The following is a 119,705-nucleotide window of genomic DNA, read 5'->3' as shown; positions in this document are numbered from 1 at the left end:
TATAAATGACCTCCAGAGGTCTCCAGCCCAACCTTCTCCTCAAACACGCTCAGCCATGGGGGTCAGGGCTTTTTCCAGGTGAATCCTAAACCCCCCCCAAAAGATGGAGGCAGAAGGAGGGCAGCAAAACCCACCCTCTTGCTATAGAATTAAATACTTAAAATACTAAGTCCCATTTTCTGTCTCAAACTCTTCATTTTCTATGAGCCTTTCCAAGTTTGCCCAGCACTACTTATATTTAATGTGATTTTGGCACATCCGTACAAAGAAAACAGCTTATGTTGGTTTGAAGTCTGTTCCGTATGTTGAGCAGTTCGTTGCTGCAGGTGCTCCTGCAAAGCCAGTGGTCAGAATTTAGGATCAAAGGCTACAAAGCTGTTAAGAGAGCAAGGAAATTGTTCACGGCTCTGGTAGCTGCTCCTTATAGGACTCAGAGACTACAAATGGTGGTACCCACCATGGGGGTGATGGAGCGCTGCTGGCACAGGGACCTGAGAGGTTGTAGGTTGTAGCTCATCTGCTGGGGGTGAGCCAAGGTTTGGTGCCAGGTTCAGGTTTCCATTGTTTTTAACAGGTCAGCAGCCATGGCACAAGGCGATGGCTTGGCTCATGCCCAGCTGAACGTCCTCAGCTCTTCCAGCAACGCGCTGCTGCATTGGGAGAGCTGCACAGCTCCTTTTAATGCAGACATCAAACAGGGGCTTTGAAGAGATCAGAGCTTTGCAAGGATTCTTCAAAAGGCTCTGAATGCTCCCCATGTTCCCATTTAATCTTGGGAGGAGGAAAGAGAAACTGGGGAGGAGGAGTAACAAAACCGAGAAACACTTGCTGCATTGGTGAGCACGGCAGCTTGGGTATGGCAATGGGCAGCCCATTGTGGGGGGCAAAGCAAATGCTTCCCATCCCCTCTGTAACAAAACTGGGTGCCTAGGAGCAGCTGCCAATGCTGCCATCCAACCACTGTCGTGTCCTCACTCTGAAGAGCCAGCTATAAAATCAGCGTGGGAAACAGCTTTAAACAAACCCATCCAAGACCACTCCATAAAGACACAGCTGGCTGTGCAGAGATCATTTGTTTTTTAGTGAAGCTTCAAGGGATTACAATTATGAGCAATGATCGTTTTGATGCACTTGGTTATTGCAGTAATAGTCAAGAAATAAATACCTGGGCCAGGCGGGCCAGACAGGAATAAGAAAAGGAACACTCACCTACAAATTATTGTCTAAAACTCAAGCTTTTAAGATAAATATTGGCAATTTTGCCTTATTTTTTTCCCCTGGAATACTGCCAGCACTGACGTGTTGCCAGGCCCAGAACTGGGGCCAGGTTTGCAAAAGCATGCAGCTTGGCACACGTGGGTGCTCCCATGCAGAGCCCACAACCCCATAAGGGGACGGGGCAGCGTGCAGCCTCACAGCCATGGCAACAGCCAACGCATCCCCCAGCCCTCAGCATCCCCTGACCCATAGGAACTGATTGCTCCCAGCCAGGACAAAGCACTCAGAGGCACCATCCACAAGCAGTGATCCTTCAGGATCACATCTCCCATGCACATACTCTGGAAGTTACAAACAGCCCCTTCCCTTTGGGCAGCCCCAGTGGTTTCTAGGACCTCATGGAGTCTTCCATGCACCCCTTACAGGACCCAGGTTCACCTCCAGGGGAGTCACCAGCTGTGGGTTTCCTCCTCCAGAGCCCTTTGCATGCCACGTTGCAGCTTTCAGTGAAGCTCAAGTCTCCCATGCCCAGCACTGTGGGATCCCCACGTAAGCAGGACTAGAGTGAGCCCAAAGAGTTGGAAGGGCATGCTTCATGCTGTGGGCATGCTGCGATCAAGGCCATTCAATGGCATGTGGTGGGGACTGCAGGGGACACAGCTGGGAGCCCCATGTGGCTGCGGTGCCACCCCCATGGGCAGGGCATAGAGCTGGGGGGCTTCAGGAAGCCCCATGTGTGCCCCACGAGTGCTGGTGCCATTAAGAAGATGGAAGTGACATCCCTTGGTGGGGACACGGTGCTCTCTGTGCTGGATATTAACGTCGGTTTTCACAGCCTTGCCTTCCCACTGCTGACACTCCAAGGTATTTAGCAGCTTTTGTAGCTTATTTGTTTAAAGAACTTGGAATGCTTTGTTCTGAGCAGACTTTAGGAGTTGAAATGAGCTAATTCAGCATGATCTGCGTAAGTCGAGCAGAGCTCAGAGCACTTTTCCTCTGAAGCCGTAAGCCCACCACCAATGAGCAATGTTTTGTTAGCAGTGTGCTAATGCTGCGATCCAGCTGCTTTTCCTTCCAAATCACTCCAGATTTCTCTAATTCGGGGATGATGTATCGTGATAGTCTGCAGCGAAGGAAAAGGAGAACATGAGAAATGCCACCACTGTGCTGAAACACGCCAAGCACCATCAATCCCACAGGTATGGGGTCCTGTCGGGTAGATGGAGCAGGAGGGTTTCCAGCAGGACCACGAGATAACCCTTCACCAAGGGCAGGTCCTGCCTGACCAACCTACAGCTTTCTGTGATGGTGTAACTGTGTTGCTGGACAAGAGAAGTACCACTGAAGTCATCTGTCTGCACTTCGGTGAGGCCTTTGACACGGTCCCCCACAACATCCTTCTCTCCGAATTGGAAAGAGATGGATTTGATGGGTGGACTGTTCAGTGGATGAGGAACTGATTGTGAGATCGTACCCAGAGAGTGGTGGTGAATGTCTCAGTGTCCGGATTGAGATCAGTGATGAGTGGTGTCCCCCGGGGGTCAGTGCTGGGACCAGTGCTCTTTAACATCTCCACTGATGACACTGACAGTGGGGTCATGTGCCCCAGTGATGCTGCAGTGCCAATGCCAGCAGCCCCTGTGAACACCCCTGGGAGTCTTCATCCCACAGCCCTGGTGGCTCCTTGGGTTTTGGGGAAGCAGCAGCACGGGGCAGCCTGGTGGTGACAGAGCAGCAGCCCAGGGCAGTTAACAGCAGTTTCCTGGGGCGCTCCCTCAAGGAAGGCAGCATCGAGCTGCTAATTATTCATGGCTTTGATGCTTTCTCTCCGTTTCCCAAATAACACGTATTTAGCGCTAAGATGATTTCAGCAGCTGATCTCATCTGAGCCCCCAGCGCAGGAGGAATGCGGCCAGCAAACCCGGACGGCTGCCGTGAGGAGTATGGCACTGAGCATCCCCAGAACTCCCAGCCATAGAGAAGGTGGGGGCACAATGCAGGCAGGAGGGGGGTGGTGGGCACTGCTCATGCAGATGCCTAGGATGCTGCCCTGTGGGATGCCCAATGCATTCCACAGAATCATAGAATCATTAAGGTTGGAAAAGACCTCCAAAATCATCCAGACCAACCCCAGCCCACCCCCACTGTGCCCATAACCACGTCCCTCAGTGCCACATCCCCAAAGTTCTTCATCACTTCCAGGGACGGTGACCCCACCACCTCCCTGGGCAGCCTGTGCCACTGCAGCACCACTCTCATTTCAAGAACGGAGACCAAAACATTCCCTGGTTAAAAACAATCACACGAGCATCTAATATCTGAAGAAAAACTCTTCCACGTTCCGTGAGTGGTGGTGCACAGACCCCAAACCTCTCTCCCCCACCCCAGAGCATCCCAAGTTTTCCTCTCCCAGTGCTGGAGCTGCTGAGCACACCTTCGCATCCTTCCTGCAGCCCTTCTCCAGCACCTCCCAGGATGGGAGAGCATCGCCTTTGGGAGGACCCATGAGCAAAGCCCATGCATCACTCATGATGCAGGGTCACTGTGCCGGCAGCACCTTGTTGTCCTCAGCCTGCCCAAATAGTGATGGAGAAAATTTGTTCCTGGCTCCATTTGCAATGGATGGAATGAAAAAGATGCCCTTCCTTCAATTAATTCAGACGTCTTTTTCCTCGCCCCTCGAGGCACGATAGCAGCTCCAACATCATAAATGATTTAGGACGGGAGCCAGATAAAGAGAAAGCTGATGGATGACAATTCTCTGTTTGGGGGATGTTTTCCAGCTGGAGATTTTTGGAAACAAATAGATTTATCCCCTTCAAGAAGCAGCGCACAGCCACGGTGTGACTCATGCTGTGAGTCAGGGAGGGAGGGCAGGAGCTGTGGTGCCCCAACCCTGACCCTCAGCCCCTCCACTCCGGGCCTTAAGTGGTTCAATTCCTTTTTGACCAATTTGCCCTTAGGATCCACCACCGAGGATCCAGGACCCTGCTCTCCAGAAGCACACCGTGCCCTGGATTTGGGTAAATCTCCCCAAAGCAAAGCAGGGTCGGCACTTGGGGGGCTCCTGGGGCAGCCAAGGAATTCCTCCATGCAATGCCCCTTCAACGCTGGACCTGCAGACAGAGCCCAGCAGCGCCCACGTCCTGCAACAGCCCCAGCAGCCATGTGTATTAAGTTGTACAACTGAAAGCTGCTCATGTAAGAGGATTGCCCTGGGATATGCGCGCTGAAAGATTGGCTTTAAGCACAAGGCAACACAAGGGTAATTGCACGAGCAAATTCTGCCCAAATCGCTCTCCGTATGGCTTCCAGATGTTAGACATGGCCCAACAGGGACAAAAAGGGACAGCTGTGGGGCTGCTCAGGACAGACCTACACTGAGAGTGGGAGGGCTGGGATGGGGAGAGCAGGGAGAGGATCAGGAGGAGGGATGGAAGAGCACAGGAACGCAGGGAGGGCTGGGGAGAAGGCTGCTCCAAGGCAGCAAAGTCAGTGCTCAGGTACCTGCATCCCACCCCGGCTGTTCTCACTCAGACTGCATTAGTTCTACAGAATAAGCCTCAAATACAGCAGTTTGTAACTTGAACGTGGCACAGCACTGGGGATTTCTGAGAGTTCATGTTCTTTGCGCAGCATCCCCGCCATCAAAAGTGGCACTCAAGAGCACAGGGCTCAGAAAAAAAATACAGATTTTCTGTTAACAACTTCAAATCTTTCAGCCTGGAGCTCCTGGGCTTTCCGGCGCCGCCAGCATTCTCTCCAAAGGCCAGATGTGAGCTAAATGGTGACAAACGTGGCCAAGAACAGAGCTGCAAGTGAGCAGAGGGGGAGACAGCCCCTGGTGGGAACACGACAAGACCCTCCCCAGCAAGGGGAAAGACAGCATCCCTTCACCACTTAAGGAACCCAAGCACGACATTCGCCTCAGAGCTTCCATCTTTCTGAGCAGCCTCCCAGCAGCCAAGCCCTGGCCCACAGACACGTGGGTGCTCTCCCTTCTCCCTTCCACCACGGGAAAGGCAGATGTTCTGTAATGCTGTGCGTTTGATCTCACAGTCCCACGAACATCTCCTCATAGAGCACCTTGTGCAGTGATGACACACACAGGTGACCTAGGGGAAATCATTTATTTTCTTTCTATTTTAGAATCAGTTTTTAACAGTTGAACAAATGAGGTTCTTCTATGAACGGTCGCCATCTCGGGAACACTCCCACCACCAATGCATGAGCTCCACAAATCGCCGCCTGCAGGCGCTTATGGACCCACACCATGGTCAGAGTGATGCTGGCACCTCTGGGGCTTGGTTTAAGCCCCTGCTACTTCCCATCAGCAGGAGTGCTGGGGCTGCAGCCCGTGGGGGCATTGCATGAACCAAATGGCATGGCAGGGCAGTGATTTTCTCAACAGCAAACCACTCCCTTCCTCTATTTAAATACAATTTTCCAGCTAGACCACAACATCCAACAGAGTGCGAGGCACGAGCCTCTGACAGCAGCCCCTGGGGATGGGGCAGCAGACCCCAGGGCTGGATGTTACCCCTCCGTAATAAGAACTGGTTTCTAGACATAAAGGAACTCAACTGGGGTCAGTTTGCACTTACATCAGGTTGACACCCTCCATCCAAACCAACAGTGATACCGTGTCCTGGCTTTGGTTGAGATAGATGTAATTTTCTTCTTTGTAGCTGGTATGGTGTTGTGTTTTGCCATCTTCAGATATTCTTTCATCATTATTTTCCCTTCCTTTTCTGTCCTATTAAGTTGCCTTTATCTCAACCTACAAGTTTTACCTTTTCCCAGTCCTCCCATGCTGCTGACTGGTGCAGCGGGAGCGAGGGCATCCTTCCACTGAGCCCCACGTGGTCCCCTGCTGCTGATTCCACTCCAACCAGCTGGAAAACACATGCTGCCAAAACCATAAAGCTGGAAAGTATTTGCACAGATATCAGAAGCTGCAGACAACACCGATAGGGCTGCTGCCACTCACACCATTCCGAAGCCTCAGCTTTTTGATCAGATGGGGGTCTTTCAGCGATTGGCACGAGAGCTCAAAACAGATCAATCTGCTGCTGTTGGCACAACGCTAGCTCCAGCAGGGCTTCTGATCTCGGTGTGCCTGCAGCCCCACCTGCACAGACACTGCCAGCAGGGGTTAAATCCCATTCACACTTACCCCTATGGATGGAGAATGCTGAGCTGCTGGGCTGGGCTCACCCGGCTGCAGGGATCACACACACACCCCTTTACACTCTGCCAGTCAACACAGATCGCTCACACGCACTGTTCGTCAGAGATAAAAGAGCATCATAAATATTTCTAAGCAAGAAACTCTAAAAAACAGGACAGCAGGGTTAAACAGAGGCTCTACCCCCCTTCTCAATATCAAACTTCAGGAAGTCTACGTGAACAGGTTTGGAAACGGAGATCAACGCTCAGCCTGGAGAGGGGCCATGCCCTCCCGGCCATCAGCACCCAGAGACGTCTCTCGCTTTGCCTTTCCGCTGGTATCTCACGTCCAAGGGATCGAAGCCGCGTTGGCTGGACCCAAAGAGCGCCCAGCGCGGAGTCCTGGCCGTGTAGTCAGTGGCCGTGAAGGTCCGTGTGCCCCCGCTGTCCACGTGTGCCCGCACCAGGTCCTGGAAGCGCTCGTAGTCGATCCACGTGCACCAGTCGCCATCGATCTTGAACTGGGGAAAGAGCATAGAGCTGAGTTAGGTCTGACAAAGCACACACACAGGCACAGGACAGCCACTTTCCCTACAGCTTTGTCATTTGGCACAGCTCCTACCAGCAGGTTAACTTCAGGAAGGTTTGGCTGGTTGGTGCTTTGCCTGAACGTCCCATGAACCCTTCCATCCCTTCGGGCCGGAGGGGCTCTGAGCAGTGCTGGAGCTGCGGGTGTCCCTGTTCATTGCAGGGAGTTGGACCAGATGGCCTTTAAGGTCCCTTCCAGCTCAAACAGTCTGTGACACCCAGCACCAGGTCCTACCCTCTTCTCAGCCCCTCTTTGCAAAATCCCACAGGCGCAACAGCGGAGCGATGTGCTTTTAAGGAAAGGATTTGGGTGATGCTTGAAAGGGGCAGGAGGGCTGTGTTCAGGAATGGGGAAAGATAAAGAGTTCTAATGACACGAATCCTCTCCCCATGCAAAGATGTTAAGAATTGCTTATTTTGACAAGTTGGAGCTGCATTTGTCTCCCAGACCCGCTCTGCTAATTTAGCAACAGCCTTGACTGAATCCTCAATTAGGATTTATCCGAGCTAAGAGCTTATTATGCACTTCATCCAAAAAAAAAAAAAAAAAAAAAAAAGAGGGAAAACACACCGGCTCCCTGCTTTTTTTGAAACCCGATGGCTATGCATTTAAATGGCACTTGACTTTCTGCCCAAGAGCTAAAAGCTTTTTTGGTTGGAAAAACTGCTGATACCTGCAAAATTGTGAATCCAGCCTTGCCAACGTTCATCTGTTGCTGTGCAATTGCGGCGAGTTCTCGCAGGAGGAGTCCTTGCACAGGGCAGGGACGCAGGGCTGCAGGGAAGCAGGGAGCAAAAACCCTCCAGCACCCAGGAGCCGAGGCTCTCATCACAAGGCAGCTGCTCAGCACGCAGCCAGTTGTTCAGCTCGATGACAGAGTCAAGGCCAGCTAAGAGAAACCTTTCACATAAAGGACAGAAATGCAGCTCAGACCTTAGACTGGCTGAAGAGGTCATTTTGGGGAGGCTGCTTCCTCAAAAACCCACAAGATGCTCTCATCTCAGGAGTGGAGGGGACCCTGCAGCTCCCTTCACCTGCAGACAGAGCTGCAGCAGATGTCTGTGCCACGCAGAGGGGCTGAGATGATGTTCTGCTGCACAGCCCACGGTGCCCCAGCTCTCAGCCCTGTGGAACACAGGTGTTGCATCCCCACCAGCAGCCCTGGCCCCAGAACAACACCACCACTGGGGGAAGCACTGCCTTGTAGGGGGTGGGAGCCTGAAAAGTGCTCCTGGGAGACAACGAGATGCTTTCTCCTCTCCAAAGAAAATTGATCTTGTTCTGTTGAGCCATGGCTGTATTTCACTGCGCTATCAGTTCTTACGACCTTCAGCAAGGCTAGCAGCAGAATGGGGTAAAGCTGAACATCTCCCACACTGAGACTGCTCCTGTGGCGCAACTGGGGCCACGTCCATCAGGAGAACACGGGGAAGCACAGCACCAGGGGCAAGCAATCCCTGAGCAGCACCAAACCCTGCCCCCAAACACCCCTGCACCCAGGGGCTAGGTGCAGCAGGCGCCTTGCAGGTCCTCGCCCCTGGGAGCAAAGCCCTGCATGTGCTCTCTGCAGGACAAAACCCCTCTCTGGATGGAGTTGGACCTTTCCACTGTTCTCCGCAGTGGCGGGAGCTCCCAGCATCCAAGCCAACCCCCCAGGCTTGCACTAACCCCTCCCATCCTGAACCTTGGCCGGGTCGCCAATGGGAGACGTTACGCCGTTTGGTTTGGGTCCCGGCAGAGCAGCGCACCGAGGCTGCTCCCCACCCCGACCAAGCAAAGGCTGCCTGGGATTTGTTACAGAAGCAGATCAAATGATATTAAATATTTTTACTGCTGCGATGCCACAGCAGTAAAACACAAAGAAATGGGAGCCATCCTTCACGTGTGTCACAGAAACCATTTACTTCTGCGAAGGAACGAAAACCAGACCAACACGGGGCGGGGTGGAACAGCCTCAATGGCCCACGAGATTTACAGATGGGGTTTTAACAATTTTATGATTATTCCGCAGATAATGAAAGATTTAAGGCTCAAACAGTTTCACAACAGCCATATAATAGGCCAGCCACCAACAGGCACCGGTGTTAGCTCAGAGTAACGCAGCGGGGCGTTTTATTGAATTCTTCACTACCTGGTTAAGTCTTTTAAGGTCATAAACACATCAGGAAAAGACAAACGGTTGGAACCCCCCCCCCCCGGTGTTTTTTCTTTAAGTTAGCATCATAAAACGGGCAGTAAAGCTTCGTCAAGAGGCTCTGAGGCTGTGCTGTCTGTAAAGGGATACCCAGCACCTCCCCATGGCTTGGAGATGACGCTGGGGCTGGCACTGGCTGTCCCTGGAGCCCTCATCCCCATGTCCCCAAGGTCCCACCGTGGGTTCCTGCACCGAGGATCACAGAAGGGCTTTGGTGGGAAGGGACCTTGAAGGCCACTGAGCTCCAACCCCCGCGCTGCCAACCACCAGGGCGGGCTGCCCAGCATCCCATGCAGCCTGGCCTCGATCAGCGACGTGAAATCTGATTTCTGCAGATCTTATGGTACTGGAAAAATGAGACAATGAGGGGACAACTCACTGTGGCCTTGAAGTCAGCAGAAAGCAGACAGTCAGAGATTGGGGTCAGATGGCTGCGCCCACCCTGAGCATCACCTCTGTGCTCCCAAAACAAGTGCTGAGAGCCACACAGCCATTCCACAGCATGACAGCGGCGCTCTGGGTACATTCACAATGGTGGATACGAACAGAAGATTTCTTTCCATCAGCTTCTGCAGAACATTCGGGGCTGTTTAGTCTGTACAGTGAGGCGTTCTCGCCATATAAACCCACCAACATTCAAGACGAAGAGCCACACTACATATTTCTTACCAACCTACTTGCATAAACAGTTTTGGAGGCTAAAGATGTATGCATGTACTGATTTACTACTTTGGCCCAGACACGCGTAATTGCCAAGAAACAAACACAGGGTTGGCAGAGGCAGAAATGGTGACACAAAACGCCAATGCCGAGGGATGGAAAGACAGCCAGAGCTCAGTGAGCTTGCTCTAACGACAACAGTGCTGCATTCCCCTCGGAGGAAAACAGGCCAGCAGGCAGCTCCTCTGCACCCACTTACTCTGGTCACTCCCTCCTGAGACACATGTGCTTCTAGGCCAGCATGGCATAGCATGGGCAGCGTCAGTGGGGAGCAGGGCTGGTCCTGCCCCGGCTCTTCAGCTGCTTGCAGCTGCACGGGCAAACGCACAGACCTAGTGGTGCAACAGATGGATCCTTCCCCGGGCACAGGCGCTGTGTTTAACAGCTAAACACAGCAGTTTTATACGCAGCTTAAAGACCACACAAAGACCCATCAGTGGCGAGCAGGGAAAACAGAGCACGGCTGCAGCGAAACAGGCACTGGAGCAGCACCGTACAGGAGGATGTTTAGATCCCTTAACAGCATTTCTAGTTCCAATTCCCAGCATTTAAAAACACTGGTTGTGGCCAATATTTCGACCAACGCTTGTTTTGCTTTGCACATAGTGTGAGACATTAAAGAGCCTTCTGCAAGAGCAAGTCTCAGCAGCAGAGCTCCTGCAAGGCTGGAAGCACAGACGCTTCCTTCCTTAGTCCACACTTCCACGTCCCGTCCCGACAATCACATCCAACCTGGTGCTGGCTCTGCTCCCCAATGCTCGGAAGGGATTAGGTCCTCTCCTGCCCTCCCCTCCTCTTGCAGCTGACAGCTTGCAGGGCTCTGTGCTGCAGAGCAAAGCTGCTGCCCACAGCCTGGTGACCCCGCTCCCCAGTGCTGCAGCTTCCCCAGCAAACTGCTGCTCCATCCACAAAGGCTGCTGGGTTCTCTGCTTCTTGTTAAGGGAAGCAACGTGATCGGAGCCTGCAGCACGACACTCCCTGTGCCTTGGGCCTCATCTGGGCCTTGAAGAGCACAGAGGGACTGAAAAAGCCAATGCTACTCCCCTCCATTTATATCCCTCGAGAAGAAAGAAATCTTTGGGAAAGCAGACAGGTACCTCCAGTCTGTGTTCCAGCACCCTCCCTTGCTGAGCCCCAATGCATCCTTTTACTAATAATGAAAAGGCATTGCTCTGGGGAGATGGAATGGGGCTTTGTGCTTCTGCCCTTAAGAAAGTGGGTTTTTTTTGTTCCTTTGTCTTTTAGTTCCTCCCTTCCACATTTATGCTCTTGAAAGTCAAAGCTAGGGCCGTGTTACCCAGCACCCACACAGCTCTCTGCAGCCCCACTGCAAATTGCATCGATCCACAGCAACATCCAACTTGGAATAAGGAAATAATTCTGGCCAGGAGTGGCCACGCAGAAGCCAACACCCATCACCATCTTCCTCCTATGTTCTCATTGCCACCAGAGAGCAGGGCCACTCACCGAGCCCAGCTCCACTGCAGCACTTCAGTGCTGATGAGACAGCACAGAGAACCTGTCTGCGAACCAGACGCGGTGGGGCACGTGCACATCTGGATTTTCCATAATGCACAGAGGCCGTGGGCTGTCTAGACGGTGCAGCTGGGCTCTTGCACACAGGAGGAATTTAAATATCGCAGGCACAGAGGCAGAGAGCAAGGCTGGGATAGGGCAGCCCCCTGCTGCCTCCAGGGCTGGGTCTGCGAGGCCTCACCTTTACAGTTCCCTTGCTGAGAGGCCCGGCTTCACTTCCAGCCCATGTCACTTCTCAGGGTTGTGTGGCTTTGCAACATTTGAGAGCTCTGGGATCTCAAAAGAGGAGAGGTGCGGGGTGATGCCCCACGGGATGTGCTGCTCAGGAAGGAGGTCCCGCAGCCGATGTGCAACACAGCTGCTTTCAGCTCAGGGTTTCCTACTGCTGCTCCATGCCCAGAATGGAGGCAGGCAGAAAACTATCCCTAGGATCTCAATGCTGAGCTCCTTTGTGTAATCCTGAAGGCAGACGATCATTTCAATAAACACAACAGCTCCTGCACCCTCATGCAGGGCGTTCTTGAACACACCGTGTATGGCAGGACTGCACACACTAGCACTATGCGACTGCAGTGAGTACTTTGCCACCACAAAGCTCTCTGAAGTCAAACAAATAATTCATTATATTATTACATGCAGTTTCTCGTCCAATTAAGGCTCACAACTATTTAGGGCTCCCTTTATTCAGCGGCAAAAGTGACAGAACTGGAGTCATTCCGGAAAAAAAAAAAAAAAAAAGAGACATACTGCAGACAAATTAATCCTAAGCAGGGCCATACGGCTTGCTAAAAAATCTTCCTCTTTTTCATTACCAACCGTAACCTCAGGCGCTGGGTGGGAGAAATTAAGCTTGTTAAGTTACAAAACAGCCGGCTGCAAGCGACCCATCCGCAGCACGCAGCCCCACTGCAGGGGATGGAGCACCTTGCAGCGCTGCGGCCACGCTGGGAAGCAGGGCTGCGGCCCCACACACTCGTGGGACTGCTCCTCTGCTTCTATTTATTACATCTAATCTCGCCGTTCTAAAGGAAAGGCTCCTTACCGAAGGTGTTTTTTTTTTAATTTTTAATCTGTGCCCACTGCTGAGCTGAACAACTCATCTGCCAATTACACCGGCGCTGCATCCAGACAGTTTTAATTCCTGTGGATGAAAAATGGATTACTTTAGCAGAGCTGTGATCTCCTTTTAATAACTAACAGATCAAGCACAGCACAGCCACCTTCCTATTGGGAAAGGGTGGAACAAACCCCCAAACCCATGAGACGTCACAGCGCAGTCAGGCTGAACTTTGGATACTGAGACACGTCCGGCAATGGGAGCGATGCTGTCCTGCACGTGCTGCACTCAGGGGGATGCGGATAACGCCAATGTCACCTTTGGGATAACTAGCAGAGAATGGGATCCACGCTCTGGGTCTGGGATGCAGGGTCACAGGGACAGCTCGCACTCTCCAAATGATTCTCAAGGCAGGAAGGCAATAAGAAGCAGTGGACCATTCTTCTCTAATATGACCCTTGTTAGTCGAGCTGCAGCTGGTAGTTAAGTGCTTCCTTTTCCTCCCTAAATATAGACGAAATGCTCAGCATGGAACAACGTCAGCGCCTTTCACCCAGCCTCTCCAGCCTCCCCCAAGCGCAGCTGGGATGTCAAGTCCCCGCGTCCCACCAGAGCCCCCAAGGGCAGCGCTGGAAAACGGGCAGGAGAAGGTTGAACTGGTGTCTGCAGGGGAGATCTCTTCGCTGATGGAGAGCGATGAGCAGCACTGAGCAGGCCGGCACCTCCTCCCGATCCTTTCCACCCAAAGCAGCCAGGACACGAGCAGGTCCCAGCCAACGATTCCCCCAAAGCCGAGGAGCAGCGGCTGTGATCAAGGTGTAATTCCCCTGACGTGTCCACACGCTCTGGCACTTCAATACCAGAGTTCCAAATTATTACTATCAGTATTGTTTGAAAACCTCCAATCTCAGACTGAGCGGAACGCAATGAAATAAATCACGTTTTTAAAATGATTTTTATTACCTTTTTCCTGCAACTCCTTAACTCTTTAAAGACACCTTTGATTTTGCAATCACTCACCGCAGTTTATCATTCCCACAGCACACGTTTTCTGCAAATAATATACACTGACAAATTTTATTCTCCACTGGAGCCTGAAATTCTGAATTAAGCGTAATAGAAATAAATTTATTTTTTATTAGTTGTTTTAGTACCGAGCATAGATTGTTTCCAAAAGACGCCCTCTCCTAATGGCTTTGGAAAGCAAAGCAGCTGTTGAATTCCTCCTGGGCTGGTATCAATCTGTGCTCGTTACTAACGGTGTTACTTGAATTATGCATCGATAACTGAGGTGGCAATCTGTTTCCTTTCTTTCCCTGGGCCTTGCACCTCGGAGAAGAATTTTTTGCATTCAAGGATTTGCTCAGGCACAGTTGCCAGTGGCAACAACCAAGACAGACTGTAAAAAAAGCAACCCGAAGGTGACTGGAAACAAAAAAAAGTGCCAGGTATTGCGCTTTACTCTGCTCCTTTACATCTGCTCCCATAAAGCAGCAGACCAAGGAAAGCAACAAAGTTTTGCAGCTGGACAGAAGTTTTCAGCAATGGGATTCTACTTGTTTTAAAACAAAATATTTCAGACCTTCTGCAAGCAGTGGTTTTAACCCGTTCCTCCCTGTGTGTACTGGGGTACGCTCAGAATTGTCTCGCGTGTAAACCAAAACCAGATCCCCAGTCAAGCAAGGGGAGACAGAGAGCATGTGACTGGAGCAAATAGGAGCAAAGCAAAACCACTGCAATTAGCACAGTACCTGTTCCACCTAGACAGCACGTTACTCATTTCTTATCTTTCTATTAAGCTCAGAAAGCCAAGTTGTACTTGATATTTTTCATATCCTGTATCCTTTCAAATTGCTTACTTTTTGGCATTCCACTTGCTTTTCATATTGTGTTGGTGTTTAGGAAGGAGCCCAAATTTCAAACACATTTTACAAGCCCGGGCTGTGAGACATGGGTGGCCTGCAAGGCTCCCCGGGACATGAGGGCTGCCACCAGAAGGCAGCTCTGCAACCTCTTCTCCACCATCAGGATGGAGAAAGAGTTTTGCAGTGAAGCAGCTCCAGTTCAACAGAGGCAACCAGACAGCGTTAACATCCGCCTATCAATCTGGTTTTGGTTACAATTACAGTTACAATTACTTCTCCAAAAGAAGAAAAATAAGTTATTCTGGCTCTGGTTGAAGAGAGTAAGGAGAGCTCTGGTAGGTACTGCAAAGATAAAGAGAACGAAGAACACAGCCCTAACCTCACCTGAAGCATAAGTTCCCTACTGAGGTGTATATACTACTGCCAAATGTGATGAAGAAAAATAAGGAAATGAGACAAAATCAGCTGACCCAACAAGATTTCACAGAATCGCAGGATTTGTTCTTGCCTTTCTCAAGATACAAGGCAGAGTGTGATGAAGCACAGTGATACTGCAACGAGCTCTTCCTGGGCCTGTCACGTTTCCTCCTTGTATTGCGGTGGCCACGCTGTGACTTACCACGATCCCCTGGAACCCTGCAGTGGTTTCGTGAGCCCTCTGCAATACCCACTGTGCATTTCCACGCCCTCCCTAGAAGGATTCAGCCTAACTCTAGAGAGAGGAAAAGCAGTCGGAAGAAGGCAAATGCAGTCCCCTCGGAGGTCTCACACCCGGCACGGAGGACTCTCACCTTTTTGTGAGCTATCAGGAGGCAGTTGGAGTGCTCGTGCTCGCAGGCGATGCCGTAGTCTGGGAGGAGCTGGGCCAGCTCCTGGACGAAGCGCACGACCTCCTCGTGCCAGGGGACGTTGGCCATGGTGAGGCTGCTGGCCGAGCTGTCGCCGCAGTACGTCACCCCCTGGGGAGAAACAAGGGAACAGTCAGCGGTGGCTCAGTGCTTCAAGGTCACGTCTGTTTTGCCCTCCTTCGTGCTGTATCTTGGCAAAAAAAATGTAGACTCAGGGATAGCCTCAAATCTGGCTGTCCCTTGGTGTGCTGGGAGCTGTGTGCTCAGCCTTCCCCAGCAGTGGTTCCCATGCAACAAGATCCAAGGAAGCACAACCTGGGCTACGTAAATCTGCAGCTGATACGTGGCACATTTTGAGCAAGGTGCTCAATGTTCCTTACTTAACTGTTTGGATCTGGAGATCTCAAGGTTCTTCCCAACTATTCATCTTTTTGTAGACAAAATAGGATCCTCCCACGTTTGTGTAAGGAAGGCATTAGCAAATCATTGTGCCTCCATGTGTCATAGAATCATAGAATGGCCTGGGTTGAAAAGGACCTCAAAGATCATCGAGTTTCAACCCCCCTGCTGAGTGCAGGGTCACCAACCACTCGCCCAGGCTGCCCAGAGCCACGTCCAGCCTGGCCTTGAATGCCTCCAGGGACGGGGCATCCACAACCTCCTTGGGCAACCTGTTCCAGTGCATCACCACCCTCTGTGTGAAAAACTTCCTCCTAATATCTAAGCTACATCACCTCTGTCTCAGTTTAAAACCATTCCCCCTTGTCCTATCGCTATCCACCCTCGTAAACAATCATTCCCCCTCCTGTTTATTTGCTCCCTTCAAGTATTGGAAGGCCACAATGAGGTCTCCCTGGAGCCTTCTCTTCTCCAAACTAAACAAGCCCAGTTCCCTCAACCTTTCCTCATAGGAGAGGTGCTCCAGCCTCTGATCATCTTGGTCGCCCTCCTCTGAACTCGTTCCAACAGCTCCACGTCTTTCTTGTGCTGGGGGCCCCAGGTCTGGACGCAGTACTCCAGATGGGGCCTCACAAGAGCCCAGTAGAGGGGGACCACCACCTCCCTCACCCTGCTGGCCACTCCTCTTTCAATGCAGCCCAGAACACAGTTGGCCTTCTGGGCTGCCATGGGCAGAGTCTCATGGGGGAGCAAAGCTAGCGATGGCAGAGACATGGCTCACTGGGAGAAAGGAGCAGCCTGAGCCAGGAGCATGAAGACACCCTTCCTTCCAAGCAAGCAGGGAAAAGTCATCTGCAAGCAGGAGCTGGAAGCCTGAGAAGACGAAGTCACTGCTAACTTCAGGCTCTCCATTTTGAGATTTGCTGTTACTTTAATATGGAGATCTGATCACTTGAACGTCCTCAATCACTGATTTAAGTCTTAGTCGTGCCCTCAATTTCACTTCTGCCTTGCTCCATCTCTAATTGCGTTAGTGAAATTCTCCTACGTTAGCTCAGCAGCACACAGCTTGCCGAAGCGTGGTTGCACTTATTTCTGCCCTTCCTGATGAAATTAGCTGTGGGCTGACGGGACTGGCTGGGCCTGCCCTATCACAGCACAGGTCACAAGCTCGTTAGGAAGCCTGGCTTTGCTTCCAGACAAAAGCCCAGGTCCCCTGAACTCACCACCTCTACTCCCTGGCTACGTTGTTTTATTCCAAGCACAAAATCCCATCAAGCACGGGTCTTTCCAACAGAGCGCACACGATTTTATGGATGATTATGTTCAGCGTGCTCATGTTTTCCCTCTGAAGAACACTTCCACCTCTCCTATGCGGCATCCGCGCCCACGTCACGTTTATGGCACCTGCTCCCAGGACCTCATTCAGCAACATTAAAGTCAAACACGTCACGTCCAGCAATAAACACAGACAGACCCTTTGCAAACACAACCACAGCGAGGTGAACCGCACTGCAAGGCAGATGCTTAAAGAGAGTTACAAAAAGAAACAGGTTCACGCTAATTAGGAACTGTACAAGTTTTGGAAGCAATTACCTCCTCCCTTAAATTTACGATGGCCCTTCTCTATCAATCTGCCCAAGCAAGGGACATTAAAGCCGTGCCATAACTCAGTGCTGGGGCGGGAGCAGGTTGGCTGTGAGCAACAGCGGACGAGTCAGGGGAGCACTAAAGAGGGAAGCACATTAATTTTTTAAGCCCGGCTCTGAAAGTCTGAAAAAGACTTTAAGTGTTCTCATATGCGAGCAGCAACTAATGGGATATGTATCTCCGAGGTTCAGCTGTATAGGCACAGCCCCATACAGCAGTCTCGTCCCTCGCTCGTTATGCAGACGATGATTGGAGCAGCACGAATAAACGGATGACTTACAGAGGGGGAAGATTCTGAGGAAGCTACAACATGACTCATTCTTTTAATAAACTTCAAAAGATATCACTTACAAGGAAAGAAAGCGCGGTGGCAAATGGAATAACTAAGTGCTCGGATGGCTGATTAATTCCCGCGCCCAAATCAATGAAAATCAGCTTAGCAGCACGGCGAATGAGAGCACGTCAGCTTTCAACTTCCCCAACTTCTTAAAACTTGAGTTAATTAAGAGCGCTGATACCACTTAAAAGATGTGAGCAGTTGATTAGGGCGGTTATGTTATATTTGTCAGTAACACACGGAGACAGTTATTAAGACCTCAAGCATCAGAAAGGAAACCATTCTCTTGTACACCCCGGTGCTCATGCCAAATTCCCAACGGTAGAAACATCGATGACGCTGCCTCGTAATTAGTCTTTAATACTGATTCTTCAGCATCGTCGTCATGCCACACAGCTTCGGACAAATACCTGGAAATGTGGAGCCTTTGGAAAGCACCTCAGATGTTCCTGGTTACGTTGGTGGGAATGCAGAGCACCAAGCGTGCGAGGAATTTACGTGCTGCTGTAACAGAGACGGGCGTGCACAACGCCTCCAAGCAGCCCTCCCAACTTAACTGCTGAATGACGGAATGCGTTAGTATTTTTTATTTGTTTTTCTTTAATACTCCAAGCCCACAAATTATACGTGTGCTCAATTGAGGCTTCTGTGAATTAACAGAAGCAGTGTTGGCCAAGTGCCCCTGGACTGCAGAGCTCCAGGAGCAGGGCAGCCCTGCCCCGAGACGAACATAAAAAGCCTCAAATGACAAGTTGATAGATCGTACACCCTGCAATAAAAATGCTTATGATTCGAGCATCAGCGCTGTCCAAATTATATACACAAGCTCTCATGCATGTCTGCTCCTTGCTGGAACGGATTTGGCCTCGTTGGCTGCTCTTTGTTTTTAATAGTCACTTTCGAGCTGATTTAACAAAGGACGCTGGTTTATTTGTGTCAGTTAAATCTGAAGAGCGGGGATGGCAATGGTTAGCTCCGCAGCGTAACCCCAGCATTTATCGCCAGCTCTCCAGACGCACTGCGTGTCCCTACAGATCCGTGCTCCAGCAGCCCATAAATCTGCACTGACTCCCTTCAAACCCAAGGAGCGCCGCGTAAAAGCTGAGCTCTGAAACGCTGGATGCAAACTTTCCTCACAAGCCATCGCCACGCATTCTGCTTCCTACTTACTTTGGATGCTAACCTTTATTTAAGCATGAGAGCCACCTACCGAAGCCTGGCTTTGCACCAGGCTTGCCTTTGCACCTGGGCTCCAAAACTTCCTCCTCAATTTCAGAAAGGCCTTTCCAACAAAATGCAGGCTGGCCTGAAGATTGGCTTTTCAGTGGAACGATGTGGCAGCTTCACTTCCACATTTGAGATTTAATCACTCACCTGTGTTTGCAGTCAAGCTTGTTATCAGGCCTTGGTAGGTGCCCCAGGCACGAAACGCACACTGCTGCCAAGCCAAACTCCTCACGCGCGTCTGTTAGCAACTTCTAGCTGAACCAGCAGAAACAGCAAGCTGGCTCCCTGCCCCTCTCTCCCAGATGTTAATAATTAAAGCACCAGAGGCTGCTCAGCACCCATCCAAAAGCAGCCCCGTGCCTCCTGCCTGTCCACACGTGGTGCAGGGATGCTTGCAGATCTATAGCTTGCAGTTTGGGGAGAATGCCACGTGGCCAGCGTCGTGCTGGGGTTTTTTTTTTTCCAAGCTGTAATACATGGCTTGGACTTGTTTTATACCAAGCACGAGGACAGGTGATTTTTAACTTTGTCTTCTCTTCATCTAAATGCAGACTGGAATGGCACCAAGGCTCTGAACAGCTCTTTGACAGGTTGGGCAATCGCCTACTGGTGCATGTAATTAAAAACTCATTAAAGCAGAGCTCATTTTCCTCATTATTTTAAGCACTTAAGTCATCTTTACTGTTTAAGATGACAAGAGTGAGCAGACTGAGAGAGATTCGTCCCTCTGGTCCTTCCTCCCAGACATTTACTGGGTCACTTTAATTTCGTAGCAAAGCCTCAGATGCCAAGAGCTGGAGCTGCAGCCCACAGCCTCGTCCTTAGCCCTGCAGGACACAAGCCCAGCCCCAGCCACAGGCACCAGGGACAGGTGCTTTCAGGCAGCTGAATGCTGAATGCTGAAGAAATTCTGTGCAGTGCCACGAATCCTCTCTGCCCTGCCCAGGCACCACAGCAGAAGCAGTCCTTGAGCAGAGGACAAACCAGGCAGGCTCGTCCATTTCCCTTCTAAATACTTCTGCCCCTTTGGCTTAAGAATGTAAGTGCCAACATACTGTGTGCTATCTGAAGCCTCCTGCTTTTAAAACAAAAAGAGTGTTCTACAATGCTTGCCATTGTGAAAAGATGAGTTGCACGCTCTGGATCATAAATACAACCATAAACTTTGTTTAACTGTGATAGCAATGGTATGGCATTAAAACAGACTAAAGCACTAAATAAAATCGATGTGTGTTTAATAACCACAACCGATCTTTCCTTTCCTTGGGTTCTGCACACCAGCAATCACTGCTAACTTCTATTGGCTTAAGTAAGAGAATAGGGTCCCGCAGAGTTCCGCTGCTGTAAGATACTCATGTAAATGAGAACAAGTATTAAGCCCTGCAAGAATCTAAATCTCTACCCACTCCACCTCGTGAGCCTCTCCGGAGCAACAGGGGATTAGCTACATTCATTTTAAATGAACGTCATTTATCTCAAGTATTTAACCAGGAAATCCCACAGAGATGAGCCTCGTCTTCTGGCAGATGCTTCACAGGATCTTGTAACGTTTCTTGTTTATTTGCTTCAAGCAGGACCTGGGCTTTGCCTTTTTCACCTGCCTTACTGGGGTTGTGAAGAAACAGAACAGGTCCTTAACCACATGCCATTCAGATTCATTAACACCTGGCTCCTGTGTGACAGCATCCCATACACAAGCCTGGGAGTGGCATCAATATCAGGTCTGTTTAAACACAATCCAGTGTCAAGCAAATGCCCCGGTCCAGAAAGCCACTGAAAAAATTCCTGCCTTTTTAAAGGGATGTTTCTCCACCAAAGCTGTGAGAGGGAAGGCAGACTCCCTCCCCACCACCTCCAGCCTAAGCACGGCCACTAGCAGAGCAAGGGAAACGTGCACTGCATCCTTTGCAAAGGCTTTACCCTGAGTTCCACGTGTCGCCGAGCTCTTGGGATTTCCAAGACACGAGACTTTCCTCGTGCCACCTGCAGAGGGCTTCCGTGGCCACGGCACAACACCCGGCCACGCCAGGAGGAAGAAACTGAGGCACGAGGGACACACGGGAGGAGAAAAAGAAACTTACACTCCTATGAGCGTACAAAAATCCCCAAACCTGCCCAACAGCACGTGGCCAGCACCATGAGCACCCACCTGCCTTGCTGGCCCCGTGCCCCGAGCCCCCCCTGCAGCCTGCTGCGTGTGGATCCATGTTCCCAATGCAAGCAGTGCGGGCAGCAGCGTGGCCCAGGTAAGTGGCCAGGGAACACCTCCGACCACCTCGAGGGGCTCCTTCCTCGCCTACTTCCCGCAGTCCTGGCGTGGTTCTGCTAGGGAAGGCTTGCTGAGAATGCTGATCTCCCCGCTGCTGTCAGGCAGAGGGAACTGCAGCCCTGCAGGCAGATGTTCGCCCTGGAGAGCGCTTGGGGGAACCTGCGCTCCAACACTGATTAACTTACACCTGTTTCATTTGACTAATTAAAGTCTCTGCACATGACAGAGCAGTGGAAGCAGCGCGCACAGCCTCCCCCTCCTCTGCCCTCCTCGCTGCTGTGGCACCAGGCTGTGGTGGGACAGGGAGCAGACTCAGGCTGGGAAGGTCCCAGAGCAGCAGTCCTGCCGGCAGGTTTTATTTGAGGAACATAAACCAGTCTGATAGGCATCGTAAAGCCACGTCTTTTGTCCCAAACTGCACTCAACATCTTACTCTGTATTAAGCTATCAACTTCAGCAGCACGCTCAAAAAGAACACTCCATACCAATAAGATCAAAAAGCTTTGGGTGTTGTTTCGTGAGGAAGTCACAGCAAACTCCAGGTACTTCTTCAAAGCAGCAGTAAACAAAGTTTTCACAAAGGGGAAGAGAAAAAGGAAAGAGAAAAAAGAAAGGAAAGGGCAGAACCAATGGAGCTGCACACATACAGGCCGAGGTAGACGTGCAGGTCTGCAGGGGAGCTGCTGGAAGGAAACGCTGGTAATGATTCCTCGCACAGCGCATTGTGATTTGTCTTTTTTATGTTCTATATATACTAAATTGATTAATCCCGAGATAAAGCACCTCCTGCCCTCCTGTATCTCATGTGCCGCTGCTAGCAGCTCCTCCAGGCCCCAGGGCAGTATTTCTTCCTGTTTCGCACAGCCTGATCAATTCCACCTCAACGAGGCAGACATTATCACCTCTCCCCCCCGGCAGAATTTGAGACCAGGATGGGAAGAATAATATCACAAACTATAAGCTTGTCTCGGAGTATTTTGCTTATAATGCTGGTTGATATAAAAGGAGCAAGTCTAAAACTATTTATCTGTCTCTGCTTTCATGAGGAATACAAAAAAGACCCGGGGTTATGGTTCTGTTGGGCAGAAATTGATGCGCGCTGCTACAAGGCTGGTTGTGCAGAACACTAAGGACTACACCAAACACACGCAAAACATATCAGAAACCTGTCTGCCTAATGTTAAAAGCAAGAGATATGCTCCCTGTGCCCCGCTGAAAGCTCTGAAGAACCATGTTTGATCATGTAATGCGAACACTCTGTATGTGGGAAAACGGGGAGGAGAAAGGGAAAATATCGATGGCAAAAATAGTTCTGTGCAGCTCACCTTGACCTCGATGAAGTCTGGTTTTCCGAGGGACACCAGGTCAGCGTAGGCTTTCAGCTCATCCACGTTCCAAGCTTTCACCAGCGTCAGCCTATAGACCGTGCGCTGTTGCTGGAAAAATAAAAAACAAAAAGGAAATTACATCAGCAACACACTGACACAGGGATGATGATCCTGACTCCTACACAACTGCTAATAGGAAAAAAAAAACAACACACATTTGTTTATTCCAAGAATGCAGAGGGTAGAACAAAGCAGACCCAGACCTGGAGCCACCTGACCTGTCTGCAGGAGGCAGCTCCGCAGCTGTGAGCCAAGCACCTTCTGCTCTGCAGAGCCTCATCTCCTCTCCACAAAACCCAGGCACTTCATTTCCACGGGAGCTTTTGCTTAACGGGAAAATAACCGGGAGGTTTCTCTTTGATTTGCTTCCCTGGGCATAAAATCTCCCCATGAGCTGCTCTGCGGCTGCTTGCTCCCCTCCAGCTGGATCGCCTGGCTCGGCCACTGCTGGCCAGGCTGAATGAGAACGGTGAGAGCTCTGCAGATATAACTGACCATGGGAGAGCCTGCCCTGCCTGACAACTCTTCCAGCACATGAGGAACAACACGGCAGGGAAAAGGCTCTCCTGTGGTTGGTTATACTGAACGTTTTATTGGAAGCACAAACTGATCATTGAAAATCCTGACCAGGAACCGCTGGCAATGACCCGTGCTTATGATTGCTGTCATGCACGTGCAGTGCTGGCGGCTATGGGAGCAGCACCGTCCCCGTGCAGGGCCAGCTGGGCACTGCCACTGCCACTCCTTGCCACACCAGTGCCTCCTCAGGGTGCCAGAGCAGGTTTATTCCCATGCACAGCTCCAGACAGCCCCCTGAAAACTTTCCCTCTGAGTTATTCCATGCTTCCGTTCCTTGAATTAAGAGATTCTCCCTTACCTACCTATTGGGGTGACACAAGGTTACCCCAGACCAACACCACCTGGGGTGAGCACACACACTATTCAGCTTATTCCACTTTTTTCAATGCAGAATGATGAGATCACAAGAACACCTGCTATCAAACAGAGCTTTCCATCACAAAACCTCAGACCTTTACCCGCCTGCAGCATCCCACTGGCCAGGAGCAGATCCCAGGCACTGAGCTCAGAGCTCTGTTAAAAACACACCCCATCGTCCCTCCCCAAATCAAGCACACATTTCCCACTGCCTCCCCAGCTCCAGCCCTGTTTTACTTCTCAGGGTGCCCCTGACCTATGAGCAACCTCAGAACAGCAAGGGGCAAATCCTTAGGGTGCTGGGCACAGAGAGCTCAGGCCAATGTGTGCAGAGTGCTCCCAACGCACCCACTGCCCGCGGCCCACGGTCCCCAAGCACCAGGAGACAAACTAAGAGAGGACTGGATTCCTGAAAGGATCCAATGGTGTTTTGAGAAAATAATTTTGTAATGTAGCGTCTTTAAGGTAAGTCTATGGAAGAGTAGCTTTAATTAAAGAACTACTGAGAGAATGATTACTGAAGGTCAATTACGTGAATTGAAATACATAGCCTCTGCTTTATGTGTAGCTTATAAAAACATACCGAGAAATGAGAGACTGCAAAAATAAACGCATCATTTGCCATCTAACAAGGAAAGGGGAAACCAGAGGGAAAATATTTAACAAGAGAACAACTGATATGTGCAGGCCCGTCAATCGCCTGATGTGATTAGGCACCCAATTAGTCGAGAAATGTCTCCCCAAAGGTCAGCTCTCGGCGGTAAACAAAGGCAGGCAGCACTCAACGAAGTCCCACCCCAGCAGCAGCCTCCAGAGCCTGCAGACAGACCCAGCCAGCAGGGCCAGCCCCAAGGACCATGTCCCACTGCAGTCAGCACGCTGCGGCCCAACGCAACGCATCGTTTTCCAGTTGGTTAATTTAGTAGGAGGTTACGGATAGGACACGAGGCCTCAAGTTGTGCCAGGGGACATTTGGGTTGGATATTAGGAAGAATTTATTCTCTGAAAAAGTGGTGATGCTGTGGCACGGGGAGTGGTGGGGTCACTGTCCCCAGAGGTGTTCCAGAACCACGGGGATGTGGCACTGAGGGACGTGGGCAGCGGGCATGGTGGGGTGGGTTGAGGTTGGAACTGACGATCTTTTCCAACCTTAATGATTCTATCTGGGGTTAAAATAAGAGCAAATTTACGGGCATCTGTGTTGGGTATGGAAACAGAAACTCGGCAAGGAGCAACTGAGGCAAATCCCTCCTGCTAAAGCAGAAGAGGAGTGTGACCGCTGCTGCATCACTAGTGCATCACTGGGGGCAGGAAAAATAGCACAACAGAAAGCCCCACTGGCAGGGAGCAGTGAAATACAGGAAATGTTTAGTGGGAGGTGGGAGAAAGTCTTACAAATCTGCTTGATCTTGATGCAGCTGGCATTCATTAATGGGTGAATGTGAAGACAACATACAGGTTAATGGGATGCTGGAGACAGGCCCAGCAGAAACTGGTCTCAAGTGCTGGAATTGAGCAGGAAGAATATCATCAATAGACCTATGGGTAGATCCAGCAGACTAATGACACTGTCCCCCCCCTGTCCCCGTGGGCAGGGCAATGTGCCAACGGCACCACAGCCCATAGGAGCCCTGGTGTCTGCCTGCGGCTCAGGAGCGAGCTGCTCATGTTCCCTGTCAAATAGAACAGAAGCAATGCATTAAAAAAAAAAAAATAACCACAAGGCTTTTCTACTCAAGCATGCGTGAAATCAGCTTGTAGATTAACAAACACGGCTGTTAAAGAGGAAACAAATGCACTTGGTTGTTATCAGGCAATCCTGCACTTAGGGCCGTCACCAAGACCTTATGGCACCGAGGACGGCTTGTCACAGACCCAAAGAATTATAGAATAATATCCCGAGTTGGATGGGACACACAAAGATCACTGAATCCAACCCCTGGCCCCACACACCACCACCCAAAACCAAACTCTGTGTCTGGGAGCACTGTCCAACCACTCCTTGAGCTCCAGCAACTCGGGGCTGTGCTGCTCCTCACACGTCTTGTCCTACCAGCCCCTTCCCCATCTCCATAGTCCTCCTCTGGACACTCTCTAATAGTTTCATGTCCCTTTTGTACTGGCAGAAACGATGGATCAGAGGGACTGAGGGGCTAATGCTGCAAAGAGTTACCTTCAAGTAATCCTTACAAACACACAGTCCTGTTTTATTAATGGATTATTTGTATTTGGTTGTACAATAGGACCCCAGGAGATTCTCTTAAGCACTAAAAACCAAGAAAGAAGAGCTTAAACCCCGAGAATTTAATGATCTAAATTTTCTGATCCCAAAACATCAGGAAATAACAACAGATTGCAACGCTTTCTGCCCCACGTTTCCAGGAAAAACAACTCTGATTCACTTTAGAATAACATGTATAAAAGAAAGTCAATATAGCAACAAACCTTGGGAACCGGGGGAAAGCTGAGGAGCCCAACACATGGATGGCCAAGGGCTAGAGCGGGGGGGGGGGGGGGCAAAGGAAAGGGGATGGCAGAAGAAACGCTATTTGCTCATAAAGAAATACCTGGTGCAACCGGACCCTTCCAAGAGCAATGGAAAGGGGAGATGGGCACAAGCTGAAGGACAGCAAACTGCACCACTGCCAGGACAGTGCAACAACAGGTTCTTCCAAAGTCTATTATGGGAGGAGGACCAAGGGCAGCACCTCCTCAGTGAACAATTCAGTGCTTCAGAGAATGCTCCCTTTGGTGAGACACAGAGAGCTCAACGAAAGGGCTTGGGGTGCAATGGAAAGCATGCACCATGGCTGAGCAGCCCCAATTCAGCAGGAGCCCTACCGACCTCCCTGCAGGCTGCAGTCAATGGGAGGGCTGATAACCAGCAATTCAGACCTTAATGAAGAACCAGGAGCATGGGGAAAAGAGCATCCAGGTATGCTAAAGAAAAGCTATTCAGGGCTGGGGAAGTCAGAATAACTTGCAGAAGGTAATGCAATAAAAGCTCGGAGCGCATCACAGTGGCAGTGTGCTGCTGTGCCCACAGCACCCTGCTGTTCTGAGCCATTACGTTAATCCAGCTGTGCAAATTGGGAGCATTCATCAGCAATTTTCAGCTTTTTCCTGGTGGAGATCGTGCCTGAAGAACGCGCTTTACAAAGAGCCGACCTGAGAAAGGGAACACCCAAGTAACAGACTATTAAAAGGATTTTTATCTTTGCAGTTTGGAACCTAATGAAGCTGCAGTCCCCCTGCAAGGCAAGGCACTGGGCTGCTGGGCTCTGCTGCCAGGGATCTCATCCTCCACCTCTACGAGGAGCACAGCAAGGCCACTGCAGGCAGGGCATGGGGCATTTCCTGCCCAGCCTGCCGCTAAGGAGCTGGGTCTGCAGCCCCCTGGGAAGCCCGGGACCATTGCTGGGTCGCTGCACCCATCTGGGCTCCATGCCCCAGGATCCCAGCAACAAGCAGTGGCCCCCAGGGTTGGTCTCGGGACTGTGGCTCTTCAACACCTTTATCAGTGACACAGACGATGGGATTGAGTGCACCCTCAGCAACGCTGCTGACATCACCAAGCGGTGTGGTGCAGTTGATAGGACAGAAGGAAGAGATGCTATCCAGGGGGAACTGGACAGGCTTGAAAAGTGGGCCCGTGTGAACCGAATGAGGTTCAAGAAGGCCAAGTGCACGGTGCTGCCCTTGGGTCGGGCAATGCCCGGTATGAGTACAGACTGGGAGCAGAACTTCCCGAGGGCAGCACCGAGGAGAAGGACTTGGGGCCCAGATAGAGGAAAGACTCAGCAGTTTTACACAAATTGCCTTCACCTTCCCAAACCTCTGCTCTGATTATCACAGCAGAATTCTCTAAAAAACAGCAGTGTGGGACAGTATGCAGTAGTTGGTCCATCAAAGGACTAATAGAAATATAGATTACTGACCCAGAAATACCTTCAAACAGTGAAAACACCGAGCACGCCCCTTGGTACGCACCACATCTGACTGGGTGCCCCCTCCCCATGTCTTTCAGGCCTCATTCTTTGGAGGACACACAGCAGCACACTGAGCAGGGCTACCACCACTACTTCTCAGTGCATTCTAAAATGATGTAGCAGCCATCATGCTTATATAACGGGGTCCAAAAAGGTAAACAACAAAGGCCAGCTTGGCCTTCTGTGCCACAATGAACACCTCAGACACAGGAATGAAGAACCAACCTGGTGAAAAGCAGGATTTGCCCTTTAGGCAGCTCTCAGTAACTTCTTCTCGAGCTATCCTAAAAAGCATTGCATCCCTTGAATACTAAAACGGGGCAGAAGGAACAACTAAACGAACAGAGTTGTGGGAACGACACTTCCTATAACAAAATAGTTCTTTAACTGGCTCTAAAGTCCAGCATCTTTTGTTTCATGCCCTGGTCCCTGATGGTAGCATCAGTGCCCCGTGGCCGGGGCTCAAAGCAGCACTGGGGCTGGCAGACCGATGCGGCTCCTTTCTCCATCCAGCCCAGGGCAGTCGAGACACAGCTGAAGCCACCGAGACCCAGGTGGTTACCTTTTCCTTTGAAACCACCCTACAACGTTCCTAGTCTTAAAACATTTGCAAGTGAGCATTGTCTGTATGCACAGATTTTCCCTCCGGCCAAATCTCAAAGCCAAACCGCCCAGCACAGCTCAGACAGAGCCCACGAGGTGACGCCGCTCCTGGCCTCCACTGTCCCAGAATATGTTAATAAAGGTTTGGCATGTCAGCTTGACAAAGTGCTCCCTTCTTGCTTCAATAACCAAGAGAGATTTGGGCTTTTTTTTTTCCCCCAAAAAATCATTTCTTTTTAATTCCCTCTTCAACATTCATCTTTTCATAGATTGAGCAACGTTATTCTTCATAAACCACCCAAGGCCCAAGCTCAGGGGGGAGAGGGAGAGGTGAGCATGCTGGCGTGCTGCAGGGATGGATGCTTTGTGTGCTGGGGCAGGGAAGTGGCAGCAGCAGGATTTGATCCTATGGGACAGCAGGAGGTGGCAGCAAGCATCAATGTTGCAGTGGTATCATGCAAGATTCCCATTCTTACAGCCTGGGCATCCAGTGAGGAGGTGGGGTCACCGTCCCTGGACGTGTTCCAGAACCATGGGGATGTGGCACTGAGGGATGTGGGCAGTGGGCACGGTGGGGGTGAGCTGGGGTTGGACTTGGGGATCTTAGTGGTCATTTCCAACCTCAGTGACGGGATGATTCTACAAGATCCTCACCTTGGCTCGTGGTCACTTAAACATGCTCTTTTAATGACACAACACTCTCCTACTGTTTGGAAATTAACACAAAACCCCAACTTTGGTTTAGAATTCCCAGTTTACAGCCAGATATCCAGAACACTCATATACCTCCCTTTGATATAGATGAATTTCTAGCAATACTCTAGACTTTACGTTCAAAGACCCATCAGAATAAATCCATATTTCACAGCTAATGACACTCAAGCAGCAAAACCAATATTGCTAATAGGAACGCTGCTTTTCCTAACGGCAAAAAGCAGTCTAGAGGGAGAAGAAATTAAGGTGCAGGCTCAGAGCAAAAATTGCTCTTTCCCTCACCCGACTTCACAGACCCTTTGCAGGTATTAGAAGATAAAGAGAAAGCCACTTCAAAAGCCAGCTTCAGTTTCATTAATATTTTTATTTTCCTTCAATGAAAGTCTCAACTTGCAAGCTGACTTCCCACCATGTTTTCAGAGCTTCCCAGCTGGCAAGGAGCAGCAAACAGCCCGACAGCTGACAGCACGTGCCACCCCACAGTGGGACCAGCCGTCCCCCAGCCACTTGCTTTGCCTCCCGTGCTCAGGTTATGCAACGCTTTGCTAGGCAAGCATGTCCTGAATAAAGATATCAAAGCAATTTTCACACTTGGAAATTACTTGTCGCAGGGATGTGATCGGAAAAAAAAAAAAAAAAAATCCCTGCAGCCAAGCATCTATTCACCATATTCAGCAACACGCATCTTTATGCATAAAACCCATGAAGGATGAAAGATCCAAAACGCAGCAAAAGGAAGGCTGAAATGCCAGCACGGCCCAGATTTCACAGCTCCCCAAAGCCTTCCAGTTCAGCCTGGAGACAGCGCAGGTTCAGAGAGCCCACAAGACACATTCTGCCTCCCCCGGCCTCACCACGCTCATGGGAGAGCATCAGCAGGAAGAAACTCAGTGCCCTTGCAAGGATGGCAGATTAATCTATTATTTTTTTTGGCAACCGGGACCCTCCCCTTAAATAAAGGGCTCACCCCTTCGCTCAGGCTCATCCATCACCGCACCCAGCCCTGAGCGCTGCAGTGAGAGACATCCTCCTGAAGTCACATTGCAGGCACCTGTGAGTGTTCTGCCGGGCAGATTTGCACAGCAGAGGGTTTCTTTTTTTTTTCCTTCAAAGATTAACTCAGCTCAGAGCACAGAAGTTTTCAGCTTCCTTTCTTCAGGCTAATACCATCATTAAAGCGAAAAAGTTGAATAGTTTATGCTGCGTAGGTATCTACTAAGACATACATTGTTGAGCATTTGCTATTAATACACCAGTTTAAAGCAAGTCGAGGCTTTGTCTTCACTGCTAAAAAAGGTGCATTTTACCATGGGATAATTAGTGCATGAGCTACTCTGCTGTAAAACCAGAGCAAAGCTCGGGATTCAACTTTGCTGCTCAAAACAGGAGAGTGCTCCACTGCAGCACCTACCTGGGGCCAGCACCACCGCCCCACGTCTCCATGCCCAAGCTTTCACAACACGACAGCTGCCCTGAAACTGCTCTGAAACGCTGTACCTAACTGACACCACGCATTTCTTACTGTTGCACAGCGCTCAAAATAAAAACTCAAAAAGCTACCGTCAACAATATGCATTGCCCTCTTACCTTCCTGAATGAGCATCCTAAGTCATGCTGCGCTCCATATCACTCTTCCTGTACTTGCCATCTATTGCTCGTAATCTACTTTATTGCTTTGTACTTTGGTAGTAATTTCTCAGTTTTAGTTTGAAATCTCTACAAATAAAGCCATGTACAGTAACAGCTTTGTTCTGAGACCTGAGAATGTTTCGGAGTAAATCAGAACCATGACTGCCCCTTATCCATTTTCGGCAGACTCACTTTTAATACACTCACTCTTGTAAATCACCGGTGACAATATTGCTGCGATTAATTATTGCCTTTTATGGTATCTAGAGCAGTTTCAAGGAGCTACGTAAAATTTATACCCAAGGAAAGAAAAAAAATGCAGCGCAATGTAACTTCAAATAAAACAGCATTAGAACAGACCGCATCGACCCATCAGCAAAACCACGTGGAGCTTGCCGCGAAGCAGACCTGCAGTATTTCATTGCCTTGGGGAAGGAGCATGCTTAGCACTGAACAGACAGAAAAAGCACGAGCACGGGGTGGTGCCACTGACTCTAAAAGGACAAAAAGCAGGAGCTTGGCAGGGGCTGTTCTCTGAAAGAGCAGTGGTGCATCAGCACAGGCTGCCCAGGGAGTGGTGGGGTCACCAGAACTATGGGGATGTGGCACTGAGGGACGTGGTGATGGGCACGGAGGGGGTGGGCTGGGGTTGGATTTGATGATCTTGGAGGTCTTTTCCAACCTTAATGATTCTGTGACTCTATGAGGCATTCAGCCCCTGTAACGGGGAAGAGTTGGAGCCACCTCACAGCTTTGCTTTATGTACCCCCAAAGAGGCACATGTCCCCTCTACGGCTCCACGCTGCCATGTCCCTCTGTCCCCACAGAGCACACCACAGGCTCGGTGCTGCCCTGTGCAGGATGGTCCCAGCGAGGCACTGCTTCGAGCATCGCCCCAAAGCACAGCTGCAGCCCTGGGGGTCGAGAGCAGGGTGATACTAAAGCAGAGTACAGGCAAGGAGGAAGGAGAAGAGACAAGAAGGGAAACTGGCCTTGAACAACGACCTGTGGAACATCCTAACGTACAGAGAACTTAAGGAAAAAGCCTGAATGGTGCTGATCTGCATAAAGGAAGTGATGGAGAAAACCAGTTTAACAAGAGGCCAACTTCAGCCAAATGCTTTTGGCTGAAGAAGGCACCAAGCATTCAGCAGCACACAGATCCAATGGAGGAACCCAGTCTCCCCATGGCAGCTGCCAGGTGCTCTGTATTTTTAAGCCATCCTAGCAGTTATTTATACATCCAGAGACTTGGATGCTTCATGACGGACCTCTGTGGTGTGAAATCTCAGCCAGGAAAACAAAGTCCCCTGACATTCGCAGGGCTCTAACAGAATGCTCCTCAGAATCGGTGCTTTTTGTTCAGCAATGGGAGACGTGGGACAAGGAAAACAAACTGCATTCTAACAAATCCCGTCATAACGATGGCTTCAGTTGGCAGCTGCAGGATAATGGAAGAGCAGAGGACATCGTGGCTGTAAAGTGAAGAGAGAATTCACGACATGGACATTGGCTATCTCAAAACAACAAACCAGCAATGCAACGTGGAAGAGTGATGAAAGCAGAGATTCATCTGCCATAAAACTGCAAGGACCTCATTAAAAACCACTCTCGCCGTTTGTGAAGCAAAGGGTAATATTTTTCTTCAGGGTTCTGTCCAAATGAACTGAAAATAAAAGTAAATAAACTAAAAATAAAAGTGAAAGCCCCGACACAAATTGCTGAAGATTCTGCCCATTCCATTGAACAAATAACAACACAAGTGAGGAGGCTGAAATAGAATTTCTCTTACGGGGGAAGCACTCTAAACAAGAAAGAAATCTTGTAAAGCCTTAATTCAGGAGTTTACAAGCTGAAGTAACGAATGTAATGCAAAGGTGAGCAAGCCTTCAGCATGTCCACTGCCCATTCTATTAGAGCTCGCTGTCCTACCAGCAGGAGACAGGGCTAAGAGCACTCCTGCCTGGTGCTGGGGAGCAGCAGTGCCAGGAAGTGACACAAGGATCACTCCCTACAGCTCAACTCCAGGAAAAATTGTGGAATGCAGCCACTGCAGGGCAGACAGCGGTACCCAAGCTCTTCAGTCCCAGCCCTATCCATTTCCACCCCCAATGAAGCTGCTCCAGGCTCACAGCCAGCATCATGGTGCGCGCCACCAAGCCTGCAACCAGCAGGGCAGGCACCCTTCCTGCTTGCAAAGGGGCTGTCACCGCTGCTCTGTGCAGCACCCCAGTGCCTCTGCCCCCAGGTGCATACTCCCGTGGGATCATGCAGAGCTCCCATGTGCCCCTGTGCAGTGCCCTGCTGTCCCCAGTTCACCTGGAGTGCAGTATGGCTGTGCCACATCTGCACGTCAGCTGTCCTCACACAGCTGCACCAGAAGCAGCGCATGGAAATGTCGAACTTCGAGAAGAATCAGAGGGATTTGCTCAGCTGGCAGGAGCTGGGTGGAGAGGAAAGAGAACACCTTACGTAGCAGAAGCCATCCGAAGTCACACCAAATCAGGGCCCTGCTGCATGGCACATTCCTGCAGAGCAGAAGGGGAGCAGCTGGCTGCACACACCTGCCTGAATGCAAGCCTCAGGCACAAGGTACCACCCCTCACCCTCTGTAAGCACCCTCTCCTCACCTGGGCTCTGGTTTTAGAACTAAACAGTTGAGGATGACTGACATAGCAGATTCCCCACCACACAGACTGATGAGTAGCCAAGAGTTATTCTGGGATAACAACAAAGGGAGACCCCTCCCAGATTATTCAGTTCAGCAATGGCATCTATTGCAGTTTGAAAAGGTTGAACCGAAAGGTTTGAGGGAGGCCAAGTTTGCCCATCACAAAGGCCTTTGCTGCATGAGAAATGAGAAATAAATCACCTTTGATTTGCCAATTTGCTTTGACCTTTTACTAATTACCAGCTTTCTGTATTGAAGTATGTACAAGACAATAAATCCCAGAAGTTTATCTGAAAGGCACTCCAGCAACTCAGCAGCTTCATAAGACTCTGACTCCGTGTGGTGTAATTTCTGCATTTCTTCCACTGGCAAATCTAACAGCACTTTTGTCCAAGGAGAAAACACAGAACTTGGCTCTCAAGCACACAACCTGCAAGTCAACAAGGCTTAGTGGGGGTGATGTCAGCAGCAATGGAATAAGGGATGGGGCACGAGGGTCGGGAGGTCGCAGACTGCCCTGCTGATCACAGCATCCTTTAGGACAGTGTTACACCTACCTGCCACGATCCTGCCCTAAAAGAGAAGTGGAGGACCCACCATAGCTAACTCCTTCGGAGAGGATTTCTCAGCCCTCCGAAGCAATCCATCCTCCTGGTTGGGTTCACCTCACTGGGGATCAGTGCTCTCTTCCCATAAAATCCATTTTCTCATTTGCATCAATCTTACACTCACCCTGAGATAACAGATCAGTCCTGCAGATGCTTTGTCAACTCGTCCCTCCTGAAATGTCAAATGAGTGGATTCAATGACCCAAATGAACACTTCTGATCTCAGACACTGCACTGGAGCCATCGATACGTGGTCAGCGAGAAGAGGAATTCAGCAGTAATGTGTTCAGCAGAACGGAACGTTACGCAGTGCTCTGCACAACCCCAACCCGCAGCATTTGGCCCAGCTACTTCAACTTTATAGGCTGAAATAAAAACGTGCTTTAAAATAAACCGCAGATATAACTTTATTTTGTCTAGGTGCCACGAGCAGGATTTTAGACGCGCTCTTTCCTTCTTGAGATTGCACAAAAACGCACGCACGCTGCCTCTTCCCAGAGTGCTTTAAATAAGGACTATTGCTCCACTCCACAAGCAGAGGGTGAAGAAGTGGGATGCCATCCCCAGGGTGCGGAGGCTGCCAGGGCAGCGCTGTCTGCCAGAGCCAAGCCCCGCAGAACAGAGCATCCCCTTGGACAAAATTCTCTAACCAAGTGTCCAGGTCTCCTGCAGCCTCTAGGAAGAGTCTCAAGGCAAAAGAAAGATCATGTTTAATTAAGGGCAGGAGCTATGAATGCATCTAATGAGAGGGCTAGCAGCGCAAGAGGTGAGCTGCAGCCCCTCTGCAGCTCTAGCTTTCCCTGCTAAGGAAGGAGCAGCCAAGCCAGGAGGAGCTGATGGGGAGAAAGGACAGGCTGCCCAGGGAAATGCTGGGGTCACCGTCCCTGGAGGTGTTCAGGAACCGTGTAGATGTGGCACTGAAGGATGTGGTCAGCGGGCACGGTGGGGGTGGGTCAGCGGTTGGACCAGATGATCCAGGAGGTCTTTTCCAACCTTAATGATTCTGTGATTCTGTCACAGGGCCCTGCAGCAGTGGGACAGCACGGACTGTGCTCCCACCTTGAGGCACCTTGCTTCCTCAACCAGACTCATCCTCTGTTAATAAGACATGCGGCTTGGAAAATCATATCATTTTGATGATGGAGTGTGTTTATGAACGTTTTCCCCTTTTCTTGCCTGCAAGCAAACTAAGAGATACTGGAGCAGACAGCAGAAGAAAGATTGCACTCCCTCTGATGCCAAGAATCTCGCTGAAGCCTCATTTAGACTGCAGCTTGCTCTGAGCTAAGCTGAAAGGAGGTGATGTATTTCAGACACCATAACTTAATATTAACATTGTACCTTCGTAACACACATTTCAAAAGGCTTACACCAGAAGTCTCATTAGCAAAACCATTAAAATGAGCACACAGCTGGTGGAGAGCATTTAATGTGCAGAAGAGTCAAATTCTTCTAAATTTATAGTGGTGAAATTGATTACTGATTCTAACATCTGTTGCAGATTTTACATTTAAATTCTCCTCTAAAAAGTCACCCAGCTCACACACCAGACGAGGCTCTACAAACCAGCTCCCCTCCCCACTAACCACAAATAATCTCCATGCAAATCAAACGTGCTCTTCTCATAAAGCAATCATTACTGCCACGTATTGTGCAACAAGCCCTACAACATGCAACATCACAAAGACATAACTCGATGCGTTTACGCTATGCTTGTAATCACATAGAAGCCACGGGCGGCTCTGAAGGAAGGATCATATTGGAAAAGACAACCAAAGCAAACAGCACCAGATGCAAGCCTGAAACATTTAAACACGCAACTTGGTGTCAACACCCAGAAATGGAAAAGGAGCTACTTGTCAGCAACGTGCAGAACTGGAAGACAACACCATGAGGCATTTTATGTTTCGTGCCTTTCCCTGGATGTACCTTCACCTGCAGGCAAGGAGGACACAGTCACAGGCACCAAAATCCACGGAAGGGCAATGTGCTGCCAAATGTGTGATGTGCGGGGAGAAGCAGAGCTACGAAACTTTCTTTTGTTGGTCCTTATTAAAAAAGGAGAGAAAGACCTTTCCTACACCTTACACATGACCCCGTTTTTCCATGAAATCTTAATTCTCCTGAAGCAGAAAAAAGCGATGGCATTGTTTTACCCGAGATCTAAGGCAAGAACAGCGTATGATGTATAAAGACAAGTCTATACCTGACCTCCAGAGAGTGCCAATAAGCCATTTCTTTTGTTCTTCTGTGACCCTCCTGGAAGGACAGGAAGGATAAGGTTCTGCTTCGTCATCACATCCTGCGGTGCCGTAACATCTATTAACCTAAAGGTGTTTTTTTTTTCCCCCATTTGCTTTGTGCATGGCTCCGATCTGTTTAGAGAACATTGGCACCTGTCCTCTGAAAGTTAAAGCAGCTCAGCAGTGCCCACTTGGTGTCTGGCAGCACAGCAAGTACTTGAGGCACACTGCACCGAGCGGACAGGACAGGATTTATCATGATTAAGTCAAGAAGACACAGACAGAGGAGGTGACACCATGTCAAGGTTGGGAGAGTGCTCACCCAGGTGCCAACAGGAGCAGACCCCAGCACCAAGACCCATGTTTTTCTTCAGGAGTTACCTTACTTCTCAACCAGGCAGGAACTAAAAGCGTGTTGCAGTGTAATGCTGAGCCACAAACGGGGCACGTTCTGCTGGTATGCCCATCACCATCTTTTCCCCAGTTGTTTTCAGTGTGCTCGTGTAGAAATCTGTAGGCACTTCTGCAATCTGGGGTCACTGCATCTCCACTTCATTTACCAGCAACAGAGCATTTGTCTCAGTCAGCGGCCCTGCTGCTTGGGAAAACACCTGGTGATTGATAGGCAACACACACCACCATTTTCACGTCTTGCTCAACCTGCTCTAATAACACCAGGGGAAACAGAGCACAAAGTCAAAAAAACAAAGCAGCAGGCTTACGATCCATTTATCAGAGCTCACAATGTCAGCTCCTTATTCTCATCCTAAGGCAGTACATTTGGTTAATGGCATCTTTGCCAAAAAATACCAGCTTGTTTGGTAAATATATTGGGAAATATACTTCCTCCCTCTTGAGCTTCTGGACTCTTGCTCTCAATTTACACTTATTCCTCATTTAGATACAGGGTTATGAAGAAACAAAGGCTGGAAGAAATGCCTTTCAACATGAGAATGCACCCTTCTGATCTGCAGGAGAATAAGCATTCACATCCTTGGGGCCTCCTCCAAAGGCTCGTCCATCACGCCAAGGCACCTCGCGCCTGTTCTGATGAACTCAAAGCTGCCAGAGGACGACTCTGAGACTCTCAAACATAGCATCTGGAAAGGGCATGTTCTAAATTGCACAGAGCATCCTTCTTTTTCCTCTCAATTTCACAGGGAGGGCAGAAGACGCACGATGAGAAACAAACGGAGCCTTCTGGGAGCCTACCTGCTGCTTAACAAATTCCTCTCTCGGGAAACATTTCTCAGCACAGAAAAGCCAACACGAGACCATCTCAGTGAGAATCGCTCCAGAAAGGAAAAAAAAACTTGCTCCAAAGAGCAGGGAACAAGGACGGCGTTTCTTGCTGTTTGCTCCAGAAAGAAAAATCACAGAAGCGTGCTTCTTTTCTTCGTGAACGTGCCGTGCAAACACCGTGGCAGCTACCACCAACACGGTGCACGGTGCTGGGAAAGCACACGGGGAATGATAATGATTCCTCATGGAATTCACTCCCATCTCTGACTGCAGATCCTGCAGCACCGCCACCACAACAAGGCATGGTTTCTGCTGGGGCTCTGCCCTTTTCTGTTCTTTTAAATGCACCCAGATCAAGCCCGTGATTCTTATTAGCACTGACTGATATCAGCTGCAATGCCAGCTTGTCTCAGCCCAGGGAGAATTACATTGAACGAACCTTCTTGGTTTTTTTTTTTTTTTGTCAGGCTACATGAAAATATTGGGCTTGTATTTTGTTTCCAGATGTATTAGCATCACTTTCCCAACACAACGCGCTAGCACTTCACTGCCTGCTTGGAAACAGGAGCTGTGCTGCTTGGGAACAGCTGCATCGGCTGTGAGCACCCTTCACTCATCACAGTCCTACAGAATGGTGCTCAACAGCACACGTGAACACAGGGCAGTGCACTTTGGAGAAAAATAGTTTCTTCTGCCTAGAAGCAGCTTGAGATGATTTCTGGGTGCCACAAGCAACACTGAAGGACAAACTTGCAAACAGCAGCTTCTTGCTTCTTGTTTAATGATGCAACGTGCAGCTGAGCCAGGCCTGGCAGAACAGCAGAGTGTACACTGGAGCAGCTAATAATTGGCTCTTGTTTTATCAGTGCTTCAAGGACCCTCCCAAGTGCAGCTGCTTTTAGGAGAAAACGCACCTGCTAGTTGAGCTGCTTTTTACATCCTCTTCACCTTGACCAGAGTATTTTTAGCTGTATGGACAGACTTGCCAATACGTTCACCTTCAATTCTTCGCTAGGAAATTTCTGCCAACACACAGCAAGGAATGAACCACCTCCACTTAGGGTCAAGAGAGGTGGGAGAGAAGACACGGACAAAATCAGCTTCCCAAAAGACTTCAACATTTTTGCTCTCGGTATTTTAGCCCCCCCCGCTTTTTCCACAGCCTCATCCACTCAGAGAGCTTAACGAAACGTTCATACCCAATTTCAGTCAGCTAAGAATTTGGCCTAAGATTCGGTCCAACAAGATCAGCTGGCACTTACAAACATGTCGATAAACCTACGTGCCTTTGCAGAAGTGTCACTCAGTTACACTGAGTCTTCTGGTTCTCATAACGTAATTTGGCAGAAAATGGCCCAACATAGTCAGCTCAGAAGGCAGAAAATTTAATTCAACTGAAATGGTCCCTCTTGTCAGTTCATCTCAGCAGGGAGCATGTAAACTTCTGCCAAAACAGTAAACAGAAGTGCTTGTTCCATCAGAGCACAGTGACAGAAACCAGGAGAGGGAAGACACATTCATGAAGCGCTTCACCTACTACTTCATGTGATGCTGGGACCATGAGTGATTCATTACTTACAATTAAAACCTGTAACATGGTGGACTGAAATGTGAGCCAATGGCAGCAGACAGGAGCCCATGTCTTCAGGACACCAGCCTGCTCTCGGACAGACACAAATGCTGACAGTGTAAAGGGATACCATCACAACTATGCCCAATCCCATTGGTTTGACTAAACCTTCCAGAAATAAGCAGAAGCATTGAGCTGCATGTAGCAGGAGGGCAACCAGAGCCCTCATCTCCAGCACACACATTTTCACCTCCTTTACGTACCTCAATTTCAAGGGAACCTATGAGAACCAGAACACATGGATTTCTGACCTCCCAGGCTTCTCTGAATTTTCAGTCTTTCTCCAGCAGCCTGACTTCAGCGTCAGAGTTTCATTAGAAAATCTATTCTCTTATAACCTCTTCATCTCTTATACTCTTATAGTCTCACCTTACATTCATGTCTTATGTTCATTTTACATCCATCCTTTTAGACTCACAGCAAAGTTTACTGTCCCATTTGACACACACTGCTCTCCCAGTGATGAAATTTCTTCTCTCATAGGAAACTGATAGAGCTTGCTGAACTCTTACATGTTTTGTACATAAGATAGATAACATGCCCCCAACACATCTGGGGCCCAATCTGCAGTCTACCTTTGCCCTTCCCCTTTTGCCCTGAGTAGGTAACATGCAAAAGGAGGGCAAAAGGAAAATATTCATAACCAGGTACCTTTTCGGACAAGGCCTTTAAGCTGTCCAGAAACCTCTGCCAGAAATCTTTGAAGAGAGGTCTATCGATTCTCTTCAGGCTCTCCTTGGTGCTGGCATCCACGCTGACGTACAGCTGCGTGACGGGCTCCAGGTTTCTTAGCAAGAGAAAGGAGAAGGAGATGGTTATGTTCTGACATTACTGTTAACTGAACTTTTGCCTTTTTTTCTTTTTTTTTTTTTAGCCTCTGGGGTCAGAAACCGTGAGGCTCAGCCCCTTCCAAGCCATGCTATTCGCCAGGCCCATGGAAAAATAAACTTGTTCAGCAGAAAGACAATCTTAATTCAGCCTAGTTCCAGTGCTGCACGAGATGAACTGACTTGATCTGCAGTTGGCCTCACCTGCCAAATAAGTTTTTTTTTTAAGGAAAATCAACGCTCTTTAAAAACATGAAACAAATCCCAACCTCCCCACGGTGTTCTCCTTCCACTTCCAGTTCTCTCATTTCATATCAGCAGTGTCCAGCCACACAGTGCTGGTGCACGCAGCACCTGTGAGCCCAGCACAGACAGAACCTCCTCTGCTGTGCGAAGAATGCGGGCCAAGCCCAACCCACTCCCCAAACCCAAAGGTAGAAAGGAGAATGAGAAACGCTGAGGTCTGTTAGCAAAGGGATAACGAAGGGCAAAAAAAGGAACAAACTAAAGCAATCTCCTTTGCCAAACAAAGCTGATAACGGCTGTGCTGTAACACGTTCCTCATCATCCAGAGGGAGAGGAGATGACAGCCTCCAGATCGTGCCCCGTGACTCCGCTCCGCGGCAGCTTTAGGACAACAATTTGCAAGTGCTTTTTGTGAAGGCTGTTAATGAGCAGGCTATAGTCCCAGGCTGATTTGGTCGTTCAGAAGATAAGAAATTAGCAGCTATTGTTTAGCTGCCAAACAATGCCACCTAAAAATACACCAAGTCCCCTGCTGTCCCCAGAGGTGACAAGATGACAAGATCTGTCCAGAACGAGACCAAACACAGCTGTTGGCAGCCACCAAACTCAACCACTCGACGTGAATACTCAAACAACCCATCTGAACATACCTTCTCAGTATGTATTCAGACAGAGGACAGCTCAGAACAAATGTGACATTCTGGGTAAAAATCCCATTTTGTCGACACGTGAGCCCAGCCTAGCAGCTCCAAAATGACCAAGTGTTGTAGCTATAAGACAACTGAAGCATTAAAGCACAAAGAACGCGGCCAAAACGCTCTTCTTTCCTTAATGCTGGAGTGGCCTAATAAAAAGAGACCCCACTGAAGAAGGAGCGAGGGTTTTTCAAAACATGAGCTGAGAAAATCATCTCTTCTGCAGGGAGCTGGATCCGAAGGGCAGGCAAGGGGCAGCAGGCTCAGCACTGGAGAGGACGAGGGAACTTCCCAATCTCTCCTTAGGAGATGCCAGCACAGGAGCTCTGCCTCACACTGCCCCCAGAACTCCCCATGGCTGGGCACCAGCACAGCTCTATGCACACTGACACCAAACAGGGAAAAGGAGAAAGGGCAACGGGGGGTGCACCCATCGCTGGGGAGAAAAGCACAATCTGAGCTGCCTGGAAAGTAAACGAATTTCATAATGAATGGGAAACTGAGTTGCCCACCGCTAGAATGGACTTTCCAAAGTTTCTCCTTCATTCAGAGTTGTAACTTGCACACTAGATTGACTGAAGACAGCTGAGATCCAGGAGACCGCATTAAAATTCACGGCATTAGCATGTGTGAGATGAATGCAGAAATCACAACCGCAGTGGAGCACAACCGAGGAGCAATAAGCTGACTCCAGACACCAGCCATGGGGCGGTTTTACAGGCAGGAGACAGGACACAGGGTAGCTAATGATACAAGAAAACAGGAACATCCATACAGTAAGCAAATGCTCATTTTTATGAGCAATAACAAGCACCTGCTCGTTATTATTAATGACGCTTACAAATGCAAACACATCTATGTGAGCATTCTTGTTCACAGCCAATAATCAGAAACAAGGAAGAGGACAAGAGCCAGGTAGCTGTTCAGCGAGCTTGCACGCAGTAAAATGTTTTGCTTTATGTGTCTGGAGCCAGATGAAGCTGCAGTCCATGTGTGACAGGAGGAAGAGGAGAGGAGGAAGGCCTAGGGAGCACCATCCTGGAGCCCCAAGGGCCCTCCCAAGCCCAGTGAACCCCCCAGGCACGCCCTGAGCTCACACCACCTATTTCAGGACCAACTTTTATACTACATCTCCCCTTTGCTGACAACAGGAAACCAAACTTGGTGCACGCTTCAGCTCCCCTATTAGGCAAGTCATTTGCTTTGATTAGCCAAAGATCAGTCGCAATTTTCAACGACAGCAAGACTTGCATTTCATAGCTTTTTTGGTTTCTTTTTAACAACAATCAGCAGATCTTAAGAGATACAGCTTCAAAATATAGTATGCTCTCCTTCTAAAAGGCTATTTTTAGGAGGGAGTAATTTCTGTCGATCAGGCACATAATACACGACTTAAAGTAACTTGATTACACAATTATTCAATCATTTGGAATGCCTTTGTAGTGTATAATTACTCACTCAAAAACTGCATGCCCTTCCCCCCTGACTGCCATATTCAGACCACAAGAAGGAAGGGAAAAGGAAGCTCTCTGAGTGCTCGCATGGGAAGGCAGTGACTGGAACAGGCTGAGCTGCTAACTGCTCGCACACAGCACAGCTATTCACTCAGCAAACTGCAGGGATGGACTTGGGCAGCACCATAAGCTGACGGTGTTCAGGTGAGCTCCAAGCAACCCTGCAGCACAAGGGTATTCGCTATATGTCATTGTTCCAGGTGATCAAAAGCAGCCTGGTAGCTAAAAAGCCATCAGAACCAGCAGTGCTTTGTGTCTTTAAGAAAAACCAAACTCCAGGAGTACACTGAGGTGCTGTGAGTGTTTAGCACAAGTTCCTCTGCTGCCGCTTCTGCAGGTGAGGGTGATGTGGCACTGTGCTCTGCCCCTGCTGTTAGAACTGTGTCCTGAGTCCTGCCACAGAGGCTGAGCTGGGCAGGTCCACAGCCCAGAGACAGAGAGAAAAAGACAAGAGAGAACACACAGAGATGCAGGCGGAAATCCAACAGCTGCTGGGTGAGCCCTTTTCATTGTCAGCACTCGCACAGACCCGAGTGACGAACGACAGAACGGCGTTACAGCACGGGTCAGCACCGACATGCCATAGCGGGGAGTTCTTTTGTCCTGCTCTCACCTGATCTCCTCTGGGAACTGTGCGTTGGTAACCAGGAAGCTGGAGATGCCACGCTGGTGCAGGAGCCGCAGGAAGCGGTTGATCTCGGGGTACATGATGGGCTCTCCCACCAGCGACAGCGCGCAGTGCTTCGCCGTCATCGCCTCCTCAAAGCGCTCTGCCCTCACTCCTGTCACTCCTGCAAAGAGAGAGAAGGGGCGTAAATCACACACAGACTCCTCCCAGCTGTGTTTGAACCTGAAAGACAAAGGTCCAGAGGAGGCCACGAGGATGCTCAGAGGGCTGGAGCACCTCTCCTATGGAGACAGGCTGAGAGTTGGAGAAGGCTCATAGAAGAGAGACCTCACTGAGGCCTTCCAGTACTTCCAGGGAACCTACACACAGGAGGGAGAGCAACTTGTTACATGGTCTGATAGGGATAGATGAGGGAGAATGGCTTTAAACTAAAAGAAGAGAGATTTAGATTAGACATGGGGAAGAAATTCTTCACCCAGAGGGCAGTGAGGCCTTGGCACTGCTGCCCAGAGCTGTGGGTGCCCCATCCCTGGAGGTGCCCCAGGCCATGGATGGGCCTTGGGCAGCCTGAGCTGGGGGCACCCAGCCCATGGCAGGGGCTGGAACTCGATGGGCTTTGAAGTTCCTTCCAACCCAACCATTCTGTGGTTCTATGCCCGCACAGCAGTGCATGGCCAGGCACACGGGGCTCAGGGCTCAGTTAGCTGTCACAAACCACTCCAGTGACATCTGAGTCAAACTTCCCCTTGCTAAGATCTTGGTGACGCTGCATAAACACTGAGATAAGCGCAGGAACAAGCTCAGTGCCGCAATTATTCCACCCATGAGCAGGCAGGGGAGAGGGAAGGCTGTTCCATCCGTACCCAACTATGTACTCAGGAGCCCATATGAAGCCACCCAACTACAAGCAAGCTTTTGTTCCAGATGTGTCACATCCCATTTCCTCGGCGTGCTTTGATGGACTTGAACAATATCTGAGGTTTTGGGCTGGGGGTTGGTCTGCTTTAAAAAGCAAAGACTGAAGTTTGAAAGCAGGTCCTCAGCTCACCTCCCGTTGCCTAGATGCTGGAGCTCAAGCAGCACAGAAAATTACATGCTATGCTGCAAAGCCTAGATAAAAAAGAGGTGTTGGTGGATATTGCTTCAGCCTCACGCAGAAAAGCTGGTTGGTGATCAGAGTGAAGCTCGGCACATTTAAACCAGCCAGGCTCCGTCCTGAATAGGGACAGGACTAATGGCTGCGCTGCAGCAACCTGACAGCACTAAATGAGAGCATTATGGGGAACTTACTGGGAAAGAAAGGAGCATCCCAGCCACACACGGAGATGAAAGGACCGACTTTTGTTTTCCTAGAGCTACTGTGGGTCGTTTGGGGAATTAACTTCTCTCTGTCTCAGCATCTGGCAATAGGACTACAGTAATTACAATGCCAGCTTCGGAAGAAAAATTCCAACATCACAAAGTTTGAGAGGAACTTTCTCAAAACAATTTACATCACACTGGCACATACAGCAAACACACTGCCGACGAGGGCAAGGGTTTTATATGCAATCATTTGCCCACATAAATCACAAGCTAGACAGCAGCAAAGCAAACAGGATTAGTGGGTATTGCTGCCTCCAGCTGCTATCCTACCCAGCACACGTGCACCAGGGAAAGAATGCATGGCCTGGCAGCCCCTGCACAGGGTGCTGGCTGTGGGTGTCCCTCTGCAACTACCTGTGCCTGCCATGCAAGGAACACGAGTGCAGCAGCATGCACAGGCATTCCCAGATCTAACCTTAAGACCCCAGTGGGCATCGCTCAGAACACACCTCCTCCTCTAAGTCTGCAGGATTTCCTTATCCAGGTCATGTTTTTGTGTCTCTTTGTTCATTTTTCCCCCAGCCAAACCAGGGCTGTGCTGTCAGACATACGCTCTCTTATTTCTGAATTATGTTTCCATTCTGTGCGTGCCCTTCACAAGGGCACAGAGACTTACAGTCCCTACCTACAAAACGTATCCATCAAACAAACTGCTTCACACCTTCCCACCTCTGCTCCCTATCAGGAAGATGCCTCTCCAACAGTTATTCTTTAAGAGAATTATGGGACATTAACTAACACTTATGGTCTCCAAAACCTGTACAAGCCATGGCAAATGCTAAAAGAGGAGAGAACACGTCTTTAGAAGCACGCAGCAAGGTTCCTGCAGGACACAGACTGCCCTCTGGTTGCACTCTCACAAATCCTGGCGCAGGGTAACGCTGCTAGGAAGCGCACGCACATTTCAGGGAATATTTGGCAATTGGTTTAATGGAAAATAAATTCCAGAAGAGCGAATGGGACTGTCTTTACAGAGCTCTCAACACTTTAGGAATAGTTTCTGACAAATCACTGTGGAATCTTTCCTCCTTTCCAACCCTTTTTGGGAAGTGCAGTAAGGGAAGAATCAGAACTGCAGAATCATAGGGGTCGGAAGGGATCTCTGGAGATCCCCCTGCTAAGGTAGGTTCCCTGCAGTAGGCTGCACAGGAAAGCATAAGCAAAGAACCTGCTATGATAGGAGCACTTGGTATAAAAAGCAAGCCTGACGTAGAGATTGCTGCCAATTGGTATCGTATCCTACCCGGAACATGCAAAAAAAGTGTCTAGGTTTCAGAAAGTGACAACAGTTCACAGAAGATGGATTATTGTGGAGATAGTAACGTGCAAATTTTATTTTCCCAAATGTATCACCCTTGCAAAGGAAAATCACAGAATCACAGAATTGCAGGGGTTGGAAGAGATCTCAAGAGATCATTGAGCCCAACCCCCTGCAGCAGGTACCCTACAGCAGGTCTCACAGCTGGGTGTCCAGACAGGTCTTGAGTATCTCCATAGAAGGAGACTCCACCTCTTCCCTGGGCAGCCTGTTGCAGTGCTCCGTCACCCTCCCCATAAAGAAGTTCTTTCACATGTTTGTATGGAACTTCCTATGTCCACGTCCCAGGCCATGATGGAGGGTGATGGAGACCCAGGCTGGTGCTCAAACACACAAAGCTGTGGACTGTGAGGTCAGCAGCCAAGGGGCTGGGACATCAGTAAGAGATGGCTGTGACCTTGCTGACCCTCATGTATAAATTTGGGCACAGGCAGAGTCCAGCGTGGACTCCAGTTGAGCACATCTGCAAGACATGGAGTACTGAATGAGCCTTTGGTGAGGTCAGATGATGATTCCCTCGAGCACCCTGTCCCGCAGCACGCTCAGTTACGGCCTGCAGGATGAGCAGAGCCGATGCTCATTGCTCCCTGAGCGCAGCTTCCCACCCGAGCTCTGGGCTACCTTTTTCCAACAACATCCAGGAATCCTCACACCCCTGCTCTGGCGGCTCCAACAAGAGGTCAGGAGGATCTCTGGTGACAGGTGGTGAGACGTGCACTTGAGATGAAGCAGCATTCTGGGCTTCCTCCGCGTGCACGAGCTCAATGCGCAGTCTGCTGGTGCTGTGTCTATTGCTGTTGTTTTAAGGAGGAAAGGTTTATTCCAGAGTTTGAAGCTGGGTTTAAACCAACTCCCGCACGCAGCTTTCAGGAGAGTGCTGGGCTTCAAACAGCTGCAAAGGAACTTCTGCTTTTCACCATCTGGTGGTGCAAACACATTTCTGCCCTCCAGGAGCAATGCCTCCATCACAATGCAGTGCTTCAACATGGAATGCAGGAATTGCCCTTGGGTCTTGCACAAACACAATCCATACTCCACCAGCATGCCCATCTAGCTGCCACTTTAACGGTGTGTGGCTTTTTTTTGGGGGTGGATATAATTAAAATTTTTGACTCAAGCCTTGTCTGATAGAAAAGAAGATAGGGTGTCTTTATCATTTGTAAGGCTTTTGATTTTGATAGGTACAACACAAATCATGGAACCACTGCAGCAAATGTCAGTTCAGGCTCCAGTGCTGGCTGGGATGGAGATGGCTTTGCTTAGAAGCCTTGAAAACCTTCATGGTTGGAGGGTCACTTATTTGGGGACCTGTGCAAAGATGCACTGTCTTCACTTGGACAGCTTGAAGCTATCAAACATCAACATGAGTCTGCTGCCCCTTGCTCAGCCACAGCAGGTGGGTCTCCTGCCAGCAGATGGAGGTGAGGACACCTTCACACAGAGCTTTCCACTTCAAGCTGCACTGCACATGTGTCCCTGTGTTCAGCCCAACAGTCAGGTTTCCTGTGGTTCTGCTGAAGCAGAGCCTTGCTCCTCAGTGCACTCCACACCCTCTCTAAATGAGGAGTGCCTGCAACGCTGCTGAGTGTGCATTCAGTCTCACCATCCATTCATGGAGATGTACAACATGGGCTCCTGGATCAGCACCTGAATCGCCCTGCTTGTTATCAGCCACCAATCACACCTGAAGCTATTGAGCGTGATCCCTTCAGCCTATCCAGCCACTTTCAACTCCTTTAAGAGCCTGGCTGCCAGGAGCAGCACAGTCAGGTCTCCTGGCTGCCCTCCCTGCAGCTCCGAACGGGAGCTCCCAGGGATCTGAGGCTGCAAGATGATGCAAACCAGCCCCTGTGAGCAGCAAAGCTCGTGAGGCCCCAGAACGAGTTATTTTTCCGCCTATTGCATAAGTCCAATGAATGAGGCAAAGTAATGCTGCTCCACTGACACAAGTTTTTTTGCCTGTCACATTTTTAAGCCATTGGGTTCTCTTTGCACACAGCCAACATAAACAAATGGGTTCCCAAAACGACAGCCAAGGCTAAGGCTCCTCTTGCACTTTTAATGGACGCTTCATTTCACTCCTGCTGCTCGCGCAGCCCCTGCTGTCAATTAGGAGGAGCAGAGTTCTAGACTCGTCCTGCCAAACTGGCCAGCACACTGAGCACCGGGCTGACCTTGGCAGAGCGACTGAGCTCACTGCACGCTTGAGGAGAAAAGAAAAGAAGAAAGCAAACGTTTCTATACATACAGCCGAAGAGTGAATAAAAGAGCTCATGAGGATTTGATAATGGAAGCAAAACACAGTAATTTGCAGATCAGCGAACAACTGCAGCTTCAGTTGCACGCAAATACACTGAATAATTCTGAAAAATAATAACAACCTGAATGCTACTGCTCACTTATTAATGAGGAAAATCTAGAAACTTCAGAGGTAACAAAAGCTCCCAGTGGAATAAGGCTGGACAGTATACTTGTTTGTGTAGATATCAGTCCCTCTTGCCTTCCATCTGCTCTAACTTTGATATAAGAACAATAAAATCACTCATCACCCAGACGAGCTTTAACCACTGTGGAAGCTTCGGAGCACACACAGGGACACGATGTCACAGCTACCAGCATGCACAAGAGACAACTCCGGTCTGCTGCCTAAAGGCAGAGGTAGACACTCAACAGCTGACTCATGTTGTAATGACAAAAACAAGGCAAAACTTTTCTAAAACCAAGCAATAATTACGCCCTCAAGGTTTCCCAACTTCTGAGATTACAGATCTTATGTCTCTCTCCGTTCTGCAGGTGACCAGGATGCTCTGATCTGAGCTCTGAAGATGCTTCTGCTGCTGATCTTCCAGAATTGTCACTGGTGGGAAGAGAAGTTACCTTTGAACTCCTTGATCATGTTCCGATGATTCTCAAGAGCTTCCCTCAAAATCATCTCAGGTTGGTCCATTTTCCACCGCCACTCCGTGCCCACAGGATTTGTATGATGTCTGGAGGAAAAAGAGACCAGAGTGACTCGCTGCACTTTGCACAAACCCATCTGTCACCCTGCGGACTCTGGCACTGATTAATAAAATTAAAAGCAGCAGCAAATTCTCTGCAGGATCCTGCTTCTGACAGCTCTCAGATGTGATCGCTGAACACCACTCTCACATCCCTCTCCTCCCACACTCCGGTCTCTCCAGGAAGAAGAACGAACATTGCAGACTAGTAGCAATGTCCTGTATCTATTTGTAATCGTGGGTAAAAGGTTTATGAGAAGTTCAGTGATGCTCTGCAGCCAGGAAGACTGCTTTAAGGAATGAAAAATCAGCTCTACCTCTGTCTAACAACAGCTACATGAAGCTTTCAAAAAGGAAGACTGTAAACCCTTCTTAGTTCCACTCTGGAGGTACCAACTGCTACCTTGAGAAGGAAAAGATTTATTTCTAAGCCTGGTTAACATTCTAGTAATAAGACAGATGAGGGCAGGCTACTCAATGGGGAGCCTGCAGCATGCCAGAGCTGCGTCTCTGGAGGATGTGGTTGGGCTCCCGGCTTTACTCAGCAGGGGCTCCCATCACTTCTGAGATCTGCCAGCTACTCAGTTACTGACGCTCAAATGCAGACAGATTGCAGGGACAGAAACCACTCATGATAATTCCGAGGAACAGCTGTGTCAAACTGGGTTTGGAAGCCAACACTGCCTATGCAGGAAGCACCACCGTACCCAGATTTCGCTTTCCTCAAACACACAAAAAGCCCACACAGGGAAATCCACCACCGAAGTACCTGGAAGATACCTGAAGCTTCTCCTCATTCCTTTATTCTTTGGCACAAGAGGATATCACCACACCATTCATAGCCACCCGGATGAACCTAATCCAGACCAGCAAAGGAAATCCTCCAAAGTGGCGTGCTACCAGTGTGCTGGTGTTGGACACCTCCAGCCCTAGGCCTCACTGTGCACGAGCATGGACCTCTCCTTGGTGAGGGGAATTTCACAGAATCATTAAGGTTGGAAAAGACCTTCAAGATCCCCAAGCCCAAGCCCAGCCCACCCCCACCATGCCCACTGACCACATCCCTCAGTACCACATCCCCACGGTTCTGAACATCTCCAGGGACGGTGACCCCAACACTCCCTGGGCAGCCTGTGCCACTGCATTATTCTTTCTGAGAAGAAATTTTTCCTAATACCCAACCTGACCCTCCTCAGGTGCAAATTAAAAACATCGCCACTTGTCCTGAAACCTCTTGTCCCAGGGACCTTGCTGCACTCGTGTTACTATCAAACAGGCACCTTCCTATCCCTAAGGGATGCACTTAGAAAAATCAAAGAATTCCTGCACTCCCACCTCCTTGTCCTCTTCCCTCTCATGCTTTTTCCCCAAAATACACTATAAAAATTTCTCCACTTCTCCCCTGCTGATTCTACTGTGGCTCACGGACTAGTGTATTAAGAGCAGTATGTGTTTGCTGTACCTTTCCAAACAGCACTATTGGATTAAGCTAGGTCTGGACAACATCAAGCAGTACATCCTATTGCAAGGCAATTCTCTGATCAGCTGATCTCTGCTGGGGTCAGCCATGGGGAGGACTGGCAGCTCACCTGCCTCGCTCAGGCTTCCAGCTCCAAGGCCATTGGGATGTGACATCCAGCACTGAACTACAGCAGAACAGACAGGGCACCTCCTCAGAAGGAAATGGCAGCTTTAGTGCCTCCTGGAGACAATCAAGATACCCACTGATTTCCACAAGCAGTTAAAGCCTGCAGTTTCACACTTGGGCTGTGCTAAGACAGATTCTAGACCCAATGTCGACAAAACCAACACTTGCAGGCATCTCTTTGTCCACTGGGAGAGCAAAGGCTCAAACAGTGCTCTCACACTACGTTACCATCTCAAAGATCCTTCAAGCTATAGCAGCCTCCGTCTCTGAATTTTTTTATTTGCTGCCAACATGGAAAATTTTCTGAATACCAACTATAAAAAGGCATTTATAAACCACTTACATGTTTAACTACATAGCTTATACCCTATATATTTAACAGGGCAAGCTGGCAGAAAATCAATAGGCTGTTAATGCATGCTGGACAACTATTAATTACCAGTGCCTAACAGTCCTTGCTCTTCTAACACATTCCAACTGTTCACGAAACATACCAAGTCGTGCCTGCAAAGCAGCTCGATGGCAAAAAGCAGCAGCTCCTTCCCTAGGGAACAAAGCACCATTTGGTGGCTGATGGGATCATTGCAAAGGCCCTAGCACAGCCATTCCCGTCCTATACCACTGAGTTGTACATCTCATCAGTTACTTGGGTCTTGGGCAGGTAATGGGACACCCTTTCGATGACCACAGGCTGCAGTGAGCCCCAGAACCAGCAGGTGAGGTCCCAGAGGAGAGAGAAATGCTCGAGGGCAATGAGCTCTGGGGAACTGGCAGCTTTTGAAATCCTATTAAGGCAGAAGTGCAAACTGTGGCAATAAAAAGCAAAGATATAAAGTGTAACAAGAAACCAATCTGGCAGAATCACAGCACTTCTGCAACCTTGCAATCCTCCAGCTGAAAAGAACAAAACCACAGGGTCACACTCAGAGAGGTCAAGGCACACAACCCAGGATGCACAAAAGGGCCAGCAAGAAAGACCTCCCTGTAATAACATGGAGCAAGCAGATGGCCAAAGAAAACGTCCAGCCAATGCACAAGGACAAAGTTTAATGTTTCTCATTATGCCAAGAAAATTGTTTGCAACTCGCAATGGCAAGGGGAAAAATGAGGTGAGATTATGAAAGGGCACCCATGGGGCAGGGCCCAGGGTGGAGCTGACCAGCAGTGGGACCCATACATTTGGAAATGCAAATTTATACAAAACATGCAATTAGCATCAGATAATCGCATTGATACCACTGTACTGATGGTGACAAGCAGTCATAACCTGCAACTGGCTGCAAGAGGGGGAAGCAAAGAGCTTGGCAGTGCTTGCACGCATTGCTCTCTGTGTGCACGAAGAAAAAGCAAAGATGGCTTTGAAAGCAGAGCAAGGGAGAGGGCTGGGTGTGCACAGGGACCAGCAGAGCACCTACAACAGGCAGCAAGCACCAGGGCTTCCTGCTCCTGGGCACAGGTGAGGCACAGCAAACACAGTTTTATTTTCTATTTATCTTCCGAAAATCAGACAACGCTTGCATTAGAAAGGAGTATGTTGTGATGGGCATTTTTTAATTGTCGTTCCTATCTAAACTGTTATCTGAGGAACACAGACAATGCACCTACAGAAACATCCCATTCAATAGCTGGGTTTTTTTTCCCACGTTGCTCTGAGCCACCTTTTGTTGCTAGGTTTAAGAGTGAGAAAAATAGCTTATTATGAATAAATAGAAGAAAAAAAATAAAAGCTTTTCAAAAGGCATGGAATTATCCCTAGATGTTGATAAGTTTAAATAATTAACACGGAGGAAATAAGTCTACGTCAAGTATTGGATATCTGATAGCCAAAGGAAACTCATTTTAAGAGTGACATCATACTGACTATATTCAAAGGCGAAATTGGACTTGGCATGTTTAAAATCAAATATAACTTTCTGAAACAGCTGAAATGTAGATGCTGGTAAATGCTACTTCTGGGTTTCAGCGACCTTAGGGTGATTTAGAGTGACCTCACCTCCACATTAGGTGCATATAAACAAAGAGGGGAACAGCAATCTTGCTGCAAGAGAAGCCATGACTTGCCCTCCATCTGAGCACAGCTTCAGCCTGTTGTACACATTAGAGCTGGAGCCTCCCAGTACAGGTATAAACACTACAAAGTTACAGAAATATGAACCAAATTCTTCATGGCATGTTTTATTCCGTCTGGTTTGCCTCCTCCTCGGATCCAAAATAAACAAGATTTAAATTAATAGGTTTTATTAGCTGTTCCATCTCTCCACAATAATGGATCGTGTTTTAGACACTCAGCCAGAGGACATAATCAAATCAGGTTTGGATTGCGGCACAATCACCAGCAGTGTCAGCCAGCCTCAGTCCCACACTCGTCTAATTGATTAAGAGATTTGGTCACTCACATATTTCCATTTAGACAATTAAGCTAAAGAGATACTACAAACAGCAAGAGCAACTGGGAGCAATAATGGACAGCAACAGACTATTTTTGTAGGGAGAGTTATGAGTTAGGGATGTTGCAGTAATTAAAGCCTGTTTTTTATTATTTTTTTTTTAACCCCCCCTCTTTATTCTTACTGTAACAGCCTCAGCAGTTCAACCCACAAAGGAACAATTGGGAAATAAATTCAAAAAAAACCACAGAGCTCTGATCTGCAGCTCAGTGCACCGAGCTGCACAACGAGGCCAAAGCATAAAGCCTCCATTTAAACATTTTGCCAGCAGCAGATCAAAACCATCACTTGCCATGTCCCCAGCAGCACAGATGGTGACTGCTAATAAGATCTGTGTTCATAGAGCCCAGCCTGGAATGCCGCATTCAGCCTCACGAGACTGAGAACCTCCAGGGAGCAGTGGGTTTGAATTAAAGCATGTTGATATTGTGAACTGTGCTGGAAGCGGGCACGGAACTCTCCTCCTCTCACCGAACTCAGACCTGGCCCAGTGCACAGCTACAGGAAGAACTGCAGCACAAGGTCTGAAAACGCAGCCAAAGCCGGGGGGAAAAGCCTCTTTCCATGACAGCTCTGCTTTATGTCAAGCAGAAGGTGCACACAAAACGAGCCTTGGGGTGAGCTGCACACTGAGCCTTACATCTTCAAATGCAGAGGTGAGAGATGAGCAGACAGCTGCAGCCCACATGGACCAGTCCAACACCCACAGCCCGCTCCACCTGCTGAAGGTGAAGGAGAACATTCTTCAGCACACTGCTCTGGAAGGCCATTTCCTTGCATTCAGGTTGTTATCATTAGCAAAATGAGCATCCTAGCATTCATTTTGATTAGGGCTACTGCTTCCAGGATTCCTCTTAAAAGTGAGGAATGACACCTCCAGAATGATGGGTTGGAGTTGCATGGAAGGTATCACACACTGCAATTCATCCCAATTTACAGGTGGCTTCTCTAATACAGCCCCATTTTCCAGACACAGTCTGCTGCTAGAAGAAATAAAAAACGGCAGAGTTGGGTCATTCTGAAGAGGAACAAGTGTTAAATGGCCTGCAGTACAATACCAGGAACAAAACACTTCATTTTGGTGATGTTATTGCTTTCTATTCGCTGTTTATGGTGTACCTTCTGTGTAGGGACAAAGGGACAATAATACGCATGGCAATCTTCACCCATCAGCACAGCCAGAGCTGCAGAATTCAATGCACCATTGCAAGCTGATAGATGGAAAAAAGGAACAAGCAGTACGTTTTTCTTCAGTCATCAGATTGTTATTACATACTCTGAAGAAAAGTGGCAACACTTGCACATTAAACATGCCATTTGCTGTGTCCTTTCAAGCCAGGATAGGATGAAAGCCCATCAAGAGCACCAATTAACATTCTGGAATAGAGTCCCAAATGCAAACTTAACAGGATAACTACTGCCTGATGCTTATACTTAGTACTAACATGGGAGACAGCTTCAAAGTGCATTCAGAATTACAGCCGTACTTCTGCATGGATGCTGTCATTTTAATATTCTCATGAAATATTTGCATTATTAGAGCTTGAAGATTGAAGAAGATGGGAAAAATGCTCAGAAGACTTTGGCTGTTTTAGCATGAAAATAGTGGCACGCTGGACACCCAGGTTTAGGTATGGAACAGCTGTTACTGGCAGCCAGCTCCCTAAAGCAGACACAAATAGCAGAGGATGTGGAGCCCCATGGTTTGAAATGGCTAGCAAGGTAGGATGCAAAAGAGCTGAAAGAAGCTGCGTCCTCCCACTCAGCACACTTCCACGTCACTACTTTTATTTCTGCTGAGCCTCTCGCACTCCCCAGTCCAGCAGAAGCCTCCCTCCAGCACCCAGGCACCTGGAGAGCTGGGGCAGCACGCAGCTCAGATCCAGGCAAAGCTCCAGAGAAGTACAAGGAAGTAATCCCTCTGAGAAAGGGGTCACTTTACCAACATAAAAGATCATTTATTAGCTACTGTTATAGAAAGCAACGGTTAGTGAAGTCATCACATTTCACTCACTGAGAACGAGACCGAGTTCGGGGCAAAGGCATTTAAAATATAAAACAGAATTTGATTTCAGAACAAAAGCACTTGAAACATTTAGCACTTTGGTGGCTTTGCACAAGGTGAGACCTCATCCATGTTCTTCAAAGAACTATGAGGGTCCCAGTCATCTCCAGAGGGAACCACATTGTACCATGGGCTGACACCTGCCAGCACTTTCAGAGCAGGGGGCAGAGGGACTTGTGGGCTTTACTATCTATCAGTCTATCCCCTGATTTCCTGATTGCACCTTCCACTGCTGCCCAGCTCATCCAAACTTGCTAGGACCCAGGAGATGGACACAGAGGACACTTCTCACGGGAAGGGGGCACCGGGGAGCCCTCAGACCCTAATACTAGGGGTTGTTACTGGATGATCTGTAAGGTCGCCTCCAACCCAAGCCATTCTATGACTGAGCCCTAGAGACGGGCAGTCCCCCTCAGCCCCACCAGTCCCAGCCCAGGGGCCCCACAGCTCTCAGAGGATGGCAGAGACATGAAGGAAGGGGGAGCACAGCTCCCTGGGCGCTGCGCTGCTCCTTGCATTGCTATGCCATGAAAGACCATAAACGTGTGGGGAATACGGCACGTGACCGGGTGAGCAATCCCAGAGTAGAGCTGCATCAGTACTTTACCTCCAGCAGAACACGCATTTGTTGGCGCAGGCCAGGCTCGGCGTGGCCTCCATGCAGCGGTGGCTCTCGATTCCATAGAACGTGTGCTTGTAGCAGCCGCCTCTGCCTCGGAGCATCGACTGGCAGCAGAGAAAGAGACACACAAGTGCATGGAAGTTAAAACTAAGGGCTTAAAATCTGCTCCCTGGGCACACTCACGGTTTTCACTCACTTTGGTGTCCAAAGTCAGCTGTGACGGAGCTGTGAGCCTGGCCGCAGCCATGGAGCAGCTCAGAGAAATGACAAATGCGCTCCGGCTTAAGAAATTCATAGCAAGATCAGTATACAGCCCGACTGCTTGTGTACAGCTGTACAGAAACAAGGTATTATGGTGTCAAGCTTAACTGTCTGAGAGGAAACTTGTCATCAATGCTTCCTCTTGTACTTTTACTTGTAACACCGAAGCATAGCGGGGTACTTTTAAATGAATTAGCCAACGATGAAGCCAGTGAAGCCACTTAGGCTGTAAGTAGTATTACTGTGCAAGCCCAATAAGGAGTAACAAGGGTCAATTTAATGGCTGCATTACGAAACACTCAGCTCCTCTAGTTTTTTGTGCAGAGCATTTCTTCATGCATGACATTAAAAGATACCCTGCCCCTCCAAACCCCCGCTCACACTGGCCACTGGCCCCAGCAGGACACTGAGCTTCCCCTCTCCGAGCTGCAGGCACCTTCCCACCAAACTCTTCTGCTCAGCATGCAGGCTGCTGGGAGCAGGGACTGTCTTCCATTATTTCAGTTAAATAATAATAAATGAGAAAGGTTCTTCACTGCTCTCCAGAGAAAGTGTGAAATATGACTCCGTAACTTTTAATCTATCTTCCTCTACCTGAAGGGTCCTAGTGATTCAGAAGCAAGTCTGCACTGAGCCGTGGGGGAAAAACAGAGGCAGTGCTTGGCGTACGTACAGCACGGCACACAGGTGAAAGACTGAACAAAATGGAAAATGCTGTTTACTCTGTGAAGGGGAGACTCAAATTCCAGGAGAGCAAGCCATCTTCCAGGTCTCATCAAGAAGGCAAATCGGACTCTTCCTTACACTTGCAGGTTTTATGCTCTTTCCAGAATCCAGCAGTGATCTCAAACTGAGATATCACTATGGTGCTTTCCATAACACCCCTCCTTCCAGCCCTGGCTCTTGTTTCCCACCGATACAAATCCAGACCAACCCTCCCGAAGTCACCCACACGCTGGTGTGAATCTGAGTCAAAGCCACTGCCTGTAACCAATTTCAGCTCGATTTATTAGAGCTCTTTATGTTCAACTCCTGCTTAAGCTAAAAATAGTAAGGGCCTATCTAAGCACACAGAGCTGCTATTTATTTTGTGAAATGGCTTTACAGTGCTGCATTAAATTTCAGTTCTTTAATAAAAATAGGTTCTCTGGTTTTCTCTCAGTCCCAGTGCTGACGAAGCCTGACAAGTTTTTCTTTAAACATGTCATGGCCTTCCCTGGCACCAAGAACAACAGAAGAGAGAAATATTTGTCAGAGCAAACAGCAGAAGCATCGCTGGGATCAGCATGCCTCAAACGTTCCTGACAATACAGCGGTGGGCTTGCTAAAGTGATCGCAAGGAGCCTTTGATGAGACAGTTCATTGATAGCAGGCATTAAATAAAGCCTCACTGCAGCCACCCACTTCAGTGATTGCCATTCACAGAGCACTTCTCAAAAATAAACAAGGATAATCATGTAGCAAAAGAGAGCTGAGACCAGGAACTGATCGCTGCCACCGCACAGGAGTTAGCGACGCGCTGGCATTCTGATGAGATGCTGATTCCCAGTTTATCACCCTGTGAATGCTGACAGCTTTAGCATGTTAGAATCAATGCTACTCCTCAAATGCACACCCTTACAGAGCAGCTTTCAGCATGTGAGCTGTGAACTGCTACTCAGGGACCTGCTGAAACAAGAAACACAGTGAAGGAGCTGAAGTTTGCTCCAAGTTTGCAATTTGAACCTTCAGTGTGGAAAACAGCAGAGGAGCACTGCCTGTTGCCAACCAGATGCATCAGTCACAGAACAACAGGTCTGAGTGCCTGTGTGCTGTCTGAACATAATGATGGGCTCTGCTATCTTTGTCTCTCCAGACCTCACACCTCTGATGCAAACTTCCCACTTTCCTCCATGGTGTTCCGCTCCTGTCCTGCATTTCAGTATGCAGGAGGGATTTCAGCAGGCAGCAGAGATGGGAAAAACAGCAACAGACAATGATCTTTCCAGCTCTCTGCTCACATTCTGACTCCTGGCAATGGAGCTGTAATAGCCTGACATGCAAGAACTAGAGCTTGGGAAGTGAAGCGTTGTCTTGCAGGCAACAGTGCATTTTTAAAGGGTATTCCACCAGAAAGTTGTAATACCTAAGTAAGTCTCTAGCTTTCAATTTATAAACAGAGAAAATTTAAAAGAGCATACCTTTGTCCACCGACAGAGCTTCACTCCAGAATGGCTTCCAATCAGCTTATAGCCTGAAAACAAGAGGTAAATCAAACCGTCAGTTTTAACCTGCAGTAACCAATACATGAAACAAATTAAGCATAGCACAAAATTAAGCACCTCCATTCTCAGTGCCACTCTTCTCTGCTGACACAAGCGGGACACACCAACGAGGTGTTCATGCCCACCAACCTGACCCTGTGAGCTCACACACTGAGCCATGCAAGGGATCTGGCCAACGGGAAGCAGCTTTTCCCAGGGGATGTATTTGCACTGCTCAGTCCTTTTGGAATCAATGGAGGGAGCTCAGGACTTCTGCATGGAACAGGTGTGGGATGCGTGCACTGACCCCAAGGGTTGGGACATGGAGCAGGACAGGGACCCAGCAGCACGTCAGAACAAGCACGGGGAACACCACCCAATCCCATGCAGCACAAGGGTGGAGGAAAGCACCGAGATGCAGGGCTCAGCATAAGCCCAAGCACCAGGAGTGCAGCAGATTTACCACCCCCACCTCTGGGGCAGAGCCCCAACCAACAGCTCTGCAGGCAGCCGCTCCCTGCACCTGCAGGAAGCCAGTCTCACACCATTTCCCACTTCCCAGCCAAAACCAACAGAACTTTACTTATTGGCCCACAAGGATTAATTCTACAGTATTCATTAAGCACTAAGTACTATTATTACCCAAACTGCTTGAGTTAGGTTATTTTCCTCTTTGAAAATAAAAAAAAAAAGTACTTAGAGACCAATACGTCTGAAGGATTAAAAAACGCTTAGCGTTTATCAGCATAAAAATATGAGGGATTGGAGAGCCTCACAGCGCTGCCCACGCTGCAGCTCTCACATGTCAGCGTGGCCTGGCTGCCCGAACCAGCACATCCGATTGGCAGCAGGAGGCTGATGTTTTCATCAACACTTCCAAGCAAAATCATATTTTAGGTATCAAGCCTCCCTCCTGCCAGTGCCGGGACCCCCCCCCTTCTCCCACTTTAGGCTGCAAAGGGACTGGTGGCCACATTAAGTGAGGCTGCAGGGACTTCAGGCTGCTCCCAAGAGCATGTCATAGAACCATAGAAGGGCCTTGGGTTGAAAAGGACCTCAAAGATCATCGAGTTTCAACCCCTCTGCTGAGTGCAGGGTTGCCAACCACTAGACCAAGCTGCCCACAGTCACATCCAGCCTCGAGGGACGGGGCATCCACATCCACAACCTCCTTGGGCAATCACCACCCTCTGTGTCCTGAGCTCCTGCTGCCCTCCAGCTCTATGGGAGGGGATGGTACTTCACACTTATCCCCCTGAATTAGTAGTCCTCAAAACCCTGCATGCATGTTCAGGGTTAGGCAAACCCTGAAGAGATAAGAAGTGATGCAAGCCAACAAGCCTTGACATTTTACATCCTTTCCTGGAAAAGGAGATACTTAACTCCAATCAATGCTTCTGACTTGGAAGTGATGTTCTGCAAAGCCTCAGGTGACACTGGGGACACCGTCCAGGACTGGCTGCAACCCAGCAGACCACATTGCAGCTTCCAGCCGACCCTTGTCTAAGAACTAAGCACAGAGTTGCATCCCATTATCTCCTCCCACTCCGGATCTCTCCTGCATGTTTCTTCTGCAGTTGTCTGCAAACAGCCTTGCCCAGCAAGGTCTAATCCCCACTGAGACCGCTTTGTGTTACTTAAACGCACGTCCCTAAAGGATGTGATGAGCACTGAGAAGGGTGGTATGTCCCTCTGACACAGCTGCCCCAGCCAGGCTCTGTGCTGCCCTCAGCCACCACCATCCTCTATTTCTCGGAATCCAGCAACAGCATCCATAGAAGATTATTCTTGTAGATCATTTGTCAGCAGAAATAATATGGCTGCTTTAAAGTAAGCATTAGGTTAAACAGGAAATAGGGAATGCTTGCCCAAATCCACTGTGCTGCTTAAGGGAAGAGAGGAGGCATCTGAACTGAGCATGGTGCCAAACCCCACAGCCCAAAGCTGCAGCATTCTCTTTAAGTCGGTCAGATCAACTTCCACCACGTGGAGTGCCCGCAGCACCCTGTAAAGGCCAAGAAAATGGTACACGTTCAGCATCAAACCAGAGGCTTACAAACTTCAGCCAGCTCCAACAATGCGAGGGGGTTTACTCATCTTATGTGCTGCTGCCAGGAGTCACAGCTGTGGTTCCTGGAAGAAACCACGCATTTGCAGAACTTCTTAAGAGCACTGTATGAAGTGTTTGAACTCAGGTCTTCACTGCATAGGGAGCTCTGGGCGGAGCGTGGTTGCGCTGCTAGGCCACCACAGAGCATCACATGAACATTCAGACTTAGATCAAGTACCACTGACCAAGCCTGACTCTTTACACATCTACTGCAGGTGAGCAAAGCTCCTTTGATTTATGAGTCTGTTTCTTCAAAGATTTAACTACCGGCTTGTAACACAGGTGACAAAGCAGCTTGGGGTCTAAGAAGGATGGAAAGGGTTACACAAGAACCACAAGTGCTGAGTTTCAAACCGGCCATGGGAGAAAGCATGTCAGAGAAGCAGCCAGAGCCTTCTCATTCTGTTTCCAGGGCTCACAGCACACACATCTACTGCTTAAGAGCAAACCCAAGTAGTATTACTTGTAAGCAATACCTGTAAGGGAATATTTGGATGCAACATCTTCCAAACAATACCATGTGTTGTCTCAATGGGACTCTATGCATCTTCAGATCCGAAGGCTCTACAGCACCTCTCATAATCAAAGCACTCCTTATTACTTAACCTGTAAACTCTACTCATGACTAAAGGCACAAGAATGCCAGATCTTAAGTCTATTTTAGCTGATCCCACGCTAGATAATAAATGTTGGATGGCCAAGACACCCGCCAAGCTTCACTGAAATTCAGTGTCACCATCATAAAGATTTGAATTAAGCTTTTAAACAAGCTTTTGTGCAAAATTAGCTTCACCAGGCAAAAACACTAGGCCAATAAACATTTGGTGACTGCTTGCCCTGAGAATCCAACTCGAGTTTAATAGACCACAGGCAGACTTTCAGCTAAGAGATGGCCGCTGTCACAGATGGTCAATGCTCCACCATTAGTGCAGAACACTTCTGCAGCTGTTTAAGACCACAGTGCAGCATTTCAGCTCCATCGTGCAAACAGTTTGAAAGGTTTGCCCCCCAAAATCCAATCCGCAGTCTGAAGAAGTGTACTTGCAATAGTCACGCCACATAACTTTATGACTCCTCTGGCTAACCTGACACAGCAAAGTGTCCGGAGGAAAATCAAAGGCACCTCACCTTTCAGTACAGCTCCCTACACTAAAAGCTTGCTTCAGCTGAAGTCTTTGAAAGCACAGAGCGAAATATTTAATTATGAAAGAATGAAGCAGATGACTGGTTAAAAATCCCCTGGAGGTGCAAAGCCTTTGCCACACTCCTCTGAGAATGCAGCCGCTGTACGCTTGGTAAAAGCCAATCTGATGTCATATCACGCTTCAAAAACCCAAATGACTTTCAGAAAGCCTGCTTCTGAGAAACAAGTTCTACACAGCTGACAAATCAGCATGGGTCTAGCAAACCACCTCCTTAAATATAAAATTCTTCTGTCTGAAGCTGTATTATCTGTTAAAGCTGTAAATCAGTGAAGGAAGGGGAACTTAAACCAGGGGAATGCTTACAGGAGAAAATGTTCCTGTTTTCCTGGTGTTCTGCATGAGCGCTGGTTAAGAGGTCAGCAACACAGCAGCAATCCATTGCCTCCACTCGAGGGACTGCGCCAAATGCTCTCCCACAACCACCGTGCTCAGGCCACCACTGAAGGCAGTGATCTGATTAAAGCTGGAGAACAGGAAAAATACAAGTGTGGTTTGTGACAGGAACCTGGTCAAGTTAAATCAGCATTTCATGCTGAAACAAAAGTGGGATCTGGGAAGCAGAGTTTCTCCAATGGCCCAAGCACAGCTGGAAAAACCTCCTGCTTCATGTCCCAGGATCAACTCTTCAGGCTTACGTTGGTGCTGTTTTAAAAACTTATTTTGAAATGGAAGAAATTGCTCTTAAAAAGCAACACAGGCTTGAGAGCTGTGGGAAGGTTTCATTTACATTCCTGTCTGAAAAACGAGCAAAGTGAGACAACACGATGGGACTCCTGGACAGAGTGTCTCAAAGAAGAACTAGCCACATGTCCTGCACTGCCTCAGCCAACAACCCCAACTCCCTGGTGGGACAGGGCAGCAGCTGCATCACCAGATCTCAAGCTTTCCCCTAACACTCACCCACACCCTCCCATGGGCCGGGGGGGGGGGGGGGGGGGGGGGGGGGGGGTCTTCAGTTCCTTCCAGTGCTTTCTGGTTGGATATTTGGAAACATTTCTTCTCCAAAAGAGCAGTGCTGCAGTGGCACAGCTGCCCAGGGAGGTGGTGGGGTCACTGTCCCTGGAGGTATTGCAGAGCCGTGGAGATGCAGCACTTAGGGACACGGTGGGGATGGGTTGGTGGTTGGACTTAGAGATCTTAGAAGTCTTTTCCAACCTTAATGACTCCACGATTCTGCACCCCTACCTCACACCTCCAGCTCCCCTCGCATCTTTTATCTATTTTGCCTGGCCTGGTGACCGTGTAGGAAACAGCAAACACATATACAGACATGAAGAAAAGAATCAGTGTCAACTTCTGCAGTAACTGTCCTGCCAGGACAAAAGTTGTGATGCAAAAGACAACAGCCAGCCTGCACAGCCAGCTCTTTTCCAGAAGCAGGCAGAAGAAACAAACGGAACGTTACTAGAGACAAGATGCTGTTTGTGTTTTAACAAGTCTTTCACTCATTCTGGGCACATTCCTTTCTCTATACATCTAATCATATGAAATTGGTGACCCTTTGCTTGATGAAAATGCTGTATTACAAAGCAAGGAAAACAAATTCTATTCCTACCTGAATATAGCCTTACTTTCTTCCATCTCAATGGGTTTACTTTCAGAGACTACTACTCTCCAAAATGTTAGAAAAGATCAGCGTACTTCAAATATGAGTGAACTTATGCTCATATTCCTCTAGTATACATGGGTAACTCCAACTCCCATGACCACACACAAGGGAAGAATCGAGCCCATCAGGCTGAGCTCTGACTATCTACCCTGCTACCAATAAGCTGCTACACCTGAACCAGCAAATCAGTACTGCAATCAGCTCACCACCAAGCTCTTGGCAGCTTCCACACCGTGGGACTTGAGCATCCTCTGGCTCCTGGATTCTTCCCCCTCAACTGCACATTCTCCATTTATTTACATGCACTTTAAGGAAATACAAGAAAGTTTAGCAGGCTTAACTTTGCCTGGTTTTGGACATTACATTTACTCCGCTCCTAGGAATTCACAGAGGAATAGCTTTGCATTTCACAAACTAATGTTTAAATCTTCCCATGGCCAGCGTTACCAATCCCTGACCCAGCTGCGAGCTGCTAGTGCCACCTGGAGTTTCAGAGCTCTGTGTAAGTGACACTGAATCCCAGCGCTGCGTGCCAGCATCTCAGCACACAGCCTGTGAAAGCAAACCCCCCAGCAGCACCAATCTCTGGGCAACGTCTCTGCAGTAGATCTCACTCCCAGCACCAGGACACAGAGCTCAGCACAGCCAGGCAAGCTGAGGCACTGAGACAAAAAATAATCAGTAAGAACAGGCAGCAAAAGCCACCAACTACTTGGAAAGCCTAATCTCCAGCAAGGTCAATAAGCACTTGAAAAGCCCAGTCCTCAGTGCTCTTCTGAAGTCAGCTCCCAATTTTCAAAACACGCCGAAAAAACACAGATCAAAGTGTATCTTTATATCAAACAGCAAGTCAAAGCATGAAAGAAGTGGTTACTGAAGTAGTCCAAACTACTTCAGATACAAGCTGTCTCCTAACAGCACTTGCCTTTGGATACAAGTGAAATAGAGATATCAGGGACACCCCGGTGCTACATTCAAGGCATGTTTAGCTAGTAAAGACAACAACCCAACTGGATTGCAGCTTGGGGAAGCAGGATGATTCCTTCAGTGCCAGTGGGGTCAGCCTCTGGGCAACATTAATCCAATCCTGTTGGATTATTGCCTACCACAAAATTACAAGCACAGTTGTATTTAGCAGAACGCAACTGAAAAGAATGAGTACCCAGAATGAATCTGGGTATGAACAGATTAAGAAGGAAAAATACAGATTTCAGCCCAGACGGGATTGTTTCATGAATCTACAAGGCGCTGCAGTAAGCAATTGAGAACATCAGTTAGGCTGTGCCTACTGATCACCGCAGGAAACACTTGCATGAAAGGTTTGCTTCTATTTTCAGTTGATTTCATGACATTTACCTAAACAGATGAAGCGGCCAAAGCAGGAGCATAATACTGCCAACCTCTCTCTCCAGCTATACTTGTAACTTGCAGGTACTAAGTGGCTCGTGCTGTATTTTCATTTTACGCAAGACTGAACAGTGATGGGAAGGAAATCAGCATCTTCTCACAGCACAAGACTGGCTATGACTTTCAAAGCAGCAGCTCTTACAGAGGACCTTTATAAAGGTATTTGCAAGTGGCCAGCTACAAGGGCCTCCAGCTACACAATCCAATACTTCAGGTTATATTTAGTGCTGGCTTTGAATTCCAGCTAAAATAAAACTATTGTTTAAGCAATATTCAGTTTACCTACAGGCAGCACGCTAAATTTGTCTGAAGGTGGTTAAAAATAAGAGCATTACGGGGGGGGGGGGGGGGTCTGAAGAGATGCTGCTCAAAGGCAAACTCCTGTTACACAACCACAGTTCAAAAGAACAGCTTTCTTCTGAATCACCACCGCTGGTTTTGCTTTCTCTTGGGCTAATTACGCCCTTAGGAATAATGCTGAAGAGACACTAAACCTACACCCAAAGCAACCCGTTGCTACATAAATTAGATGATCTGAGTGCGTCGCACTCGTTATTTTCAAGGGGATGGTGCTGAGGGAAGGAGCGAGTTTTATTTTTATAGCCTTGTAAGAGTGTCTGGTGTGTTTTACCTGTAAAAAAAAAAAAAAAACAACCAGCTATGACACAAAAGAGAGGAAAGGCAGATTCTTATCTTCACTGCTGAGCAACTGTTAAGGAGTGATGTGAGCAGCAGAAGGAAGGAAAGGAGGGGTGCATCCACAAAGGCAGCTGTAGCTGACATTACACACACACACACACACAACAGTTCTCAAGTCTTTTAAACTGCAGATTTAGGTAAGTAGACCCCCAAGCAGCACAACCATTGCTGGCACCACCCTGGATACCCAAGGAAGGCAGAAATACATACTTAGAAAATAGAACTCATGTGACCAATGAATTCCTGTCCCCGAAATACAGGAGATCTGAGTTATGTGGAGAACTTGCCTTTGTGTCAGAAAGTTATGGCAGGAATGTGACCTTCCCTCTGGCACTTTTTTTTTTTTAAAACATCAACCACTTTTATACAGCACTAGAACACCAACATTTCATTCATGCCCCAACGCTGAACCCATGATGCCTGGGTCAGAGCAAGGCAGAGCATCAAGCACTCCTGTGAGGCCCTCTGAAAAATAAGAGAGCCAACTGAGCACTGCAGCCCAGTAAGAGCTCCCAGACAGGGCAGCTGCTAGAAAACCGTGCACCTATACCCAAGAGGTCAGTGCCACAGCACCTCCACATCCCCCCCAGGGCTCCTGTGTCCAGATGCAGAAGCTGAGGTGATGAGGGAGCTCAGCACAGCCTGCCCTGCAGGCTCTTAGAACAGGGGCTTGCAGCAGCCAGGTGCTCTCCTCCCTGCCCACCATTCCTAGCAGCCATGCTTCCAACCCTGCCAGCCAGGCTCACCTGTCCTCCCAACAGCCCTGCAGGCAGAACGATTGATCTTCCTGACCACACAGTGATAACAAAGCACAAATGGAGGCTTGCAATGCTCAATCTGCTCTGCAGCACACTGCACCTGCCACCACACCACAGCCTTTGGCTCTGCAGCCCTGCACCGGCTCCAACCAGCAGTGATGCAGCTATGGACATGAAGATGAGGCAAAGTCACTTTAAAGAAGCTTTTGCTGGGTTCTGTCATTCAGCCCACAGATTTAAAGAACAGCTCTTTATTTTATAGTTAACGAAAATTAAAAAAAGAGCAAATGTGCCAGACACTTGATGGGCAGAACAACACTAGTCACATACAAACACCTGGGCGAGAGAACAACTGAGATCCTGGGGAGCACATGTTGTGATCCCCCCAGCTGCAGCACAGGGGAGTTTCACATTACCCTTCATCACCCTTCTCCCAGCTTTACTCACAGCTGACAGCCCTGCAGTTCAAAAGCCTCAGCCTGTTCCCTAGTTTAAGAAAAATGCATTAGTTCATTAATGCTGTTCTCTACAGCTCACAGAACTATTGATCGAATCACCTAGCAGATTGCTAGTTTGACAGATTTTCTTTTCTGGAAAAGAAGTTTCAGTACCAAAAGAAGTTTAAATTTAAACAAAAAGCAGGTGACTAAAATGCAAAACAGAAGCAAAGCTGATCTCTAAAATTCACTAAGAAGCCCACCCTCAGGCAGCTAGACACATGCAGGTCTATCTTCTCTCTCAAGCTGACTGAGCAGAAGTACTGGATCGTGTGATCCCTACAAGTTAGCATGCATTGTGCTGAGATGCACTGCACAGCTTCAGATTCCTCCCCTGGAACAATGAAGCAGACAGCTCTAGCCTAAGCTGTCCTGCCTCTGGTTAGAGCCTTGCAGGACTGGCAGCTCCACCAGCAGCTTTCTCCAACAGAAGCAGTCTCACTTGCTCTCTTAGAAGTCCACCACCAAGCCTGGTCCAGCACCCAGGCTCACAGAACCTCACCTTGTTTTGTGAGTGCATCCCTCAGGGCCGCAGTTATCATTTCTCTCCTTTCACCTGCCTCCTTCCTCCCAGAAGTCTCTCCAAGCAAGCTCGTTCCAGCATCTCCTTCCTCCAGCTCACGTTCTCTCTGTTTGAAGACAGGGAATTACAACCACTTAGTTCAAACACGCTCTATTATTTGGGACAGATTAGGGAAGAAAGACATCCCTACAGCGATTTAGACAGCCCGACAGGTTAGACTAGGAGCTGTGCTCTCTACAAGCCACCCCAAAGGACGGCCAAGAGCACCACCAAAATTTGGTGATCACCAAAGACCCCGCAAGAAAAGGCTGTTCTCCCTGAGCAGTCAACTCCAGACAACAAGCTGCTGCATCCCACAGATGCTCCTTTATAAACACACTTAAGCTCCTGGAGTTTACTTAAAAGCAAGAAAACAACACAAAATACAGGAATACCATGTATTAGCATAAAGTTAAAGGAGAAACAAACAAATCCCAGCACGTAAGAAAAGCGTGAATCTGCCACTATGTAAGTGTCACTTCTGAGACTCTATGGGTATTTATTGCTTTATGTCTGCACAAAGAAGCATGAAAGTGGAAATAATTACTTTGATATTTCATGCAACTTGTAATCTGTCAGTTCTTGATGGCTTTTTTTTGAAGTATTAGAGAAGTTATGGATAAACAACAAAGACCAACAGAGGACATTCTGTTTCCGCAGAACAGGCTAGTCCACAGCCAAGTCTCTTTTGTGCCAAAGACATCGAGAAGTTCACCCAAATGCTCCCATGCTTCCAGTCTGAGTTTACCCACCAACTGCTAGCATCGCTACCAAAAGCAGGGCTCTCCACCTCCCCAGCTGCGTTCTTTGCACAGAGAAAGCATCCCAGCCCCACTGCTAACCCACGTCCCCTGGCAGCACACCCACACGTCCCCTGAATGCCTCCAGAGATGGGGACTCCTCCACTTCCCCAGGCAGCTCTGTTACAACCCCCGACCACCCTCTCCATGAGGAAGCTCTTCCTAACACCCAGCGTGAGCCCTCCTGGTGCAGCCTGAGGCTGCCTCCTCCCACCCTCTCGCTTGTGGCCCCGACAGACCGGCTCGCTGCAGCCTCCTTTCAGGCAGTTGGAGAGAGCGATGAGATCTTTCCTCAGTCTCCTTTTCTTCAGACTCAACAACCCCAAGATGCTTCGCCGGTAAAATATTAATACTGCTGGAAAAGCCTCGTGCATAAGGAAGGAGATAAAACCCTCAACTATTAATTCTTAAACAAAGAGCTTCTACCACATCATTTAATCCAGAGCTAGGCACAGCCATCCATTTAAAAAGGAAGGGCACTATGTCAGCACAGATTCATTAGCTATCCAAAGAAAAACACTAGGCAGCATTTCTGAACAGATGCATCCTGGCATATCTGCTCCCCAATCTCATGCCAGGTTAATTCCCCCAGAAGAACTCAATATGCATTATGTAGCACATCATAATATTAAAAATGCAGCGATTCACTTAGCTACAAATAAGATATCCTATCCAAGGCAGCCTTCAGGGAAAGTCCTTCTGAATTAAAGGGCTTGCATTTCCACCTGCCTGTCATGCTGCTACTGCAATAGCGGAGAAAAGCACCTAAACATAACAAACAAATAAATAAAATTGCCTCGCTGGCAAGGCAGAAGCATTTATTTCAATAATCATCTTCCCCCCAGAGATGCTGTTAATATTTTCTTCCCCTTTCATCCTGATGCGAAAGCCTGTAAACAAAGCAATCATCTGTTTTTCTCTGAACCGCAATACCTGGCTTGTTCTGCCTGGCAAGCAATGGGCTTTGGGCATTTCTTGCGGGAAATGGAATTCACACCCCAGTGAGTTTTACTTATTTGCTTAATAAACCTTTCATATCTATTATTTAGGGATCGAACGCAGAGAATGAAGTTAAATTTGCACAGAGCAAACTTCTCCAGTTGCGGTGATTTAGCAGAAAGCCCTGTAGTAAATCTAAAGCAAGTTACTATCTTTCCCTAACAAATCAAGCAAGCGGTGACAAGAGCCAGCGCCTCATGTCCTTGAAATACCTCCCTGCCAGGAAACTGAAATCACACCCACCCTGTTCTCATAGAGAGCTCACAGTCAGGAAGAAGCAGGAATCTCTCCCAGTTTCTCAGAGACTCATTGCCCAGCACAGCCCCTGCTGCTCAGCATGCCCAGCAGGATGCGCCCTGCTCACTGCAGTGCCCTACCCAGGACACAGAGGTGTCACAGCTCTCACTATGTTTCCCATTTTATTACATCAAACGCTTTCCCAACTAGGATTGTGAGCAAGAAAAAAGAAGGAAAAAAGGCAAATTGCGTGAACTCCATGCAAATAAAAAAAAAAGCCTTCCCTACACTACCTTAAGTTAGCATTTTTAGTCTCATTGCTCTATTCACGCGCCAGAGCTGAAAACAACACATTCCCTGAAAAACTTTTACTCCAGAAAGGAAAACAGCCAGAATACTGCTCAATTCTGACTGAGCTTGTTTCCTACTTAACCTCCCCCTGGGCAAACACAAGGCAACCCCAGCCTGGTCCTGACTTACTGCATCATCCATCAGAGCCTCCACCATCTCCTAACGACGGAACGGCGCAAACAGTAAGAAAGCAGTAATACATCAGGGGCTGGAGGCAAGAGAAACAGAGCTGGAGCAAAGGGAAAAAATGCTGGCAAGGTTACTGGGGAGAGACTGCCTGGGAGCAGTAGTACAACTTCCTCAGGGGAATGGTTAAATCAAGTATTAAAGTTCATGAGTTCCGTGAATGAAGAGCTAAAATCCCAAACAAGCAGAGCTCTGGTGACAATCAGGCAGTTAGAACACGGACAGATTTCCCCTCGTGCAGCCATCGGGGCACTACAGTTTTCCTGACAGAGCAGCCTTCCCACGAGACCAAACACGAGCAGCAGGACCAGCAAAGGGTGTCAGCTTGCACAAAAGCTCTGAAAGGTCCGAGGCGCTGACTGTCACATGGCCCAATGGTAACCAACGAGCTGAACTGCAATTTGCACAGCCTGTGGACTATGGATATCTAGCTGCTGTCAGTCATCACTAAAAACTGCCCTGAGCCTTCCTCAGCGAGCACAGAAATGCGTATTAGGAACTCGGATTGAGTAATCAGTGAACCAGCAAGCACCCTAACAGCAAGAAAACCTTATTAAGAATAGCTGCTGGTGTCTACATAATCACAGGTTACATACCCACCGCATACATCACTGCCCAGTGAGGCACACGAGGCTGAACTGAAGCAAAAAAGCAGACAGGAGGAAAGCAGAACATGACAGCTGAGGAACAGGGAGCTCGGCAATTCATTCCCCTGCTGTGGACTAAAAGAGGAGGAGGCGTGATCAAAATCATGGTATGGATGTTTGGAAAGCATCCCTAAAACAGACAAACCCCAAAGAAGTGCTGATGCATAGAAGACAAAAACCTGAGAATAGACACCTCTATTATTTTCAGTGAAGAACTGGAAAGAAGTTTCTATCTATATCTGCCTTACTGTACAAGGACACAAGGTCCCCCACAGCTGGCACTGCTCAGAATGCTATGCCAACAGCCCTGCAGCTCAGATCCCATCGATACCCATTTTCTTGTAGGTTCAGCATCAGAATCTTCAAGGACAACACTTCCCAGAACGTATGCATATATGCAAGGCTGCAGAAGGGATTTTGGGATCGCTTCACAGAGCTGTAATATCACTGCTGTGCTGTAGGGAAGGCTTTTTACAAGCTGTAGTTAAACCAAGTCTCCATTTCACACGCTGCTTTATGGTTCTGCCGACATTTGTTGGAGTTGGGAAGCTTCCTTGGACACACCATAAAAACGACTGATTTTCAAAGCAAACAAGAATCAAACCTAAAAGAAATGCGTCCGTCTCCCCCCAGAAGTGAGCGGTTAATATTTGAAAACCGGGACATATATTCACATTTTTATTCCTTTCTTCTGCACTACAAGAATCAAAACTAAAACCCAGGAAACAAGATTTAACAAGCATCTGAAACACCCAGCAAGATTTTCAGCTGTAGCCCATTTTGCTTTCTCACTGAGAACACAATCCGTATTTTCATAGAATCACCAAGGTTGGAAAAGACCTCCCAGATCATCCAGTCCAACCTCCACCTACCACCGATACTTCTCCACGACACCATATCCTTTAGCATCTTGGCATATTTTGCATACTTCTTTTTAATGGCTCTGTAGAAGAATTCCCCATTCCATTTCTTTCTTTTCCTTCCAGCTCAGGACTAAAGAAAGGACATCTCATGTCAACACCATCTTTCAAGCAGCCAAAATACCACACGCTTTCCCTAGGGAGAGCCCCAAGCACAGCTCCCACCCTGGACTGCCCTTCTCAGGAAGGTCTATTGGCCCAAGACTGCACACAAGCTTCTGATCAGCTAACTGGAGAGCAGCAAGGAAAGGTCCTGTTTGCACTTCTGCTACTTCCCCAGTAGGAGCCATACGCAAGTCTTCAAGCACCCAATTAACAGCTCTGCCCTGTAATCTCTTCAATGATTTGCATTAGCCAGCTTTTCGAGACTATTAGATCAAAGGACACAAGATTATAATAATTATAGTCTTACGAAGAATACTTGATTAAACCCAAAAGGAAATTGCTTAGTTTCCACCATAATTAATCTTCGTTAACCGTAAGAAAATATAAATGTGACAGTTAAGAAAACAGACACCCAAAGCCCTGCTCAGCATCCTTCAAGACCAAAGCCCCACTTTCCAAAGTTAGGAGCAGTTTGGCACTCCATCTCCAATCACAGCAACACAGCTGGGTTAAAACAACCCTCTGCACACAGATATTTGCCAACACAAATACAGACTCAGGCTGCCCACTCTGGAACCACAGTAGCTCTGCCCATGCCAGTGGCCAAAAGGCTGAAGCTTTCCCCATGCAAAAGCTTAACCGTGCTATTAGCAGAAACATCCACAGCATGGTTTGGCACACACCTAAGCAGTCTGTGCAGACTGTGGGGTTCATCTAGCAGAACATGGATGCACACACAGGACCTAACACCTTACTCAAACACATCCATTTGGCAGCAGATGCTGTGCTCCAAGCCATCCTTGCGCTCGTCACTCCTTGGATACAGCAGCAACATCAACAAGCCACCTCCTCCTCACTTCTCCAAGTAATCACCATCAGCAGATAATCATTCTGTGCATTGATTTGTGGACTTCAGCTGTGTTATTTGTCTGGCAAGAACCTTAGAAAATGCACACGAGAGAAATACCTCAAGAAACACAGCAAAAAGTTTGTGGGGAAAATGGTAAGCAGATGGGCTGGGCTGCTGCAGGCAAAGCCTGATCACCTCCAGCAACAGACAGGGAACAGAAAAGGCTGCAAATAAAGAGGAAGCTCAGTACTCAGGGGGACTTCAAACTTCCAGCCTGTTTTATATCTTTATATCTTGCAGCTTTGCCTCACTACCCATTTATTGACTAATTTACAACAGACGAAAGAGCAGCAAGGGGTATGGGATCTACCAACCAGCATAGAAATAAGGCTCTTTATTCACAGACCTCAAAGCTCTTTGCAGAGGCTCATTAGGGAAAAACAGTATCACACCACATGCCAAAGACTGCCCAGGCACAGGTAACCTTTAAAGCATTTTTCCTCCCTTTTCCATCAGATACTCCCAAGTTTCACGTGGTAAAGTCAAGCCTCAACGTCTCTTTTGTTTGTCTAACACGAAGAATTACAATATATTAAGATATAAAGAAAGACTTGAACACAGGGAATGGATAAGGTAAAATGTCCATGGGCCAGATTTCAGGGCTAGAAGTAGCCCCTCATCAATCAAATGCTAGTTCCTAGAGCTCATTACAAAATATGGGATCACTCTGAATTCCAAGCCAATTCCGCTCTGAATTCCAATAACAGAGGTCAAAATCTAGCCCAGAGACTGAGCTGGTGAAGATAAGAGCACATTTGTCCCCTCTGTGAATCCTGCACCTATTAAAAGTTAGAAAAACTTTTTGGAGAGCTCTGAAGGCAGACATCATTTTTAACTGTTTCTACATCTGACAATTAAGCACTTGGCCTTTTTCAATTCAGGTAAAAGGCAGCTACCAGTGCTTGCATGCTCTAGAAGCATCTGCTTGTAACGAAGTTGCATGCAATACTTTCTGCAAACCTATGAGTAAGTCTTCAAACTTACTGCCCCGCTTCAAGTGCAGCTCCAACCAATGTCATTAGAAGTTTCCTCTCCCACAGAGGGCTCTTTGAAAGCACCAAGCAGCGTGGTTCATAACCCCAGTGGTGGTGAATGGCTCACCTTAGAATGACTTTTTTGGGAGAGGAGTCAAAGGGGATGATCGAGAAACCACCCTTGTGCCCAACAGGTACAGCACCGAGACAAGCTTCTTGAACAGACTCTCTGGGACATAGTTTCTTCCCTATAAAGGCAACCTCAGCCTTGTTCTCACACCCTCCCCCCTTCTTTGTATTTATGTTGAAAATGTGACTATCAGCATCGTTAAGCTTTGGTTTAGAAAGCAGGAACATTCATCACTGAACTGTGCCAACAAAACATGCCCATTTGATTACTTCCCAGCCCATCCAAAAAAATTAGATTATTATTATTACTCCTCATGCTGCAGTTTATAAATATGAAGGTTAATAAAGCCATTTCATTCCCTGGGAACTAGTCTAGATTGATCTGTCTTTCTAGTTTATCACCATCTCCCAGCTGTGGGAGATAATCTACATTAAGGAATGGTGTCTCTGTGATTAATCGCAGTCTTGCAGGCCACAAACATACCCATTAGATTTCACATTTCACTGATAAGTATATTTCAGGGGTGCATCAACAACTTTGGAGGACAGGAAAAGAGAACCACAACTACACAGCTTGAAGTCCATTCATTATTGAATCCAACAAGAACCACTGCCTTCAGCTGCCGCATAAAAGCGCCCTGTAGAACAGGCCCAGACTTCCAACCTAAAAAACAGACTGGAATAAATAGATGCAGAAGAAATCCAGGAGTTAACCCACCTATGTATGGGGCAGCCAGCCCAGGATCACCACAGCCCTGGGAAATGCAGCTGCTGAGCTGCCAGCAATGGACTGACTTCCCGGCCCTCTTTGGGCTGTGGCTGGAACGTGCACTTCTGGACTTCACACCCAAGCACTTCCCTTTATGAAACTGTAGGTGCCTTCCAAACTGAGCCAGGTTTGAGTTCAGGTCAGAAGCCCACTAAGGATCACCTGCAACAATTTCTTGTGGTAGCAAGGTCCAAAATTTGAAATACTCAGAAAAATGTGCTGCGTTCCAGCATCTATTAAACAGTCATCATGTGGCAGTAAATGATTTGATAAAGCGTGGAATTTCCCTTCAAACTAAATCATCATTTTATATATTTGAATGAACCCTTCGATACTTCCTTCTGCCAACTTTTGGGCACAGTGTATAGAAGGTAAGTAGCACCTTGAACCTTATGTCTTCATTCCCAACTCACAAATCCAGCTCTTCTCCAAGGGATACTGTATAGCAGCCAAAACCACACCTGGAAGATGGGTTCTGGCACTCACCTCCTTACTCCAGGATCCATCTGAACTGGCCCAAACAAATGCAGAAACCCAGTACTCGTCTCAGACCCTTGGACTACGCTTTGCAAAGCGTAATGAAGCTGCAATATACAAGAACACTACAGCTATCAACATATACACACACAAAACAAGCTGCAAAACAATTCTGCCTGGATTTCTATTGAGTCAAGTAACAGGAGAGGAACACAATAATAAATTACGATCACCAGCAGAGATTTGAGTAAATATTATTTTGCTGTACTTGCCGCTACAGCCTCACTTTGCTATTCCATAATAGCAGGTCAATGAACTATGACTGTACATCCGTCTCGTCTGCTAGTGATCCTCACAAGTGGCAATGTGCCTGCAAAGATCAAAAGATGGATCCTAAAGCATTCCAAGAAATTAACTCTGCTGGAGTAGGAGGCTCTGCCTCACACATCTCCCATATGAAGAGGAGTTAATACACAGCGCTGGAAGCCAAGAAAAACAAACTGGAAATTGCTAGGCGTGTTTCAAATCCCAGACACTGCATATGAAGTGTTGTGATACAACCCTGGAATACCCACATGTGAACTCACTGGCTTCTATACAGGTAATGCAGATACAGAAACCCAGAGTACTTGCCCTTATAGGCAGAGATTACTGCAACAACAGATTACATCAGCGTAAAGGAAAAGAATGTCAGAATGATTTCACACTGCTCAGCATTCTGAGAAAGAATAAGTGACCAAAAGGGACAACACAACTCAACTGAAAAAAAGAAACTCTCATTGCACAAATTCATAGGAGCGAGGGTAACTTAAGAAAGCAAAAAATGCATTGCATTTAAACAACTGTATCTCCCAGCCTGGGAACAAAAGTGCCCCATCACAATGAATTACTTCCACAGATGCAGATCATCCTGCTCCTTCTTATCAAGACTTCAGCATTTATTTTCATTAGAGTAAATAACTGCACCTGCGGGATCATTTTACAATTCAAGTGTTCACATAAACCTGTTGGCTAATGAGCACATTCCCCAGGAGATTCACCACTGAGACAGTCACTCTTTCTCCCAGCTAACTCTATGGATAGCCACCAGGTCAGGCTCCCTCATGAAATATTCACACAACTATACCCTGCTATCATTCTGGAAACAACACACCTGTCCAAGAGGGTTGAAGACTTGCATTGAAGTCATCACTGAAGGCCATTCCTCCGTTACCTGCTCAGCTTACAGCAACATGAAACCAGAAATGTAGATCTCAAGGTAGACTGCAGGTAGGCAGCTCAGCCACACAAAACAGGGCCAGTTAATGAGAACTGCACCATTTAAGGTTTCAAAATGAACCCCAAATCCTAGGACAAGTCCTAGGGTAGTCAGTGCAGCCACAAAGAAAGGTTCATCTACAGAGGTAAGCAGGCAGTGCTCAGCTGTCAGGGCAGAACATCTCCTCTGATAAAACAGCAGATGAGAAAATGCAGCTTGCAGCTCCAGATGAGCACCTGTGCTCAGGCAGAAGCCATCTCAGGTCAGCAACACCACCTGGGTCTGGGGCACAAGATCCTGATCTACACACTGGCACTGCTGCTGTGAACACCCTGCAGTCTTACAGTCTTCTCAGCAACCAAGAAAGGTAACGAGAAAGCTAAGCAAGCAAGGAGAAAGTCTACTGCTGGAAATGCATGTCAACCAAAACTTCAAACTTCAGTGAAATCTCCACTTATTTACAAAACCATACAACACAGATTTCATCTGAACCACGAGCCTGAGAAGCTACAAGTATTTTATCACTGCAGTCATGACCATGGTGTTGCTGTATTTTTATCAGTCAGTGAGAACTCAAGCCCTAATTTTTCACAGAACTGCTGGTCTCTAATCATCTCTCATGCCTGCTGCTACAGAAATTACAGTTCCCTTTCTGTCACTGACCTCTAGTGGTGAGCACATACAGGAGAAGTACCACCTCACAGCACAATTTACTGTGAAAGATGCTGATCCTTTCCCCATCAACAAATGAAAAACACATTTCGTTTTTTCCCTTGCAAACCACAGCAGGCAAGACAATATTCTGCTGCTCAGGGATGGAAGCTCTCACTCAGCAGGTTGACTGACCCCCAGGTTAGCAGAGCTACTCCTTAAGTCAGACTTGAAGGCAAGCAGTAGGTTACCTCCTTCCCACTCTACAGAGTAAGGATCAGAGATCCCTGTATTCCCCTTGTAGCTGCCTTCCCTCCTAAGCCTTCAGCTTGCTGTGACCCAAGGTTTGCCTTGCTGCAGTCCAGCTGTGTAAACAAGGCCCAAAGTGGCTAGGTTTCAGGAAAGCCATGAGAAATCCATACTACAGAGTTGTGCAATGTAAGAAAGGTAAATTGCAGGTTTGCTGAGGTGAGAATATAGTACCTGACTTCAGGGCAGCAAGCAAGACACAGAAGCTGTTGCAGCAGTCTGTTACCACCCTACCTGTACAGCTGGCACTCCACTCCCCTGCCATGACACATCAGCACTATACTATACTTGGCTGAAATGCAGGTGTGTAACAGGATTTGAGTTTAGACGCAGATGACAGTGGCAGAGTTGTACATTCAGACATGTCATATTCACCGTGGAAGTCATTTCTCTCAGCCTGAGAGCAATGGGTTACACTGCAGCATTTGCTCAGTGAACAAGTCAAAGCCAGTTAGCAAACAACTAAATGCCACATACCTCCAAGTACGTTCTTTTTTGGGACAGGTTTGCAAACAGTACATGTTTGACTAGACTCTGCAGGTTTGAATCCAGCAGGCAATTTTTTAATCAATAATAAAGACCTGGCAGCTCTGTAATTGCTGTAGTAGCAGTACCTTGGCTTTCTTCATGTGGCTCATGATTTTGCCAAGATCTTCAACATCAATGACAGGATTTGTACCTCCAGCTTCCTCAGCATCAGCTTCCTCCTCACTAGTGGTTTCAAACAAGTCTTCAGCCTGTGTTAAGTGACCAGAGAAAAGAATAGGAACATATCTGCTGTGATAAACAGAAAATCTTCACTCATACTAACCACTGAAACCAATTAACACTTAGTAAAGACTACTGACAAATACTATATTGCCAGCCTATAATATGAATATATATAAGAGAATATAGTATAAGATATACTATAAAATGAGATGCTCTTAAACTTGGGGGCTACTATCAGTGTTTATTTCTAACAGTTCAATAGTACATAGAACACTTGAAACTCCAAATCCATAGCGCTGTATCCCTACCCGATCACATAAGTGATACAGAAGGATCCGATTCCTGCTGCATGCTATGATGATCTGGAAGCCTGAACTCCTTCAGCTCTGTGTACCTTTCTGCACAGAGGCAAGGTACTGCACAACAGTAGCAATGTAACAAGACCTGTTCCTCTTGTTCCTGCAGCAGCCAGCATCCTCAATTCCCATCCGTTTTCATAGGGAATTCTACATTGCTGTAGCTATCACTTCCAACCCACAATAAATGGCTTTCAGAAAGGATTAAGTATCACGGTTGCTCTGTGTCCTGTATTGCAGAGACACGTGAGAATCCTTATTCAAAACCTGCAATCAAAAAATACGCCAGAAGAGATCACAGGCAGATCTACTTGGGAGAACCCTGGGATGCAAACAAAGTGCCTGAGCTTCACCAGGTTTAAGTGGGAGCAGGTTAACTGCTCATAGGGAACTAAAGGCCTCACTCTGGCTGTGAAACAGTGAAGACTGACTCCCTCAGAGCATTTGTCACAACATGCACCTCCTCCCACTCAGGCAGAAAGCTTCCTTCTCACATAGAAGCCACTCAGTCTAGTCCACACTAATCGTTGGTCCTTCTTTTTGGATTACTTACTCTGCCTGTTATTCATCATCTCATATCCCTCTCCCCCCTCTACCCCATAGTAAAGAAGGATCAAGCCTAAGCCCTCATAGCACCTCTCTGGCCAGTGGGACAAAAGGAGGAAAAAGTCAAGTAGCACTTCAAAGAGTACCACAACAGAAATAAGAACCCATAGATTTTGGCTCTACCTCAGCGTTCTCAAACTCCGGTGCTCCACGTTCATGATTTGAGTTCTCCTTGCTCTGCCTCTCTTGGGGTTTGCACTTCCCTTTCTTGCACTTCCCACTGCAGGGCTTCTTTTCCCCTCTGCAGAGGGCCTGAAGACAAATGAGGAACTTGGTTTTCCAGGCTTCAAAGTCAGCCTCAATGCTGCCGTGCTTGCTCTGGACCACATTGCAGTCCCCCTCGGCACGAGTCATGATACGCCTGGCACTGAGCATCCACAGCCACCTGTCAATATTTCTTCCAACCTAGGACAGGATGGAAATTAGAGAAATTGAATGAAGACCAAGTGAAAACACGCAATTACGAAAGCAAAGACAATAAGAGAACTGGAAAGCTACAGGGGATGAAGGAACGCAAGGTAGGGATTTCTGGACTCCCCGTCACCTGCTCAGATCATGGACACAAGTCAGTCTGAACATCACCACAAACCCTCGGGCTTTCATTTGTAAATACCTCTGCTACTGTGGTAATACGACAGGTGAGGTCTGGGAACCAGCTTGTGAGGTGCCTACTGGCATTCCCCATGGCCTGCATCTATACAAAGATAACCAGTGGCAAGCCATCCTATTTTACTCCAAGCTAGAAAAAAATGTAAGTATCAGGCTTAGATACTGTCATATTTTACCTCAGGAAATAAAACTAAGATCCACAGAATCCAGAAAAACACATGGAAAGTTGAGAAACATGCTCTAAACTGCAAGGCAGCAAGCAAGAGGGCTTCTAGCGCTGTGTCTTCATGAAGGGTTTCTAGAACTCTATCTTTGTGACAGAAGGCTTTCAAAGCTGGGAAATTAACTCAATAAGGATTTATCAAGTGTAGTCTCATTAGTCATTACTAAAACCACTGAGATTCGCACCATGAATATTGGAGTCCTCTCTTTCCCACTTAAGAGGGCAGCACACCTGCTGCAAGGCTGCATTGCCTGGGGCCTAAACCCAATTCCTACCAAGTCCACACAAAGGCTGAAACAGAAGATGACTTCTCAGACCTTAAAATCCATACCAGCTAACACACCAGAGTGTTATCAAGATAATATCAATCTCCCTAATCCTAACCACCTATTACTGCCACTCACTGTTATTGCAGTTTGGAAAATTTAGCTGTTCAGAGGCGCAAAAAAAGAAAGGTAATGGGAATATACTCACTGTGTTGTAATGATCAACATAAACTGAGTTTCCCAAGCCAAACACAGCATATCTCAGGCCCTTCAGATACATTTTGCCAAAGCGGAAGTCATTGGCAGTCTCTTCTAACCACTTGCAGAACCAGGCTGCACTCTCGGTTGGCTGCCCATCTGTGTACGTAGCTACCAGGAACACGCAGATGTTCCTGCTGGTTGTCTGTTGTGTAATAAAGAGAACAGGATAGGAAAGATCACTGCAATGTTCAAAGCACTTTACATCAGGACGAGCTGTAACAACACATGGAGAGTCAGGAGTCAGAAGACACGGGGGTTTTATTTGTTAAGTGGATTGGAAATGCTGCAGGCAATAATCTCAACAGCAGTGAGTGCCTATCCTCCATGCAAAGCCCCCCAAAATCAGCCAAGGAATATTAACCTGTCTACTTTAGGGGCCTAACAGGGACACGACAGAAGAACTTGACATCCACCTTTCCTACTCAACCAACAGCTTCTTGAACAGACTCTTGCAGTGACAAAGTCTCCCACGGATTCAAGAAGCATCCATCAATATTTACAGAAGAAAAATCCATCAAGGATTACTCAGCATAAATACGCCTCCCAGGAATTTTCTCACTTTAGGCTTTGAAGGCTGTGGAAGTATCACCATCTATTTGTCCTGGTGTTGAACCTTTCCCCAGGTGTACTCTTGTCAGAGAAACAGGGGGACCAGGTGCAGACACTCACATGTAACTCACTGCTGAGCTACAGAACCAGCTCACACAAAATCAGGGTCAGTATTAAAATGTTCTACGTGATGTTTTATAGTAACTATCCAGATTACTGCTGAGGGCTGATGAGCTATGCTTTCCTACATCAAAGAGAAAGTTGTCAAACACACAGCTCTGGAGAATTCCAGGACAACAAGGGAAAAACCACAAGTGTAAAAGACCATCAACAATCTCCAGAAAAGCTTGTACTTAGTACCCACCTCCTCTGATAGACAATCATCAGGATCATAATCTCCCATGCTAATGACTTCCACAGGCAAATTAAGGCAAGTAACAGCTTCAGCCAAATCTTTAGCAAATCTCTAAAAAGAGAAAGGTAGAAAGTTATCAATGACAAACCCAGCTACAGCAAGTGTCAAGCAAGCTCTATGCACCCAGTCATAAGACTTCTCACAGCACAGACACTTGAAGACTGGATGCTGCACCTGTAATTCTTCACATTAAAAAAAGTGAAATACGCTGAAAATTTACATAAATGCTAGCAGCTACTAATGTTACATACACGCAAATTACTATTTTTTTTGGACAAAGAACCTAAGACAGCACTTTTGTCTACAGCAATATCTGCCAGCAAATTAAGAGTATTTTTAATTTTGAGTCAGCTTACACATCAGGCACTAATTTCTCATGAGCTTTCCAATAAACTTTCAGATTTCTACATAGCTCAGTGTTTTTAAGGCAAGCAACATACTTGAATCTCAATTTCAGGCACGTGGAAAAAGAAATAACTTATACCTTTGCTGTGCCAGTCTGAGACCCATAGAAAATCTTCACCCCGGCAACATAGACCTCCTTCGGCTGCAGAGCAGCATATCCATTGACTAGTTTGTCTTCTGCTACTTCAGAAGACACTAGATTCCCATTGGAATTTTCAACCTATAGAAAAAAAAGCATTGTGTCTCATTCAACCCCTTTTGAAAGTGTCATTAAGCCTATTTGCCCCAAAGCATTTTAAATACAAAGCCAGCAACCAGCCTCTCAGCATTAAGCAAATGCAATGGTTAAAGTATTCTAGTTTCTTACACTCTCATAGAAAGAAAAAAATGTGTAAGTAACTATTTAATTGAACTAAGCCATGCTGCAAGCTCATCTCACACCCCTGAGAGACAGCAGGATCTGTCAGAACCCAAGAAGAGATTCTTCCCACCTCATGCAACAGAGCTTCACTTGTACGTATAAGGAGTTTTTAACATCCTGAATGAGCTAACCACACTCCCATCCTAAAACCAATTCAGTCTTTCCACTAAGGTCACTGGAAAGACTAACCTGATACACTGGGCACAAACAGAGCAGCTTGCTTTGTGACTGAGCAATTCAGGCCGACACTTCTCAGTAGCAAAGTGAGAAGTTCTCAGCTGAGATCTATTCTGCCATCAGAGGAACAAAGTTGTTGTAGTTATCCACACTCAACACAGAGGATTGTAACTGAGAATAAGCTACATTTGGGATTTGCGACAACCAAGGTGGGCCCAGAGTGAAACAGCACATCTCACTGCATAAGTGGTCACCTTCATCTCGTAACTACTCCTTTCTACACACAGATTTTGGGTTCTCAGAGGAATGTACTTAAACACTCAGTTACCTTCCTCTTGGTTTTGGTAGTGAAGAACTGAACGGCAATCCACAGGCTGATCCCAAAAGCAGTAACAGAATAGATGTAAAACCTGTGCAGCCATAAGGACACCAGGCAAGCGTAGAGAAAGTTCCACGTATCCATTGAGACATCTAAACCTGGAATAAATCACAGATGTAGCAAGAGCAGATTCCTTCAGAATGAATTTAGAATAAGCACAAGAAAGCCATACTACACCCACAGACTCATGCCATCAGCTATTCTCAGGCTCTGCAGAAAACAGCTCTCAGCTGAAGACAACAGTACGTCTAAAACAAAGACCTCCACCTTCTCAGCAGTGCATATGCAGTTCCATCTGCCTACCCAAGCTAACATTTTAGGCTATCATATGGAAATACAAGCTTTTTCTGATCTAGGGAATGTTCTGATCCAAGGAAAAGCAAAAAAACACTTGGACAGTGCTACTGCCTAAAAGTAAAATGACCGTGTGAAACATCAGCTGGAGCTTACAGGCATTCACTTCATACAGAACCAACAAACGTAGATTTCTGCAGACAGGAAACACCATTCCAAGCAGGGAATCATCCCAAGAGAGCTTGCTGCAGAACAGAGACCTTGCACATGCAAGACACTATGCTGCTTATAATGGGCTTGCTACAGAGTTCCGAGGACAGACTGAAATCTGGATTCAAACTCAAGTGCTTTCCCAGAGTTATATAGAACGGGTGACGTTTATTTCATAACAATTAAGACTGTAATGAACTGAGTTCAATCACAGAATGGTAGGGGTCAAATGGGACCTTTGGAGCTCGCCCACTCCAACCCCATACCAGTTCCCTACAGCAGGCTGCACGGGGAAGAATCCAGAAGGGTCTCGAATATCTCCAGAAAAGGAGACACCCCCCCGCCCCCTCTCCGGGCAGCCAGCCCCAGGGCTCTGGCACCCTCACGCTAAATTCCAAGTATGTGGTCTTGCAGCCAGGAGTGCTGCTCATGTGCTCCCTACAACTACTTATGGCATAGGAAACACTCAAGAGATTGAATAAGGCTCACTTGCAACACTTATTGCCTGAGAAGCATGGATCATGGCATCCCGCTGCTGTCTGCAGCCCACTCAAAAACCTGTTTTCTGCACGCGCAGAAATTGAGCATTTCACAGCAGCTGGAATCTTCTCCACCACTTCCCCCTCACAGCCCTGGACAAGGACCACAGAAGCCTGCAGCAGCAGGGGCACCTCCTGCTCCTAAACCCTGTGCCTCACCCCACATTACCACAATCAAGTTGCCCCAATAACTGGCCTACTGTGCCACACTCCCCCACCCCCAACATCCCCATTAACCCACTGAGGGGATCCTCCACACATACAAACACAAAGTATCCCACTGAGGGCCAGGCCCTCCGCCCTACCCTAACTACCCCGCTGAGGGGCGGGCCCTCTGCCCTCCCACCCCCAACTGAGGGCCCCCTGTACACACACACATCACTCTTCCACTAATTATCCCGCGTAGACTCCTCTGAAGGGACCCACCCCGTAACTTAGTGCCCCACAATCCCCAGCTAACTACCCCAGCTCCCCACCACCACTTCACCCCCACGCACCCACCGCCCGCCATGTGCCACCTCCATCCCCTTCCGGCCCCGCCGCGCTCTCCTGTTTCCCCCCGGACGGCTTTTTCCAGTGCGCGGATGGGCGGGGACTTCCGAAGGGGCGACCAATGGGAAGACGCAGTGACTGGAAGTCCCGCCCCCAGGTGTCGTGCGTGACGCGAGGGCGCAGCCCGGCCGAGCTGCCGCCATGTCCATCTTCACCCCCACCAACCAGATCCGCCTCACCAATGTGGCCGTGGTGCGGGCCCGGCGCGCCGGAAAGCGCTTCGAGATCGCCTGTTACCGCAACAAAGTCATGGGCTGGCGAAGTGGAGCGTGAGTGCCCTGGAGGCCTGACTGTGAGAGAGGAAGGCCGTGGTGGGACTGTTGTGGAGGGGGAGGCCTCTATGGGGCCCTGTTTGAAGGGAGGGGGGCGATAGGACTGGTTTTGTGGGGAGAGACTTTCGTGAAGCCGTATTGAAAAGGGGGGCCCCCAGTGGGGCATGGGTTGAGGGAAAGGGAGAGCCCCTGGTGGAGTCCAGTTGTGAGGTAGAGGGGAGTCCCCGGTGGGTTCGAGTTTGAGGGAGGAGGTGGCCCCCGTGGGTTCGGCTGAGAGGGAGGGAGGGAGTTAGGTCTCCATGGGGCGCTGTCTGAAGGGGAGAAGTCCCCGGTGGGACCCGGCTGTGAGGGGAGGAGGCCCCCGGTAGGCCGAGGGAAGGTGCCTGTGGGATCCAGCTGTGGAGCTGAAGAAGCCCAGGCAGCACCCAACCGCTGTGGGCTGCCCCCACCCAGCAGCTCCCATGGAGAGATGTGACCTTGGCAGCAGTGCCCTGGTGCCGCTGACTCAGCCCTTGGCAGTTGGGTTCATTCCTCCCCGCCCCAAGCTCACTGTCGCCCCACAACCCTTTCTAACACTGCTCTCCTTTGCTAGGGAGAAGGATATTGATGAGGTCCTGCAGACCCACACAGTGTTTGTCAATGTTTCCAAAGGCCAGGTGGCAAAGAAGGAAGACCTCATCCGGGCGTTTGGAACAGATGACCAAACAGAAATCTGTAAAGTGGTAAGTTCTGCACGCTTTGCGATATACAATGAAGAAGTTTGTAAAAGCTTGAAGATGTGCATGGCGTGCAGACCTGGCAGGCTGGTTTGTGACTGGAAGGCTTTCGTAGAATGAAGTATTGCTGTAAGCAGAAGAAAGGTTTATCTGTTCAAAAATGGGCAGAAAGCAGAGGTAGCTTTTTGGTGGAGTGTTAAATCATATACATCTTGTTGATGAGAGTTCTGATTGTTCTGCGTAGCATACTGCTTTTATGCACTGAGCTCTGCAGACATAGATGGGCTGCAAAATGCTCAGAGGGCTGGAGCACTGCTTCTGTGAAGACGGGCTGAGGGAGTTGGTCGTGTTCAGCCTGGAGAGGAGAAGTCTCCAGGGAGACCTGGTAGCAGCCTGATAGTGCTTCTGTGGTGTGTTTTTCCTCTAATATCTTTCCACCATTGTTTGTCATTGTCAATATGGCTGTTCTTTTTCTACACTTCATGTCTAACCAAAACTTTCCAGCAGTTGTTAAATTTAACATGTTAGGCTTTTCATTTTTTTAGTCAAATATGGGGCACTTATTAACCTCTTTGTTTTCGATTAACTATACAGATTCTATCCAAAGGGGAATTGCAGGTGTCAGACAAAGAACGACAGACACAGCTGGAGCAGATGTTTAGAGACATTGCAACTATTGTGGCTGACAAATGTGTGAATCCTGAGACAAAGAGGCCGTACACTGTAATCCTTATAGAAAGAGCCATGAAGGATATTCACTACTCTGTCAAACCAAACAAGAGCACTAAGCAACAGGTTGGTATTCTCTAAAAATCAACTTGCGCTTAGAGGAGTTGCCTTCAAGTGAAATATTGCTGTGGACGTTCTCACAGGGATAAAGGAAGTCCTGTGGTCAAAAGCTGTCAGAAGGATTTGTCAGCTGGCTGGTAGCTGAATGATGAGTACAAGCAACTTCTGACACTGATGTAGCTGGTTTTTAACTGTTCAGTGCAGAGAGAAAGAATGAAGCCAGGTAAAGCAGTGACAGTGGTATCTCTGGAACAGAAATAAAAGTTTTATAATTTGCTTTAGTATATCAGTAGTGTTTAGTAATCAGTTAAGGTATTAAATCAGTTGTGCTTGACGTGACCACCTGCAGTAACGCTGCCTTTTCTTCTTAGGTTATCAAAGTAGCATAGTAGCAAACTTCCTGCAGCAGAGTGCCAGTGAGCAGTGCTGAGAAATGTGTCTGAAGCTATGCAAAGGATTAGAGGGTTTGATGTGTGTGGCATTTAAATGCTCTTTATTCTTTTTTGAATGTCTTTGTAGGCGCTGGAAGTGATCAGACAGTTAAAGGAGACCATGCAGATTGAACGTGCTCACATGAGGTTACGATTTATTCTTCCGGTAAAGGAGGGGAAAAAGCTGAAAGAGAAGCTCAAGCCACTGATAAAAGTTATTGAGAATGAAGACTTCCATGATCAGTTAGAAATTGTAAGTGATAAAGCAGATCTTGGGTTTCACGTGTGATTTGATTACACCTGTACAATGTGCTAGAAGAGTTAGTGTAGGGAAGTTGTTGAGATAAGCTGCAAGGGTACTAGGGATGTAGTTCTCCTCTGTACCATAAAGATTGACAGTAGTCTTTATGGTACAGAGATGGCTGGTTCAGACTGAGGAGAAGCACAATGTGGTTTCTCTTTGCGGTCGTTCTCTTATCACATTGGTGAGTCTCTCTGCATATATGAAATTTTAATGTTAATTATTTGGTGGAGTAGGCCTGTATTTTGGCACTTGTTTGTTTTTTTTTCAAAGCAGTTTGTGGTACAGCAAATTTGGTATTGGTAAAAATATTTTTAAGAACAGATTAACATCTAGAAACCAAACTGTCAAAGTGGTCATGTCCAGCATCCTGAACATGCTGGAACTGCAAAGCTTTTGTAGAGATTACATGATAAAAACTGCTTATCAATTCTTCAAAGTCCTTCTTAGTAACTAAGCAATAACAGTTTATAAATGAAAATTAAATGTTAAACCTTGAAAAGTTGATGAGAATCAAATATTACTGCTTGGCTGATGACATATGGAATATTTCAGGTGTGCCTTATTGACCCGGGCTGCTTCAGAGAGATTGATGAGCTGATCCGGTCTGAGACCAAAGGGAAAGGAACGCTGGAAGTGCTCAGTCTGAAAGATGTGGAGGAAGGAGATGAAAAGCTTGAATAACAGAAACCCTTCTGGAGCACTGCTACTTCAACAATGTTTAACAACTGGCATTAGCCACTCTTTTCTGTTTGGCCTTCTTGTTTTTTCCAACCTCTTGCTGCCAAATACCTTCTGACACTAACCCTTTGGGATTTTTCCATGCAGTGTGTTTTTTAATTGTTTTTCACTTGCTTGGTTTACAGGTGATTTGCCTGTAGGAACATTCTGTGTCAGAGTTGCACTAATGAGAAATGAGTTAAGACTTGATAGGGAATTTACTCTAGCTTTGGTGAATGTTAAGGTTTGCTAATGGAGCGTGTTTGACTGATGTGGTGCCAGTCACTTTTGCTTTGAGTTGTCAGTGTTGACTGGAGGACTGCAGTGGTCACCAAGGGGTAGGTGTTGTACGTGAGGAGAGAAACCTTTGGAAAAGGGAGATACATTTTCACTTTCAGACAATTGCAAAGTGTGGATTGTGTCTGCTGATCTCTTGGCAGCGTGAAAACTGACCTAGACATCCATAATTGGCTGCTTAATAATTACAGAAATTTAAAGGACCATTCTTGTATATTTCCTTCACTGGGTATAACAGTACTTGCTAACTTAGAAAAAATGTTCTCCAAATAACTTATTCATAAAATATATTTAGCTACATTGGTTAAAAAAAAAAAAAAAAGAATTATCATCTATTTATGTATTACAGATACAGAAAGAAATAACTATTTTTGTTATAGCATAGGAGCTATCCCTGGCTGTGGTGATGCTTTTTGCAGGCTGAAGGCGTAGGCTGTGTTTCTGAGCTGTTGTCATTCATGGGGTGAAATGAAGCACATCTCTAACAGGCAGTGGCCTCTGGCTATTGTGCTAGACAGTCTTTTGTTGGGCCCTCATTCCCTCGTGGTAGCTGTCTGTGTGTGTGTGCCTTTCAGCTGAGTTCAATACACAACAGTTCTGGCAGCTGTCCTTTATCCTGTGGCTTTTTATGCTGCTTTCTAGTACATGCCCAGCATTTCCAGCCAGCTCCCGAGGCACTGTGATCTTGATAGTTTTGTTAAGACTCCTTTCAGCTGTGCAAAACGAATGCTTTCAAGTTTAACTTGGGGATCTCAAGAAAGAGGGGAAAAGAGGACAGAAGCTGGAAAGGTACTAAAATACCATAACAATACAGGCCTGGGTGTCTGAAGGCTAAGCCAGCAGGAATTTAAGGGGAGTCTTTGGTATTCATGTGCCTGTTTCCATGCTGATAATACACAGCAAATCAGGATTTGCAAGCTGTGCCAACCACTAGATCTCTGTTTCGGATGAATATGTGTATGTTCATTCCTTGCTGCGTAATTTTAGGGTAAATGACCTTTTATATGGCAATTAAACAGAGCTCTGGTTTGTACTCTTCACATGACCTTTTCATTTGTACCACTAACAGATGCTGTGAGTTTTCTAGAGTTTATGTGGGGAGAGTTGAAGTCAGCCAGAGGAAAAGAGATTTGAAACATCAGATGCAGAGGAACCTAGATCCTTAGACAAAGGCATCCTCTTTGAAGTTGCAGCCTGTTGACAAGAGCTTGTGCAAGGTTGGATTCAATTTCTTTAGCAACGTTTTGGGAGGACTTGCCACTGTGGAGCCTGAGTTTTGCTGAAGGGTAGTGAAATGGAGATTCTTGAACCATTTAATCAATTTTAAATTGCTTTCTATTGCCCCCAAGATAATCTGTCTTGTTTAAATGCTGCCTAGGAAAGTTTAGTGGCGTAATTAGCGTATTTGTGAGGTGGACAAAGCTTAAACATGGAGATCTGTACATGCATGGATAGACAGGCAAGTTTCCATGTGTGTACAAGCTCTTAGCTGCTTGTCTTTCAAATGGCCATCTCCTCGTGCATAATTTATGAAAAGGATGGTAGTGCTGGTATTTAACCTGTCATTGGCACTTAGAATTAATATGTAATCCGTAAATCTGCAAAGGAGACACTGAGCAAGAGCCTCATACGACATTGTGTTGGTATATTTGATTTCACAGTTCTGTAATTTCTTTGGTTTTTCTGCACCCAGAGCACAATAGGATGGCTGCAGGTGAAGGACCTCGAGTTACAGAAACGTAACCTAAGCTAATTATGAGCTTGGTGCTAGGAAGTCAATTTCCATATTTCTGTTTCTACAAATCAAATGTTAAGGATTTTCTCTGGTAGAGGGAGCTTGATTTTATTTATAAACATGCTTGCATTTCTTGTCATGTTTGTATTTCAGCAAGAATGGATGGTAAGCATCAAAATAAATACCAGTATTGGCAGCTGTTCTTTCCAATTTTATCATTTGCCCATTTCAAGGAGGAGTGTAGTGGTTTCAGGACTAATTAACAGAGATTTCCAAAGGTACTTATGTAGGTAATAACAGTCACCTCTGAAGTATGCAGACAGCTTTGAGGTAAGACAAAAAATGGTCACATTGACATTGAATTTCACAGGGGTGGGTGATGGGAACTGAGTCTAGGGAGGGGAGAAGAAGAATGCAATGAACAGTTAGCAGGTAATATCTCGTCTTTCCTGACCTGATGGTCACCCCTAAACCACGCTGATGGGAGCCCTGAGCCATCCTCTCTGCAGTGCTGAGATGCTCCTGGAATAATGTACCCCTTTCTTTTGGGTGTGCCCTGTTTCCTGGGCACGCCTGGTGGGACTGGGCAGGTTGGAACTGCTGTAGCCATGGTGACTGGGCGCTGAGCAGGGTCTCGGTCTGCATCCCTCTGTTTAAGAGCTCAGTAATTGCTTAGAGGTTGCTCTGTGCCCTGCGGAAGCAGAGGGGAAGGGGCTGTGGGTGCCATGGCCGAGCTGTTGGGGCAGTGGGCAACCAGGAGGTGCGAGAAGGCTGGCACAGGGTGTGCGGTGCCTGGAGGAGCTGTGGTGCTGGTTCTGTCTGAGGTCACAGACGGGTGCTGACACCCTCTCCAACAGACTGGAGCCACAGCAACTGTCACACACACTCCAAATCCGGAGGCAGGACCCCTGGCACCATGCAGGGCCACAGGGCGGACATGAGCCAGCAGATCCAGGAGCTGCGCAACATCATTGCCTTGCAAGGTGCTGCTCCTTCAGCATTGCAGGGACAGCCCATGCAAAGCTGAATCCATGGGGACGCTTTGGAGTGCAGGGATGCGTGCACTGGCTGGGGGATAGTGACTGTGGTGGGTTTGGACATTGGTCCCAGCGTGGAACTCTAACAAAATGGGTGACAATCCCACTGGGGATAGAGTCTGCAGTGGCTGCCCGTTCCCCTGGGCACTGTGACCACCTGGAGAAAGGGGCCATCAGGTCACCACTGGGGCTCAGTGGGACCAGCTGAATGCCCAGGCACTAGGGAGGCAGCATTTGGCCCAGTGCCCCATGTCTGCCTGGCCACTGTCCTTTTCCCACTTCCCAAGCCTCTGGGGCAGAGGAGGGGACTCATTCAACGTGGGACAGCAGCAGTGGGTGGTATGGCACTAACAGCTCCTTAACATCCTCCAGAGCAAGGGAAGAAGTTTTCCAGGCAGTTGTCTGAGGAAAAGCTCAGCCAGAACAGAAATCTGCTTTCCCAGCTGCATGGGACAGTGCAGGAGGCCATCCATGCCCTGGACATTGCCCAGAAGGTACCTGCTGTTCCCACCAGATGTGCCCCTGCTCCTCTGCTGGGCTCTCCGGGAGCAAACACCAGCTCCATAGAGCAGCAGTAGGCTGTGACAGTCCCCAGACAGGCACTGATCTCTCTGCCCCCTCCCGCCTGCAGCATGACCAGCGTATCGTCTCTGAGGCCTGCAAAGAACAGAAGTACTTGTCTGGCAAAACTGTGCAGGTAACAGGAAGAGTCTGGCTGGCAGCAGCTGGGAAGAGACGCTTGCAGGAGTCCTTGGGCCAGCAGCCCCCAGGGCCGGTGATGTGAGACCTGGGGTGTGCACGAGTCCCATCCCATGAGAAATGCTCTTTCCGTTGTGGGAGCCATCAGTACAGATCTCTTCCAGTTCTTTGAGCAGCTGCCCAGCAGAGCTCTGGCTGTCTTGCCTGCGTTGTCTTCTGGGTTCCTGCAGGGCCCAGCTGCACCCTGGGGAGCAGCGTGCTCTCTGCCTGTCCCAAGGTCACAGCTCGGTTAGAAGCCCATGCAGATGTAGGCAGTGCTGGGGTGGTCCCAGAGGATCTGCTTTGCCCAGGGGTTGTTTGCAAGGACAGAGCAGTGCCAATATATGCTGCCAGCATCTGTATCTGGGGCATGATCGATTTTTTTTAATGATGCTCACTCAATCCTGGGTCTGCATTCTGCGTCCTGCAGAGTCCAGGCAGTGGACAGCCATCAGCACCCACCTCTGCCTTGCCTTGCTGCCCAGGGCAAAGCTCTCCCACACTCAGCCCTGCCTGGGACTGACCATGTCCCAGTGTCCCCACATCCCCTTAAGCCTCTGGCTCTGCGCTGGGATGAGGGTCAGGCAGATCCAGCCCACGAGCTTCTGTGTGCCCGTCCAGGGGGCCCGAGAGAATCTCCGGAGCAGCATCTTTGACCGGGTGAACGCCTGCAATGCGCTGCTGCATGAGTTGAGGCAGCGGAGCCAGGCCCGGGACGCGCTGCGGCGGCGGCTGCAGCAGCTGCTAGATGTCACCATCGATGACAAGCGGCACCAGGAGCAAGTGCAGGTGCGCGGTCCCTTCCCAATCCTGGTGCTCCCCCGGCTCAGCACGCCGGGTCACCCCACGTCCCACCCCGCAGACGATTCGCCAACTGGAGAACAACATTGAGAAGATGCACATGAAAATCCACGCTGGGCAGAAGGTGACCGCGCTGTACCAGGGGCTGCGGGATGTCCTGAAGAGGGTGAGCTGCCCCTCGCTGTCCCCGCTGTGCAATAGGGCTGCCCCGCAGCTGGGGTCTGATTGAGGACATCCTGCTGAGGTTTGTTTGACCCATGGCTCAGTGGGTGACATGCGGTGGCTCTGTGCCCCAGGAGCTGGACTATCTGCGTCTGCATCTGGAGCTCCTGCACACGATGGCCAGGGCCTACCACGGGGAAGTGCAGGACAGGGAGCTGATGGCTTTGGATGCCCTCAGAGCCAGTGACATCACCAAGGTGAGAACAGCCCTGGGTCACCTTGGGGCCCTCTCCAATGCTCCAAAGTCCACAGTGGCCCAGCACAAATGGCCCCACATGCCCGGGTTAGTGCATCTTCCTGCAATGAATTACAGAAATTTATTTCAACAAAAAGCTGGGATTGCCCATGGCATGCAGATGCCTTCATAGCTCCTCTGCATCTGGCTGTCAGCTTCCCTGGGGCTGGGGACAGCCCTCCATGCCCTCTGTCCTCCCTGCTTTCCTACTTGGCCCCTTTACACAGCTGCCCTCTTTGGCCACACTCAGAAGTCCTGCTGGCCCACAAAGGTCCTTCCCAGCTTTGACTTCTCCCTCCTCTCTGGCTCTGCTGTGCTCCAGAAGGATATGGCCAAGCTGGAAACCCAGTTCTTGGCGGAGGAGGAGCTCAGACACCGCACCCTGGCTGCCCAGAAGGTGCCAACCGACCGGCCGTGGCTCAAGGAGGCAAGCAAAAAGCACTCGAGAGCGGTGAGTGGGTGGCAGCTGGGGGAGGGCAGCAGCTCAGGGCCACCCTCCCCAGTGCCACCAGCGCAGGCACTGACAATGGACATCCTTGCAGCAATCCCGGTACGACCTGGGTGTGGACTTCCCCTCCCTGCTGTTACAGGACTCAGCGTTGGGTGAGTACTTGGCAGGGCACAGGGTTAGGGCTCAACTCAAGGATGAGGAGGAGGGTTCCGTCCCCTGTTGCCCTTCCTCCCCCCCAGGCTTCCAGACGCAAGCCACAAGGTCGCAGATCGAGCACGAGGCCTTTGTGACGGCGGAGGTGGAGAAGGCCAAGGCTGCGGTGCAGTGCTCCCGCGTCTGGGTAAGGGAACGTCCCACCCCAGGCAAAACCCATCTGCCAGCAGCCGAGCCCTCTGCCCACGGTCTCATCCGTGGTCCTGTCCTCGTGGCTGAGCCCCCGCACCGTCCCTCGGCAGGACATCACGGGCAGGCTGCTGGCACAGCAGAAGTCCACGGCAGAGCTGGAGCAGCACATCAGAGCCTGCAAGGAGAAGCGGCGGGCACTGAAGGACATGCTGCAGGAGCTGGAGCTGAAGCACGCGGAGCTGAAGTTCCACCAGCCTCCAAGCACTACCAGGTGCTGCTGTGGCCTTGGGACACTGCCAGATCCAGAGCCTTTGGGCAGCAGAGCCATGTCCTCCTGTCACCTGGGCACTGGGACATCCATGTCCCGATAAGTCCTCCTGGCACCAGGAGCTTTATTCAGCAGGGTGCTCCTTCAGGCTTTGGTCCCAGCAGAGCACCCAGAGCTGGGACAGCAGGGGCATGGGGTGAGGAGGGATGGGTGAGGTCCTGCAGAGCCATGGTGGCAGCAGGCCCTGAAGCCATGACATGGAGGTACCCCTCAAACCCAGCCTGCCCAGTCCCAGCATGCTGCCAGGCACGTGGAGGACCCTTCCTCCCAGTCTGCTCTGGGAGGTGGCATCACTGGGCCTGAGCCCGCTCTGCTCTGTAGTGTGGGTCCACCCGGGCAGCCTGTGCAGCACATTGGGGTGTCTCTGCACATGGACACCCAGAGGGACACGTGTGGGTCTGGGCAGCTGCAGGAAGCTGGAGGCAGAACTGCGGGTGCACCTGCAGCAGGAGGAGGCCCGGCTGGAGCAGGCGCGAGCCCAGTACTTGAGGAACCAGGAGCTGCTGCTCCAGTTTGAGAACGGCATTGACAACCTCGTCATCCGTCTGCATGGCATCAACGTGCCTGATCAGGTATGGGGCGTGCAGAGGAGCTGGGGACCCAGTGCCACCAGCTGCTCCTGCCTGTCCCCACCACGTGACCACTCCCCAGTGCGTGACCCATGGCAAGAATAATTTCATAGAACCATAGGATGTTTTGGGTTGGAAGGGATCTCAAAGATCATCCAGTTCCAACCCTCCTGCCATGGGCTGGGTGCCCCCCTCCAGCTCAGGCTGCGCAGGGCCCCATCCGGCCTGGCCATGCACATCTGCAGGGATGGGTGTTCAAGGCTACAGTGCGTCATTGTGACACTTGGTGCAGCCACCATCACCCAAAGCAACTCATTGTCCCCATCGTGGCTGTCCTCTCCACTCACAGGACCTCTCTGTCGAGTTCAAAGGGGTGGATGAGAAGCTGCAGTACTGCAGGCAGAAGCTGCAGCACCTGGCCCAGCGTGTGAGCTCCCTACCTGCCCACAGCTACATTCCTGATGAGGACAACGAGGTGCTTGGATGCTCTGTCCTCGGTCTGGTCTTTGGGGTTCCATGTGTGGCTCTGTGGCCCATCCCAAGGTGTCCTCCCTGCTGGGAGGATGGAGGTGGCCCTGGGGAGAGGCCAGGGTAGTGCTGGGCACTGCGGGGTGTCCCCTTCCCCAGGGGGACATCAAGGTGGGACACCCTTTAGGTTCTGACACCCACCTCCCCTTCAGCAATTAACCCTAAGTCTTTCACAGACTTTTGTGAAGGTCAGGAATTTAATGGAGAAAACGGCTGCAAGAGAGCCATGGAACGTGAAGATTCCCTTGGAGGACATAGGCTCTGGGGTGCAAGGTAGGAGAGCACAGCAGGGACATGTCCCACAGCTGCTGCCCCAGCCCTGGGCACTTGTGGGTGTCCTGTGCTACCTCCCTCTGTCCCATCAGGCCCTAGCCCATGAGCTATGTCTGTCTGCGAGGCTTTCAGGGTAGGAGATGGTTTTGGGGATAGGGCAGCTGGTGAGTGGGTGGGTGAGTATTGAACCCTATTAGTAAGCAAGGAGAGCTGCCCTGGGGCAGAGGGTGGGGGCTGTGTGTCTTCATCAGCCAAATAAGGGTCTTCAGCATCACCTGGGTGGGAAGAACAACCAGTGCTTGGCTCTGTGTGGCCTCACCTCCTTGGAGGAGTTGAGTTTTCAGCTGCTTGCCACCTTTTTATGACCAAAGCGGGAGCTGTGGCCACCACCCCATGGCTCCATCCCTCCACTGCTGGAAGCCCCAGCAGTGTAAGGGGTGAACCACTGAGGTGGCAGCAGCAGTGCCAGGGGATGCTGAGGATGGAAAACCCAGCAGGCAGCACCTGTGCTGGAGTTGCCACCGACCCTCTGAGACTTGGTGGCTCTCCCTGGTGATGCAGGCATGGCAGAGGTGGCCTCACAGCCTCCCTAAGCCCACTCCTCCCGGCTTTCTGCCTCAGCACCCTCCGATTTTGCTGATGAAGACCAAGACCTGGTTCTCACCCGGGAGGACATCAAGAAGCAGGGGCTGCACCTGATCGAAAGCAGGATTAGAAGCAGCAAGAAGAAGTACTGATTGCTGCCCCTGGGCTTTAGAAGCCTCGGTCCTTTCTCCAGCAGGTTTAATAGAGCAGAGCTTTCTCATTGCTTCCAAGTCTGTGATAAAGATGGAAAGGGAGAACTGGGAGGCAGTCGTGGCACACTGCTCTCACCCACCTGGGGACAGACTGCAGTGGGAGCAGCTTTCCCAGCAAGATCAAAGCTATGGGCTGGCTGGCTTTCTTCCCCCTTGATCTCCTGGGCTCATGGCTCCTCAAAAAGGCTCTACAGAGAGCCAAGGTCACTGACTGGGGCAAGGGCACACAACCTACTCCTGCTGTCCAAGGAGTATGAGGCAGCTACAGGGAAATGTATGGCTGGGGAGGGAGGGGAACTTGGGACGGGTGTCCCAATGTCCCTGCAGGGGGGAGAAGGGGCAGGGCCAAAAATCACATGAAGTCCCCAGTCCTCTTCTTGGACCTCTCATGCTTTCTCCCTCCTCTGCTGCTTGTACACATGTCATTCAGCTCCCACTGCCACCCCTAAACTCAGAGCAAAGTCCAGGCACCAGCTGAGGGCCTGCAGGTGACACCTTCCCCGCTGGGACCTGGGCAGTGGAGGATGGGTCACGGGCACCTGGCTCCATCAGAAGGCAATTTGTTCTCTGCAAACAAAGACACATAAAATAATGCTGCAAATAGATGGTGCTGTTTCCCCAAATACAGCCAACAGCAAAGGCCTCTGGCAGCGGCCTGTAGTCCCTGCTGGAGACACAGCAGTGTTTACCCCATCCCTGCCCGCAGGGGGACATCATCACTGTCACTGCCACTCGGTCCCTGGACTTCATGCTGGCGTCACTTGTGACCTCATCCTCGCAGGGAAGGAATGGCTGCATTTGCTGTGTGTGCCCAGGGACTGGTGCATCACACCGGATGTTTCTGACGGGTTTCGTGAGGCTGTGGGTACGGAGAATGTATTGCAAAAAGCACGGAGTAGTTTGGAAACTGGAGTCAAGTCACTCATCTAGACTGGGGGTTTTCGTCAGCTGTGATAAGTCCCAAAGAAAAGGTTTTGAGCAAAAGAACAGAGGAATCCCAAAATAAGGTGAACATTTCTTCCATGTATGGATTGTGGCCCATTTGCAAATGTCAGGGTAATTCTGGAGAGCCCCACCCACCTTTTTTAGAAGGAGAAGAGCAATCACACACGACAGAGTTGTGGTTTCGGGTCTGCTGAAGCCATTCCATTAGGAGAGGAGGATCCAAAGGCAACCGGCCTCATCACGAGCACTTGCTGAACACATTCAGCCACAGCATCCCAAATCTGTAATGCGTCTGAAAAGCTGACCCATCCCCCACTTGGCCTCTGGGAAGGAAGAGCTGGTGTTGGATGGAACTTCAGCAAGCACAGGGATAGCACAGACCGGGCAAGGAGCAGAGATTTCCTCTCCCTTCCCAGAAACATTTCCTCCCACCACGAGTGTTGCCAAAGGGTTGAAGGGAGCTCCAGTGCAACTGTCTGCAGACAGTGCCGGCGCTGGCAAGGGACCTAAAATAGGACATCATCAACGCACATCAGAGACTTTGCCGCACTAAAATATCTCTGCCCTGGAAACGCCTGTGGGAAGGCTGGGTTTGGGTGGGTGCGGGTTTTTTTAAGGATGTGATCAAAATCACATGAAATGAAGCAGAGCTAAGGGAAGGAAGACAGGCTGGAACTGGTATCGGAGCTTGAGCGCTGGGGTTTTCCTGCTGAGGATGTAAGCACAGAGCTGGGTGAGGGGCACCGGGCCAAGTCAGCTGCTCCGAGGCCACAGCAAGTGGACAGGCCAGCTGTCCTGGGCAGGGAGCAGCAGGCAGGGCCACCAAAGAGCGCTCCAGGAGGGAAATCATGCAGCCAGAGAAACTCCAGCACTTTTCCATTCCCGTATTGGTATTATGATGATAGATATCGATGAAGGTGACTTTAGGCTCTCCGAGTGGCAGTGGGACAGCCTCCTTTTGCAGCAGGGTGACAACGGGGTCAGGGTGCCCACAGCAGCTCCTGCCCCTTCTGCAGGGACCCTGCCCAAAGTGGCCCAGAAGAGCAGGACAAGAGGGGAGGTAACAACTTTCTGGCAGCAAAAAACATGTAAGAAAAGAGAATCAACATCTCTTGGGTGGTGCAAACACAACAGCTGGCCTTAGCTCCTGTCCAAGGACATTTGGGGAACTCCTCTGGCCAGCTCAGCACAGTTGATCCAGGACATGCTTTAACCATCCACGTGGATGCAGGGAATATACGGAAGGGAAGAAGGGGAGCAGGGCTTGAAGAGGTTCCCTGAGCACATAAAAGGTGAAAGGGGAGGTGGAGGAGGAAGGAGGGGGTGGGGTGTGAGGGCCATCCATCACCGTCCTCCTGCGCCCGCCCGTGGAAGTGACTCATGGGTGCAGACAAGCCAGGTCAGCTGTATTTATTGAGAACATCCGTGGAGGGGTTAAAAATATTTCCACTAGCTCTATACGAATTTATAAACCTATACTCTTTGTATATTTTAATAAATGCATCTATGACTGTCATGCAAAGGTAGGTTCTTCTGTAAGAAAATAGCGAGATAAAAAAGGAAAGCGCTCATCCCGCCTGCAGGTCCCTGCTCACGGCTGAGGTGACACAGGGACCCCTCGGGCTGTGGCCGACGCAGGGACACTGCTGGCGTTGTCCCTAGTGCCACCCAGCCTGAGCCACCCAAACTATGACATGGGGACTGCGGGGCTGAGGCTCAAACCCACCAGAGAAGGTGGCCTGGGGGGGGGAACACTTCCCCATGCCCCCAGCTCTGCCTCCAGCCCTCAGGGCCACCACGCAGCCTCACTGTCCTCTTTCTTCTTTCCCCGTTGCCCGAGGGAAGCAGGGAGCTGGGGTGCTCTGCCAGGAAGCAACATGGATGGGGACAGCCCGGGGGGACACGGTGACGCAATGGACAAGCACGCGGCACTGGGGGCCAAAATGCCATTGGCGGACAAAGCTCTTGCTGAGGGTTGGGACAGTGATTTTTGCTTTGTAGGGCCAACAGGGTGGGGGCGATTTGGGGGGGGAGGGATGGTGTTTGGGGGGAGATGGTGATTCTCCAAGGCTCCCTGTGCACCAGCATGGGATGCTCCCATGGGACAATGCTCTGTGGGGACAGGGAATGTGCCAAGGACACAGGACTGGACACCATCGATCTTCAGAACTTCCTCTGCTGGCATGGAATACCCTGGACCCAGTAGTCCCCACGAGCCACTGACCCTCTGTCACCGAATTTCCCTCCCATCCCCATTCCGAGTGGTACAGATCTCAGTCTGTGGGGCTGGGACCAGTCCTCTCCTTCCCTCTTCCTTCACAGCATGGGCAGGCAGCCCCAGGTGACATAGGAACAAGACCATGGGCAGCAGGGCAGTTGTGGCCTCTGGGAGCCGCCTGGGGTGGGGGGACACAGAGGGAGCCAAAGCCACGGGGACAATGCTGCACCCAGCCCAGGGGATGCAGGAGGGGCCAGGACAGTGTTTGGGGGAACCTGGGAAGTGCACCCCATCCCCTCGCCGTCCCCAAGTCCATAAGGCGATACTGCAGCAGCTTAAGGTGGGAGGTGTTGTTGGTACTGAGTCTCAGAGCTTGGCTGGGATGGAGCGTGATGTAAACATTTCTGATCCGCGTGGGGCACGGCTGGAGGAGGAGGAGGAGGGGGTTAGTGGGAGTCCTTCATTTGCTTCTGGATCTTCTGCAGCATCTCCTGCATCCGTCGCAGCTGGAAGGGAGCAAAGCGGTGACAACAGGGAAGGTGGCACTGCTGTCTGCTTCCCCTGGCCATGTCACCTTCCCTGATCAAGCCTGCCAAGTCTGGATTACCAGGGGTTGTGTTCTGGGGCGAAAACTATGATTTTCTTCAAATGCTTCCCCACCCTGTGTGGGGGACTGCAGGAAGGGTGTCCCCTGCCGGGGCTGGGGGAAGCACATGGGGACGGTGGGGGGAGGAATGGAGGCCTGGTGCTCACCTCTTCATCCTTCTCCCGGATGAGCTTCTCCGTTTCCGAGTCCGGCACCGGGGGGATGACAGGGATGGGGAAATCCGTCCCGCTCTCCCGTGTCAGCTTGCTGCGGGGCAGAGAGAGGAGGTGAGGATGCTCCCACCCCCAAGACTCGAGCTCTCCTCTCCCAGCTCACCAAACACCTCCCAGCCCCATGCAAGATCTGGGGACAGCCCTGTCACTCTGGTGTCCCACATCCGCTGGCAGTGCAGCTTTCCCAGAGCATCACTGGCGACAGGCATTGTGGCACAGCACATCCCCCTGGGGCCACCCCACCAGGCAGGACTGGAGTGAACTGAGTCGATGGCTTCTGCCATGACAAGGGCATGGGGAGGGTCCCCGGTGGGTGACACGTGGCAGGAACATCGCTGTCACTCGCAGTAGTCACGTGTGCCACCGCGTGCCAGCGACAAGCGGAGCGGTGACGGGTGCAGTGAAGCTGACGCAGCGGACAGCTGCCCCAAGGCACTGGGGTAGGTGTGGGCGTGCAGAGGCAAGGGCTGGCTTCTGGCTGCGTCCTGAGCTGCTTTGGGAAACCACCGCCCATTGTCACAGCTCCTCACCACAGAGGTTGCTTTGGAGCCATGGGGATGGCACCAGGCATGGGCTGAGAAATGTTACCAGCCCAGGGAACCTGCCCCAGGGACCCTTCTTAAAGGAGGCCGTGGCTGCACCCTGAGCTGGCATCACCCCAGGACGAGGTGCTTTGCGTTGGGTGCCATAGGATGGGGACACAGCAGTGCTGTGCCCAGCGCACCCATCCCATGGGCCCTTTCGGCTGCTGGAGGTGGGTGCTTGGTGACAGTGGCACACAGAGTCCCTGCAACCTCACCTTGCCCATATGAGCTGGGTGTCCCCAGTGCATGGGCACAGCATCCTCTCATTGGTGTTGCACCACAGGCAACCAGATGCCAATCTGGGAAATGGGTGGGCAGCTGCAGGGTTGACCCAGGAGCCCCCCCAGTGCTTTCCTGCACAGCCCTTGCCGGGCACAGAAGGACCAAGACAGCGTTGGGTACCAGCAAGCACTTTATAGAGGGGCTGGGGGACACAGTGGTGGTGGCAGCGGGGACGGGCGCGTCCCCAGCTCAGTCTGCAGAGCAGTCGGAGCAGCACAGCCGCAGCGCCGAGGGCTGCCTCCTTCTCCCAGCACACATGGAGAGACAAGTTTAGGGCACCCACGGCCATCACCAGTGACTGCCCCACTGCTAAGGACAAGCCCCCCACAGAGCCCCCACACCGCACCAGCCCACTGGGTACCCACATTCTGGGGCAACCCTTTGGGTTTTGGAGACACTAACGGGGATGCAAGTGCCATCAATCTGGCTGGCACTGACAGCAGAGCCCTGGCATCTGCTGCCTGCTCTGCTCTGTCCCCAAAGCCCATACACACAAGGTACCCAACACCCCTCCAGCCACCAAGGCAAGGCCACCCACTGGGGACAGGGCACCCCATGGACAACCTAAGGAGAGGAGGGGCTGCCCCAGCCCTCCCATGGCCCAGCCCCACTCCCAGTCCCGTACTTGCGGTTCCTCTCCTTCACCACCATGCGGGTCATGCTCTGGATGCACTGAGTGCGGTAGTTCTCATAGTGTGTCTCACGTGTCACGTCCTTCAGGTCCTGCATGTGGGTCCTCACCAGCATGGTGCGCAGCTTCACAAAGTCACAGTGAGACGGATTCTCCACTGAGGGGGAAACCAGGGGTCAGGGGACCACAAACGCACCCATATGGGAACCAGATAATGGAGAAGGAGCATGAGATGCCCCCATCCCCGCAGGGACACATCCTGATGGCGTTACCTTCCACGATGCCCCAGGGGTAGAGCCGTCCACGGACACGCCGTCCCTTGGCCTCCACCACTGTATTGCTGCCGATGACAGCAAAGGGGATGCTCTCCTGCAAGAGGATGGTTACAGGGTTAGAGCAGGGCTTGGTCGTGCTGCTGTGGCCCACAACCCTCCACCGGCATTTCCCCGGCCATACCCAGCACTGTTACCCTGGAGCTCTGTCTATGGGGTGGCAGCATCACATGGGTTTTCCCATCGCCATCCCCAACCCCATCCCTCTCCCCATCCCATCCCTATCCCCATCCCATCCCATCCCATCAAGTTGCAGGTGGTACCAGCAGGATCTCCATGGGATGTCCAGCATCAGTGAGGTGTGCGACACAGCTTGCCTGGCCCCAGATCCCCTCCAGGACAAGGTGCCCCACGTCTGTGGGGCTCTGCCCCCTGTCCATGGTGCTGGACGATCCCAACCCACCTTCAGCGCCTGGTCCTGCAGCTTGAACTCCTCATCCTCATCCGAGTCGCACTCGGGGAACTGATAGATGCGGATCCCATAGTGGTCAATCTCCTCCCGGATCTGGAAGCATGCAGCCAGTGCATGGCACAGCTCTTCCCCTCGGGAGGGGACAGGGTCACAAACCCCGTGTCCCCCACGCACCCAGCACACTTGTCCCCAAGTTGGGTGACACAGACACCCCACCACCCCCAAAGAGACATGTCCTTGGAGACTGTCACTGCTGGGAACATGGAGGATGCTCCACGCAGAGCCCAGGCAGGGCATCGGAAGAGCCACAAGACAAGAGAAGCAGAAGATGAGGGGACAGCCCTGGGCAGGACCTCACCTTGTTCTTCATGCGCTCCACCTCAGCAGGCGTCAAGGTGTCGGCCTTGGCCAGCACGGGCACGATGTTCACGCGCTGGTGCAGTGCCCGCATGAACTCCACGTCCAGGGGCCGGAGGCTGTGGGAAGCTCCGTGAGCCCCAAGCCCTTCCCTGTCCCTCCCATCGCTGCTGCCAGCCCCAGGCAGACAGGGGATGGGGGTACCCCTACCCGTGGCCGAAGGGCGAGATGAAGTAGATGCAGCAGTGTACACGGTTGTCCTGGATGTTTTTGCGGTTGAGGCCGCTCTCGTCGCGGAAGTACTGCTCAAACTGCTGGTCGATGTAGTCAGCCACCGGCTTCCAGCTGTGGGATGGGAGGGAGATGACCACCCCAAGGCCCTTCCCCAACCCCAGCCTCACCATCTCCAGGCTCAACACCTCCTCCTAGGGTCAGCATCATGACCCAAGGACAGTGCAAGCCACAGCAGCTGGGGGCCGCCAGCATCCACATCCCCATCCCCACATCCCCATCCTCGGGGATGCCCTGTCCCCCTCCCCACGCTGGGGATGCACCCTGGGTCGCACCACTCAGTGTTGTTGACAGCATCACCGAAGCCTGGCGTGTCCACGATGGTCAGGCGCAGCTTAACGCCCTTCTCCTCAATATCCACCACGTGCTTGGTGATCTCCACCGTCTGCGTGATGCGCTCTGCAGGGATGGGAGACATGGGGATGGTGCAGGTATTCCATACAAGAGGTGGGGATGAGCGAGATGTGCTCACAGCCACAATGGCACTGCACTCAGCACAATCCCCGTGATGGGATGGCAGTGACACAAGGAGATGTTACAGCCCCTGAGTCAGACCCAGCCCTTGGGGACATGGGACACCACCAGGCTCCCAGTGTCCCCATGTCCTGGTCACCATGGGCACCAAACCCAGGCACATCGCGGGTGCTTTGTGTCCCTGGCTTTTAAACACCACACCAATGGGAGCCCTCACGCTGTGTCCTCACATCCCATGTCCCCGAGGATGCTACTATTGTGTGTAGCCATGCGTGCATTCACTGAGGCTGCAAATTGCTCCTAGCAACTGACACAAATCCAATAACTCTGCCGGATCCCGGGGATTGGGATTGTATTTCAATTCACGAGGCCACGTGGCACTGCGCCCCGGACCTGACTGTCCCCAGCGCCCCGCGAGCCCCAACAAGCCGGGCTTTGTTCTGCCACTGCTCTGGGACAAACCCATGCCAGGGGACCCCACTGCCTTGGCAGAGCCCTGCGCCTGCTTCTTCCTTTGGGGAAAGCCCACAAGTGACAAACATGGGTGTAGGGGACCGGAGGAGCCCAGCTGTGGCAGAGAGGAGCTGCCAGCTTGGAGGAGCATGGCTGGGGATGGTTCCTGAGACCCCATCCGCGTCCCCTCCCTGCTGCCCTACCTTCAGCATTGAGGAGCTTGCGGTCCCTGTACATGTCTGTCAGGAAGAGGCTGTTGACGAGAGTGGATTTGCCCAGCCCGGATTCCCCTGCAGTGACAGGAAGTGGTGAGGGGACACTCAGGTCACTGTCCCCGCTCTGGCCACCGCGCCATCCCTACCTGCCACCATCAGTGTGAAGTCAAAGCCCTTCTTCACTGACTTGCGATGGACCTGGTTGGGAAGCGTGGCAAAGCCCACGTACTCCTTGTCATCCTGTGGGCAGAGGGGACATGGGACAGCGTGCTCTCCATGGGATTGTGCCCACCGGGCAATCCCAAGGGGGTCCCATGGGGTCACAGCATCATAGGACCCCCCGGGTTGGCCGCACATCCCACAGTGACTCCTCCATCCCCTCTACCATCCCTGCACCCCAGGGGCTCACCGCACCTCGGAGGAGTCATAGGGGTCCAGCTGCCCCCAGGGGCTGCGCGGCCGTGAGGGGCTGGGCGGCGGGGGGGCCATGATGAGCTGCTGGGGGTCCAGGGGCCGGGGGCGAGAGAAGGACTGCGTGTTGTGCTCATCGGCTGGCTCCTCGCTGGGGGCCCTCCCGCAGAGGGGGTGGCCGGGGTCCCGCCGGCCCTCCGTGGGCTCCACTTTGTAGGGGCTGTCAGCAGGAGGGCAGTCCCTGAGGAACTGGGTGAGCTCAGCCTCTTCTGAGTCCTCCTTCAGGAAGCGCTTGATCTGGGAGGGAAGGGACGAGGAGAGAGGGGATGGCTGTGGTGGCAGTGCCATGCCACGGTGGCACCACGGTGGCACCACACTGTGATGGCTCTGTGCCACGGGGGTCCCAATTCAACACAACATCAGAATCCCAGCCCTCCGCTGTCAGCCTCATGCACCCCAAGGCAGGGACACCTTGGGGACAAAAGAAAGGGACAATAGTGCCAGCCCCGGGACAGGCATGGGGACAGAGCAGGGACAGCGCAGTGCCATGCAGCAGGCAGTGCGGGCGCTTACAGCTTGCTGCATGGGGAGGTCAGCTGGCTCCTGGAACTCCTGGGGACACGGGTGGGGGCTGTCCCCCCTGGCCCTGGGGGAGCCCTGGGCACCCGCACGCTCCTTGGGGTCTTCTGGCAGTACCCCCATGTGCGGCTGTGAGGGAAAGGTGCACCAGGGAAGGAGGGAGAGAGCAACAAGAGAGATGAGAGATGACAGCCCTGCAGCCCAGTGTGGGGGACCTTAGGGAGGGAGGAGTCTGCGCGTGGTCCCCCATGGTCATCACCATAGGATCCCTGGCCCTATAAGGTGGCCCCAAATGAGGGGGCATGGAGGGCCTTGAGGAGCTCCCACTCCATAGGATGGCACCTTGGGGTCTCAAGGTGAAAGCCCACCATGGAACACACATTCCCCCTGTTGTGTCCTATGTCTCTGCCGGAGGCGAGGCGAGGCACGCCAAGTCAGTGGGCTGGAAACAAGGTCACGTCGCTACTGGGCCATAATGCATGTGCTTAGCTGCCCCTTGCTGCCCAGCACCCCCACAGCCACCAGAATGGGGACAGCGGTGACCCCATCGAGGGGCTGAAGGGCCCCTGCAGTCCCCCCCCAACCCCAGCGTGTCAGCAGCGCTCAGTGTGTCCCTGCGATTGCAGCATCCTCACCCTGATCAGTGCGCTGAGGGCACGATGCCCATCTGGGGACTGCACAGGGATAGCTGACAGTGCTCTCTGCCCCCAACCACTACCAACCCCACTGCCCCAGTGGCCCTTGGGGGTCCCCTCCCCAGCACAGAGCTCTGTAATGCCATGAGGGGCTGCACCGCATCCTTGGGGACCCTGCAGCGAGCACGTCCCCAAGCAGGGCTGTCTTGGGAACAGAGCTGCGGCACATTCCCCAGCTCCCTCCAGCCAGGTGAGGGTTCCCACTGTGCTCCCCACCCATGTCTGCCCCCTCTCCCCCCCGTACCTCCTGCAGAGGCTGCAGCTCGGGGCAGGTGGCCATGGCCCAGCCGCTGTCACCCGTGGCGGGGAGATGCTGTGAGTGGCATGGGCTGCGCCCAGGCTCAGGGAGGGACAGGAGGAGCATTAGCATAACTCCACCCTGCACAGGCACCCAGCGCCCTCAGCACCCAGGCATGGCTCTGGGGAGGATCAGGAGCAGCACGAGGGGCACAGGGGAGCCCTGGGATACGGGGAGCAGAGCGAGCCCAGCTATGGGGCAGGAGAGCAGCTCTAGGGGTGGCAAGGGCCATAAAGCATCACTGGCCAGGGATATGAGTGGGAGGGAGGGAAACAGGGCTGCCTGACTCCCCTGCACGCCTCAGGCTGAGCGGGACATCCATCCCAAAAGCAACACCTCCATGCCAAACACCTCTATCCACAGAGAAACACCTCTCTGCTGCTCACCTCATCCTCAGGGGTTAACCCAAGCGCTCACGGGTCCCCCACAGGGCAGCAGCCCGAGCTGTCAGGGCTGGGGTCTGCTCCCATCAGCCCAACGCTGATTTGCCTTGATGCATGTCGAGATGCATTGGGCACGGGGCTGGGCACGCTTCGCTTGCCTGGCTTAGCTGGGAAAGTGCTAAAAAGCCCCAAAGCGCCAGGGAGGTGGAGGGGGGAGAGCTGAATGATGGGGCTGTAGGTGCAGAGGGGACGGGTAGGGAGTGGTGCTCCCACCCTCAGCACCCCATAATGCAGAGCTGCCACACAGGATCTCATGCTGAGCTCTGGCAGCATCGCTGCCACAAGGCCCTGACTGTCCCACCTGTGAGTGGGGATTTACGGCGCTGCTCCGTGCCCCTTAAGCGGATTACACGCCCTGCTGCACGCGCTGGCAGCTCCAGCGAGGCGGCACTTGCTGCCTCGTCCCCGCCTGCCACCCCGCATCGCACCTTCCCGCAGGTGACAGCTCGAGGGCTGCGAGGGGGGAGGCTGCAGGGGCACTGGGGCAGCAAAACCTGCACTGGGAGAGCCACGGTGAGCATCCCCACACCCAGCTGCTCCCCTCAGCCTCCCCGGGCTGCTGTGGGGAAGCTTTGCACCCAGAATGTGGGCACCCTGAGATCCGCACTGCACTCTACCCCTGCATCTCACCTAAAGGTGACATCCAACCGTGTCACAGCCCTGCGCACACGACTCCCCGCATCGCGACAGTGGCACGTGGGGCCACCAACACCCCCGTCACCCTGCCATCCACCACTGCTTGCACCCAGCATCCACATCCTCTGTGCTCCCTGCAAACTGCAGGAGGCTTCCCCATAACCCATCCCCACGGCTTCCCCACCCCCATCACCCCCACGAAGTGCAGTTATCCTGGGAGCAGCTCAGGGAGCTCAACTGTCCCTGTGTCCCTTCTCAAGGCAGCCAGCACCTGGTCTGCAGCCACACGTCACTGAGCTGTGCCGGGAGCTCCCAGCTGCCGCCACTACCCTAAAATCAGAATTTCTCACTTCCAGCTCTCACCTCCCACCCCGTCGGTGGTAGCTCTGTTGGGAAACCCATCCTCAGGCTGCATCGTCTGGGCTTGGGCAGCCCGGAGAGGCAGTGACGGGACTGAGAGCGTTTCCAGGGCTGGGACTCACCTTGGACATGGTAAACACAGGTGAGGAGCAGGGCGCAGGATCGGGCAGAGGGATGGTGCCCAGCTCTGGGCAGGGTGATGGCATCGGGCAGAGGACCACGCGAGAAGCCCCTTCCCACGCATCGCCCCGGTGCAGCCCTTCCCTCGGGGCACCTTTCCGGAGCCGCAGGAATGACCGGGCCGGGAGCGCAGGGCAGCACGGCGGTGCCGCAGCATGGGGATGACATCGGGGCCTCCCGGGCTGGAAGCAGCGCAGCGCTCCGGTACGGACCGCTCATCGCACCGCAGCCCGGAGCGGAGGGAGGCGAGCAGGAGCACTGAGCGCGCTCAGAGCCCGAAGCGGCCCCGACGTGGCCGGGAGCGGGTGGCTCGGCAGAGGGGATGGGGCGTCCCTTGGCTCCGTCCGCCCCCCAGGCCCATCCGGCACCGTTTGGGGAGGGCTCTCCACGGGACCGCCGCGCTCCTCCGGCCTCCCTTCCCTCCCCTCTCCCCGCGTCCCGCGCCGCAGGAATGTGCCGCTCCGTTCCCACGGTGGCCGCAGCGCCGTCCCCACCCGTCCCGGTGCCACGGGGACCGCCCTCCCATCCCGGGCACGGCTTCCTTACGGGGACCGCGGGGACCCCTCCGCCGGCAGCGGGGCGGAGGAGCGGTGCCACCGGCGCGGGACGCGGGGTTCCGGCGCAGGGATCTGGAGGGACCGCTCGGGGCCGCGGCTCCGGGGGTGACCGGGGGGTGACCGAGGGGTGACCGGGAGGTGGCGGTGCCGGGGCAGCCGCTGCCCTCCCCGACCCGGGGGTTCCGCAGATAACGGGGCGCAGGTGGAAGTGTTAGGATGCCACGGCGAGGAGCAACGTGCAGCGCTCCCCCTCCGCCTCACATCTCCCGTGCTCCTCCCGCAGCGGGCAGGTCCGGCCGGGCCGCCCCTTCCCCCCCCCGCCCCGCTGCGGCACCGGAGGGCCCGGCCCGGCCCGCTCCGCCCCCGCGGCACCGTCACCTTCACGGAGGGCACCGGGATGCGGCAGCGCCGGGATGCGGCGGTCCCGTGTCCCGTGTGCCGCGTCCCGTGTGCCGTGCCCTCCCCCCGCCGCCCTCCTTACCATGGCTGCGGCCCGCGCGGGGCGGGCGCCGACCGGGAGCGGCGGCTGAGAGCGGCACGGCCGGGCCCCGCCGCCGGGATTAGCGGAACGGCAGCCGGCGGGGCGGGGCGGGGGCGGGCCGGGGCGGCACCGACGGCGGCATCACTGCTGGCACCGGCACCGGGCACCGGTGTCAACACGGGCATCTGTACCAGAACCAACTCTGGTGTTGGCACCATGTACCGACGCAGGGCATCGGGCACCAGTACCGGCACCAGCACCAGGAACTGGGAACTGCGCGTCATCCGTGCCCAATGCACCAATGCCACAGACTGAGTGCTGGCACCAGTGCCGTGTGCTGTGCACCAGGCACGGGGCTGAAGCACTGGGCGTGGGGCACTGTCACCAAAGCCTCAGAACAGGGCACCAGCGCTGGGTACGAGGCACCATCACTGGCACCAGCACCTGGTACTGGTGAGAAGGAGCAGCCCAGGGCCAGGGAGAGACCCCAGGAAATGGGCACCAGTACTGAGCACTGCTCGGCGGATACTTGGCATTAACAACACTGCTGGGAGACACTGGGGAACACGCACTGATCACACTAATTGCAGGGTACTGGGCACTGGGTACTGGGAGCATAAGCAGCCCCTGTCCCCGTCTGTATGGGGCAGCGCAGTGGGGCAGGGCAGGTAGGTGAGGACGGATGCTTCAATCCTAATCCCCACGGTCAGTGCTCCCCTCTGAGATGTGGCTTTAACGAGGATTACCCGTGGTAATGCTCAGCCCTGCTGCCCGCTGCCCTTCAAGGAGCAGTTCCCCCTGGGAGCGTGGAACTGGGCACTGCTGTGATGAGCTGCCCATGCTCAGCTGTGCTGGTGGGTGATGTGCTCAGCCTCTGGCAGTGGGAATTTGGCCTTGCTGGAGGAGAATGGTGCCTGGCAGAGTCAGAGGGATGTGGCCACAGAGCTGCAGCCTGGGCTTTAAATAGAGCATTAAAAGCTGAAGGGATCAGCTGCAGAGCAGGGGGGGGATGCGCAGGGCAAGGCCAGGCGATGTCGTGGCAGCTGGAGCCAAAGGGGGTCACGCTTTGCCCATGCGTGGGTGGGGAAGTGCGTTGGGTCTCCCCAGAGTGGCCACATCGCGGTGGGAACGGAGCCTGTGGGGTCTGTGCCTTTTCCCTATGTGAGCAGGGCAGTGCCAGGCACAGCGGCCACGTCCCCATCCCTGGAGATGCCACACTGACCGGGTTTTTCTTGTCCAGGGATGACACAGGAGGAGCAGCAGTGACACGGAGGGCAGGTGGCAGTCCCCAGGGCCCCCAGCACCCCGAGCACTTCGTCTTGCCTGGCCCAGCCGGCAGCAGCTGGAAGGGAAGCAGCGAGCCCAAGAGGGGCAGCGCTCTGTAATTACCATGGGAGGCTGAGTTATTTTGGGATGAGGCCGTGCGCTGCCAAAGCTGTTCTTCCTCCAAACCCAAACAACATGGAAAGAGCCTATCCCAGGATGCAGGGTGATTAACCCTTTCCCTGCCTGCTGCCCCCCAGGCTGTCCCCCTGCAGCATGTCCCCAGACTTGGGCCAGGGGTGGGGGAACCCTGGGGTGAGCTCTGTGCCACCCCCCAAGACCTCCTGCACTTCATCCCCTGTCACCAGCCCCAAAATCCCCTGCAAAGGGGTTCTGGCAGTGCTGCCAGGTCATCACTTACCTCCTCAGCTGGAGCCGCAGCCGGAGATGGGTCAGCACCAGAGCAGGTGGAGGATGGCACCGGGGTGGGGAGAAGCAAGATTTTCCATCAGCTGAGGATTGCTGGGCTCTCCAGCTGTCCCCATGTCTGCCCAGCACAGGTCAGGGCCAGCACAGGGCATGGCTCAGGGATGCCCAAACACCATGTTTACGTAGGCCCTACAAAAACTGCTGAGGACTCCTGCCTCACCTTTCAGGGTCCAGAGGATGTTGGCGTGCCCCTTGTCAGTCATGTCTGCAGTGGGGAGAAAGGCAGTGAGCAGCAGCTCCTTGTGACCATTGCTCTGTGCTGTCCCCTCCAGTTGTGCCCCCAGGGCAGGGCAGAGGGGACGAGGATGTCCCTGGGTCACACATCACCATATTCCCCATCTGCTCACCCCAGCCACCCAAACTCACCCAAAAAAGTGGTCTTCAATTTGGCAGCCACCGACTCTGTGTCCACCTCGTCCCCACCATCAGCGCCGCAGACGAAGCTCTTGGAGCTGTTGTCCTGCTGCAGAGCGGTGGCAGGAGCTCTGTCACACGGTGCCACATCCTCGCTGAAGCCACCTCTGCCCGTCAGAACATCTGTGATGGCATCCGCCTTCAAAGAGCCGCTCTTGGAGGTGCTTGGCTCCATCACTGGGGACACGGGGCGCGGGGTGACAGGGTGCTCCGGGTGCAGCAGGGGCCACCAAGCTGAGCTGGGACCAGGCTTGGGCAGAGCCCTGTTGATGCGGGCATTCCAAGATGAGGGGATAGCAGGGCTGTGCTGGGGACAACAGGCACAGGTGGCTGCAAGGGACCTGGGAGCGGGGTGCGGGTACACAGGCACGGTGCCGGTCTGGGTGCCTGTGTCCCTGGTGGGAGGTGACGGCCGGGAAGGTGCCGGGTGCCGGAGTGCCGCCTCTGTCTCAGCCCCTCGGTGCAGCTGCTTGGCCATGCGGTGCAGCACACACAGGCACTCATTCTGCTCCTTGCCGGGCTGGGCTGGAGGGGGCTGCAGGGACAAGGAGCCTGGCTCCATGGGGTCCTGGTTCCATTGGGAAATGGATTTGTCCCCAAGGAGCCGCAGGGCTCTGCGGGGCGCTTTGGGGTTGGTGATGGGGCTGCGAGGTGGTGGCGGGCTGGGGGTGCAGATGATGGGGCAGGTGGCACAGGGGGCTCGGAGCAGCTGGGTCCCAGCATCAACCCGGTGGGACAAAGCCACCTTGCAGGGCTCCGTCTGCGTCATCTGCTCCTTAAGGATGGCTGTGGCCTCCTGGGTGCCGTGCAGGGGGCAACCTCTGCTTGGTGACTCTGCCCTGGACAGGCCACTTAGTGTGAAGGTGACCGAGGGGCCACCGCTCTGCCCCTGCCCTGCTCCGGGCTGCAGGCGACTGCCCACTGTCAGCTGCCGGTCACCCAGGGGATGGTGCAGGGCCACCAGCAAGCGGCCTGATGGCACCGGCTGCCCCTGGCCCAGCCTGTCCTGCAGCCCGTGGGGCAGCTCAGGGACACGGGATGACATGGGGACCTTGCTGCCGGGCTGGGGGATGGTGGCTGAGGGCCTCTGTAGTGTCACACTGTCCGGTGGCAGCAGTGGGTTCGGGGCCATGGGGCTGTGTGGGGGTTGCTGCGGGTTGGCTGAAAACTGTTCCTAAGGAGCAGGGCACACGTGAGCCCCACAGCGCTGGTGTCCTGCACCCAGAGGGGAGAAGTGGCACAGCATGATGTCACCAAGGGAGGTGTGACAAGAGTTCCATGGGTTTCTTCATCGTGAGTACAAGATTCAAAGAGCCCGTGTTCTGCTCCCTGGGGATGAAGCCGCCACTTTTCTCCAGATACCCTCAGTCCCCCCAGTTCTTCACCAAGGAGCAACCAGGGATGTGCTCCCAGCACGTGGAGGGGACACGCTACCAGCACAGCCTTGAAGGACCCAGACCCTGAGCATCAGCGGAGCCGTAAGCCCGAGTCTTCCCTTGTCAACCACGTGGAGCCAGCCTGGAGCTCAAGCTCCTCTTCCTCAGGGCTGTGTTGTCCCTTGTCCAGCTGCAGCATCCCTAGGGGACACCCTACTGCCACCAGCCTGTCCCCTCCCTTGGAATCAAGATCTTCTCCAGCCAGGGCTCAAACGCTCCCAGGACAGGGATGCCCCAGTAACCGGGGACCCATCTCAGGGTGGCAGCAACCCACAGCACCAGAGGATGATGGAGGTGGCAGGGACCTCAGGGTCCACCTGGTCCCACCCTGCTCCAGTGGGGACCCCCAGGCTAGGGCAGCCCCATGCGAGTGCACGAGTCCCAAGGAGGCCGGGCAGCGAGCAGGGAAGGATTTATTGACCGAGGGCTGGGGTACATCACAGTTTGAGTTCCCTTCCCGCCTCCGCAGAGGACGTCACGTTGGACTTCCCGGGCAAAGTGCGCGGAGAGGCTTCACAGTTTCATCCTTCGGTAAAGCAGAACTGAGGCAGTGACAAATGGCAAACTACGTCGTATGAAAAAATAATACAAACTCTTCTCTTTAAATATCTTACAGAAAATGAACCTGAATAAAGAGCATGAGAAGCACCACACAGCGCGGCCACGCTGGGGGGACCGGGACGTCCCCACGCCTGCCGGGACCTGGCTCAGCCCTGGGGGGATGCGTGGTCCCCCCAAGGAACACGGTGGTCACGGCGCAGTGGGGACGTGTGGAGCGCAATGTGCCTGTCCCCGTGGTGCCACCCTGGTTGTCCCCGCTTGTGAGCACACGAGGACATCCGAAGAGGGGGATGGGGACAGTGTCCCCCCACTGCTCGAGGGGGACAGGGACGCCCCTACTGTGCTGCAGTGCAAGTTCACGGAAACCCAAGGCACCTCCGGGCTGGGACAGGGGGACCCCCGGGTGTGCAGAGGGGGGGGCCGTGTGGTCACTGAGCGAGCGCAGAGGGGAAATGTCCCCCCCCCACCCCTCGCTCCTGGGGGGCCCTATGTACAGGGAGGGCCGTGCAGGCTGTGCGGTCCAGGGAGAGCCAGCTCCTGGGGACAGAGGGTGCTGGGGGGGGCGCGGGGGCCAGCCCCGGGCCAGGGGAGATGCTGCAGGTTTAGAGGGGGTGCAGGTGGGGGGCTGTGTCGGGGAGCTCAGGGTGGGGGGGCAGCCCCCCCTCGCCCCGCCGGTGCGTCTCCCAGAAGGCGCAGGTGAGCTGCTCCAGCTGTGAGCTGAGTGGGAGGCGGATGTCCAGGTGCATGCGCAGCGTTTCCAGCCACTGCTCCAGCTTGCTGAAGGACGGCCTGCAGACAGACAGCGGGACACGTGGCACGTCACCACACCGGCCATGTGAGCATCCCCCAGCAGGATGCGGGGCGTGGGACGCGGGGGGCTCACCGCTTCTCAGGGTCCAGGTCACAGCAGCAGACAGCGATGGGGAAGAAGCTGGGGGGGCAGGTAGGGGGACAGTAGCGCTCCAGGAAGCCACGGACGTTGAGGCCAAAGTCGGTGGTGCGGGGCAGGTAGTCGGGGTCAGCACTGACCCGGCCGATGATCTGCGGGGAGGAGAGGGGCGGAGGGATCAGTTCCAGCGGGTACGGCGGAGCAGCACCACGGACAGCGGCACGGCACCCACCTCGCACAGCACGATGCCGAAGGAGAAGATGTCCACCTTCTCATCGTAGCTTCTCCCTGCAGGAGAAATGGGTCAGCTCATGCCGTTCCCTCCCCACGTGTCCCCTGCCCCGGCCATGCCCACCATTGATCATCTCGGGGGCCATCCAGTAGGGGTTGCCCACCACCGTGTAGCGCTTCTTGCGGTCCGGCTTCTTCAGGCTCTGGAGGTGCTCGGGTTGGTTCTTCTCATCCACCATCAGCCGCGCCAGCCCGAAGTCAGCCACCACCACGCTCTTGTTCTGGGTGGAGGGGACAGGTGAGGTGCAGGGCCAGCGCCATTGGGCTGGTCCCATTTCTGGGCCATGGTGGGATGGCCATGGTGGAACTCACCTCCCGCACCAGGCAGTTGTGGGAGTTGAGGTCACGGTGGATGATGTTCATGGAGTGCAGGTAAGCCTGGGGAGGAATGGGCTCAGCGGTGCTCCCACCAGCAGCCCACCCCAGCCCACCCCACAGACCCACACCTGCGTGGCTCACCATGCCAGCAGCGATGTCCTTGGCGAAGCTGACCCGCTGGCTCCAAGGGTAGTGGCTGTCCTGCGAGAAAGAGGAGACAGATGGGGGTCCTGCCATGGGCTGAGGGAGGTTGAGCTGCCCCCTGCCCGCTCCCCCCACACTCACCATGCTCTTGATGAGGCCCCGCAAGGTGCCCCCCTTGATGTACTCAGTGATGAAGTTGAGCCGCTTCTCCTTGTAGAGCACCCCGATGAACTTCAGCACGTTGGGGTGCTCCAGGCAGCGCATCACCTTCACCTGAGGACCGCAGTACTGTCAGCTCTGGGACACCCCAGGGTGACTCTGTGCTCACTACTCTCGGTTACATGGCTACAGAGCAACGCAGCCACCAGCCCCATGACCCAGCATCTCCCAAGCACCACTCCCAGCATCCAGCAAGGGGGGATCATGCAATCATTAAGGTTGGAAAAGACCACTAAGATCCCCAAGTCCAACCCCAACACACCCTCACCATGCCCACCATGACCACATCCCTCAGTGCCTCATCCCCACGGTTCTGGAACACCTCCAGGGACAGGGAACCTACCACCTCCCTGGGCAGCCTGTGCCAGTACCTCATCACTCTATGAAGAAATTGCTCCTAATACCCAAACTGAACCTTCCCTAAAATAACAGCAGACTATCCTGCCCCTTGACTCCCCACCCGGGTACACAGGTGCCTCGCTTGCCTCTTTGAGGAAGGTCCTCTGCGTCTCCTCGTCAAAGCGGATCAGCTCCTTCATAACCATCACCTCGCCCGTTTCCCTGTGCGTCACCTGGCAGAGGGCAGGCTCTTAGCACCTCGGGGATGCGTCACCCACATCCCCACCCCACACAGCTGAGACCCCCATGCTCATAACACAAGGGGCATGGCAAGGCACTGCACCTTGATGGCCTGGCCAAAGCAGCCCTTGCCCAGCACCTCGCCGTGGATCAGGTCAGAGGGGCGGAAGATGCGGTGAGCACGGGAGACGACGCGCAGCGACTCGGAGCGGCCGATGTCCTTGCGCTGGGAGGCAGGTGAGCCCACTGAGCTGGAGCCTGGTGACTTGTCTGTGCTGCAACTCCTCCTGCAGGACAGACAGACGTGTGGTCACCCTGGTGGCTGGGGATCAAGCGGGAGACTTGGGGACACGTGATGGCCTTACATGACAGCACGCTGGCACATGTTGCCAAGGTCTCCATGGGGCACGGGGACTGGAGAGCGCAGGGGACTGTGTGGGTCAGGCAGGGGGCTGCAGGGCAGCGCTGAGTCGCGGGGCAGGGGCTCGTGGGGGTCGTGCTCAATGGTCAGCTGCAGCAGGCGGCTGGTCTCCTGGATCAGCAGGTCGATCTGGGTGCAGAGCACACGGGGTAGCATGGGGCACGCCAAGGAACAGCCACGCCGGGGAGCACGGGGGGAGCCTACCTCGTCCAGTGGAACGTGGCCGATGGGTGTGCCATTGATCTCCAGGATGCGGTCGCCCACGTGGATGGAGTTCTTCACATCAGGGCTGATGCAGTCTGGGTCCACCCTGCAGAGCCAGCACACAGCGGGGGGGTAAGCCCCACTGGATGCGTCCCTGCTGGGTGGGGACATGCAGGCACACTGCCCGCAGGTCACAGTGAGGGGTGGGGACACACTGGGACCATTCCCATAGGTCATCCCTGCTAGATGGGGACACATTGGGACCGTACCCATGGGGCACTCCTGTTAGATGGAGACACCGAGCCACCCCAAGCTTATGGGGCACCCAAGAGTGGTTTCTACAGCCACCCCCAGCAGACAGATGAACCCAGGACATCACTCCAAGCCGTGCTGATAGTTGGGGACACGCTGACACGGTGCCACCCTTGCCTGATAGGAACAAGCCATCACCGCCCCCATGGGCCACCATGGGCAGATGGAACCACACCAGCCCCATCCTTCACCCTCCCTCCCCAAAAGGGTGGCAAAGCAGAAGGGACCCAACCATGGGGTGTGACCTCGGTGCCAGGGCACCGTGGGGACGGGATACCTACTCTCGGACGCGGACGGTGCGCGAGTGCTCAGCGCCGCAGCCCTGGGCGCTGCAGTGCGGGTCAATGGAAACGGAGAAGCCACGCTTGCCGTCGGTGCAGGCGGGGATGGAGACGAGGGTGACGGTGTGTGGAATGCGGGAGCCTGGCGAGTCAGGCAGGATCTGCTCGATGACCGGCGTCACCACCATCTGGTAATAGCAATGCCCGCTGCGGGGCCGGGCCGGGTGGGCACAGGGACAGGGGGGGCACGGAGCGTCCCCCTGCTGCCACCAGTACCTACCAGTACAGCTTGGAGCGCTCCACCAGCGCATAGGTGTCCCCATCCCCGATGAACGCGCGGCAGTTGAGGCAGCTGAAGCACTCGGGGTGGTACTTCTGCTCCCCGGCCACCTACAGACGGTGACATCAGTGCTGCCGTGCTGACACCTCCATCCCCTCCCCGTGCACCGGGGAACTCCGGCAGCCGCAAAACCCACGCAGGAACAGAAACCCCAGCTGAGGGTCCCCTGGGTGCACCCCCTTACCATGACCAGCCCCTTGGTGATCTGCTCAGCGCAGCCGTGGCACAGCTCCCCGAAGCGCGCCCAGTAGTCCTTCTTGCAGTACAGCCGCCCATCCTTCTCGTAGTACTGGTGGGACAGCGAGGCCCCGCACTCACCGCACCTGCGGCACGGGGACATGGGGACACCGGGGGGTGTCACAGGGTGTCAGCCCTGCCTGGCTGTGCGCACTGCTTCCCTTCATTGCCATGTGTCACCCCCCCCCCCCACACACAACTCCCAACGCTTCCTCCCTGGGGGTGTGTGGGAGGGTTGGGGACAGCATGACATGGTGACACTCACATCAAGGGACTGCAGCCCTGCCATGACTCACAGCCTGGTCATCCCCAAGCTTCTCACTGCTGTGTGCAGAGTGTGGGCATGGGCACAAGCAGCCCACCCCTGGAATGTAGGGGGCAGTGGTGTAAGAGGGGGTTGTGAATGATGGGGGTGCAGTGAATGACAGGAGCAGAGAATTAATGGAATGCAGTGATGGAGGAGGACGCAGAGGAGCGGTGAGTTATAGGGAGCAGTGAGCTGGGGGTCAGGAAGCTGTGGGCTGGGGGAGTGCGGGGGGGCACTGAATTACATGGGAGGGAGAGGGGCTGAGATGTACAAGCGGCAGTTGATGAGAGCACTGCAGGAAGGCTGTGGATTTGAGGGGGGGGCTGTGTCAGGCTGCGGGGGCGACGCCGCAGTGCCCCCCCTTCTGTTCTCTCCGGGGGGAGCGGAGGTGGAACACCCCCCGAGTGAGGTGACGTCACGGCGCGGAGTTTCCCCACCCCATGACGTCACCGTTCGAGGACTCCGCCGCTCCGCGCCACCCGGGGGGCGGCAGCCAATGGGGAGCTGCGCCGCGACCACGCCCCCTTAACCCTTTCGCTGCCGCTGCCCTCCCGCTGAGCTCCGACGGGGCGGCCGCGGCGCCTGGTGGGGACCGGGGGAGGCGGCACGACACGGGGACCGCGGGGGAAAACAGCACCGGAACGGGGGGCACACGGCACGCGTCACGCTCCCTTCTGGCTGCCACAGCCTCCGAAAGAGCACGCTTCCCCCACTGCCCCAACTTCCCCATGGCAGCAGGAGCAGCAGGCACCGGGCTCCCGTCACCGGGGGATGGCAGAGCCCGAACTGCACACCGGGACAAGGAGGAGGAGAAGGAGGAGGAGAGGCCGAAGGCTTTTGCAGGCAGCCACGGGCCGCCGGAAGCCCAGGGTGGGGGGAGGGGGCAGAGGCCGGATCCAGCTGCCCCACAGGGCTGCCTTCATGGGGCTGGCGGATCTGTCCATTCACCTGTCCATCCATCCATCCCTCCACCCATCCCAGCTCCAGGGAAGCAGCGCACCCCGGATGAGGAACGGCACCCCATGGAGTGGGGAGAGGACACGAGAACCCCCATCCCAACCCCCCCCCTTACTTGGCTCCGGCGCTCAGGGCACGGCTCTTCCTCAGCACAGCTGCCAGCATCGTCTGGGCACAGGGACAGGGACCGTCCTGCCCCCCCTGTCACCCCCCAGCTCTGGGCCGCCCCCACGTCCCCGGTCCCCAACTTCCTCCGCCAGCTCCCACCGCGGGGAGAGCGCACGACAAAGAGGAAGCGGGGAGAGACGGGACAGTGACATCAGCCCCCACCACACGGCCACGCGGTCCCTCCACACCCCGGGGGCAGGAAGGCGGGACACGATCGCGTGGGACACGACACGAGTGGCAGAGCCCCGGGTGAGGCTCAGCGTCACCTCTGTGCCCCGGTGTCACCGTTGTCGCTGCGCCGCGGGTCCCACCTGAAGCAGTCGGCGTGCCAGTCGGCGTTCAGCGCCTGCAGGTACTGCCCATCGAAGATGCCCTGGCCGCAGCTCGCACACACGGGCAGGTCGGTCCCTAGGGGACGGGGCTGTCACCCTGCACGCCGTCACGTCCCCGCCACGTGCTCCTGCTGCCCCTCTGCCACCAAAGCCACCCCCCCCCGGTCCCCCATCGATCGATGGATCGATTCCCCCAGGCTTTCCAATGCGGGGACAAGGTCACCGCGCTTGTGTCCCCAGTGCTGGGGATGGGGTTGATGGCAGCACCACTGCCACGGGGTGCCCAGCAGGACCGTCCTCCGGGCAGGGGGCTGGGTGTCCTCTACCCCCCTACCATGGCAACGCACATCCCCAAGGTGCTGGGTGGTACCAGGGGGACACTGGGGAACAGGGGGTGACAGCAGGACACGGGGCTGGCACAGCACTGGGGACACGGTGGGAAATGGGTTGATGAGGAAGGGGGCCGGGGGGACATGGGGCACGCAGGGGACAGCAGTGGGGCAGGAGGTGATGCATGGGGGACACAGAGATCCCTGGAAGAGACACCAGGACAGTATGGGGGTGCTCGGCACAAGAGGAAGCTTTGGGGTGCAGGGAGGCACAGGGAGATGAGGTGTGGGGGTGCCCAGCAGGCAGGAGGGTGCGGGAGACATGGACACACAGCGGGATGCAGCTGCAGGACAGACGTTTGGAGTGCACGGGGACAGAGGGGTGCTGGTGCCAGGCTGCGAGGAGCAACGTGGGGCACGCAGCAGTGTGGGGTGGCTGCAGGAGGACGAAGGGGGTGTACATGGAAGAGGGGCAGGATGGAAAGGGGCACAGCGCGACATCAGATGCATGCAGGTATGCGTACATCCTGCACGGGGCTGCAGGACGGGTGCTGGCGATGCAGGGGTGCAGAATGGGATGCTGACACGGGGTGCAGCAGCAGCACAGGGGTGCAGGATGGGGTACAGGGACAACGGGTTGCTGGGATGGACGGGAGGCAAGATGGGGGGATGCAGGTGCACGTGGGGATGCAGAGGGATGCGGGGACACAGGGTGCAGGATGCACACACGGATGCACAGGGTGCGGGATGCAGCAGGGCGCACTGCATGGGGGGGACACGGGATAGAATGGGGTACAGGCAGGAAGGTGCGGGATGCAGGGGGGGTGCAGAGCGTGTGTGGGGTGCAGGGAAGGATGTGGGGTTTATGGCGGGATGCAGGCTGATGGGTGCAGAGGGTTGTGGGGTGCAGAAGGGGTGCGGGCTGGGCAGGGGTGCAGCATGGGGAGAGCGTGAGTGTAGAGGGAGATCTGGGGGTGCAGAAGGGGGATGCAGGGTGTTGTGGGGGGATGCAGGCTAGATGGGGGGTGCACAAGGGATGGGGGGTGCAGGAGGGACACAGGCTGGATGCAGGGGGAGACGTGGGGGGGCTGGGGGGATGCAGGGAGAGCAGAAGGGGGCGTGGATGGAGCTAGAGGGGCACAGGAGGGATGCAGGCTGGGATGTGGGTACAGGAGCAGATATAGGGGTGTGAGGGGGATGGAGGCAGATTGGGGGGCAGGGGTGTGGGGGTACAAAGGTGGGATGGGAGGAGCTGGGGTGATATAGGGGTGCAAGGGAGCGTGCAGGCTGGATGGGGTGATGCAGGGGTGCAGAGAAGGATACGGGGTCCAGAGAGGGACACAAGCTGGATGGGGGTGCAGGAGGGATGCAGGCTGGATATGGGGAGCAGGGGTGACATAGGGATGATATAAGGGAGCAGGAGGGATGCAGAGTGATGTAGGGGTGCGGCCTGGATGGGGAAGGGGATATTGGGATGCTGAGGTGTAAGAGGGAAGAGGGATACAGGCTGGATGCAGAGTGATGTAGGGGTGATGCAGGGATGCAGATGGGATGGGAAGGAGGACGAAGGAGTGATGCGGGAAGGGGATACGGGGATGCAGGAGCAATGTAGGGGTTCAGTGGGGAGCAGGCCCGTCGGGGGGCACAGAGGGGCTGGAGGGGCGGACGAAGGGATGCGGAGGTGGGGGGGGCGATGCACGGGAGCAGGAGGGACGCGGGCAGGATAAGGGGCACGGGAAGGACGCGGGGAGTGCTGCTGGGCCGCGGGGACGGGAGGGGGTCGCGGGGCGGCCCGGGGGCGGCGGAAGCGCTGAGTCAGGCGGGC

At 51.6% G+C, this 119,705-nt stretch overlaps 5 protein-coding genes across 9 annotated transcripts; 2 read left to right on the top strand and 3 right to left on the bottom strand.

Annotated features, from left to right (window-relative positions):
* On the bottom strand, positions 5,330-83,189 carry TYW1 (tRNA-yW synthesizing protein 1 homolog). 3 transcript variants are annotated; one of them, XM_021415420.1, is made up of 16 exons: positions 82,550-82,843; positions 81,506-81,654; positions 80,659-80,799; positions 80,124-80,225; positions 79,158-79,352; positions 77,975-78,256; positions 76,793-76,915; positions 66,397-66,523; positions 57,547-57,599; positions 55,091-55,209; positions 48,202-48,311; positions 42,627-42,804; positions 39,383-39,518; positions 22,404-22,514; positions 15,140-15,307; positions 5,330-6,908 (listed from the first exon to the last, which is right to left on the bottom strand). In XM_021415420.1, exons 1-16 carry the CDS (start codon positions 82,581-82,583, stop codon positions 6,687-6,689), a joined length of 2,250 nt encoding a protein of 749 aa, XP_021271095.1. In that variant the 5' UTR covers positions 82,584-82,843; the 3' UTR covers positions 5,330-6,686. The 3 variants fall into 3 exon arrangements, with proteins under 3 accessions (XP_021271095.1, XP_021271097.1, XP_021271096.1); XM_021415422.1 differs by lacking the exon at positions 82,550-82,843 and adding an exon at positions 83,118-83,189 and having other exon boundaries at positions 6,687-6,908; XM_021415421.1 differs by lacking the exon at positions 82,550-82,843 and adding an exon at positions 83,101-83,170 and having other exon boundaries at positions 6,687-6,908.
* Positions 83,231-88,608, top strand: SBDS (SBDS, ribosome maturation factor). The gene is made up of 5 exons (XM_021415426.1): positions 83,231-83,420; positions 84,016-84,145; positions 84,734-84,934; positions 85,448-85,612; positions 86,216-88,608. Exons 1-5 carry the CDS (start codon positions 83,293-83,295, stop codon positions 86,342-86,344), a joined length of 753 nt encoding a protein of 250 aa, XP_021271101.1. The 5' UTR covers positions 83,231-83,292; the 3' UTR covers positions 86,345-88,608.
* On the top strand, positions 88,736-94,768 carry CCDC183 (coiled-coil domain containing 183). Its single transcript, XM_021415424.1, has 14 exons — positions 88,736-89,395; positions 89,822-89,943; positions 90,081-90,146; positions 90,809-90,976; positions 91,050-91,154; positions 91,285-91,407; positions 91,768-91,896; positions 91,988-92,048; positions 92,136-92,236; positions 92,352-92,512; positions 92,976-93,141; positions 93,488-93,613; positions 93,843-93,939; positions 94,561-94,768. The coding sequence occupies exons 1-14, from the start codon at positions 89,329-89,331 to the stop codon at positions 94,674-94,676; spliced, it is 1,608 nt and encodes a 535-aa protein (XP_021271099.1). The 5' UTR covers positions 88,736-89,328; the 3' UTR covers positions 94,677-94,768.
* On the bottom strand, positions 94,864-110,791 carry LOC110407590 (septin-4-like). Of its 3 annotated transcripts, XM_021415417.1 has the most exons (14): positions 109,508-110,789; positions 109,302-109,346; positions 109,074-109,081; positions 103,164-103,457; positions 102,896-102,989; positions 102,738-102,824; positions 101,883-102,006; positions 101,527-101,661; positions 101,318-101,435; positions 100,951-101,052; positions 100,488-100,584; positions 100,210-100,372; positions 98,653-98,752; positions 94,864-98,405 (listed from the first exon to the last, which is right to left on the bottom strand). In XM_021415417.1, exons 1-14 carry the CDS (start codon positions 110,685-110,687, stop codon positions 98,346-98,348), a joined length of 2,607 nt encoding a protein of 868 aa, XP_021271092.1. In that variant the 5' UTR covers positions 110,688-110,789; the 3' UTR covers positions 94,864-98,345. The 3 variants fall into 3 exon arrangements, with proteins under 3 accessions (XP_021271092.1, XP_021271094.1, XP_021271093.1); XM_021415418.1 differs by lacking the exons at positions 94,864-98,405; positions 98,653-98,752 and adding an exon at positions 99,705-99,825 and having other exon boundaries at positions 109,508-110,791; XM_021415419.1 differs by lacking the exons at positions 109,074-109,081; positions 109,302-109,346; positions 109,508-110,789 and adding an exon at positions 107,390-107,447.
* Positions 111,387-117,524, bottom strand: LIMK1 (LIM domain kinase 1). The gene is made up of 15 exons (XM_021415423.1): positions 117,167-117,524; positions 115,735-115,873; positions 115,491-115,600; positions 115,211-115,417; positions 114,618-114,723; positions 114,358-114,542; positions 114,096-114,279; positions 113,899-113,985; positions 113,336-113,467; positions 113,192-113,251; positions 113,045-113,110; positions 112,797-112,953; positions 112,674-112,729; positions 112,436-112,593; positions 111,387-112,341 (listed from the first exon to the last, which is right to left on the bottom strand). Exons 1-15 carry the CDS (start codon positions 117,214-117,216, stop codon positions 112,155-112,157), a joined length of 1,884 nt encoding a protein of 627 aa, XP_021271098.1. The 5' UTR covers positions 117,217-117,524; the 3' UTR covers positions 111,387-112,154.

The sequence above is a fragment of the Numida meleagris genome, chromosome 18, assembly GCF_002078875.1.
Source record: "Numida meleagris isolate 19003 breed g44 Domestic line chromosome 18, NumMel1.0, whole genome shotgun sequence".
Lineage (NCBI taxonomy): Eukaryota > Metazoa > Chordata > Aves > Galliformes > Numididae > Numida > Numida meleagris.
The sequence above is the reverse complement of the archived record's forward strand: the minus strand, read 5'-3'. Positions and strand labels throughout refer to the sequence as shown.

What these genes read in the sequence shown, in the direction of transcription:
- TYW1 (XM_021415420.1), bottom strand. Translation starts at nt 82,583, where the DNA reads ATGATCCATGCTTCTCAGGCAATAAGTGTTGCAA. An exon ending in CGGAGTTTGAGAACGCTGAG is followed by an intron (nt 76,916 to 77,974) that starts GTAGAGCCAAAA and finishes CACTTAACACAG; the next exon opens with GCTGAAGACTTGTTTGAAAC. An exon ending in CAGTTCCCAGAGGAGATCAG is followed by an intron (nt 39,519 to 42,626) that starts GTGAGAGCAGGA and finishes TCTCTTGCTAAG; the next exon opens with AAACCTGGAGCCCGTCACGC.
- LOC110407590 (XM_021415417.1), bottom strand. Translation starts at nt 110,687, where the DNA reads ATGGCCCCGAACCCACTGCTGCCACCGGACAGTGTGACACTACAGAGG. An exon ending in ATTGAAGACCACTTTTTTGG is followed by an intron (nt 109,347 to 109,507) that starts GTGAGTTTGGGT and finishes TCCCCACTGCAG; the next exon opens with ACATGACTGACAAGGGGCAC. An exon ending in ATCTCGCCCTTCGGCCACGG is followed by an intron (nt 101,436 to 101,526) that starts GTAGGGGTACCC and finishes AGCTTCCCACAG; the next exon opens with CCTCCGGCCCCTGGACGTGG.
- CCDC183 (XM_021415424.1), top strand. Translation starts at nt 89,329, where the DNA reads ATGCAGGGCCACAGGGCGGACATGAGCCAGCAGATCCAGGAGCTGCGC. An exon ending in CAACATCATTGCCTTGCAAG is followed by an intron (nt 89,396 to 89,821) that starts GTGCTGCTCCTT and finishes AACATCCTCCAG; the next exon opens with AGCAAGGGAAGAAGTTTTCC. An exon ending in GTTACAGGACTCAGCGTTGG is followed by an intron (nt 92,049 to 92,135) that starts GTGAGTACTTGG and finishes CCTCCCCCCCAG; the next exon opens with GCTTCCAGACGCAAGCCACA.
- SBDS (XM_021415426.1), top strand. Translation starts at nt 83,293, where the DNA reads ATGTCCATCTTCACCCCCACCAACCAGATCCGCCTCACCAATGTGGCC. An exon ending in ATGGGCTGGCGAAGTGGAGC is followed by an intron (nt 83,421 to 84,015) that starts GTGAGTGCCCTG and finishes CTCCTTTGCTAG; the next exon opens with GGAGAAGGATATTGATGAGG. An exon ending in ACAAGAGCACTAAGCAACAG is followed by an intron (nt 84,935 to 85,447) that starts GTTGGTATTCTC and finishes ATGTCTTTGTAG; the next exon opens with GCGCTGGAAGTGATCAGACA.
- LIMK1 (XM_021415423.1), bottom strand. Translation starts at nt 117,216, where the DNA reads ATGCTGGCAGCTGTGCTGAGGAAGAGCCGTGCCCTGAGCGCCGGAGCC. An exon ending in GCCCTGAGCGCCGGAGCCAA is followed by an intron (nt 115,874 to 117,166) that starts GTAAGGGGGGGG and finishes CCCGTGCCGCAG; the next exon opens with GTGCGGTGAGTGCGGGGCCT. An exon ending in TCGGCATCGTGCTGTGCGAG is followed by an intron (nt 112,594 to 112,673) that starts GTGGGTGCCGTG and finishes TCCTCCCCGCAG; the next exon opens with ATCATCGGCCGGGTCAGTGC.